This window comes from Hydra viridissima, unplaced genomic scaffold (assembly GCF_058129835.1).
Source record: "Hydra viridissima isolate aposymbiotic clone 2 unplaced genomic scaffold, HvirCarnegie_v1 scaffold_17, whole genome shotgun sequence".
Taxonomy (NCBI): Eukaryota; Metazoa; Cnidaria; class Hydrozoa; order Anthoathecata; family Hydridae; genus Hydra; species Hydra viridissima.
In genome coordinates this window covers 2,190,751-2,313,597 of record NW_028324316.1, presented here as the reverse complement: position 1 = coordinate 2,313,597, position 122,847 = coordinate 2,190,751, and the positions used below count along the sequence as shown (strand labels likewise).

At 29.7% G+C, this 122,847-nt stretch overlaps 8 protein-coding genes across 16 annotated transcripts; 3 read left to right on the top strand and 5 right to left on the bottom strand.

Annotated features, from left to right (window-relative positions):
- Positions 1-3,965: 3,965 nt before the first annotated feature.
- LOC149877042 (uncharacterized) lies at positions 3,966-4,995 on the bottom strand. The gene has a single exon (XM_090074502.1). The coding sequence runs from the start codon at positions 4,923-4,925 to the stop codon at positions 3,966-3,968; it is 960 nt and encodes a 319-aa protein (XP_089930628.1). The 5' UTR covers positions 4,926-4,995.
- Positions 4,996-9,449: 4,454 nt separating this feature from the next.
- Positions 9,450-21,109, top strand: LOC149877041 (transmembrane protein 272-like). Its single transcript, XM_090074631.1, has 5 exons — positions 9,450-9,566; positions 19,977-20,004; positions 20,085-20,144; positions 20,537-20,596; positions 20,707-21,109. Exons 1-5 carry the CDS (start codon positions 9,555-9,557, stop codon positions 21,087-21,089), a joined length of 543 nt encoding a protein of 180 aa, XP_089930757.1. The 5' UTR covers positions 9,450-9,554; the 3' UTR covers positions 21,090-21,109.
- A 2,654-nt stretch (positions 21,110-23,763) lies between these two features.
- LOC149877040 (lactoylglutathione lyase-like) lies at positions 23,764-26,211 on the bottom strand. 3 transcript variants are annotated; one of them, XR_016448365.1, is made up of 7 exons: positions 25,986-26,210; positions 25,768-25,908; positions 25,595-25,659; positions 25,382-25,471; positions 24,854-25,302; positions 24,519-24,695; positions 23,764-24,414 (listed from the first exon to the last, which is right to left on the bottom strand). XR_016448365.1 is itself a non-coding variant. In XM_090074592.1 (6 exons), coding segments are annotated over exons 1-6 (525 nt in total). In that variant the 5' UTR covers positions 26,132-26,211; the 3' UTR covers positions 24,725-25,104. The 3 variants fall into 3 exon arrangements, 1 of the variants encoding a protein (XP_089930718.1); XR_016448364.1 differs by having other exon boundaries at positions 23,764-24,695; XM_090074592.1 differs by lacking the exons at positions 23,764-24,414; positions 24,519-24,695 and having other exon boundaries at positions 24,725-25,105; positions 25,221-25,302; positions 25,986-26,211.
- A 422-nt stretch (positions 26,212-26,633) lies between these two features.
- Positions 26,634-32,109, bottom strand: LOC145182730 (uncharacterized). Its single transcript, XM_080057947.2, has 4 exons — positions 31,968-32,109; positions 31,623-31,858; positions 31,304-31,443; positions 26,634-26,948 (listed from the first exon to the last, which is right to left on the bottom strand). The coding sequence occupies exons 1-4, from the start codon at positions 32,008-32,010 to the stop codon at positions 26,882-26,884; spliced, it is 486 nt and encodes a 161-aa protein (XP_079914073.2). The 5' UTR covers positions 32,011-32,109; the 3' UTR covers positions 26,634-26,881.
- Positions 32,110-38,691: 6,582 nt separating this feature from the next.
- LOC145182718 (tetratricopeptide repeat protein 7B-like) lies at positions 38,692-51,682 on the bottom strand. 3 transcript variants are annotated; one of them, XR_016448398.1, is made up of 22 exons: positions 50,932-51,682; positions 50,659-50,828; positions 50,225-50,387; positions 49,394-49,571; positions 49,182-49,260; positions 48,687-48,820; positions 48,526-48,589; positions 47,933-48,058; positions 47,156-47,239; positions 46,966-47,070; positions 46,766-46,880; positions 46,626-46,670; positions 45,857-45,929; positions 45,642-45,743; positions 45,224-45,282; positions 44,948-45,079; positions 44,490-44,596; positions 44,150-44,287; positions 43,411-43,508; positions 41,985-42,089; positions 41,753-41,844; positions 38,692-38,966 (listed from the first exon to the last, which is right to left on the bottom strand). XR_016448398.1 is itself a non-coding variant. In XM_090074683.1 (22 exons), the coding sequence occupies exons 1-22, from the start codon at positions 51,053-51,055 to the stop codon at positions 38,831-38,833; spliced, it is 2,442 nt and encodes an 813-aa protein (XP_089930809.1). In that variant the 5' UTR covers positions 51,056-51,682; the 3' UTR covers positions 38,692-38,830. The 3 variants fall into 3 exon arrangements, 2 of the variants coding, with proteins under 2 accessions (XP_089930809.1, XP_089930810.1); XM_090074683.1 differs by having other exon boundaries at positions 46,626-46,683; XM_090074684.1 differs by having other exon boundaries at positions 46,626-46,683; positions 48,526-48,605; positions 50,932-51,058.
- Positions 51,624-86,813, bottom strand: LOC149877039 (ral GTPase-activating protein subunit alpha-1-like). Of its 4 annotated transcripts, none has more exons than XM_090074682.1 (41): positions 86,564-86,813; positions 85,284-85,394; positions 76,856-76,902; positions 76,681-76,738; positions 71,936-71,979; positions 71,552-71,792; positions 71,118-71,239; positions 70,802-70,943; positions 70,389-70,711; positions 70,156-70,230; positions 69,777-70,040; positions 69,591-69,664; positions 69,382-69,493; positions 67,962-68,084; positions 67,489-67,831; positions 66,508-67,152; positions 66,129-66,358; positions 65,510-65,608; positions 65,255-65,413; positions 65,039-65,164; positions 64,713-64,844; positions 64,507-64,565; positions 64,287-64,395; positions 63,856-63,966; positions 63,590-63,658; positions 63,125-63,244; positions 62,852-63,020; positions 62,345-62,406; positions 62,105-62,239; positions 61,733-61,786; positions 61,357-61,495; positions 61,102-61,244; positions 60,719-60,900; positions 60,522-60,629; positions 60,294-60,365; positions 58,510-58,633; positions 57,046-57,201; positions 56,744-56,902; positions 52,992-53,119; positions 52,630-52,902; positions 51,624-52,256 (listed from the first exon to the last, which is right to left on the bottom strand). In XM_090074682.1, the coding sequence occupies exons 1-41, from the start codon at positions 86,673-86,675 to the stop codon at positions 52,241-52,243; spliced, it is 5,970 nt and encodes a 1,989-aa protein (XP_089930808.1). In that variant the 5' UTR covers positions 86,676-86,813; the 3' UTR covers positions 51,624-52,240. The 4 variants fall into 4 exon arrangements, with proteins under 4 accessions (XP_089930808.1, XP_089930805.1, XP_089930806.1 ...); XM_090074679.1 differs by having other exon boundaries at positions 52,634-52,902; XM_090074680.1 differs by having other exon boundaries at positions 52,634-52,902; positions 66,129-66,355.
- Positions 86,814-94,066: 7,253 nt separating this feature from the next.
- LOC145183764 (core alpha-(1,3)-fucosyltransferase-like) lies at positions 94,067-96,952 on the top strand. 2 transcript variants are annotated; one of them, XM_090074724.1, is made up of 3 exons: positions 94,067-94,198; positions 94,601-95,730; positions 96,045-96,781. In XM_090074724.1, exons 2-3 carry the CDS (start codon positions 94,664-94,666, stop codon positions 96,421-96,423), a joined length of 1,446 nt encoding a protein of 481 aa, XP_089930850.1. In that variant the 5' UTR covers positions 94,067-94,198; positions 94,601-94,663; the 3' UTR covers positions 96,424-96,781. The 2 variants fall into 2 exon arrangements, 1 of the variants encoding a protein (XP_089930850.1); XR_016448416.1 differs by lacking the exon at positions 94,067-94,198 and adding an exon at positions 96,815-96,952 and having other exon boundaries at positions 94,573-95,730; positions 96,045-96,723.
- A 1,087-nt stretch (positions 96,953-98,039) lies between these two features.
- LOC149877038 (zinc finger BED domain-containing protein 4-like) lies at positions 98,040-100,345 on the top strand. The gene is made up of 2 exons (XM_090074725.1): positions 98,040-98,386; positions 98,505-100,345. The coding sequence occupies exon 2, from the start codon at positions 99,107-99,109 to the stop codon at positions 99,965-99,967; it is 861 nt and encodes a 286-aa protein (XP_089930851.1). The 5' UTR covers positions 98,040-98,386; positions 98,505-99,106; the 3' UTR covers positions 99,968-100,345.
- Positions 100,346-122,847: the final 22,502 nt, after the last annotated feature.

Sequence of the window (122,847 nt, the reverse complement as noted above, 5' to 3'; positions counted from 1 at the left end):
TTGGTATAGCGTTTAAGTAAAAGTCCAAATGGCTATAGCAAACTCCTGACTTAAATCCGATAAAGCTCTTATGGGAATATTTGGATCATCAATTGATATGTTAAAATCAGCAAATAAGATTTATCTACAATTAAATAAACAAAAGTTGCTCTTAAACCTTTTGCGCTACTGAAGATTTTCACACAAAGTACTTCTAATTCAATTTTAAAAAGTTTGCAGTCAGCTCCTAACTCTTGACCAAAAGTCATTTTACTTTCAAATTTGGCATCGTGTGCCTATAACCCATAGCTCGTATCGAATTTTTCACCTTCCTCGATTCCAAGCTATTCAAACACTTTGACAATTCCAAGCTAACCCTTGTTGAATTGAAGGATAGCACTGTTCACACTTAACTTAAGCCGCTGTAAAAGAAAAATTTCTGGAGCATTTCATCAAGATTTTATTATTCAGTGACACATTGGCATTTTGCGTTTTCCCGAAGATGCATTTGAGCGGTTAATGTAGAGAAAAACAAAATTATCTATGTGTTATATATCAAGCACATGCTAAGTACATCAGAAAATCCTTCAGTTCTGAAGTAATACTAATACAATGCTATGCAATCTATACATTCCGATGAATACCTGCAATTTTGCGTACAACTTAAATACTTTACAGTTCAAGTCACGTGGTAAAACTTTTTAAACACTGTTTTGCATTACTATTGGCTTAGAAGTTTAAGCTATAGCAATTGCCGTAACTTTTGCATTTCAGATTAGCCAATTGCAAGCATACAATCTAGCATGAAGACTGTTTCTCTTCACAATCGCAATCTATATTCATGTGCCTCTCGCTTATTCTGTCAAGAAGAAAGAAATTCCATATCTGCTATAACGAAAAGAAATTTGCTATCTGTGTGGGACTTCAAAGTTATTGCCATTTTGACGGAAATACAGTTAAGAAATGTAAATATTTTTGCTTCCTTTGCCTATGGAATAGCACAAATCATGCTAAAGCTATACACGGAAGATTGACCACTGAGCAACGTAGATATTCCTATTATTATTTACATCATCAACCTCTCTTAGTTGAAAGCCAAATTGAAGGGCAATTTTTTTGGAACGTGGCATAACGAAGCCTTTTAGTAATTATTGGTTTAAACAGACCATGGGTTATCTTCGAAAAGTTATTTGCAAATAATTTGTCGGCAACCGCCGTTCTCTCATTTATTTGGATGACATTCAACAGTTATTTCACTCATATGAAGCTCTGGGATACAATATTGTGACATTTAATGTTAGCAGAATAATGCTGGATGTTACAATGCGATTCCACAGGCTTGCCTTATAAACGGAAAGCTAAAACCAAACACCAAACCTTTGTAATAAAAAGTTTCAATACGAATAAGACTTATTGAAACTTTTTATTACAAAGGTTTAGTTTTATAATCATCTTTTTTTTTTGATGTTTGAATACTGTGACGAAATACTTTAAAGGTATTGAATATATTATGAAGAAAAAATTTTTTTCAAAAAAAAATATATAAATCACAATAGATAAATCACGATTTTTCAAAAAAAGTGGTGAGTGACGTAACGGACTTCAAATTTGAATTCAGCACAAGATTAATTGTTTGCAATATTTCCAGAATTTCTACAACCACAACAACCACAACAACAACTTTTGTTTTTTGTTTTTTTTTTGGTAATTCCAAGGTTTATAAAAATATAACTATAAATAGAAAATAAGCTTGAAGAAACTCATAAGATTACAGAAGGAAATATTGTCATTAAGCAAATCGCTCTGCTGTATAGAAATCTTTAATAACTCTTAAATAATCGGACCACCTAGGCACCAAGATTAAAGTAAAATACTTAAGATGCCTCGGAGTTAGTGTTTGTCGATGATTTATTTATATTTGCATATCTAACCCCCGTATACAGGTAAGCAGCACTTTGGTATTCAATCAAAATTGTAAACCATTGTATGAAACCTGTCTTGACTAATAACTTAGCTCTGTTATTTCATATGGCCTTCTGACAGTGTTCCATCATTAGCACCAAAACCCTGTTAAGGCATCAACTACAAAATCCTGTTCAGGCACATCAACTATAAGGGTTAGCTCCTCTTTAAACCTCTGTTGAATAATCTTTTTTTTTATTTTTTACTGATGCTTTTTCAGCAGGGGACTTGGAAAAATATGCTTTAATTTCCATCTTGTATTCTAAATTTAAAATATACTTCAAAAATCTGAATCAGCAAATGCAGAGCTAAAATCCTTTTCATTGACTGGCTTAGATCTGATTAATAGTGGATTGTTATATACATTGGGCTTAACTCCGCAATTATTACAAGAATGGGAGGATAGAGTGTTAATAAAAGCATTCACCACTTTACCATTAAACATTGTTAAATCTGGTTTCAACTTAAAAGGGCTAGTTGTATCAGGTTTGCCTTCTGCTACTTCTAAATTTACGTCAAACTCAACCAGTCTATTCATTTCAGCTTTATGATAAGTTTATTTTAATTTCTGGTTAACTCTTCATTTCCGATGGAATTGGAATGAAGGGGTCTACAGTAATATGTACAAAAGAGGTTCTTACTTTATTTCTTACCTAAAGATTAATTTAAGTTGAACAATGGCTGTCAGAAAAAGACTTAGATCGTTAACATGAATCTTGCCAATATTTGTATCAGTGTTTTTTTTTTGTTTTTTTTACAAACACTTTGACTAGAGTACACCATGAAACTTTCCAAACACTTTATGCTTGTATTATCACAGAAATTTTCCGCTCAGTAAACGTTATCCTTTTCAAGGCAAAGTTTTCACCCTGAGAATAACAATTCTGCTTTTCATTCTTAATTTCTGAAGTAAAGAATAAGTATCTATTCATCCATAATACAAAATTATGGATGAATTCCTGATAATCCAATACTGTTTATCAGAAAGATCGCACTGAGTTTTTAAGCTCAATGCATCTTTTTTATTTTATCAATTTTCACTTTTATCGGAAAACTAAATCCATGCCTTTTTCCAATACCTTGGGAAAATCTAAAATCACAACGCAGAGTCAAAAATATTTTTTAATCTTCAAAGTTTTTATACAAAAGTTTTCAGCAAATATTTATATTTTATCAGTTTTATACTTAGGCCTTTCTTATTTTCGAATGTTTTTTACTGTGTTTCCATTATATCACCACTTCCAACGTCAAGTTTTGTTCGATTAAGTTCAACGATTAAGTTCAAAAAATTTTGAACTTAATCGTTGCCATCGTGAAAACCATGTCATTTTTTTTTTTTTTTTTTTATGTTACTTGAAATAAAACTTTATGGATGTTGAGAAAATAACGAATATTAGCGTTTTGCAAGGGCTTCAATTTAACTTCGAGTCTAAGTTAGTACTAAGCGTTAGTCAAAAAACAAAAATGGATACCAATTTTCTTCATTTTAAATACCGATCTTTCTTAATCTACAACGGGGGCTCGAAAGTGCGCTACATATCAGATCTCGGATAAGATTTTTGACAACTTAAACGCATGTCGTTTTTGCTTTGCTGAAGTGCAGATATTTCAATTTACTTTTGATTTTAAAAGTTAAAGAAAAAAAAAAAAAACGCTAAGATGACGTACCTTTAAAAATAGAGTTCTTTTGAATGAATCGGTTTAAACTTAGTTTTCCTTCAAAACAACTTAATTCTTGCATGAAGATCATCGCTTATCAAAACAACTTAATTCTTGCATGAAGATCATCGCTTAATTTGTCAAAGCATTTTGAAAATTTTTCATCAAAAAGAAAAATCAGAAAACTTTAACGTGTTAAGAACTTTATTCATAATAATTTACATATAAAAGTTTATTTTACAGAGTTTAAGATTTTATTGAAAAAGAATTATAAAAAATGTTAGTTGTACGAAAGAAATATTTGAAACTTTTCAAAATCACAATTTGCTGTTTGTAGGAGGCGAAGTTTTCACGATTATTGACACTCAAGGATAATTAGAGGATTCAAGATGGGCAGATGTTGAAAGTTCAGGTTCTGAAGCAGTTGTAGTTTCCGAAATTGTCGTTGAGGATTCGACACTTGTCGTAGTAACTGAAGTCGATACTTCAGTACTGCGCTCTTCTGTTTTAGGTATCATTGTTTCACTTGTTACCACTGTTGTAGGTTCAGCAGTTGTTGATAATTCAGGGGTTGTAATTGGTTCCGTGTTTGTATTTGTAGAGCTCACCGTAGATTGTTCGACACTCGATGTAGATGGTCCTGAAGTAGTTATCAAGGTTTCAGAACTTGTTTCAGTTGGACTTGTTGATGGCGAAGGTTGGTTTGACGACGTTGATACGGCTTCTGTTGAGGATTCCGTCGATTCACTAATAGTTAATGTAGTTGTTGCTGATTCGGAACTCGTCGCTATATTTCCAGTTGCGACTGTGGTTGACTCCGTATTTGTTATTGACGTTGATTGTTCAATAGAGGAGGTGACTGATTCTGAGGTTATGGTACTTGATTCAGTATTTGAAATTGAAGTTATTGTGCTAATTGTTGACTGTGGAAGTTCTGTAGTTGTAGTCGAAAGGTCAACACTGGTAGATTTTTCATTAGTTGTAGATGTTATGGGTTCGCTTGTTGTACCAGGCTCAACGGTGGAAATGTTTTCTTCGGTATTCGTTTCCTTTATATCAACACAGCTTGGATTTCGATAATCGCGGGTAAAATGGCAAGGTACGGTACAATAATCTGCAAGGATTAAGGTTTTGTAAGGACCGCTCTCTATATACATTGCATTTGGACCAGTCCATCCCCACCAACATCTACATTGGCCAGAAGGTAAACATGTTCCGACTGCATGCCAAAACAGGTAACCACATTTGTGATGACACTTCCTTACAGGTATAGCGCCAACTTGACTGACTACTATTAACGCGAATAAAAAAAGTCTTTTCTCCATTTTAGTTTTCAATATTTGAGATACAATGATCCTATGTCTGAACGTGACGATGTCTGAAAGTTACGAAGCAGAAAAGACTTTTACATATAATAATTTAGGCTTGGACCCAAGTAATCATGATTGACGTCTTGCGGTTTAATGAGATCTTATATAATTTTAACTTTAGATGAGTACGTCGACCGCGAGACTCGCTTTAATGTTAGTCATCGTTCAGTTAAAAATCCGCTAAATAAACTCAAACTTAAGAACCAAAGCCATACCATCAAACTTGAATTAAATTGTGAGTTCAAAAAGAATTCTTTTGAATTCTTCCTTACTTCAGTAAATAACACTAAAAACCTGTTCGTTTTCTGCATGTCCAACTCTATTATTCTAGCTTTTTTAAAACAAAATAGAGAAAAAAATGTGAACAAAATTCATCGAAGCTAAACTCCAATTGAAAGCGTAAAAAAATGGATGATCGAGAGTAGGTTCTTGAAGTTTTAGACCACATAGAAGAAAAACCACTGCTGCCTTGGTTTATTAAAGTTGTAAAACTCGTTTATTGCGTATAAGTGGTCTATTGTTTTAACGTGCATTTTTTACAGTTGGTTTTAAACTCTCGAAGAATCCAAACATTAGAATTTTATTGACATCAACAACTGTCTTTTCTACAAACAAAGTATTCAACGCTTTCAAATCCCCCTCGTTAAAAAACTTTTATTTCATTTTAAGAACATAAAATTTTTTGATATGAAATTAGCAATTTAAATATTGGGTTATTTGATCAATTTCATGTAAATTAATTATGCAATTTTGTGTAAATTATGATGCAATTTCAATTCTTATATTTGCTAAAGACACATGCTCTGTGGTCCCCATAGAGTTTTGTGGTGGAAATAAAAATAGCTTTTTCAAGAGAATTCTTCATCGTGAATGTCGCTTTTAATACCAAGACTTCTGCAACTTGTTGATAAAGTTTTGTACGGAGTGTAAGTGTTTGGAGGTCTAATGACTCTTAGAGCATAATAATTTCTTGATTATGCCTTGATTTGCCTTGATTTTGTTAATATAGCAGACCTTTATTAAATGCATAAGTTCTTTTTTTCTTTTGGTTAAATTGCTGAAAAAAAAACTATTTTACCAATAATTTTTTGCCTCCTTTCAGGACCGTATGCTACTTCTTTTTACTTTTTTAAGTCAATTTTTACCATAAGTTCAATATTTACCACAAGTTCTGGAAAGAATATTTAGACATAAAATCTATTTGATTGTTTTTTTAAAGCTGAAAGATATTTCGCGAGACAGATTTTTTTTCAGTGTTCATAGTGAAAAAGACTGTAGGAGGTTTAGCGTCCTTGTAAAAGTGGATTTTACAGAGGTTTAATGTGAGTACAAAGAATACAGAAAAAAATAATTGCTATAAATGTATATACAAGAAATTTTTCAGCTCAAAGTCGATAGCTTTTAAATAAAGGTTACTAAGTAAATTAAAAAATGAAGTTGTGACGCAGCAAAAGTGCGGCTAACATCTGAGATGGAGTGTTGCTAACAAAACTCGTTATGTTTTAAAGTAGTTTTCAACCTCCATCCTAAATATTTTTTTCACGTGTGTGGGTGTGTCACTGAAACGAAGTCTGTAACTGGGTAATTCTGGGTAATTCCATTTCAATGTCTTTGTAAAACCTATGAAACTGATTTTGCTGATTTTTACACCATTAACATGTGAAAACATGAAATCTTTTAAAATTTCACATTTCTATTCAAAGCTGTGACCGATTTATGACTGTTTTAGGTTAAGCTCAAGATATTTAAAATCCACCATTTTTAATTGCGTTTTATGCATTTATTTACTCCTGTTCGATAAAATATATTTTTACGAATATTGGCATAAAGATACTTTTTAACTTGCTAAATATGAATAACAAGTTTATAAGTTTGCTGGATTAAAAAAAAATTATCTAAAGCTTCTTCTAAGGGGCAAAGTTCACAGGATTTACAAACATGTATTTAAAAAATAGTAAAAAAGCGTTGTGTTTATTTAATTTTTACAAATTTAGCATAATTTTTATTTCTGTTACATAAAATAAATTCTGTTGCAGTAATTAATTAGATTGTAAACTGAAAACCAACACCAGTCATCTTTCTGGCCAAGAAAACGTTTTTGATGGTCCATGAGGATGCTTAAACTTTATTTTCAAACAAAGTTTTCCGGTAGTTAAATCAAAATAATTAATGTCTTTACTCGTTCTTTTTAAAAAATGTTGTTGTTTTAGATGTTGTTGTTCCCGGCAAATTCAAAAAAAGCCTTAAAAAAGTATTTTCAGCTGCAAATATTTCACTAAGATTATTTCTTATTTCAAACATGAGTTACTCTAACAATGAGTACAAGCTGGCAATTTTTCAAAGACTCCTCAAAAACTAGTTTGAAAACAATGTTGCTCATGGTTCTGATATAAAAGAGACTTACGAAAATATGACATTTCTTCTTGAAAAAATGAAGTACCGTAAACACGCTGTTAAAAAGTTTGTGGCAATTTTTTAGTTGGTCTTTTTAAATAAAAAAAAATCAATGTCTCAAATAACTATGCATCACCGAGCCAAGAAGCCTTTTTTGGTCGTTTTTTTTTTTGAAATAAAGAATCCATGGTGAAAAGAAAAGGAAACAAAATTTTAGTTGTAAAAAATAATTTACATTCCACTGTCTATAAAAAAAAAACTAAAGCAAACATTTCTTTTTTCAACCAATAGAATTTATGGAAGCAAGATGTAGAACAATTTGAGCAAAAATAAAGTCAGCACGTTCAGCAGATATTCCTTTGAATTCAGATTTGTTGCGAGGATTTGTCTGAACACGTAGACACTAAATATTTGCACTTTTACTTGGATTACAGCTTGGTTATACAAAATTTTGCTATTTCATTTGTGATTGGAACAGTAAAAAGTCACTATGTAAAGAAAGTGTGGCTTAAGCAAGAATCACTTACTCCAGGCCATAAAAATGTTAAAAATTAGTGAACCCTGATGATATACTTTTAACATCGTCACAAATAAAAAGCTTCGCCTGATAAAATGTTTTGTAAAAGCTATAGATGACGGTGGATTTTTTTTTCTATCTGAAAGAGAAATTCTCCAAACTCAGCTAGGCAAAAATTAAAGGGGGAATACTTGTAAGTCCGCAAAAACAGGAACTGATAAAGAATAAAAGCTTTGAAGAAAAACTGAATCATTAGAAAAAACTCGCCTGGAAATTTTTTATGAATGTTGATAGTGTTAATAGTTATAAGCAATTAACGGTGTTGAAACTATCAGCAACTATTTAATCAGTGATAAAATTGAGTTTCATAAGATTAATATTTACTGATATCCTGAATTATTTATGATTTAGTTACTAATAAAAATCACTGGATACACTTTTTTGTTAAAGATTTTTCTCAAAATTTGACATTTTTATCATAATTTTGGTTGAATGGTTTTTTATCTTGAATTTTTTCAAATTAAATTGAAAGTATAACATACCATCAACAAAAAAACTTCATATTTTCTTTAGACCAATCTTTGGAAGCTATGATACCCAACCAAATAACCTGCAATTATTAACGAATCAGATTAAGTATTTCAGCAACCCTGCATTAGAAACAATAAAACAGAGTTGTTAAAATACTTATTCTGAAACACCACAAACATAATACTTTATTTTTTTAGTTTAAAGGTTTAGTTAACTTCTGTCATCCAATAACAAAAAAAATGGTGGTACAATTGATAGCAAAATAGACCCTTAAATTAGACAATGAACCAAACGACGTCAGATCTGTGAGTGCATCATTTGAAAGTACTTTTTCAAAATCTCCTCATTTCTGCCATTGATAGCAACTGATAAACTGTTTTTTAATGTCTGCTGTTTAGCATTGTTGTTTAACATTAAAATGTAGACTTGATGGGTGTATAGGCTAGATTATTATATGATGACGACATAAATTATGTTATTCCGACTTAAATCAAATTATTTCATTGGCTGCACTCACTTAACAATATCACGTAAACACTTAATTGACAATGCGCCATTTTGGCACGGACATTTTTACCAAGAGATTTAAATGTTACAAAATAATAAAATATACTTTTAATATTTTTGAAAATACTTTAGAAAACGTAAGCTTACAACGAAGTTTTGAAAAATACTAAGGCCTCATTTATTTAAAAAAATTTAACTTCGCTAAATCATTGAAAAATTGAGACTTTAAAATGAATTTCATCCAGGCCAGTTTTGATGGCGTCGAAGTTGTTTAAATTGAAATTCTCGTATTTCTCACATGGCAATTTTTGCAGGATTGGTGGTATTCATTTAATTCATTTCCAAAAGATTATACCCAGCAAAGATGAGAACAATAGAACTTAACAACTCACAAATAGTTTTCTTTTCATGAATTTTTTAAATAAAGTCTTTCCTAATGCTGGGATGAATTACAATTGTTCAGCATAATAGTAAAGTTACAATAGTATAATACCTTAATATTAGCATAATTATAATAGGGTAATATATTATAATAGAGAATAAAATACCCTTATGCGTTTTTATAAAAGTTTTGCAGAGATTAGCTACGATATTTGTCAACAAGTTTTATAACAGATTGTTGTAAACTATCATAAATGGCTGATCAGGTAACACTGCATTTAATTTTTTACTTTTTTCACAATTTACCACGATTTTTACATAAGATAGATACATGCAAGTTCAAGTTCGAATCTTGAGTAAACTTGAACTATTTGACTATCAATTTCTGAACTATTTGAACTCGCAAAGCTTGAACAAAAAATTTGACTGGCTTCAATGAACTTGATAAATTTGATTCTCAAGTTTATCGCATTTGGATTCTCAAGTTTATCGCATTTGGATTCTCAAGTTTATCGCATTTGTTTTTATCAAGTTTATGGAGCTTTTCATTTTTATCAGTTTTTTTTTTATATGCTTTCTGGTTAATAAATTTAGTTTTTCTACTTTTTAATTTTTACTCCCACAAGAAAAAGTTATAGTCACAAATTTAATTTTTTTCTTTCTCCAAATGTTAATAAAAAAAAAAAAAACATTAATAAAAAAATTAATAAAAAAATTCAAGAAAATTTAATTACTGATATTTCATTTGTTTTTAAACAAATCCGATTTTTTTTTTAAATTTAATACACAATTAACTTTTTAAGTCGTCATGTTATTAAACACGATGCAAATGAACTGTTAAAATTATGTTAATAACACGACGATTCCGTATTGGATCGCGATTGGTGTTCTCAAATAATTATTGTATTTGTTAAATAACTTTGTTAAAATTTATAAACGTAATAAATTTGTGAAACTCGATCGAAATATTTGAATAAAAATAAAACTTGACAAACTTGAACTCGAATTATTTGAAAAACTTTACCACTTGACAAAACTTGTACCGAAAAACTGGAACAAAATTTTTAAACTAAAAAAAAAATTGAACTCGCATGTGGCTTACATGTGCTTAACATAAGATGGAGTTTACTTTTAGTTTTGAACGTAAAGTACTGCACTTAACCTTATTATGATGCGCATGTGTCAGAAAACCGAAAATAATGTTAAGGTAATTTGGAAAAAATAAACATCGTTTATCTTGTATTTGCATACACTGGTTAAGACCAAGCAGTGAATGCCTCAAGGAAGAAATAGCATCAGCTTTTAGATTAGGAAAATCAAAACATGTTTGGACGTCTAAGCCTTTCTACGCACATCAGTTGCAGTATTCAGCTTGTCTACATTATCAATATCTACAGAAAGCTGAAGTGCGCGATTCAAAGAATTAAAAATCTAAACAATCCAAAAAAAAGTTTTTTAATGGCTCGCTTCGAACTTATATTGTGTTTTAGGTATTTGATCCTTTCCATTATGCTAACACATTATGTGTGTGTGTGTGTGTGTGTGTGTGTGTGTGTGTGTGTGTGTGTGTGTGTGTGTGTGTGTGTGTGTGTGTGTGTGTGTGTGTGTGTGTGTGTGTGTGTGCTATGCCTCATGACCTACACTGCCATTAACGCCCACAAAAAAATAAGTGGTGATGCTTTATACTATTCTTTAAATGTTTGCATCAGCGACGGTAATTCGCGAGGTTAGAATTATTTTGTTCTACCTCCGAGTTTAAACGTTGGGAGAAAGTTTTTGATTTTTTCTAAAAGTAAAAATTTTTTAAAGTTTTAGCTAAAATTTTTAAAAAAAAAAAATAACTTATGCTTTAAATAATTTATGTTTAAGCAAATTATTTAGAAAAAAATTTACAAAATAATGCGTATTTTAAAAGCTATTATTGCTAACTAAAATTAACAACTCATTTTCTCAATGGGTAACTTTTAAAATGGGAGATTTAACAAAATAATTCTAACCTCGCGAATTACAGTGACTGTGATACTCGAACAATAAATGTTGAATTCGAAAAAATAACCATGCTCATACTTTCGGTGGTTTGGAAAAAATCTTGATCTCAAAAACCATGTTCGGATATTTAACGTTGCAAATTTGTTAAGTTTGAATGCTTCGTTTAGTTTTAGGAAAAGAAAGTTAATTTAAAGTAATTTTGTTGTTGTTATCTAAAACCCCGATTACACTTGCTTTCAGAATAATCATAAAGGTTTTCTTCAAAAACTTACTACCTCCGTTTCACAATAGTTGTCGCATATGGATACTTTTGGCTAAAATGAGCAAGTGGTAAAATTTAGAGGGCATTAACATTTTTGAAGTAATGAGACATTTTTGAGATTTTTGAGATTTGAGTAGAAGATTTTCTCAGTGCTTTAACAAAGTTGTACAATCGAGATTCCTTCGTTGTACAATCTCAAAGTTGTACAATCAAGAAGTCCTTTCCATTTCTGACAATAAATACAACGCTGCTCAAAAGTTGAGCACGCAGCGGAATTAAATTTACTTTTTTTTCTTATGAACTTAAAAAGTAGAAGAAAAGATAAAATTTTTTAGTTCAAATAAAAAATTTATTTTTTAGAATATTTAGTATATATTTAAAAAAAAAAAACAATTTTAAAAAAGCTACCGAATTTTTTGGAAGATATTAGTGATATATTAAGAAAAAAAACCCGCTCATATGTTTAGCACGCTGACTCTCCTTAAAACTTTTATGGAGAGCTTTTATCTTTTATTGCGGAGAAAGTTCATCAAAGTAAAATTAAACTCTCCTTTTTAATGAAATAATGAAAAAAAAACAAAAAACAAAACATGTATTATTTTAAAAGTTCGTTTTAAATTAATTAATCATTTTTGCTAATATTTTGTCTGAAAATTTGCCATGGAAAAACAATAAGTCAAGTACTCAAACGGCGTACTAGCCTTAATACGAATTACTTAATACGTATTAGCCTTAATACGAAAGGCCAGTCTAATGTTAAAAAGTCTCGAATTTTAAAGCGTGTATCACCTTCATTTGTTAGTAGAATTATTGCCAAATTTAATGAAACTGGTAACAAAACTGGTTGTACTGCTGACAAAATACGTTCTGGACGACCAACAATGACAAGTATCACTGATGGTAATTTTATTTATAGAATCGCAGGGCGCGGATCCAGGAATTTGTAACTTGTGTGGCCAAATTTTATTTTCACGGTTGAAACTTCGATAAAAGATCGATACCTTAATATTTTAATATTACATAGTATTTATTGATTGAATAAAATGTCGATAACGTATAATAAGAACCGTTGTGGTCATGGCAGGAGTCTCTATAGCCAAAATCCGTAAATTACGGCAGACAAATTAAAATTTTTAGAGATATTCCTTAAGCGAAAAAACCCATAACTAACGTGGCTGCCGTAGTATTTAAAATATGTGGCCATTGCCATAATGGCAACCCATGATCGTCAAAAAAGATCCTAAACAATAGACCAACGTAGATACATTGAAACCCTTGAAAAATATTTAATGGTTACCAAAGACATTTTTTTGGTAACGAGCCCGAGTGGATTTTTCAACAAGTCAACGCTCAGAGTATTTTTAAAGTCGTTTAACGGTTTTTTTTAGAGTCGTTTAACGGTTTAATAGTTGAATATTGTCGTAAACTTTTTGATTTTTTTAAGAAGAAGATGTACATTATGCATAAAAAGTAGATGTGGTCACCTTCATCATTAAGCTTGGCCTAAAAACCACTTTAAAACCAAGTGTGCTAAACTGGAAGCGTGCTAAGCAGCTCTTTTACATCATTCTGCAGAGCTCTTTATAAATGTTTAATTAAAATCACAAAATATTTAAGAGCACAGAAGTCATTCCAAAAATGTTAACCAACAGGGATCCTTGGAGTAGATAAAATATGATCGAAACTCAAATTCTCTAAACTATCTTCAATAACAATTTAAATAAACATTCGAATAAAAATTGAGCAATTAAAATTCGAATTCCTGCATAGATAATAATAATAATAATAATAATAATAATAATAATAATAATAATAATAATAATAATAATAATAATAATAATAATAATAATAATAATAATAATAATAATAATAATAATAATAATAATAATAATAATAATAATAATAATAATAATAATAATAATAATAATAATAATAATAATAATAATAATAGTAATAATAATAATAATAATGATAATAATAAAAATGATGTTAATAATAACAGTAATAATTGTGACGATAATCTTATATCTTATATTTTAGAAATTACATAAGTAGGTTTTAATATTGCATTAAAGAAAAAAGCAAATTTTTACTGGAAAAACGAAATTATTTATTTCTTTCCAAATAAACTTATTAATATTTTCGGTGAATAAATCAGTCTCGTCCTTATAAAACGTCCTCAAGAAAACTTTAAAAAAATTGTAATTTTAATTTAAAAATTGAAAAAGAATTTTTTTTCGGTGGACTTTATTTTCCTTTAGTCTTTTTTGAATCTAACTGTAGGTCACCTGGTACAAAAACTTGCAACCATCTTTTTTATTGTCTAGGAAGTCTTGTCGGTTTTAGTAGATAAACTTTAATATTGAATAACTTTAGTAAATATTTGCTCAAATCAGTTGAAGTAAGAACCATTTGAATCAGCACACTTTTGCCAACAAGAAACAAGATTTATTACATCAGCAAAAAAAGTCTGGTACTCGAGATTCGATGAGTCGACGAAGGCCGTTTTTATCTGGTCCTGATTGCCAAAGGTTCTACCAGTGAGAAAGTTATCGAAGTGCTTGAAAAGATGGCAGTCGGTTGTTGCAACTTCTGGGGAGTATGATGGGTGAGGGAGAACTTCGACGCTCAACTCATTTGATTCTCGAACGTTGGTCTGTGAAATGTGTGACCGAGCGTTGTCATGTAGTAGGATCAGACCACGCCTGTTGACCAATCTCGGTTGCTTTCTGGCGTAGTTTCACATACATTTTGTTGATTTCAGCACAATAGGACTCTGCAGTGATGGTTCAGCCTGGTTCCAAGAAGTTATAGTGGATCACACAGACAGCAGACCACCATACTGTAACCATAGTCTTTTTTTCGTAGGTTTTCGCCTTAAGTAAGTGCCTGGGGGGCTCATTGGCGTCTAACCACTGTCCTTAATGTCTCCAGTTATTGTACAGAATCCAGTTCTCATCAGTTGTTACGAATCGATCCAAGAAAGGATTGTTTTGGTTGCGCAGAAGTAAGAAAAAACAAACCTCAAAATGTGACAATTTCTGTCGATCTTTCAAATTGTGGGGCACCTATTTTTCGAGTTTTTTCACCTTTCCAATGCGTTTTAAACCATCCAAAATAGCTCGGTAACTCACTCCTAGCTCTTTCGCGATCTCCGAACCATTTGGGAAGAGTTGGCTTCCAAGGAGGTCCTCAGATTCTTGTCCTGGATTACTGTAGGTCAACCACTACGGGGTTCATCACGGAGGCTTAAATCTCTAGAACAAAATTTCGTAAACCAACGATGAATGGTGCGTTCGCTGACACTATTGACCCCCAAATGCCTGGTTAATTTTCTAACCGTCTCGGCAGTACTTTGTTTCAATTAAAACTCATACAAGAAAGTTGACTGAAAATCGCCCACTGACATTGTATAATAGTTTGCTAAAATTGTATAAAAATTGGCTAAAAAACAGAGAAAATTAAAACGTATGTAAAAAATGAATATAAAAAATGAATAGCATTGTCAGAAAGAGCGTTCAATTCTGCATTGAACACTATATAATAAGTGACAGTTGAGAAATTATTTAACTAGAAAATTAAATAAAAAAAAAAGCATGTATCAAACCTACAAAACTTTTCTGACAACCTGATATTAATGGATGTTAACAGGATTCACGTTTCAGATTTAATGATATAAAAGAAGCTCAATTGAAAAAAAAACGACATTTTGATTATTTGTAATGCCTTATAACCAATTGCAATTCTGCATCAAACTCATATCAATTCTGCATCGAACACACATATTGCTAAATACTGCAATTGATGTGCGTAGAAATGCTTAGACGTCCAAACATATTTTAATTCTCCTGATCTAAAAGCTGATGCCATTTCTTCCTTGAGGCATTCACTGCTTGGTCTTAACCAGTGTATGCAAATACAAGAAAAACGATGCAAGATAAACGATGCAAGATAAACGATGCAAGATGAACGATGCAAGATGAACGATGCAAGATGAACGATGCAAGATGAACGATGTTTTATTTTTTTCCAAATTACCTTCACAATTGCAAAAAGTTTATTCATTTTAAATAAAACAAGAAGTTAAAATCTGTAAATAATGAAATTAATTCCAAATTTAAATCAAATAATGAAATAAATTCTAAATATAAATTTTTAAAAAAATTTCACTCGAAAAAAAAATACGGTTAAAAATAGTCTTAAAAATAAAGTTACAAAGTGGTTCTCTAACGACATAAGTCTCCACCTTAGGGCATCTCTTTCTTCTCATCACCAATTTCGCGATTGGAATATACAGTAGCGTGCAAAAGTTTGTAAACAGCTAAAGTTTTCGTGTTTTTCGTCATAACATTTTGCCTTTTCACTAAAATGAAGTTATTAACAATTGTTTCTCTAATGTGATTACATAGGATAATTTACTTTATGCATAATTTACTTAAAAAAATGACAACTTGTGAAAAATTTTATAAACAAATAAAAAAATCCAAAAAGGAAATATTATCTCTAATTCCCTCACATTTTTCATCTCGGCACATCGAATTTTCGTAATATGTTTTGAATAGACATTATTCACAGTGTTGGTAACATCATGGTATTTCATATCACCCCCATATCATATTACCCATCTTTGCAATACTTCTAGCATGACATTTTTATTTCCTAATTTTAATTTCATTTTGTACAGAAACAGCAATCTTTTGTGCGACAAACTTTTGACGATTGAGTTCTTTTTTGAAAGAAGATTTACGTTTAGTAAACTCACGTGACTTTACACACGTGACTGTGTTTTTGAAAACATTTTAGCAAATTTAAAACATATAAATAGGGGGGGTCCAAAATTAACTTTTTTTAGATTTTTTGTAGTTTAACCACTTTTTCTTAATTAATTTTTTATGCTGATTTCGAATTTCACAATTTTTTTACTTCATTATCAATATTTAGCCTTCTACTTCAATTTTTTAAAAAAGTGATTTTTTTCACAAAAGAATTTACTGTTAAATTAAATGAAATCATTATTATTTTCAAATATAAGCGATGTAAAACACATAGTAAATTTTTTTTCATTTTATTAATAAAATATGTAATCATTATGCCTATTTATAAATAACACAAAAAATTAGACATTGCACATCATTAAGATAGTCTAATATTAATAATAATTTGTTTCGATCTCTATTGAAAGTGCAAAATAACTTTGTGGAAGTCATCGTAGGTGATTGTGGATTGCTGTGATGACTTTCCAAGTAGAACCTTCAAATTAGTAGCATATTCTTCTATAGACATAAGACGGCGCTTTTTTGTATTTTTATCAAAAATCATGATTTTAAATAGAGTTGATTTCCGCGGCAATGACCTACTTGTATCTCTAAAATAAATTACTTCATTCTTCAATCGTTTTTGGCATTTTATCAGATCTTTCTCTTTTTCAATATATTCACTTACATCTGATCCACAAGTAAATGGGCCGCCTTGTAGTTTTAAACAAGTTAAAATAGAATTTCTCCTGGACGCCTGATGTAAAGCTTGTTGTTCTTTTTTAGTTAAGCCGCTTTGTCTCAGCTGAATCTGTCGCTGGTTCCAACTATATTCTATACTTTCAATTTTTCTAACAATAGGACCCATTTTCCGAAATAGCTCTAAATTACTTGAATCTTCATTTCTTAAATTATTTGAATATTTAAGAACATTACCACGTGAAACTGTTGAAAGTGACGGTTTTTTTCGAAGTCGATTGCTATGAGTTCCACACTGACGCTCAAGTTCAATATTATTTGTAATTGCTTTATCAACTCCAACGACTTGATTAAAAACGTAATACTCATCAGGTAACCGTTCATTGTTTCTTTCTCCAAACCCATAATGCTTTCCTCTTTGGTGTTGAAGAACTATAGCTAAACTTTTCCGAACTATATTTGCTAGAATAATGCAATCATCAAAGTTCTTTGATGAGTATTTTCGAACTACATCAACAACTTCTAAGCCATAATCTTCTTTAATGAGATTTTCAAATAGTCTCTTTGATACTCCTTGAACACATGGCTCTTTAAATTCAAAGAATTGTTGATTTATGACATCATTAGATAAGCTTGAATGCATCTTGCTAAAGAATATTTGCAGTTTAGAATGCGTGGCTTTACCTTTAGTTTTACAGAAAAATGGTGAAATGACTTGCATTCCAAAAGCTGCTACCACGACTAAAGTAACTATAATGTAATCAAAATTCATAGAATCTCGGACTAAACAAGCAAGTTTATTTGTAATATATTCATGTTGGTCCAAAAACTCCTTAAAGTCATCCCAGTGAAAGCAAACTATAGAAGAACATTTCGAAAGACATTCAAATCGAACATCTTTAAATTCAAAAAGAAAAATATCTTTGTTTTTACGCTGCATAAAAGTTTTAAATTCTTTATAATAATTCCATGGTTTTTGAATAAAACTCGGACCAAACAAGTTTAGTACCCATGAGAGAAAGGTTAAGGACAACGTTTCCGTACTTTTGTTAATAGATATATCTAACAGAAAGCCTTTGAAAAGGTTATCCATATTCATTTCATTTTCAATTTGATTTAGAACTTTTTCAATAGCTCTGTCAAAACCTAAAGCTGTATGTGAAGTGCAAAACAGTTGACCAGCAGGAATTTCTCTATTGAGTATATCAGCTGTGACTTTAGATATTCCTATATTATGAACAGTACTGTCAGTCATATGAACGTCTACCTTCTGGTATAGTTCTTCTGAGGTGTATTTTGAGGCTTCCTGTAACATTTCGAATGTTGTTTTTATTCCATCTGCAATATTTGCTGTAGTTTCTGAAGCAATTGCTAATGTAGGCAAAGGAAAATAATATTCTCGGTTAATATGTAAACCAGAAGGTGCAAAGGTCCCAACATGTTTTCGAGTGGTAGAGTCAGTTGCGTGAGTTATTATATCGCCACTATTTTTAGCTTGAACAACTCTGTCTGCAATCAAGCCAAGAGAATACGCGTGCATCTGTTTTAGTTTTTTACGAATGGCACTGCGTGTTGGGAGTGTGTTAGAATCAATAAATGTGTTCTCAATAGCTTCACAATTATTTTTATCGTACTTTGATGTACGGTCAGTTTCATCTGGAATTTTCCATTTTGTTTTAAAAATTCGATTGCCGATTACTTTCAGTGCAACTTGCATTTCCCTCATCGAGAATCCTTCTCCATCTAACTCTGCACATGCATGGTAGATATCACTTAAGACTAAGTTTTTTGATTGTCGCACATTAGGTGGAACATAAGTATTGTGAGAACTATCTTCAAACATTAATTTTGATTTTGATCTCGTCATGTATGGCTGTTTTGGTTCACTTACATCAACAAACATCACTCTCTTTTTTTTAATTGGTTCAGTGTCTTTTTCAAAGAACTGATATTCATTTTTTGTTAATTCATTTTCAAGAAATTCATCTTCATCTTCAAATTCACTTAACTCACTATCATCATTATCAACGTACATTGTCTGATAAACTGCTGTTTCATTTCTAATCTTTTTCTCCATTTTTCTTTTTTCATTAACAACTTTTTGATGGAAAGTTTTATCAACATTTTGACAAGTAAAATTTCTGTTACCACGCATGTTTTCTAGATACGAGTAGTCTTCAGCATTCATTGAAATACCGAAAAACTTCTCTAGCTTTTCACGACGTTCTGGATTAAAGCAAGAACATCTCTGAGTAAAGGCAACTTTGTATGATAAAATTTATCAACTACAGGGAGACTTTCTAAAGGAGTTTGTTTATTTTGATTTAAAACTAGTTTGTTATTACGTCTTGTTACAATTTTTTTCATTTTAATTGATATCTAAATTTAGTTAACAATAATAAGCTATTTTTTAAGTATATAAAAGTTTTACGTTTTAACAAAAAAAGTTTTATTACATTTTTTTTTAAGACTATTATTCATTTTAATTCAAATTTATCCAATCAAAATTTAAATTGCATAAATTTTAAAATAAAGTTGCGTAACTTTATACGCAAAAAAACCGCTGCAAAGATTTTTCTTTTATATGTTTTTTTTTTTTTTTTTTATGTATCTTTAAAAATGTTTAAATAGAAGTAGAAGGCCAACCACAAAAAAATAGAAAAAACTGAATTGTTTTTAAAACTTTTCTACAAAAATTAATTAAGAATAACTGGTTAAACAAAATATATAGAATTTTGGACCCCCCCTAATATAAGAAGAAGAAATTATGTTTTCAGATAAAAACTAAGAATATTTACTCGAATTAACTAAAATTACAATTTTCTCCGCTTGGATGATTGAATAACAGAGAAATATACTTTGAAAATTATTTGAAACCGGCGTTCAACCTGTTAATGACATCAAACTTCAAAATCTTAGCCTGTTTTAAAGAACAATTTACTAATGGCGATAAACTATTTTTTTTTTTTTAGGAACCCACAGAATCGAATGACAGAAGAGGTAAGCATTGTTGAATTTTTTAATGGAAAACAAATATTTGATGAAATAAATATTGTACTTTGTTTTTGATTATGTTAAAGATTTGTTATCCGGTATTCATTCGGGAACAACAAAAGTACTGGGTACTACTGGCGCACTTTGTAAGTTATTTTATAAAACTAAACAAAATTTTTTTCTTACGTGCAAATAAACTTCCGAAAAAGCATTTAAATTTACACGTTGCTATTTCTTTTTGCATTATTACCTTCATTGCACAAATACCTTAAATTCAATAGGAAAAGCAGCGTGCAAGCTTAAATGCTTTTTCAAAAAGTAAATCCCAGATTGGAAAGTTATCTTCTAGTAAAGAAGAAGAATGTTTTTTTTTTCTTGAAAGACAAATTGTAGCAGTTATAATAGAAGAACTTTGTTCAACAAAAAAATTGATTCACAATTTTTTAAACACAAGTTGAATGTTTGCAAATAACCATCTGTAACAAATGTTTAAATCAAACAACTCAATATTTTATGTCACTTTTTTATTTCATTTTAGTTTTTGCCTTGGCAGTCATACTTCTTACAATTATCGTACCAATTGCGATGCTTGTTATAGGTTTGTACGAAACGTATAACGTCATTCCGTTGTCATTAAACTTAAAGCCCTCTAAAACTATAAGTCCTTTAATCTTGAAAGATTTGTTAGACGTTTTTCTTATTTTATAGGAGCTCTGAAAAAAGATAAATGCCCTTTGGAGCCAATGATTCCGATATATTTAATTGTCACCGGAGCAACAAGTGTTACAGTAATATCTCTCACAATAATATCAAGTTTGTGCTCAAAACTAGCTTCTAACAATCAACTTGGGTTAAAATGTTTCGTGAATAGTATCAAAATATTACTATTCTTAATTCCTATATTTGCTTTTTGCTGGTTTATTGCAGGAAACGTCTGGGTGTTCAGAAACTATAAAAACAGGTGGTTTTGTGACGCGACTGCATACTACTTTGCTTTTTGGTCAATTATTACAGCTTACATAATATCTTTTATAAGTTGTTGTTGCGTACCATTGATTAAGAAGATAACATCTTCTTACGAGGAAATTTAAATAAGAGTTTTTATTTCTTACTTGTGTGTATTTTTTTTGTTTTGAGCAGTGGCGCAATGAGGGGTGCGCCTTGGTAAAATCATTTAAGATATTAGGCCGGGTAAATAAAAATAAGCAATTGCTTTTACTCAGTAATTGGTCAGCTTTACGTGAATAAAAACTTCAGCAGTTTTCCTCATATTTTTATTCACGTTAAGGTAAGCAATTTACTCAGTAATTGCTCAATTTTACGTGAATAAAAACTTAAGAAAAGTTGTTGATGTTTTTATTTACGTAAAGCTGACCAATTACTGAGTAAAAGCAATTGCTCATTTTTATTCACCCTGCCTATTGTCACATTTACTAAAATAGAAAAGAACGAGAAAAAATTTATATGCACTTCCGTAAGAAGTAGTCACAGTTACTCAAAATGAGAAAAATTTGAAATGCACTTCTTCCTTGAAGAGACAACGGGATTATCAAACCCAAGTTATATGATTGTACTATTGTTATTCTCTGCTATAACTTTCTCTGTTCAGAAAACAATGATGAAAATATTGTTTTCTGAACGCCAGAGAAAGTCATCAGAGCAAATATTTTTTTAAGTGACATGATGTTACTTATAATAAAGGTTTTTTCTGATATTCTTTTGCACACTTTACAACAACAACGATGCCTAGAATCTAAAGCACCTATCAAAATGACGTGACTCCGTTTCTCCAGCAGAGTTAAGTGATCTTAGTTGATATTTTTTCTTTTTAACTAAAGTTTTTCGCTTCATAAATATTAAGTATTTAACCTCACGTGCGCTCGTTTTGAAAAACCAAACATTTTATTCATTTCAGAGTTATAAACATTTTTATGATTGTTTTGTTATAAGTTTAAAAAAAAGATTGTAAAAAACTCTTTTGGAGAATGCCGTAAGTTAAATGGAAAAGTAATCGCCTGGCATCCCCAGGTATCGATATTTCTTCATTCAATTTCTCTCTTAGTTTAAATACATATGTTCATATTTGTTCTCGATAATTGAAAAACAGCATATATACGGTATATTTTCGAGCAAAATAAATATCAACTAGTCTTCCTTACGCCTTTCTTTTAACTCGATTAGTCAATAGTTTATAATTCGATTGGTACAAGTATTATCACGTTTAAGTCATACCCACAGTGTCATAATATGGGGACCTAATATTAACGAAACATCCGAGAAAAATCTTTGTCATTTTTGCGCAAACTTTCAGCAAAAGTTTGCACAAATAGGACAATTATTAAATGTCAAAATCAGTTTAATGTGACAACCATACCTCTGTCCGATAATCAGTTTAATGTGACAACCATACCTCTGTCTGATAATCATATACGCTAAGTTGTGCACTGACTTAGCAACCTAAATATCTTTATTGCATTAAAAAACTCTTTGATAAAGGAAAGCCTCTCTGAAAAGTAAGTTTCAACTACATTAAATGGAAGGGAATCCCCATTTCACAGTCCTATTCAAAAGACTCCCGAATGTCGCCGCTATCATAAAAAACAACATGTGTCAAACAAAAACTTCTTGTAGAACTTGAACACAACACTCTAGAAACTTACCATAATGTCAAAATCATTTTTTAAATTGTAAAAAGGTAAGAGAAATACTTCACTGATTCTTTGATTATTTCTTGTGACTTAAAGGTTCCCAACATGTTTTCTGGCAAGCTTTTAGTTACAAGAAATAATTTTGTGACTAAAATCTCGCCAGCATGTTTGCAACTAACATGTTTGCTGCGACATATTTCTTGTGACTTAAAGCTTGCCAACATGTTTACTGCTGTGTTTTTATTGAATGCTACAGTTTGTTTTAAATTCAGAATAATTAGAAAAAATGCCTCTAACTATGTGTTTTCTTCCCCATATTTTATGCAAACTTGGACAAAAAAAGCACTCTTTTTGCAGACAAAGTACACACAAATGTGAAGTCTAACAACCATAGAATCCAGTAGTCACATGGTGTTGTTACTAAATTAGTTATTTGATGCAACTTTGAATCTTTAAAAAGCATAAAAACCACAAAAAAAGCTGCTATATTTTGGCCGTTTTTTCAAAGGCGAGATTCCTACTTTAAGAGCTATATCTTTGCACAGATAAAAGATATCTTGCTTCTATTTTTTTTGCCTGAAAGATAAATGCCAAGGCTTCGTTCTATTAAATTTTGAAACTTCAATAGTCGATGATAAGGTTAGAATAAAAACGCAAAGCATCCGTTTTCTCTTTTTAAAGAGGTTTTTAGTGTTTTACCCTATACTTAGGTCCCTGTACACAAACCACAAGTGTTAGAGAGCTGATTTTTTGTCAGGTTATAGCCAACACATATATGTTAAGAGTTTTTGATATTTTTAAAAAACTTCAAAACCCAAAAGTGAAAAAAAACAAAATAGATTTACAACGGGGCTGCAAGTGCGATCAGTAGCGCAAAGTGCTATAAAATATTAAATGTGTTTTTCTCCTTTGGGTATAGATTAAATTTTAATTTTTACACCTGGTGATATCTGAGACCTTGCAGATTAATGCCCCATCGGTCGTTCTTTTGGTCCTCAAAATTGAGGTTGGGACCATCTTTGGATAGGTGTGCGCGAATTATATATAAGAGCACACGATCTAATAAAAAATTAAATAAAAAAAGGATGAGTGGATTAATGTGATACTCTATTATATATGAATATGCAGCTAAGGATTGTCACTATTTCATGTAAAAAAATAAGCCCGGATACAAGTGGATAAAAAAACAAAACAGCGTACATTAAGAAATTAAAAGCAAAAAGAAAAATTACAACTTTATTTTGATTTTAAAAAGAAAATTACAACTTTAATTTTTAATCTTTAATAATTAAAAATCCATTATTGTTATTATTTAGTCCATTATTATTATTGTTAAATCCATTAGAGCAACAGTTACTTCTGGACTTCAAATCGTTTAAAATGCTCTTCGAAAACAGTGCAAAAATCCGCATAAATTTTTTGCATCGCTCAAAACCACTTTAGTCTGTTCACCGTAATTATTGCCTCAGATTGTTACTAAACATCTGCGTGTCATTATCATTCCGATATGAAATTGGAAAAAAAGTGTCATCGGAATTACTTGAGTTCCGGTATATATCGAGATTTAAACTAACTACTATACCGGATAAAATTTTTCTAACGATGTTTTACCGTAATAATTCCCATGACGCACTTTTTTCCTACATCATATCGGAACGATTACGCCATGGAAATGAAACGATATGCAGACACTTAAATGTCACATATGGGAGGTTATTGTGATTGTTGTCTTCAACCGATTCTTTGAACTGATTTTATGTTGACTAGCCTAAATTTAGTATTATACAAGCTGCAAAATACGGAACGAGAAATTTTTCTTTTAAAGAAAGGAATTTGAACTTATGCAGAACCTGAGTCTAGATTTTGACTCACCCTCTCATAAATACGGAACTTGTTATGTATTCAGATTTGCACCAGTTTCTCGTATCTTTTCCCACGATCAGTATTTTTTTTTGGGTAGAAATAGTTTGTTAGGGTACAGCAAGAAGATGTGGTTTGAAAGAAATATATCGCTGTTTCTTTTTAAAAAAATTCGTTAACACTAGATTTCTAGAAAAACGAAGACATTTTTTTTTAAGATAAAGTTGTATTACAAACGCGCTTACTCTACAATTTTTAGATAAAGTTGTATTAAAAACGCGCTTACTCTACATTTTTTAGATAAAATTGTATTACAAACGCGCTTACTCTACATTTTGAAGTTTTACCTTTAACTTCTTTTTATACTTTGTGTAAGTTTGTATTCTGCTCATTTTTGTACATCTTTCTGAACACGTCGTTGTATCCATTCTTTTGGCAACAAGGCATCCGATTCCCAGGCTTGTATTTGTACAGATAATATTTACATATTATTGGCAGATTAATCTAAATTGTGTTTTTTTTGAACAAATTAGTTGCTGCAAACAGTATTTTCCCAGAAAACATTCATTATCGATTTGGCTGTCAATTAGATAACGGATCTAAAGCAGTTCTTTTTAAACTTAATAAATAAAAAGATAATTCATAGATTCGCACTTTTAAAAAAATATAAGATTTATATTTTTAAAGATATCTAAAAGGGGATTTGCGCGTAACTAAAAACTTAAGATCTTTGGATTAAAGATTTCAATCCAATATCCATCAGGATCCATTATAAAAGCAATTGTCTTCATTGTACCTATGAAAAAACATTTTTCATTACTGCATAGTTTAAACTGAAACAGAAAATGTGTCAACTATTCACCAATAATACTTACCCTCGGTCGGTTTCTTTTTAAAAACAACACCCATCTTTTCAAATCGTTCGCAAGCGGCTTCTAGATCAGGGACAGCTATACCAATGTGTCCTAAATCAAAATTAACAAAATCATATTTTAAGTTCTTCTACACAACCAAAGGGAAGACCTCTTTAGATTCAAACAAAGTAAACAAAAGTTTCAAATTCAAAAGTTTTATTTTAAGAACGTTACCAAAGCCTCTTGGTTCTGTGTTTCCATTGTGGTATTTTGTCTCGTCATTTTCCGATCCCCAGTTACTAAGGAATTTAATAGATTGAGTAAACAACACTAATTATTTTCAAAGATGTACAATCCTTAGCATAATTTCTCACTAAAATATGTAAACAGTAAATAAGCTACTTTACTGTGTAAGCTCTAATGTCCCTTTGCGTGAAAAACACCACGCTAATCTTTCTTCATCAGTGTCAGGAATATCTGCTTCGTCTTCAAAGCCCATGAAATATATAGAAAACTTCATCGCAGGGAAGTCTAACTTGTGCAGAAGCCTGAATGAACGAACAACTATTTGAAATCAACAAGGCTGTTATCTATTGATGAGAATAATATTGTAACGATGTTTTACCTCATTCCAAGAACAGCGCTGTAAAACGTCAGAGATTGTTTGGGATCTTTAACACGTAACATGGTTTGTTGAAAAAAAAAACCTTCGGTGGCTGGATCTCTCTTTGCAACGCAGTTTATCGCTTCTTCTGTGGTTAAACCAGACATTTATAATGCTTCTAAAACCCATTATTTTTTCATATTAATATCTTGTCTGAAAATAGTTCCTAAGTTAAAGATTTTATTAAGATAGACCGTTTTAGGTTAGCATTACTAAGTTGATGCAACTCGTACTCATTTATGGCATAAGAAGTTTGACATTTCAAATAAAAAATTGTTTTATATAAAAAATATCAGTGTGATAAACATGATAGATCCTTAATCATTAAAATCAGATTTGAAAAAATCAAATTTTATTATATACCAAATCATTACCAATTAAATATACTTTTTATAAGAGGCAAATTTCATTTTATTAAACGTGGATCTCCCACACTGATAGTTTTTATGGAACGGTTCCCAAAAGTTGCTACTTAATGACAGAGAACATGATATGATTTAAAAACAACCTTAAAGTAAATATAAGAAGTTGACAAAAATTTTAAAACAATCCCTGGTAAAAGAGAATTTTTGTGACTAAAAACGATTTTGTAAAATAAATCAAAGAAAAAACAAGAAGCCTTCTTTTTCACATATATATATTTATTTATTGTCACAATCTACTTTTAAGAGCTTTTAAATTTGTCAGACCAGTCACATCTAATAATAATAAAAAAAAAAAACATCTTTTCAATAAAAACTTTCATCAAACATCCTAAATAAACATTTCCTACAATACTAAACTTGTCTTCTGATAAAATTTCGTGCCAATGTGATCAGTACACTTACAAAATAACGTTAAAAATCTCAACTTTAACTTCAGCTTTGATACAAATGTTTATTCTTCATTAGATATGCTGCTAAGAAATCTATAGGTTCAGCTGGCCTAAAAAAAAAAAAAAAAAAAAAAAAAAAAATCAGATATTTAAAGCAAAGATTAAGACAATCAAGCCCACAATTATATTACCATGGAATATTTACTGAGCCAACAGCTCCTTCAGATTTTTAATCCTGTTCAAAAGGACTTTTAGAAATAGTTTATACTTGTTTCTTAGTCTTTAAAAATTTAGGGGTGAATCCCCAGAAAAATTGAATATACAGATAAAGTTGATTTTGTATATACAGGGGTCACTACTATAAAACTCATTCCGATAGGAATTAAAAATCGTAAACCCGATGAATTTCATCGGATTCGACAAAATAGGCGTAAACCCGATAATCTCAAATAGCCTCTACTATAAACATTTTTTTTCGTATCGTAAAAAAAAAAAGATATTATCTAGTTAATCAATTGTTTATTTACATTTTGTTTTGTTTATATTACGGACAGTTGTGCAAAATTTCAACTAAATGCCACAAGAAAAACAAATTCCAAAAAAGAAGTGTAAGTAAACTCAATATCATTATCTTACTATATATTAGAGGGGAACATGGGGTAAGATGACGAATGGGGCAAGAAGAGATTATATTGTTATCTTCAAAACTCAACTAAATATGAAATCTGACTGTAGCTAAGAGGGAAGTAGATTACATCTACTAGATTTATTTATGCTTTTTTTTATAAATAATATTTTCGGAGTCAAAGATAATTATTAAAAAGGTTTTTCCTATATTAAGTGAAAAAAAAATTTATCCACTTGTATTTGATTTATTTCATCATTACATCACCAGCCAAAGGTAAGCAAGAATTTCTCATTCAGTTTGTTCAATTTGGAAGCCATACAAGTAGTATTAAGCTATTATAACTTATTTATGTAGTTATGAGTCATTTTAAAGATTAAGTAGCCTAGGGGCAAGATGAACGGGGCAAGATGACTCGTTTGTCCTTTCACCTAAGTACATGTTTTACCATAAACCTGTAATGTAATAACTTTTGTGTAGCTTAGTCATTATTACATTGCTTTATTATGCATTAAAATGTTTTGTTTGACATTTGCTTTATATTGTTGTGTTGGAATTTGCTATGAACTGATTAGTAGACTTTTTTTTGCATAGCCCTATATAAATATATAGTTTAATTGTTGAAAAAATTACATAACCGTTTGTATTACATATCTTATTAACTAGAACTTACGGTATCGTGTTATTTGAGAAGGTAATGGTATAATGGAATTTACATTTTTTAAAGCCGCCATCTTGCCCTGCATACAGGGCAAGATGATAATTTGAGGTAACTTTGGTTTTTTCCAGGCTATTTTAAATTTTTATATGGGTTTTTTTTATACATATGTGACGCATGATAATTTTTTTTCCACTTTTTGATAAAGTTTTACTTATTGGAACAGTTATTGAATAAGATATAAGTGCTTTTCACAACGTTCGTCATCTTGTCCCATGTTCCCCTACTTATTTCCAATTACGAATCTTTCTGTGAAATTACCACAGTCCTACGTTCATATGTTTTAGGAGTTTTAAGCTGTTCTTTATCAATTTACAAGGCCAGCTAATCAATGTTTTATTAAAAGATTAAAACCATTAAATAGTTATAAGTAATTTTAGTCAATCAAAGTTATTCTTTATTGTTATTGTTGCCTGTTTGTGTCGACCCTATACATAATACTATTCTCACACTTAGTGCATTATATTTAATGTGCTTTAATGTTTTTTATCCAAGGGGACAGAAAAAAGATGCCTACATAGCTCGAGTGTCATTGAGTTTGTCACAAAAATTGGGCAGACTGGATTAAATAATTCAAATTCAAAAAGTTTAATTCTCTTTTTAATTATTTAGAGAAAGTCAGTGGTTATCACATCCTTGATAATTTTACTTTATAAAAAGTATTGCTTCAGTATCACCTGTCTATGTTGACCCTTAGATGCCATTTACACATTTTGTAAGTTGGAAAATTTGTGTCATTTTTACTAAAATAAAAATTGCCAGGCATCAGTTTTAGTTACCTGACAATATTTTAATATAGCAAAAGTGACCTATTGCCCAAGGTGTAAATGGTTCTTAGACGGTGCAAAATACTGCAATAATGCAATATCATAGTATAGGATGTAATCAATGTTGTAAAATGTTACAAGCTTAAAATGTATTATCTAACTATGTAGGACTTCTGGGACAACATCAAATAAGTGACTACAAAGAAGGTGACAGATTCTAACAAAAGTTGTATGGGGAGTCAAAAGCTAATACCACTAGATGAAATTATTTTTGACATAAGACTCAAGTAGTTCTATAGAATATAGTACAACTATTCTAGAATTAAATTCTGAGTTTTTATATTCAAATTCATTGTGTTCTACTGCAATATAAAGAAATCTAGATAAAAGTATTTGTAATTGGCAAAGCAGTTTCTTTGATTATTAGTGACACTAACCTTAATAGTCTCTTTTTTTTGCAAATAATATTCAATGATAACCTTGGTGTTTGCTATTTGTGGAGAAATTCATATGAAAATAGAGTTTGGCCTGAAAAAAGTAAGAAATTTATTTGTGCGCAAATTCATATTTTTAATTTCTTATCCACTGTTGATTATCTGTTGTCGAGGTGGACAGTGAAAAATGAAATGTGGAACTTATTGTTCTTATTTTGTCAATGAGAAATGTTAGAAATTGAGTTTGATTTCTGTTTTTGTTTTCAAAACAAGAATCTGTTAAAAAAAAAAAAGCTAGCTCAAATTATCGGATTTACGATTTCTGCTACACAAAGATCGCGTAAATTTTAATTGGGTTTTTACACTGAAATTAGCGGAAATTACGAAAAAAAATGTTTATAGTAACAATCCGCTCATTTCAGAGGGTTTCAAATGAAATGGTCGTGAATTCCAATTGGAATGAGTTTTATAGTAGTGACCCCAGGTCAGTCTCAAAACTCTACATACCCTGCAACAGCCACATTTATAAAAATAAAGACACAGACATAAATAATAAATTCATGCAGTGTATATATCAAGATAAAGTATATTTATAACTATTACAAAGAAAAAATGATAACAAAAAAATATATATAAAAAATATTGGAGGTTTTATTTAAATATTTTCATGAAAGGAGAATTTTATTGATATAAAAGGTTGATAGTATAGCTGTGGAAGAAAAAAATCTCAAAACAGAAGCGAAATGTTTTTTTAGAAAATGATTCTCCAGACTATTGTTAAAAACTACAAAGTTACTGGATATAAGTTTAACAAAACAGGTGATCACCCCAAGACTCAAAATGACTGAGGTACTTATGTTGCCATTTAAAAAGTGAAGGCAAACCTCATACTACCTACTTTTGATTTAATGATTTAATGTTAATGAGAGTGATCATGGCTGAACTTTGCTCATCTTGCAGAATTTCATCTCTAGCAGTAACTTTCTCAAAAAAGTCATGGACAATGTGGTTAAAGAAGTACCAGAGAATACTTTTTTTATCTTTCTAAGTGCATTACTTGTGTTTTGCCCTTTGACAAACTGAAGAATTAATAGTAAAATTGTTAGTGAGGTTCCTTTTTTTATATAATACAAAAATCGGCATTCTCTTGCCTTAAATATAACTTCATGGAAATTCTAGGAATATGCAGAATATAAATATTTTGTAAATATACTAAAAGATAAATTTTCCACACATTAATATTTAATTTTTTTTCTTTTTATGTTTTTAAAGAACTTTTTAGACCTATTCTAAACCGGCTAACATCTCAAATTCACCAGTATGTACAGTAATTGATGCATTGAAATAAAAAAAAGGGATGTTCTTGTAGCACCATGCTTGTTTGATACTACCCTGGCACAACCTGTTGTCAGTGGAATGTGAAATACTGCTAAGATACTAATAAGATGTATGGTTGGAATTTTTGAGTAAAAGTGACAAAATTTTAACTATTCTTGTATTTGGATTGGCATTATCACCTTCGCTGATTATTAACTTTAATGCAGAGAATTTAATTCCTGACAAATAAGATTTTAGCTAATCAAGAGCAGTATATGAAGAAATAATACACATCCACAACTCAGCAACTATATAGCTGACAATATCATTTTCATTAATATCATGGAATCAATTTGAATAAAACTTTTTGTCAGGTATTTCTACTTCTATTTCTAAATTTATTAAATATTTAAACTTTTTTGGAAAAACTAGTTTACAGCTTCATTTCTACTAATGGAATCAACACTGAGAACAAATTATAAAAAATAAAACATTAAAATTTTTTTTAGGAATTAACTTGTTCTTTAATTCTTGAACTTTTTGTTCTATACCTATTTTAGGTCATTGAAAAAACAATTAACACAACTTAACACAATTTTCTAACCGTTCTTTTGCTATAGCTGTTAAACCTTGCAGAAGAATTGGGACAATAGACTGATCTAAGTATTGACGTGTTGGTAAAGACTGTATTTCAACTTTGGACTTTGGCTTGGAGGCTGCTTCACGCTCATCGTTTACTATTTTCTGAAATACCAAAATTCATTAAATATATCAATATTATTGTACTGATTAGAGCTTAAATAATGTCACTTAAGATAAAAACTTCCCAATAACAGAGCTCCTGCTTTAAAAATTATAGAATAGCTTAATACAAAAGCAAATTGATTAACTATAAATATTTTGATAATATTTGTAAATATGACCTTTGTTTTTTCTGTAATTGGCTCAACAATTTCTTCATAAGTTTCTTTATTTGTATCCTCTATAGAGTTTACAGGCTCCACATTTTCTGTTGTTTCATGAGTTGTGTGCACCAGATCTACTTTCACTTCTTCTGAAAATGATTTATCTGCAACTGCTTCTTCTATTGTTATTTGTGTTGAAGGTGGCTGGGTTGAAGGAAGTTGCTCAGAAGGTGAACTGTCAACAGGAGCATTAACTTAAAAATAAAACTTTTTAAAAAAAATCAAATATAAACACAAAAAATATTGAAAATATAAATCATTAACCAAATTTTAATTCTAGTTTAACACTAAGCACTTTTTTACCAGACACTTCGTCTGTAATTTGCATTGGCTCTTCGCTTGACATTTTAGTTTATAAAAAGCCTAAAAATATACTTAGAAACTTATATAACATAAAGTAATATATACATACATATATACCCATACAGACATACACATGCGTATTATAATATATAAACATACATACCTAATACATGCATGCATTCATACATACATAATACATGCATGCATTCATACATACATACATACATACATACATACATACATACATACATACATACATACATACACACACATAGTGTAAGTTTCTCATAATATGCAAATCAAAATATTTGACTAAACCAAATATAACAAAGAAACTGCTTTTGATTAAGTGTATTTTTTAGAAGAAAAAAAAAGGAAATTATTTCATTAAATGTCAGATATAACAAAACATACATATAAAGCTTTAAAATTCCATAACTACACAAAATCAATTGTTTTAACTAAACTAATTCATAATGGGGGAGAATTGTTTTCAAATATTGTAAAACAAGTATAATTAATACCCAATTTCAGCAAGAAATATTTCTAATGCAAAATACTTGTACAAACTTTATGTAAAATAAACAGATACAATATATATTGCTAATGCTAAAAGACAAAAGAACACTCTTTTGTTTAGCTCAAGTTTTACAATTAGTTTTAATGATACTTTCTCCATTGATGCTTTTTAAAAATCGGAGAAAAGTTGTAACGAATTGTATACTGCTGTACCGTTATTACAAATGCCATTATCAAAAACGGTCGCATTCCAACTTTGGGGATGAATACAAATCTATCTCCCCAACTTTTACTCCAGAGAAGACATCTTTGCACCAAAGATGCCGGAGAAGTATTTCGTCCTAAAAACGATAGTAAATCTCGCACCTTGGTTTGTCCAAGAGACTCGACATGAGCTGGATCACTACTCCAACGTATGTTGGGTTCAGCCATTTTTAAACACTTTCGCTCCCTGATGAGTAACGTTGGTTTACTTACGATTAAAATTTTCAAAGATGGAAACTGGAAACGAAAGTTGACTTGATCAAGAATGGCTTTTTCAATCTCGATTGCCTCGATTTTTAAATGTAATAATCAAAGTTACTGTTAACGTCAAGGAATGTTTATTCGACTATTTTAAAGATTTTTTTTTTTCATTATTTTTTACTACAAAATCGATTAGTGTAAAGAATTACTAAATTTATCTCTCTGAAGTCTTTATGCTTACTTTGCTTACATTTATGCACTTTTGATAGCACATTACACCTGAAAGTTAAGCAATAAACTGTAATATCGGCGGTCCGAACGTGATACATCGTAAGTGCGAAAGCATGTCGGTCCAAACATGATACATCGTAAGTGCAAAACCCTAAAAAAAATAGCAGCTTTGATCTCACCAAACTTATAACTAAAAATGTGAGCTTAAGAGGTATCACACTTAGACCAACGATATGTCTTACTCAGCTGCAATACGTTGTAACCTTCACTGTTCTGATATCGGTTTTACCTAAATAAACTGGCATCTTTTGTGAATCATAAAACTTGACTCAAAGTTACATCAAACACATCAAAAGACCAAATACTTTAATGCGCAGTCTATTGTCATAGAAGATTTTTGAATTGATACCACTTGCACAAACATCTAAGCTAGGACTATACCAAAAATTTCAAAACTTTTGTGAAATGTGCTTGAACGCATTTGTTACAGATAGGGGGGGTCCAAAATTCTATATATTTTGTTTAACCAGTTATTCTTAATTAATTTTTGTAGAAAAGTTTTAAAAACAATTCAGTTTTTTCTATTTTTTTGTGGTTGGCCTTCTACTTCTATTTAAACATTTTTAAAGATACATAAAAAAAAAAAAAAAAAACATATAAAAGAAAAATCTTTGCAGCGGTTTTTTTGCGTATAAAGTTACGCAACTTTATTTTAAAATTTATGCAATTTAAATTTTGATTGGATAAATTTGAATTAAAATGAATAATAGTCTTAAAAAAAAATGTAATAAAACTTTTTTTGTTAAAACGTAAAACTTTTATATACTTAAAAAATAGCTTATTATTGTTAACTAAATTTAGATATCAATTAAAATGAAAAAAATTGTAACAAGACGTAATAACAAACTAGTTTTAAATCAAAATAAACAAACTCCTTTAGAAAGTCTCCCTGTAGTTGATAAATTTTATCATACAAAGTTGCCTTTACTCAGAGATGTTCTTGCTTTAATCCAGAACGTCGTGAAAAGCTAGAGAAGTTTTTCGGTATTTCAATGAATGCTGAAGACTACTCGTATCTAGAAAACATGCGTGGTAACAGAAATTTTACTTGTCAAAATGTTGATAAAACTTTCCATCAAAAAGTTGTTAATGAAAAAAGAAAAATGGAGAAAAAGATTAGAAATGAAACAGCAGTTTATCAGACAATGTACGTTGATAATGATGATAGTGAGTTAAGTGAATTTGAAGATGAAGATGAATTTCTTGAAAATGAATTAACAAAAAATGAATATCAGTTCTTTGAAAAAGACACTGAACCAATTAAAAAAAAGAGAGTGATGTTTGTTGATGTAAGTGAACCAAAACAGCCATACATGACGAGATCAAAATCAAAATTAATGTTTGAAGATAGTTCTCACAATACTTATGTTCCACCTAATGTGCGACAATCAAAAAACTTAGTCTTAAGTGATATCTACCATGCATGTGCAGAGTTAGATGGAGAAGGATTCTCGATGAGGGAAATGCAAGTTGCACTGAAAGTAATCGGCAATCGAATTTTTAAAACAAAATGGAAAATTCCAGATGAAACTGACCGTACATCAAAGTACGATAAAAATAATTGTGAAGCTATTGAGAACACATTTATTGATTCTAACACACTCCCAACACGCAGTGCCATTCGTAAAAAACTAAAACAGATGCACGCGTATTCTCTTGGCTTGATTGCAGACAGAGTTGTTCAAGCTAAAAATAGTGGCGATATAATAACTCACGCAACTGACTCTACCACTCGAAAACATGTTGGGACCTTTGCACCTTCTGGTTTACATATTAACCGAGAATATTATTTTCCTTTGCCTACATTAGCAATTGCTTCAGAAACTACAGCAAATATTGCAGATGGAATAAAAACAACATTCGAAATGTTACAGGAAGCCTCAAAATACACCTCAGAAGAACTATACCAGAAGGTAGACGTTCATATGACTGACAGTACTGTTCATAATATAGGAATATCTAAAGTCACAGCTGATATACTCAATAGAGAAATTCCTGCTGGTCAACTGTTTTGCACTTCACATACAGCTTTAGGTTTTGACAGAGCTATTGAAAAAGTTCTAAATCAAATTGAAAATGAAATGAATATGGATAACCTTTTCAAAGGCTTTCTGTTAGATATATCTATTAACAAAAGTACGGAAACGTTGTCCTTAACCTTTCTCTCATGGGTACTAAACTTGTTTGGTCCGAGTTTTATTCAAAAACCATGGAATTATTATAAAGAATTTAAAACTTTTATGCAGCGTAAAAACAAAGATATTTTTCTTTTTGAATTTAAAGATGTTCGATTTGAATGTCTTTCGAAATGTTCTTCTATAGTTTGCTTTCACTGGGATGACTTTAAGGAGTTTTTGGACCAACATGAATATATTACAAATAAACTTGCTTGTTTAGTCCGAGATTCTATGAATTTTGATTACATTATAGTTACTTTAGTCGTGGTAGCAGCTTTTGGAATGCAAGTCATTTCACCATTTTTCTGTAAAACTAAAGGTAAAGCCACGCATTCTAAACTGCAAATATTCTTTAGCAAGATGCATTCAAGCTTATCTAATGATGTCATAAATCAACAATTCTTTGAATTTAAAGAGCCATGTGTTCAAGGAGTATCAAAGAGACTATTTGAAAATCTCATTAAAGAAGATTATGGCTTAGAAGTTGTTGATGTAGTTCGAAAATACTCATCAAAGAACTTTGATGATTGCATTATTCTAGCAAATATAGTTCGGAAAAGTTTAGCTATAGTTCTTCAACACCAAAGAGGAAAGCATTATGGGTTTGGAGAAAGAAACAATGAACGGTTACCTGATGAGTATTACGTTTTTAATCAAGTCGTTGGAGTTGATAAAGCAATTACAAATAATATTGAACTTGAGCGTCAGTGTGGAACTCATAGCAATCGACTTCGAAAAAAACCGTCACTTTCAACAGTTTCACGTGGTAATGTTCTTAAATATTCAAATAATTTAAGAAATGAAGATTCAAGTAATTTAGAGCTATTTCGGAAAATGGGTCCTATTGTTAGAAAAATTGAAAGTATAGAATATAGTTGGAACCAGCGACAGATTCAGCTGAGACAAAGCGGCTTAACTAAAAAAGAACAACAAGCTTTACATCAGGCGTCCAGGAGAAATTCTATTTTAACTTGTTTAAAACTACAAGGCGGCCCATTTACTTGTGGATCAGATGTAAGTGAATATATTGAAAAAGAGAAAGATCTGATAAAATGCCAAAAACGATTGAAGAATGAAGTAATTTATTTTAGAGATACAAGTAGGTCATTGCCGCGGAAATCAACTCTATTTAAAATCATGATTTTTGATAAAAATACAAAAAAGCGCCGTCTTATGTCTATAGAAGAATATGCTACTAATTTGAAGGTTCTACTTGGAAAGTCATCACAGCAATCCACAATCACCTACGATGACTTCCACAAAGTTATTTTGCACTTTCAATAGAGATCGAAACAAATTATTATTAATATTAGACTATCTTAATGATGTGCAATGTCTAATTTTTTGTGTTATTTATAAATAGGCATAATGATTACATATTTTATTAATAAAATGAAAAAAAATTTACTATGTGTTTTACATCGCTTATATTTGAAAATAATAATGATTTCATTTAATTTAACAGTAAATTCTTTTGTGAAAAAAATCACTTTTTTAAAAAATTGAAGTAGAAGGCTAAATATTGATAATGAAGTAAAAAAATTGTGAAATTCGAAATCAGCATAAAAAATTAATTAAGAAAAAGTGGTTAAACTACAAAAAATCTAAAAAAAGTTAATTTTGGACCCCCCCTACTACAGATGCCGAGAAAACTGTGTTTGGTGTTTCTTGGCATTAGCTTCATCAAGTGACATATCTTAATTTGAACATTTTCGATAGTCAGAACAATTCATTCTCTATTCCAATATCCAAGCTTACTTTTTCCTTTATAGCAACTCAAAGTTACAAATAACCATAAAAATTAAGTGGCATTATATAATTAGAAGCTGTGAATATCGTTGGGATTTACAAGTAGCTACATATTAGGCTTATATAACAGAAAATTTATATGTAAAATTTATAAGTAAACTACGTAAACACATTACTTTGTAGGACAAAACTAATTGTATAGTTGTTTAAAGATAAATGTCTAGTACTTCACTTCTTTTACAATAATTTTTATTTTGTTCATAGAAACGACTTTCAATTAGAGCATTTTAGTTCTAATACATGTTAAATAAAAATGGCGATTACATTTTTTTTGCTTTTTCTTTTCACTTTTTCAACTAACTGCCCAATAAACTTACGAGACTTTCGTTACTAATTATTACAATAATAGCTATTCATACAAGAAAACAATCAGTTCACTCTTTGGTTACTCATCAGGTTGTGTCGACGTGTCAGTGTGTTTTTTTACTATCTTGAATAAATTATGCAAGTGGTTGAAATCTTATTTTGGAAGGGGTGAATACAAAATAAATTCATAAATGATTATTATACTAATGTTTACGGAAAGTTGGAGCATGGATGTTCTTGTTTCAGTGACATTTTTATATAATTTGACCTTAAATAATGAAAACTAAAAATGGCTTTCCTCGCTTCATAAACTGCTGAGGTTGACATTGATAATGAGCGAACGCTGGTTGTCTGGAATCAACTTTAATTCGCTTGAAAAATAAAAGCTTTAAACAAACATCTTTTGATGAGCTTTTTACAAATTAAATATCAATAATAATTAAAATAACATTGGAAGGGCTGAACATTGTTGCCAACATTGTACTTATGAATAAAAGAAAAACAAACAGAAAAAAAACGATTGAAACTGCACGGCCTTTAACTTAAATGTCAAACGTCTAGTATTCTACAATCGTTAGTGTAAAAATATAAAAACTCAACTGTTTCTTTAAACATCAATACTAGATCTATTGAGTTTCACATAAATTGAATGTTTTGATCAACAGTACATGACTCGTTGATTTCTCTGAAGAATGAAAATATGAACATACGTTTTAATAATTGCATTTCTGTAAATATAATCGCAGTTTCTAATCATAAAGTTATAAGAACAGCGTTTTGAACTAAAATCTAAACACACGCACCAGATAAATAAAGCAATTTACTTCATCAAGCGTTCTCATCATGCCGTTTATCAATAAAGAGTTGAGTTTTTTTTGTGTTAACATAAAAACTAAATTAACCCCAATAATTTGTATTGGTCTTAAGTTTAGTTTCTTATATTTAACAATAATTTTTACGAAGTCGAATAACTTCTGTAAAGTAAGCCTAACAAAAAACTGAGTGTTTTGCATCAGCGTCAACTTTTTGGCATTAAAGCAAATGAATAGGGGGGTTTAAATGACAGAAATAAAAACATCATATGAAATTTTTTCGGAGATTTTTTTTTTCATGGGGTCAATATTATGTCCTTATTATGTTCAAAATATAAAAAAAAATTTACAATAATTTTACACATCTTCAACTTCAACACGGAGATAAAATATTTCCAAATTTTTAATATTACAGTTATAATTAAAAGAACTTGAAACGAATTAAGATAATAAGGTTCAATTTTTAAAATTCTATGCACTTTTCTCAAATCTTAAAAAAACGTGGCAAAGACGTATATGGTATGATTGGGGAAGTTGATTCTAATTGTAGCGAAATGACATAACAGTTAGCCGCTTCGTTATACTGACCGCAAGATTCCAGGACAACGCCTAAGTCATTCCTAAAATAATTTAACAGTACCGTAAAATAGGGGTAACTTTGATCAAGAAAGTAAAAAACTATTTTTAGTTTTTTCTTTTCGTTTAAAAAACTTATTAATAATAACTAATAATAAACTAATAAAAAATCTTGAAAATAATTTTTTTTCTCTAAATAACTATTTAAGAATCTTTTCAAAATGATCTCATTTCACAGGCGAATGAGAATGATATGGTTCTAAGACAAAATAGTAAAGTCCTATGTACCTTTTGTGAAAACCCTATCCTATATACCTCTTGTGAAAAGCAAAATAGTAAAATGTCCATTCATCCTATGCACTTATTGCAAATGGGGCGGTCATGGGTTATTACTATTATGGCGTTTTTACTTTACTTTTAAGTAAGCTTTCAAACTTTTTGAAAACGTCTATTACTTTAGTTAACTTAATTCTGAGTTTAAACTTGGTATAACATGCTGAACTTAATCCTGCTAAAGTTAATAATAGATCCAAAAGACAATTTTGATGCATGAGAATATAATTATTAGATTGGCCTGTTCTTTGCTTAACAATAAAAAATAAAACAAGTCCAACGAAACCCAACACCAAATAATGTACTCTAAGCGTCAATTACAAATTATTTGTTAATCTTAATGACTGAGCTAAAAACTGGATTAGAATGAATGCTGTCATCCGTGAAATGAACAAAGGGATACCAACAATGATAAAAATTATAACTGTCATGAAAAAACGAAAGTGATATCAGCATTGTAAAAAGTTTTAAAAATGAAAGTAGTCTTGTTTTCCTTTTTTTTTTAAGCCTCGATTTGAAAGATAAAAAGCAAGGTTTTCTAAAAACATTCAATCTGCTGAAAAGATTCTATTGACAAAAATATATAATATGTAAATAACTTAAATAATTCTTGCATTTTAAGAATTAATATGGCGCTTGAACATGTCGCAATTTTTCATATCATTTTAAGGAAATAATAAACTCTTCGTTATTTACAAAAAAAGCTGGCGCTGTGAAAGAATACGAAAAACTTTGGTGTTGTAAAAGCAGAGTGCACATATAACAAGATAAAATCACCTTTAAAGTTGAAAATGACAACCATATGGTAACGCACGGTCAAGCTAAAGTCGAATGAGCTCGTGCCGACAAGAAAAAGAAGGGGAGAAAAACAAACTGAGAAAACAAAACGATTGTTTAAAACGAAATGGTGAATATTTTGCAACTTGCGATCCAATATCTTACAAGCAAAAGACTTTTTTTTGGTGTTAAGGACGAGTTCTATGGTTTTGGATAGCAAAAAGTAAGATTTAAACTGTTTAAAAAATTTTTTTTAATTTTTATTTCAGATGACTGCAAAAAAATAAAAAAAAAACTGCAGTACTACTGTATTAACATAAAGAGAATACATTTTGCACGGTGATGTGCGTCGACATCGTTGGAAAGAAAGATCAAACAAAGAGAATTTGTGCAATTTTTTCTTGACACAAATCTTAACCATTAATTAGTATTCAAAAGAGTGAAACTAATCAAAAAACTAATCATAACTAAAAAAAAGATTCAGACCTATTTTCCATTTCTGCATTTCTCGAAGGAGATGAAATGTCTTTAAAACTGATGTTGAATTGCTTTCTTCATACAACTGAGATCCTTTTTACGTACTCATATGGTGATGGAAAACTTAGACAAACATATCTACATGAATCATGGTTTTTCTGAATGCAAAGTTTACCCACCATCTGATGATGGCGGCATATGCACTAATATTGTCAAAGACATTTCATCTCCTTCAAGAAATTCAGATATGGAAAACAGGTCTGAACCCTTTTTCAGTAGTTAGTTTTAAACTAATTGGAATTAGAGCCTTCTAAAGCATATTTCTAACAGCGACAATTATCTGATGAATAAATCGCGGTGGGTTTAGAAAAAATATCAAGCGAAAGAATTTGCAAAATCTCATAGAAACGAAACTTGAAAATAATTTAAGGAATATGATTAACAAAATTTTTTGATTTTGTTAATCATATTCCTTAAATTATTCATATTCACCACCATCATATTCCTTAATATTCACCACCAATGTTATAATTTCAGCCACCTACAGGAAAGAATATGTAGTGAAGAAAATGAGACACTATGCACCCACAGAAGAGAAAAGACTTAATGTAGAGGTCGGAAAGTATTACTGGTTGCTGATGGTGACAGAAATCTTGGATGCAACCATTAAAACTCTAACACCAGTGAATATCAATACATCAAGTTACTCACTAATCCGTCGACCGACATTAACGTTTAAATCAGGCAAATGAACTAGAGTTGGGTCTTCTAATAACCGCCATCTGAAGTGAATATCTCATTCTCATATTGAGTTGTTTTGTTGCTGAATGTTAAATTAGCCTTAGGTTTTAGTAATTTATGATTTAACTTTTTTTAGTGGACTAATAAATTTACATCAATGACTCTGGCTGCCTTACAAAAGTATTTTAAAAAATATTTAAACTCTAACATAGCTGTCTTATAAATAATTGCTTTTCATTGTGTTCTTGATCCCCCTGGTTTGACCTAACAACATTTTTCAAAATTCATAAATTATCAAAATGATAAAATGTTTAATAAAAAAAAAATGTTTTAATATAAAAGGTTCAAAGCTTAAAAAAAAACCTTTTTACAATAGTAAAAAGATACAGTACAAAAAATAATGGCGGATAATTATCAGAATGCTAAAAACATGGTCTACACACACGCGCACAGAAACATTTGAACTAGAGCAGAGTTGACTAATAGGATATAGAAAACTGACCAGGCAGTGTGATTAGTAGTATCTTTTTGAACACATCTACGCAGAGTTTTCTCGGCCAGCAGTAGTTCTCCTTCGTCATGGTACAACATTCCCTAAGACATAAAGGGCATTGAATATTAGAAAATGGTAATTAAATTGAACTGAACTTCCTAAACCAATCCTAAGGCAAATTTTGCTTTTGTTTTTTAAACAACAACAAAAAAAATTTACAAAATCTGTATCTAAAACGAACCAATCTTTGGGCAGCAGATCTGTGTTCAGGCTGGACCGCTAGAGCGCTTTCGTAATGAATTCGAGATTGCTGAACATTTCCTTGTAACTCGCTTAATCTTCCACGCTAAGTGAAGTAATGCAAATAAAAATGTTGAACCAAAAGATGATGAAAAATAATGCGTTTGAAGGTTTAAAAGATTTTTAAAAAATGATAAATTATTGATATTTTCCCGACAATATATTTAATTAAAAAATATCTTTTCATGTTTTAAAATAATTTAAAATTTTGCAAAAAGGAAACCACATGTTTAAAAGCAGATTTGATATTTTTAAATTTAACTCAGCGCATTAAGTTTAAGCCCTTACGTCATCGAAGAAAAGTCACGATTATTTCGCGTTACAGCATAAATAAACAAAATTATTTAATTCATAATTAAAGGCGAAGAACAGAATCACGAAGGGAAGAGCAGTAATATGAATGCAGATTATACAGTTGTAAAAAACTGGGGGGAAAATCAATGAATATACATTATTAAAATCACTTCAATTTCAAGAAGCAACATAAGAAGCAAAAAAAGTTGTTCGCCGATATCCTATATTTAAGAGGAATGAAAAGCTTACGAAAAATAGCAATTACTGCTATGATTGGATTTATATTTGTTGTTGTTTCAGTGTTTCATGTTTGGAGGAGTTCGGTAATGGAAAAAAGCAAAATGCTTGAAGCTTTGATGGAAAAAGAACTCGAAAATTTGTTTAACAGAGCGGAAATACTTAAAGTCAAACTTGCAGATGAACAAAAATTATTAAAAATCACGAAGGACTTTAAACTACACGACAGCTATATAAATAGTAGTTGAAAAATATAATCAAAATTACAACTTAGCAATAAAGCTCGGAAATGAAAATATTTCCAAAATACTTTAAACCATCTAATTTTAGTATGTAGGAAGTTTTTAATATTTTAAATGTTTTTTGTTATTGTTATGTTAAACGGCGAATATAAATATTTTAAATATAAATATAAAATTGATGATCGAGAGTTTTTCCTTATGAATACTTTTAAACACGTTTAAAACGGGAATAAAATTTTAGAATGTTAAAAAATGATTAAAAAATAAATAAACAATTGAACAGCTAAAAAATAAAAAAATGTATAACTTTTTAAAAGTTTATCTAGATAATTCTTGTAATAAAATTATATGCTGAACTAATGAAATTTATACTAATCAGCAAACTGGTGGATAAAAAAAAGAAAACACGCTGAAATTATTTCTTTACTAAACGGCATCAAAATGTTGTATCTTAGACGCGAAGTCACGTTTCAAGCATGATGGATAAAACCTTAGATTTTTTTTTGATGTCCAACTCTACTAGCACATCTGGTGAAAGACGGCAAAAACACAACCCACTCGGTTATATAGAACACGAATCTGAACATGACTCACCATATACAGAACATCTGGCGAAAGAGGGAACTTCGAATGAGCTTCTAGAAGACAACCTGAAGCCTGTGTTGAATCACCAATATCAATGAAGCACTCAGCTAGAAAAAAAAAATACACACAAATATAACCAGCTACCTGCGATTATCTTATTAACTTTAATCTAATAACTTTATATATATATGTATATATATATATATATATATATATATATATATATATATATATATATATATATATATATATATATATATATATATATATGTATATATATATATGTATATATATGTATATATATATACATATATATATATATATATATATATATATATATATATATATATATATATATATATATATATATATATATATATATATATATATATATATAAATAAAATTACACCATGAGCAAATCATTGTTTTAATTTGGTAGGCGTTCACGCAGCTTCCATTTGTGCAGAAGCCGTTACATTTTTTTAGTATAGTTCAAAATCTCTACAACTTATTTAGTTACAGTATTTAAAAATGGGAATTATTGAAAATATATGTAGGAAAATAGAGGTCTCAATTTGAGGGATCAAAATTTTAAAGCAATTTTACCCAAATCTGATAAAGTTAAAAATAGAAATATAATTGTAAGGTCATAAAATACCAATTTGATACCAATAGTTTTTAAAAATCTTGATAACTGATCATAAATAACACACATCCCTAATCAATTATTGTAGATGTTTATTATACCTGTAACTAGCCACAACTTGCAAAGCAAAGCAGCAGCTCCAGGAGACTCTTCTCCAGCAGCAACTGAATACATGCCAGAAGCTGCTTCAGAAACTGTTCTTTCATATTGCGTGGATGTTGCAATACTTTCCACATCATCTAAATTTTTTTTACATTAAATAAAGGGAAAAAAAACCGAACATTTCTTAGGTTGAGAAAGAAAAATGTTTTATTTGTTGAAACTTCAAAATTTTCAATTGAAGTTTCAACAAAAATTCAAAAAAGATTAAATATTTTGAAAGAAAAAAAAAAAAAAAGCTGCCAAATATATGTTAGCAAAGATATCTGAGAGTTATTTTACCTGCTTCTCTTATGCTGAGTGTTTCTGGAAGAGCAGCTTTTTTATTGAACCCAAACTTTTCAATTTTACCTGAAGGACTTTTTGGCAATTCAGTTGAATAATCAATGCTGAAAATAAAAGGCTTTGATATTTTAACTTTTTTTTAAACATTTTTTCTTTCACTTTTAGAAATTTAATAAATTCATACAAACATTTTGTCAGAATACAATCAATAACACGATCAGAATATTATTATTAGTTAATAATTCTGCTTATTATATATTACTATTAGAATATCATTATATATTAGTTCATCAGAAATAATATATTATATATTATCAGAAATAATTTTTTCACAGTAATGTTGGAAATGGCTAACTTCGTTGAAAAAACACTTATTTCTTATTGACTTTTTACACCAGGAAAATCCAAGTATAAATACATGTGGCTTGGAAATAAAGAAACAGACTTTCACATACACAGCAAAAGATTCGTCTTCTTCCTCCTTGTGATACAGTTCATTCCATACAAAGAGCATGCGCTGGCACACTACCAAAGCTGCTTGGCTGCTATGCAACTTTTGTATAATTTTTACTTTAGTTATTAACAAGCTATAATAACAAAAAAAAAAAAACTTATTAAAAATTTTAAAAAATGTTAACAAAAAGTCTTTCTGCCCTTAAAATTTGTTCTTAACCTGAGACATAATTAGACCAAAATCTATTAAATGAAAACAGAAGCTCAAATTGACCTACCTAATTTCAGAAGGATACTCTATGATAGCAGTCTCCAATATATTCAGTGCTTCTTCGTACTTTCCACAAAAAAACAAAGTTGTATAAATCATGAACAGTACTTCATTTGTAAAAAAGTGAACAACACTTCATTCATAAATACTTTTTTATGATTTTTTTATATTAAAACTTACTATAGAAGAAATTCCTTCAATAACAATTATAGCAAAAGAGAAAAACAGGAAACATTTTACGTAAGAAAAACAACAGTAGAAATTTGTATTCAGTTTCTAATGGGAAACAAAAAAGCTTGCTGCCTCAATCATAGCTGATAAAAGTGTAATTTTACAGCCAAAATCGAGGCAACTCATTTTTAACTTTTTTTTCATGAAACTAAATAATAAAAATTAAAAATTAGAAACTATAGAAAATTTGCTACCTTTTTTTCAGCTGTCAATAATAGAACAAACAGATGTAAAGAATGAAGATCCATACAATTAATTGCTAATGCTAACTTGTTTGTATTAATTGCTAAAGAATGCTAAAAAAAAAAAAAAATCCCACAAGAAGTAATAGCTTAAAAAATTTAGTCTAAAGAGTAGAAAAAAACACTTTAAAAAGCATAATTTACTTGACTTTTAAAAACAAAGTCACCTGCTTTGACAGGGCTTGGTTTAATGCTAAATGAAATAAAATTTCAGAGTCTTTCGGATCTAACACATGGCCTCTAAAAATATGAAGATAAAATATGAAACTGTTGCAATCATTGTTATATTCCATAAAAGGTTTTTAAGTTGCACAACTATTTTTGAAGAACTACCATACAAAACCAAGTTATGCCTGGAGACTTATCTAACAATATAATTTAATGGGTCTGAAAATGGAAAGAAGCATATTTGTAGGTATGCGGATAAAATGGAAGGGAGCACATTTGGGAGTGGGAACTTACTTTAAGCAAAATTTAAAACAAAAAAAAATTTATTTCTATGAATTCTTAAAGAATTATAATTTGTTCTAAATTAATAATTTTATATGATAAAGTGATGTCAAGGATTTCCTTTTCATTAGCCAAAAAGTTGTTTTCTTCAATTTCATCAGCAGTAGCTGTTTTTTTTTAACACTGTGTGACCTTTGCAAGGCTGACCTTTCTTTAGACAATTAATTCATCCCCAATTCTATGAACTGGTATAACCAATGCACAATAGATGAAAAGTCATTTTTGACTTCTAATATCTAATTAATGATGCCTCCGTTTTAAATAACACCCCTGAAAACTTATTTAGAAGGTTAAAACAGAAGGGGGCTAATTTGAAAGTGGAGCAAACTTGATCATTTATGGTAATTGCTTAAAAGTTTAGCAACTTCAACAACTTCTTTGTATAACTTGCTTGTCAAAAATAAATTTCAAACAAAAAAAAACAACCTGTTTAATGCTTCAATTGAAAGCTTGAGGTACTTCTGATGCTCACTAGTAGAAGAAGCTAAAATAATTACCTTACAATGTTATTTGAATTGAAAAACTTTTTATCAACTAATCATTTTTCAAAATATCAAATTGTAAACCTTTAATAGCTAGGTGATGGTTGCACACACCAACACCCAATAACGCACTTGCTTTAGTAAAATCAGATTGAGCGACCTCGCATAGTTTTTCAGCATACTTTAGTCCATCATTATACTACACAATGAGAAAAAGAAAATGCTAAAACTCATACACTTTTTCATTTCTGAAAAATGATTATTAAAAAGGAAACCAAAAAAACCTTTTGCAAGTGATTGGTACAAAGTTTAATACAAAGCAAAAGGGTTTCTTCATTTGCTGGATGAATTTGATGACACTGTTCCAACATTAAAAATGCTTGAAGATACTAAACATAGCAGCAGACAATCAAAAGCATTAACTTTTGAGCAAATAACTAAGAGAAAGTAATTTGAAAGAAGAAAAAAACCAACTCTTTGTGATAGTGTCAATGCCAGCGAGAACTGAAATAGGAGTTGGTACTCTCCATATGATAATTTCAATGATTTCTCCATAGTCTTAAAAAAAAAAAAAGATTTACATCAAACCATGCAAAAATAAAGTTGGAGTGAATTTTATCAATTAAAGAATTTAAATAAGCTAACATGTCAATTAGGTTTGACATGTTGGTGATTTATTTTGAAGAAGTTTGTTATTGAAAGTTTTAGCAAGTAAGTACAAAACTAAAAAATATATTTCTTTGTTTAACATCTGGCATAATTTATATTATTAAGATCATAAATGGTCATTAACAATTAGTAGAATAACAGGTGGCAAATAAAATTTGTTAGTAAAGTTAACTTAGTTTTTTAAGCTTAATAATTTTGTTGTTAGGTTTTTTTTTGTTGAAAATTTGATTTTACAAAATTTTGACAAAAATAAAAAATTATAATCAAATCTATTTTGGTTCTTTTATTTTATAAGGGCAAAGCTTGATAATATTAAATAGGAGTTATACAAGTTTTATCAAAGTAATTCTCATTTATCTAGCAAGCAAATTTGTGGCCATTTTGTAGCAATCAGATACAATGAAAGGTCTGGTTTTCATTCAATTAGGATTCTTAGAGAAAATGGTAATCGTAAGAGGAAACCTGGAACTGATACTTTTATTTGACATCCATTTTAGATTAGGAGAAATAAGGATTTTTCATTTAAATCATTAAAAGAAATAATTACTTTTATATTATTACTTTTCAATAAAAAAAACCTACCTGCGACAAAAGACAATATTCATTAAGGTTGAGTAGAGCCAGTGATAACAAGCTGAATAAAAGTTTTGTTTCATTTTTAGTTTTTTTTACATCTTCTTTACTGTTTGATGTTGGACCAGTTAGGTTCTAAAGAGATGTTTTTTTTTAAGAGAGAAAAAAAAAAAAATCAGAAGGTAATTTGAATATTTTTGTTATAACTTCTAAATTAAATAGTTATACAATTAAAACTCAAATAGTTACACAATTAAAACTTAATAATGTTAGAAGCATGATATAAATGGTCATTATAAAGAAGGGCACTTAGGTGATCTGATGGAGTAAACTGAAGTAGAATTTTTAATCTTTAAATAAAAATACCTACTTATGAGCTGATAGTTGACAGGAAAGATACAATTAATGTCTTAATAAACATTTGTAAAAATCAAGTTTTAAAATAACATAAAGAAAAAATTTAAGCATATTATCTCTGTAATTTAAAACATGAAAGAAACTTTAACATTTCAAATAATGATTGTTAAGCATTCTCTAGAGAGTAGCTGTAAAATAGATTTAACAATGCTAAAAATATTTTTCAATGAAAATGCAATAAATACCATGGCTTGGTAGAGAAGAATCACTAGTAGACACTCTCCAATCTGTGTTGTTGGTACATATACACTTAAACAAAAATTTTCTTTAAAAAAAAGTTTTTTTAACAATTTTTTACTAACTTTTCAGATAGTAAAAGAAAAATAGAACAAATAGTTAAAAATACCTGGTTGAACATTCTCTTAGTTGACCGTGAGTTATATCAGTAGATAATTTTTCTGTTATCTCTTTGGAAGGAGGGAAATAGGTAAACGGACTAATGAATGCTAGCAACATTTCTGCCAGCCTTCGACAAACTATCTAAAAAAAGTCTTCTAAAGTTTAAGTTGAAGCAAAAATTCAGCTATGCAAAATTTTACTTCACATTAAGAAAAATATATGCAAGATAAATTTTTAAATACGCAAAACAAAATTCCATTTTGTTCACTAAATTTTTCTATAATACCATTCAAGTCAAGCAAACATTTGTTTGACTTGGATGGTATTTTAGAAAAATTTAGTAAACAAAATGGAATGATTTGCATTTTAAATTTACAAATGATAATAAGATTCATTAAACTTGAAAGAAATTCAACAAGAGAAAAACTTTTGGCGAGAAATAAAAACTTTAATAGAAGACATTCTTTGCTCTCTGTCCTAATTTGAAAGGTAAATCACTTACTTTTCTGATTTGAAAAGTAGATTTAACTTCGACAACTCTCAAAAGATTGCGATAAACTTCCAGAGCTCTTTCAGCAAATCTGTTTAGGTAACAAAAAAAAAAATTCTAAAAATGAAAACCAAGAAAGAAAAAAAATTATTTTCATTTTCTTTGAAATAAAAATAGAGTTTTATTAGCCACATTAAATAGTTACATAATTTGACAAATCATACCCTTCAAGCAATAGAAAATGTGGAAAATTAAGTACACCATATTTGATTAAGTAAGATGTTACAGTATTTTTATCATCTTCTTCCAACAAAACTGAAAGAGCAATCTGACCAGCATTTTCATAGGAAGCAATTAGGCTTTCACGATTACCACTTGAGAACAGTTTCTCCAAAGAAAAAGCTGCAAAAGAAGAAATTGGTTATTTCCATTGTGTCTCTCATTTTAGGATTCAATTGTGTTTTAAATTCTATTGGTTAAGTGTTGAAAGTTATTATACTTGTTGATTTAAACTTAGCATGGCTAAGTTTTTATTTGAACTTTAACAACTCTATTTTTTAAAAACTTTTGGAAAAAAAATTCAATTCAATAAAAAGCTTGTATGAGGAAATTGACTAAAAGCAACGTTTGTAAAACACACTCCTTACAAAAGTAAACTCCTTACAAGTGTAAATACATTGTAAGTGTAAACACCTTAAGCAAGTGGAAATGGGTGATTGACTATATATGGTATTGACTAATATACCAGGACATTTTTTTTAAGGTAATGTTTTTTTGGTTTAAATATCTTAACAACCTGATCGAAAAATATATATGATCAAGACTTTACCATTTGAGAAATCTTATAATTGTCTTTTTTCTTTTTTTTTTCTTTTCTTTTCTTTTCTTTTCCAATCATGAATTGCACAAAACACTATCATGACTTGATCAAAACACTATTTAAACCATTTATGTGCTTAACTAACAACTCAGAGATTTTCATACTCCACTAGAGAAATGAGTTTAAAATAAAAGATAAATTGAATGAACATAACAATTGGTTTTTTAAAAAATACCTCGACATATCATAGCCTCTGCATACAAATGTTTAGTACGAGTGGATAGCTTTTCTATAGCAGGGGAATCTAAGGAGCTTAGAGAATCAATGCAAAGTTGGTATTCACCAACAACAAAATAATACTTTGCAACAAGCAAGTGTGAATCAATAATTAACTGTGGCTAAAAACAAAAAAAAAGAATGACAAGTAAAACAAATTTTTGTTAATCTTAATAAATCAGAGTAAACAAATTACCACATCAAGTGTGGTTGAAAAAATATAGCAATATATGCATAACTGAAAACATCACATTATTTCTAGAACAAATCAAGTTTATATTGCTGATCCTTTCTGTAAAATATAATTAATAAACAGAAGATGAAGCAAATTTAATCTATAAGGTCATTAAACAACTCTCTTAATCATTTTTTTCAGCCAGTAAATCTGCTTACCAACTTTGCTTTCAACTTATCTACTTCACTAATCACTTGATCTAAATACATTTGAGCCTGTTGAAGCTCTTCTTTTGAAAAAACTTTTTTAGATGGTGAAGCATGACGATCAATGAAGTCTTCCAATTCAACTTCGCCAAGGTGAAATAAACGAAAAAGCTCAACCTCCTCTAAGTAAATAATGAAGCTACAGTAGTAAATGTAAAAACTTATAAATGTTATAAAATTACTAAGTGAAATTTTCTTTAGTGAAACTTTAAATCCCATCAATACCTTTTGTTAAAACTCCGGCTGTAGATTTGACATTGAATGATTGGATTAAGGTTATGACAGTTTTCCACTGACGTTCAACGCGAGCTTTTTCAATTTCTTTTTCAGAAATAGATTTTTTGTTCATACTACAAAAGTTTAAAGCTTTACAAAGTGAATCAGAAAATCAAAGTAAAAAATATAGAATCAAATTTTAAAAATCACTAAAAAAATAATATAAAGAAACTTAAAGGTTTGCACTAATTAGATTTATATTTGGACAACCAAATATATATTTGCAAAAAATATTTAAAATAAAGATATCTTTCAATAAATAGAAACCACTTTAAAAAATTCATAAGGTGATTATCTTATTAAAAAGTCAATAGAGAACTTGTACTTTCATAAAAAGGTCTACAACTAACCACCTGCAAAGCGTTCAAAAAACAGTTTGATAGAAGAATAAAAAAAAAGACATTGTTGTCTCAAGTTTAAATAAAAATGTTTTCACTCAAAAATTATAAATTCAAATTTATTTTGTGAACAATTTTAACTAATTTTTGAAAAAAAAAAAAAAAAAAAAAAAAAGTTGTCATTAATCACAAAATACATAATAATGACAACATGATTGAACCAGATGAAACAAATTTATACCTTAAAAAAAATCTTAAAGAATATTTTAAAGTTAAAACCGATAAATAAAAAACAGTAAAAAATGTAAACAACTTAAAGATTATCTTTAAAAAGGTCTACATGAGATAAATAAGGGACTGACACATAATATAAAAAATAAAGAAAGTTTCACAGATATATATACATTATCAGTATTAAAAAAAAATTCTAAATTTTTCCCGCATTAAAACCTTTTAGGAGAAACACATAATTTTGAATACAAGTTTTAACAGAAAAATAATAAAAAATATTGTAGAATTTCCAAGCAGTTTTTTCAAGATGAATATGAGTAAAGAGAGAAGAAAGGCTGAGCAACTTGTGTCATTCTTTAGAATGTAGAGAAAAAGCTACCTGCACTTTTTCCCTAACTTTTTCACCAAAAAATGAATCCAAATCTTTGTTATCAGCACAGAAAAAAAAAACTTACAGAAGAAAATATTTTGCTAAATTTTTTTATTAAAATCTTTCCATCTAAGTTAAAAGAGAAAAAGAAAAAAACCCGCATTTGAAATATTTTTATGGTGTCTTTTCTATAACACCAGGAAGATCAGACGCAAAAGAAGTTTTAAGCTTATTTTTAAATTTTTTTGGTATTGAACGTCGTCGATCTTTGTAGTCCTTTGGATCATTATCCTCAACCTCAGGTAAGTTAAGTGAGGTGTTAGATTTGCTTTTTGCTAAAAATACATAAAAATATTTGATAAATCTTATTGATGATGACACAATAGATTAGTGAACTCCTATATAACTTGTACAGCTTCTTTTATGTAAATTTATAAAATTTTGAAGTTCATTTAATGGGTATTAAAACCAAAGTTTACCACAAAGCTGCAAGGAAAAAATTTAATTCATAAAGTTTAGTTTTAAATCAAAATCTATTTTAAAAAGTTGTTTAAAAAAGTAAAAATTCAAGAAATAAAAATAAAACCATTTCAAACTAAACAAAAAATTATTTTGAAACTACAATAAAAGTTAAAGCTTTTCCTTAAAATTTAATATATTTCATAACTTTTTTGCATAAAAACAATAAGCTGTATAAACTAAGCTTACTTACGAAACTTTTGTAATTCTTGCTTTTTTGTAAGAGTACTTCCAACTCGTTCTCGAAATGTCTGATCGGGAAGATCTAAGATTCTTAATACAGAATCATTCAAAGATGTCTTCCTTGTGGGTAAGCTTAATGCTCGAGACAAGCCATCCTGATTATCTGAATCTTCAAATTGAACTCCAGGAGAGTAGAGATTTGAGCAAAATTCTTCAAATGAAGTAGGACGAACACGATTTTTTGAAATCTCACGTATACAACGTGCACGCTCCTCAAAACTAAGGTGCAAAGTTTTATAAATAATTAAAGCCTTTTTAAAAATACTTATTGTAAAATATTATTCTTTATCTGACTTTTAAAAACATACTGTTGGTTGTATAGAGGTATTGTTGTTCGTTTAGCTCTTCCAGCAGAAATTGCAGTACTTCTTACTAATAAAGGGAGCAACTTTTCATCAATAATAGCACCATCAAACAAAGGTCCAAATGGAGGAATCTAAAAAGAAAGCAAATGACACAACATAACAATACACACATGTCAGCTAGAAGCTACTTTGAAGACCTCTGTAAAAATCCTTTGGAGGTTTAATAGTGGTATTATTCCTAATTACAAAAATGTAAAATTTGAAATCCTTTGTATACATCTGATGAAGAAAATTTAATTTGAAAGTTTTCTCCCACATAGTTAAAAGTAAATGAGAGCATCAAGTTTATTTTGCATTTCTACGTTGTTCAAAAATTCAAAAGTATATAATAAACATAAATTTATGTTAGTTGTACATTCAGCAATTAGAAACATAAGGTACAGTGCTTTAAATTTTGTGGCCTTTTTATACAGTGAACTATTCGACATTCTCTAGTATAGAATACTTTCTGAATTCTAACTAGCAAAGTATCCTGAAAATAGTAAAGCAACAACAATCATATTAACAATGTTAATCCTAGTATTATAAAGGAATACTTTGTCGATGAAAAGAAAATTAGATCATTTAAAATTATTCCTGGCAACAAGTTCATAAAGCATTAATTTCTAGTGGAATGAAAAATTGCTTTTCTATTTAAGAGATTCTTCCTGTTGTAGTCCACTAGACAAATTTGCAGCCATTTTTTATACTCTGGATGGTGAATTGGTCTCTTGTATCTATTCCAATAAGTATTGAAGCTGTGGTAAAGTGCTTCAGTAGTCTGCTCACTACATTTTCCAAGGGAGTCATGACTCTTTTGTATGAGGTGTTGGATGTGGTAACACTTACTTAATGAAGAGCCAGATAAGAGGCCTGAAATGCTGAGATTTTTCCAATATAGTCTAGCTCCAGTGACATTCCAAAGCAGGCAGAAACCACTGCATCAAAGTTTCTCAGAGAATCAACAATACCAAAAATGTTGAAGGCGCACTCTTTTTATGCAAGTCTCTGAAGGACCTCAACATTTTTGTGATTTCTACACTCATTTCCAGCAAACTGACCTCCATGGAAAGGGTGAAGCTTGATTTGAAGAGCCTTCGGCAACTCATCATCTTTAGACCACTCTTCCTTCAATTTTTTGAACAGATGGTTGACAACTCCAAGGAGGAGATGGAGTTCCTTTAGTGGAATGAAATCCAAGACCAGAGCATTGTCACGCATACCTAAAAGAGGCTTATGAACCACATTCATCGGCCAGGACTTAAAGAGAGCCAAAGATAAAATCTTTGGCTCTCTTTAAGTCCTGGCCAATGAAGCTTCTCAATGAAGCAAATGTTTGAGGACTTCCACAAGCTGATAAATCTTTTCAGTCAACCTCACACCAAGTACAATTGATGAGAGTTTGAATGGGACTACAAACCACAGACAATATTGGCTAGCTTCAAATTACATTAGAGAAGGAAATGAATACCCTCAGGACAAATAAAATTTTCTGAACATTGTTATAGTTTTCAGAAACCTCTTCTGCTACAGCAACAAGCAGTTGACGCTTCACTCCACTTTTTTTTGCTACCTCTGATGCCAAGGTCTTCTTGAAAGGTGGAGACCTAGACTCCAACCCTCCTCCATTTCTTGAATCCCCAGACTGATCTTAAAGAAGCCACCACCATCAAGTCCAAGCTTTACAATGTGATGAGTGCAAAGTTCCCTTTGAAGTAAGACATCCTTCAGAAGCTCTCCTAGGTTTTTGCAGTGCACAACTAATTGCTTCTTTTTCTGTAATTTTTTAGTGTCAGTTTGCATGAAATGAGTAGACAGCAACTTTCCAATCTCAATAAGCTTGAAAGTTGAGTTTGACAACATTTTGATGGTCCTAAAATAAACAGCCAAAAATTATGGTTTTTTATAATTGTATATTAAAAAAATTCACACTTAATTTAAAATTCCTTATGATTTTCAAACAGCCTGATTTACAAACACCTTATTCTATCTATTTGGCAAACTTTTACCTCTAGGTGCATTACATAAAGTGTTTACAGATATAAACTATATAAAACATTGATATTTGTTGGATATGTTTGGTTAACAAATTAATATATAAGTTAAGACTTGTGCACTTAACATACAAATAAATATTTAGGTATTTATTCAAGCATTGATTCAGTTTCAAATTAAAGGAATCAGTTGATATCTATTGTCTTTTATTTCATTTAACAAGATAACAAGTTAAAAAATATTGGATTTTTCAAGAATCTCTTTACTAATGTATTGTGATTTTTAATATAATAAACTAAAAAATATTGCTCTTACTTCAAAGTTAGTACATAACTCAATGGTAGTCTCTGGAGAAATTTTTAGTACCTTTTGTGAGAGGCAAGGGGCAGCCACCTCTGCTTTGTGCAAGTTTGACAGTTTCATGTGGGGATGCTTCTTTGATAGCAACAACTAAAGCTGCAACTTGCTCACTCGCTAGAGAATCCTTTGTAGCCAGTTCTCTCAAATTTTTATGAAATGAGAAATCATTGCAGCTATGTGAAACTCCTTTTCCAAGAAAGGATAACCAATCAGAACAGCTTCTTCAGCTTGATGCTGGTTGAAGTTTTTCAAAGGAAGACTCCATGTTTTTCATAGAACTTTAAATGCCCTATTTGACAGATAAGGCAGTCACAGTCCTGTTCACGTGTTGAAGGCCAAGCTTTTATGGTGTTAAATTGAAACATTGGAGGGAGTGCTACATTCTCACCATTTTTCTTCTATCCAAAAGCAATCCTACATGTGTCACAAATACCTTTTGAAACTTGTGAGTCTGAAAAGTTGAATTGGCGTTAAGCACAATATTCAGTGTATTAATCAATTGGTCATTCAACTCTCTTGTACAATTTTTCATGCAAAGAATGCAAACTATTTTTCTGTAGCCTTTATGAGCTCACTTTGAGTTTGGCTTTTTTAAGAACTGTTCCTGAAATTTTATTCTACACAGGGCTAATTCTAAAAGTAAAGTAACAGGATAGTTGCTACTTCCCCAAAAAATTCCTTGTTAATATTAAAATATTATAAATTCCAGGAGAGCACATTAATTTGAAAGTTGCTATTTTTCGTGTTTCATGGAAAACTTTAGTGAGCTTTTTATTCATAAATGCTGTAAAAATGCAAATAAGATCTAATGCTATCATCCTAAACTATTTTTAAACAGAGGAAAATTTCAAATCAAAGTTTCTTTCATGGACGTATATAGATGATTTCAAATTTTACATTTTTGAAATCAAGAACAACAGTACTATCATCCCCCTCCAAAGGTTTTTTCATGGACAGCTTAAAAATAATTTCTATCAATTCTTGACACATGTGGATAATTTAATTGTTTTGACAAAACATAACAATAACAAATTGTGTTTGTTAAGTTAATTAACAGTCATAACATACTATCACTAATTGAATTATTGTGTTTATTATTATGTTGTGATTTATGTTGTAGTTAATTAATATATCACACAACATAATAATAAATTAAGTTTGTTAAGTTAATAATTGTAACATAATATCACTGATTGAATTATTAAATTGTTTAAGAATCACAACATATTATCACTTATTGAATGATTACCAGATGAAAAATTGTAAAGAAACCTGAAAAATACAGAGAATAGAGCAATCTCAACTGCAATACAGCAGAACTTAAGATCATTTTAGCAAAAAAAAAAAAAAGAGAAAAAAACCTTTTCTTTGCAATCAATTTGAATCCTATATAAACTATTCTTTAATGGATAGATAATTATAAGAACATCTCCAAATTCTGTATTGATGATACCACGCCTAAAATCACGACTATGCTCACACCAGATTATGTGAATTTCATCATTACCAAGATGACGCAACTAAAAAGGGAGAACTTTTATTGTGTCACCTTTATGCTGAAAAATTTTTAAAATTAAAGCATAAATTCATTTCTTAAAACTATCTCATGTATGATTTTACAAACATCAATAATATTTTGTACATTGACATATACTTAAGTTACTTTTGTTTTTAAAGAGTCTTCGTCACCACCTGGGATTCTTGTAGATACATGAAAGATCATTTCAAGAGAGTGTGTTGCAAAGTAAGGCGCAGTAGCTCCTGTTGAAAGATTCTTTTCTAAGCCCCCCATAAAACCTGTATGATCTGCTAAACTAACCTGCACAGCAGAAAAAAAACAATGTTATATTCTAAAATCTATATAAAAAGACATCTAATATATAAAGCCCAAAGTTTGTATGCATGTATGTGGGTGTGTACTTTATACAATTCCACAGTTTTGACCCAATCCTCACAAAAATCCATTTTTAGCTTCTTTTTTACTTTAAGACTCAAATTGAATTTGCATACAAAAAAATGAGACCAAAGCTTTAAAGGGGGCACCATATAAAGCAGCTAAGGAAATTTTGATTTAAATTGTAGAAATAAGCTTTTACATGATAATGATAAAAGATAGCCTTGAATAACTACTACATTTTGGAAACACAAATTTCAAATACCCAAATTTTTCTTTTTTTTTTTTTGTAAAAAATGAAAAATTTAGTCATTCGAAACTACTAACCTTTAGGCATTTGAAACTATAAACTTTTAATTACTTTTGATTGCAAATATCAATTAATAAAGAAATTTACAACAATATAAATTTGATATATTTAACAGAGCTCAGATGTGAGATGTTTGTGCTCCTTAAAAATCTAAATTGTGATTAAAAATAAATTAAGAAATAATCTTATGACTAAGATTATTTTGAATCTAAAACATTTTGAACTATATTTATGAACTAGAGGTAATCTAGCAACTTAAGACTTCAAGAGTGAGGTGTAACACAATTTGTCAAATGATTTCTGATTGATCAATTTGTTTTAGACAAATGAACATTTAAATATCAGCAATATGGAAAACTCTTTGATCTTTAAAAAATTTGAAAACTTGCAGTTGATCAAAAATTTTAACAGCAACTTTTTTCTTGCTTTTTTAATTCACTGAATGTTTGAAAACACACAAAATATGATTTGTTAGTCTCTTTTAAAACTCAAGAACATAATTTTTTTCTTTTTAAAAGCAGTCAACAAACTTCCAAAACTCTGGTAACAGAGAAAGCTCAAGCAATCCCTAGAATGAGTTTTATGCAGCTATATTAGAAGCACAAGCATGAAAAAAAATGAGATTCCACAAAATTTTTTTGAAAGAAATATAATTTTCAACACAATAACTCTTAACTTATAAGAAACTTTGTAGCTTAAACTTGAAAAGATCAAGCTATTGAAAAAAAAAAATCCATAGCATCTTAATTTTTTATTGGCGAAAAAAACTTTATCATTTCATATTTAAAAAAAAAACAATTTCACATAATAGTTAAAGAATAATATTGTATATATATAGTTTCATATATATCATATATAGTTTGCTGCTTTATAATTTAGTGGTTTTACAATTTCTGCCATTTATGTTACACATAAAAAGTTACCTCCCAACTCATTCCTCTAACAAAGTCTTCAAACTTTGCACTGCCTTGAGAGTTTAATAGTATTGAAGTTTTGTCTTCTTGTCCTGGAGCCACATAGAAAACTGCAATTTTGTGTGTTTCACGACTAAGAAAAATAAAAATTATTTAAATTTAAAAATTAAAAAAATAAAATATTTTAAGCTTGATACATATTATGAAATGTTTAATTTATGTACTGACAAAATTCAATTGTAAATTTTTTAAGGGCGCCTGGAAAATCAGTGATATAAAATAAAGTTGATAGTTTTTGATGTAGCACCCCCAGAGGTTGTTATACACATGTAATAGAACTATATTTCAAAGTTTCAGCATTTTTGACAATTATTTACTGGTTTTTCAAGATAGGTGAAGTTTCTGTCATATGGCTTTCTTTTGTATTAGTTTCGGTTCAATAGCATACTTCATTTTCTTTCATGATGGATCATTACCATCATTTGTTATTCATTTATATATTAAAGTGCTATTCATGCAACTAAATATTCTTTGGGAGACATTGTTCTTGGAATTTAAACTTTTGTTTTTTAAACACTTACAGTTTAACTTACTATTCAACAACGTGCATTAATATTCAGCTTATCCTTAGCTGCTTTGTGATTTTATTAGAAACTAAAACATATTTTCTATGTTACATATTAAGTATATACTAAGTACATCAGAAAATCTTTCATTACTGAAGTAGGTATTCTAATTGTATGCTCTATAACCTATATCACCCAATGATACTTGCAATTATCCATGTTAATCATGCACTTCAAGTTCCAATATTATCTAAAGTAACATGATAGCATGACTTGATTATTGTTTATTCAAATAATTCATGAGAATCTTTTTCGGATGTCTATGTGCAGTTACATCAGTTTGTTAAAGAAGTAAGGCACTGCATATGATATCATTGATACAATATCTGAAACATATCTGAAACATATTAATCTGCCTAATTAACTTGCCTATTACTATAAAACTATAAAAAATATCTATTGTCTGGTGACAACTATGTCAACTTCACAGCTGTTAAACAAACTTTATATATGGACTTAAAAAATTATTATGAACTAATCTTGTGGCATAGTAAAATGAAAGGTATCACAAAAGAAATTCAAAAAAATAATGTTTTACCTTATCATTAAACTCATGGTTAGTTTATTTGTAATGTTTCACCTTATTATTAAACTCATGGTTAGTTTATTTGTAATGTTTCACCTTATCATTAAACTCATGGTTAGTTTATTTGTAATGTTTCACCTTATCATTAAACTCATGGTTAGTTTATTTGTAATGATTTCATTTTACAACTGTAGAGCAGGTTGTTGAAAGTTATTACGTCAAGCCATTTGCTCAACACTTAACAATCAGTAATTATTCAAAAACAATTAGTAATTATTTAAAAATATCAAAAAACATAGACATTAACTATCTTTCCAAATTGCCACACCTCCTTGGATAGTTCGGTGTTGTTTTTGTATCTTAAAGTATTAAATTACTTAATGTGGTTTGCATACTGTAATTTATATATACATATATAAAGTACTTGGCAATGCTGTAACTCTTTTCAAATATAACATCAAGAAAATCAATTAAAGAATCTAAAAATTAAATAAAAACTTTGTGAAAATTAAAACTGGAAAAAATTTTTTTTTTTATAAATTAATCAAAAAAAAATTTTTTTTTTAGATATCTTTAGCACAGAAAAGTAATATAAAGCAAAAGTGACAGAATGTATAAGATTTATCAGCAGTAATTCACACCTTGGTCGATTATCTAGATTTTTTATGTCTCTCAGCAGTTTCTCATTTCTCTCTAGTAGTTCAATGCTTTTCCTATAACAAGAAAAATAATATCAGTTGATTGAAATTATTTTCAATTACAAACGAAGAAAAAATAGCCTTTTTTTTACTAGGAATAATAAAGTTTTAACATTCCATTTTACATATGCAAACATTTTCACATTTTGATAAAATTGCCAGTAACGTTACCTTTTATCAGATGTGAAATATCCCAATTGATGCATCAGTATTTTTGAGAGATGGTATTCAGAAGTTGGCTCATGGAAGGTTGGTGGAAGAATATCTGTAGCATTGATACTGAAAAAAAATATAGTGCTGGTTATAAAAAAAAAAACAAAAAAAAAAACATGGGGTCTGGGAATAATTGAGGGAAACTTTTTTTTTACCGATGATCATGAGTCACTTCATGCACATAGTTCTCTTCTTCATTGTGTTGCTTTAAAACAGATGTTACAATCAATGGTTGAAGAGACACATTTAGTGGAACTGGGACTGGAGCAGGCATGTTTAAAGGTTGGTCTGGGTAAAGAAGGCATTCTGGACTTGATTGCCCAATATACCGAAGTAACTATAAAATATTTATTGTAATGGATCAAAGTAATGCTTCAGTGAAGTTTAGAAATAGCCTAGTTTTATGCAGCTCTATGACTTGGAATTATGATTTATATTTTTAAAAAAACATTTGCATTAAAAAAGTATTAGAAACAAGTACTTTTTTGAAATAACAACAAACTATTTAGATTGAAATATATAAATATTTGCAATATACCTGATCAACTCTATCAGTGTTGGGATCAACTGTTTCCCATGTGGGTAAAAGGGAGGAGCTACTAGAAGGAAGTCTCATACCAGAAATTGATAAATTTCTACTGTGTTTACGGTCATTATTTTGTTTTTTGTTCAAATGGAAATCTAACAATTTCAAATGAACAAAAATGAAACAAATTTAAACAGCAAATGAAAAAAATTTAAAATTTTCCAGTGCAATTTCATAAAAAAACCCTTGACACATCAAAATATTTACCTCCTATTAAACCTAGATCTGATTCAACTGGTTTAAATATATCTGTTACATCCCAACAATACTTCCCGGTAGCATCACGTAGTATGAACCTACTAATTGTTTTCAAACCCTCAAGGTTTGTGTTTCTTTTAAAATATTCCTAAATTAGTAAAAAAAAAAAATTTTACAAAATAAGACTGACATTTAATTATAATTTTTTTAAAACTGAAGACTATATCCCAATAGGAAAACTAAATGCTTTGTGACAATTTTAATAAAAACTTTTATAAAATAAGACTGACATTTAATTATATTTTTTTAAAATTGAAGACTATATCCCAATGGGAAAACTAAATGCTTTGTGACAATTTTAATAAAGGACATAATATTGACTTACTACTTGTGGTAATTCTAACAGAGTTAACAATATTGTTTCATCAAGAAGCAAATACTAAAGGCAAAAAACAAAATATATTATGGTTATAGCCCACTGAATTCATTAAACTTAAGCTGGGAAACATTTGGAATGGACAGAAGAAAGAATGCAACACTTCTCTTTTTATTTTAAACTATTTAAAGTTGATTTTTTAACAAATATAATAATAAGAATTTTAACAATAACAGTAACAATGATAAAGATAATAACAAAAACAATAATAGCAATATAAATAATAATGATGGAAGAACAAGATGGTAATACGACAGCACTACTGATTACTTCCTTTTTTCAGATATTTGTTTTGAAAAAAATTAAAAGGAAGAAAAATACTTGAACATTAGTTGCTTCCAAAAGTTGGTTTTCTTCAATAAAATGATCATCTGTTTCAATTATGATGCTGCTCGGTCGTACTGCACCAGTGTAAAATGGGAAAAGATGGAAAAAATTTAACACTTGCGCAATGGCCTATTTGAGATAATAAACATCCAAACATAAAAATCATTTTTAAAACACACAATAACAATACAATTTTAACAATTTAGTAAAATAATGTCAAAAAATAAGACTTACATATTCAGCAGTTAATTTGACCATTCTATTTCTTCTCTCATCTACTTCATTGCTGAGAAAACCTAAAAGAATAAATTGAACTAATAAAGATTTAAAGGCCAAACATCTGACAAAAAGTCTTGATAGAAGAAAGAAAGTTTTTTTCATACACATTTGGTTTCTTGGAACTGAAATCAAGTGTGTTTTTTTAAAATGTGCAACTGAAATTTTGCTTGAAAATTATGTTAAAATGTTTAAGTTTACTTTTAAGCAAGAGAAAACTTTATAGTAAAAACTCTTTAGTAAAAAAAATACCAAATGACAAAAGTTAAAACAGTAACTAGATAAAAAGTAAAACCACAGTAAACATACAGACTTCAGTCAAGCGCTAGCTACATGTGCATAATTTAATAACACAGTCAAAACAGATCATCATACAGAATTTTTATAAATCTGGTAACAGATTAAATTTAAAGATGCAACAACCTTATTGTAATCATTGAAAAACTTTAAAGAGTTCAAACCTACTTGAATCATAACTATTTAAATCATGTGCCTCCTGGAGATCATCATGAACACATTCTATTTGCGTAAGATGATTTTCAATAATAAATAATTGATCTATATTGATAGGCTTATTCTCAACATGATGACTGTCACATTCAATACTAGGTTGTCTGCAACATTCATTGAATGCCTCAAGTTAAAATTAGGTAAAATTAAAATAGAATTAAATAAAAACTTGAATGCTCAAACTTACTCAAATCTAATAAAAAACAGGCATAAAAAAAATTACTATACTTTCATTGCCAGACCAAAGTATGATAATGCACCATCTTCCTGTACATGACATTTCAGAACATCTTCTTGAGGTATAACCATCAACCATTCGAGCAAACATAACACTAGCTTACTCAGGAACTTCAAAATAAAAGGTGACAACAATTTAAAATTATATTGTTTATACTTCTATCTAAATTTAAACAGTCCTTTACAGTTAGTTTACAAAAACACTCTACAAATTTTTTGTAATGGGTTAACTGATTTAAGAAAGTACTTCTTTTTCAACATCTAAATTCATTAATAACACTTAATCAAAAGACCTACATTACAATATACATTACACAACTAAAGATAAAAATTATTTTTAATGAATGAATGAATAATATTCATGCAGACAAAGTTTTAATTAAATCAAAAATCAATTTGTTAATTAAATGTTTTTTTTTTATTACCACAAAAGTGAGTTTCATTAACAAAAATTACCTCTGGTGAACTTCTAGTTTCTCCTGCAGGAGATGATTCTAGTAAATGGTGAACAACTTGGCATATTCCCTGTAACAAATTCAAATAAAAGAGCTTTTTTAAAAATAAAAAACCAATGTAAAAAAACCCCACACATTAATTTGTACACAAAACATTAATAAAAAAACTCAAGCAATAATTCTTTGGAATCCATTTAAGACAAAAGCGTTTTTTTTATGGAGAAGTCCATGTAATATATAAACTAAGTAAAAAGCAGAACAAATTACCATCACAATTTTTTGTGGCAAACTATTATCAAATAACCGCATTTCTTTATAGTAGAACGTCAAGGTAAATAATACATCGAGAGCGACTGTAGACACAACTTGACAGTTTAACTAAAAAAAAATAAATTTTCAATTATGAAAAATTGCAGCATAAATGATTTTTACTTAAATTCTATATGTTATAAAATTACTTCTTTAAACAGTTTCAAGGTTGCATTAGCTAAGAAGAAGTGCACTTACAGTTTCAAATAATTCAATAAGACATGTTGTGCAACTCAACAACAAGTAAAAAACTTCTTCCATTTGAATGGAAATAGTTTTTGTTAAAAAACTACTTCTATTCAAATTTCTTTTACTAAAAGTGTAAAAGATAAAGCTGTTTGACTGTAATATATCCATTTGGATATCAAGAAAATATTATAAAGACATACCGCCAAAATACCGACTAAAAGTGAAACACAATCATATATGAGAAAATGGCCACCCAAATGGATTAATGAGTCAACCACAAACACTCCAAGGCAACATAAGGCAATGCATCTATATACAGAGCAGATATATAAGATTATTTTAAAACTAATGCACAAAGTTTTTTTTTTTTTATCATTGAAAACAATATAAATTGCTAATTTTCATCCAAACATGTAATACCTTGTCCTGCAAGAAGGATCACACTTGGCAGCTTTTAGCAAAGGACCCAATACCATTTCCTATTTACATGGCAATATATAACTTTTATTGATTCTTTTTTTTTTTTATTTTTTTTTATTTTTACTTTTTACAAAAAACATAAAATTGTTCCAAATCTCAATAACTGATAATAAATAACATGCCAGAATAACTTCAATGTTTCTTACCCTTATTTCTTTTCCAAGTATAACACTTTTTGGTTCAGAAGTTATACCAGGCTGAAGAATTTTCATTTCGGGAAAAGCAGATGGAAAACAGATTAGAGAGCCAAGTATTATAATTGCTTCTCTGCGTGGGCACTTACAAAACAAAAACAATTCCATTTTTAAATGGCTCATAACACAAATTAAAGCATAAAAAGGTTGATGTGTATTTGTAAATATAAAATATATTTAAACAATATAGAAATTGATTATGCTATAAATTTTTTATAACAAAAAATTAAATATGTTTTTTTTGTAAAAAAAAAAAAAAAAAAAAAAAAAATATTTACATTCATGAACTGGGCAGATATAATGGTGTTACATGCACTTATAAATTCTGTTATTAAGCATGATAAACCCTCAAGAGACAGTGAGAAGATAGTTGCGCACTCTCCAATTATGGCATTAACAATATCCTAAAAAGAGAAGTTATATTTAAAAAAAAACAAAAACTTAATTTAGTAAAAGTGAAATCTTAGTGAGAGATTTTACATAAGAATTTATACCTGATCGAATGATACAAGACCAGTATGGATAGTTCGAAAAAAATAAAGAAGTTGATCAACTGAAGGTTTTAAACCATGACTTTTAACAATCATTTTACATGCAAGTTTATAAGCTAAAACAATTCCTGGTTTATGGGTGACACTTCCAGAACAAACAGCCTAGAAAATTTTTATAAAAAACAAATATAATTTTTTCATTAAAAGTATTTTTTTCATCGTCATAAAAAATTTTTAACAAACAAATCCTGGACTTACTTGAAAACACCATGTAGAGCAAAAAAATAATGGTGGAGTTAATTTTGGTGGTGCTGGTGTTTGTTTATTATCAATGCTTATTCCTTGATTACGCTTCACCTATTAACAAGACATGAAGTCTATTAAATATGCAAAAATTTGAGAAAATAACTTTAAATAAATACTAAATTAGTCATGCATTTCAATCTGGTAATTACTCTCATGCAATTATTTTAGGAGTAAAAACTCCTACATTTTCTTGTCTTATTTCTAAATTTACAGAGAAACAAATAAAAAAAATAAAAAAAGTAAAACAAAAAATTAAAATTACAAATGACTGATGTCAAATCAGTAATTGTTATTTCAAATTAAATCTGTAAAACTTTATAAATGTTCAGTTTCTAGTTCTTGCCATTAAATGAATTGTTATAACCAAACTATAGAGGTTTTGCATGGTTATTTAATAGCAAAAAAATATTTAAATGCTCATGAAATTAAAAAACAAGATGCTATTATATACTTAAAACTCTAAAAATAGGTCAAAACTCATTCTCAACATGTTTATTTATATCTTATAGTAAAAATGAGAGATTTTTCAGTTTTAAAAAATGTAAATCAAAAGAAAATATAATAATAGTACTGTTTCAAGCATTGACCAAATTTGAATCAATTGTTTAAAAACATCTGCATGAATCTCTGGATCTTTTATCTCATTAACATTTCCCATTATACATAGGATTCTCTGCCATAATATCATAGAAGAAATTTTGGTCCAACCTTTTATATCACCGCCATTTATCACACTATTTTCTTCTCTATCATCCTCTTCACAACAATCTTCTTCAAAAAAATTGATTCTATTTGTGTCTACTAGGAATATTAATGAATGCTTTTAATGAGACAAAATAAAAAATCAAAGATTCATTAGAATGTAAATTTGGGTTCTAAGAAAAACAAAGTTTTTATCAAAAAATTAATTCAAAATTTTAGATTCAAAAATTTTTAAATGAAACTCTAACCTGCAGCAAATCGGACATGAGAGACGGCAACACTCACTGTATTTTCAAATTGTTCTTCTGATATTTCACTTTGAGTGAAAGATGTTGGAGATTTTAAATCGTTGAAATTGTCATTATCAATAAGAGAAAACTTGTGACTGTCAATACTCTCAGCATCAGCAGAACATTTTGACGTCTCCTTTACAACATCAATTTCAAAGCTAATAAGATTATTTTCTGATAATAGAGAGGTTCTAGAAGTAGCCTCAAAATTTTCAGCAGATAAAAATGATTTGGATAGCTGCGAATACTCCATACTGTTGTTAGAAACTATAGCGTTTAACTTTTCTTCTTCATTTATGCCAAATTCAAAGCTAAGGAGATTTTGACTTGACTCACTGAGATAACTAGAAATACTTGCCAAGCTCCGAGAAGTGGGAATATTTAACAAAGAAAGTTCACTGTCAGTATCTCCCTTAAGTCTTGTATATGAAACCTGTACATCATTATGTTCTTCTGAATCCAAATCAGCATCAAGCTGATTTTTGGGATATTCAGATTTCAAGTCAATATCAGAACTCATTGAATGCATGAAATTATTACTATTTATACTGTCAAAACTTAATGGCTGAGAACTTTGCATTTCAGTAAATGTTGTTTTATCATCTAAAGATAAAATACAAGCTGAATCCTTTCCTAAACCAATAATACAGTTTTGAATTGATTATGTCATTTTTTATTTCCTATATTCTCCTAAATAGTTCAGTCTTGTTTAATCTAGTGAACTAAACAAACCTAGTGAACTAAACAAATCTAGTGAACTAAACAAATCTAGTGAACTAAACAAATCAAAAACATAAAATGCTATTAAAAGAGATGGAAATATTTTCTGACTTAAATTGATAAAAATTTTTGAAAAAGAAAATTTCAAAAGAGTAGAGAGTATGGTAGTCAATAAATCTAAAAAAAAACCTTAACTAAAATAAATTGCACACGACAAACCTTGAACATTTTGCTGTTTCATTAACTTTTTAGGTGAGTTAGAACTATTTTGATTTTGAATTGGTTCAAGAATATGTAAATCACCAGGTTCTGAAATGCATCTTACTATAGGATCAGTTTTAGAAATATGCGGTTTCTCTTGCAGAAATTCAGAATTGGACAGAGCATAATTCCAATTTTTATTTGATACTGTACTCTGATCAAGACTAAGGTTTCGGGTTGACTTGTCAAGGCCAAACTTTTTGACTTTACTGCGATGAGTAAGTTTTTCTAATGGTGGATCTAGTAAATCTATTCCGTATACAGTTTTTGCCATAACTCTTGTCAAAGTATCCATTGTAGACTAAGTTTATTATAAAGTAAAATTTATTTTAAATACAATAATTCTACAGTAAAATTTAAATTCATTACCAAATATATAAATAAAAATTGTTAAATTATAAAAAAAGAAACTAATCATAATTAAAACATACTGCCCATTCTTTAATCAACTCCTCCCAATTTGTCAATGATTTCAGAACACGTAATAATTCATCCCAAAGTTCTTTAGTCAAATAAACTTCTAGAGATGCACGGATCCAGGTCACAAACAAAGTCTAAAAAATTAATGGCTTCAGAAGTGAAAAACCCTAAAAGTAGCAAAAACTTATCTTTTGCAAAGAAAAGTTAATATAAGTAATAAAATTTTGAAAAAAAGAAAACTTTTAATTTCAAAATCTAGCATTTCCAAAACAACTTATATATACATCTAACATTTCAAAAGAAACTTAATTAGGAACATCTCTCAGTAGTAAAGCTAATACCTTTACAACCAAGATATTTTGGACCAGTTATTACCATGGGTTTTAACCATTAAGGTTGTTAAAAAATAATGTTTAGGTAAGGATACTCACTGCATACAACTGCTTTAAAAAGCAGTTAAAGAGATAATAGAATAATTCTTTAGACTTCTTTAATCGCCAAGAATATTTGCATTAATGTAAACCAACTGCTTAGCCGTAAGGGTCCAAACTAACTGCTTTAAAACAATTCATTTTAATTTCCTAAATTTTCTAAAGATGTCATTAAAGGGCTGAGGAGGTAGGAGAAGAGATTTGGGAGTAAGATTTCCACAAATGTTGGAGATAAAAATGGAATTTAATGTAAATAGTTTTGAAAGTGATTAAAAAACCTTATTCAAAAACCTCACTCAAAAAAGTGCTCAGCTTCTGCATTTCACAACAGTAAAACTGAGAAAATTTTAAATATAAGAAATAGCACTTTCTGTTTTAGTACGTAACACATGTATTTTATTTTTTGAGTTATTTTGGGCAAAATCTCATAAATGAAATTGCATAGATATACGCACAATACTTCATATCATACTTTTTTAGTTTAAAGAAAAACGAAAAATACTAATTAAAATCTTTTCAACTGTTGTTTGAAAACTCATAAAATTTGTACTTCTATTTAGAAAAAATTAAATTAAACCTTATGTTTTCTTGAATATTTTACTTTTCTTAGTGTTTTAAACATTTAAAAATCAAGCTTTTGATCTATCATATCAAGAGATTGTTGGCTCTGAAAGATGACTTTTCTTTGACTTTATAGAGATTTGAACTTATAGAAATGAGTTCAGTAGAATTAGTGTCTTTAACCCTCAAACAGGATTTTTTTTTTCAGGTTTAGGGCTGGGCTCTGAGCAGGCAATTTAATTTATTGGAATTGAAGAAATTTTGGATTGCTAGTATTGAAGCAGTCTACACATGACAAAATTAGAAAAAACATCACTACATAATATTGATAAATATAAGAACTTATTGATAAATAAAGATTTATGAAATCTCAAGATGAGTTTAAAAACATTTATATTTATGAAATCTCATTTATCTGCTCTAACAAATTTCTGAATACCTGAAGTAAATAGCCAGCCAACTGTCCTCCAAGAGTAGAACTTTTAGTACTAAGAGGTTTTTTTACTAAAATGTAATCAGTAATCTTTAGAAGAGCATCTAGAAGTTGCCTCCTACAAAAGTAAAATTTGATATTTTCATAGTGAATAAAAAAGGTAAAAAATATTAAAGAAGTTTTAAATTTTACAAAAAAAATCCACAAAAACAAACCAAGTTTGTGCATCAAGATGCATTTCCAAAACAATGTTTCTGAAAATTTTGATTATCCTTTTACAAACATCAACCTGAAACAAAAGAATTTTTTCATGCAAAGTTTAAGATGTTCTACTTCATGCTGCAATTCATAAGTATTGAACACGCATTCATCATCTATTCCCCAATTAAATTTTCACATACATGTTTTACGACGAGCTCTTGCTTCTGCTTCAAGAAAAAAACTTGAGAAGAAATAGCAATAAATAGACGCATAGAAGGCTGTAACCCTGCACGGACATTTTCTACTGGCATATTAGAGAAAAAAAGTTGTTCACAGCTTTGTACAGCTTCTCTGTATGATGGTGAGCGTAGCATCGGAGAGCAATCTGCTGTTAACAGCATCTCTTCAGGTGACAACAACTGATCTTGCTTAGGTTCAAGCATAAATGATGGCCTTTCTGGAATCTTAAAAAAACGAAGTTAAAAAAATTTTTTTTTTACCCTTATAATAAAGTTAAAAGCAGCAACATGCTTTGTGAATTGACTTTAAAAATCAATTATCCAAAACATGGTCACTAACCTTGAAAATCCATTCTTTGTATACAGCCAAAATGTGATTCATTGTGTCTGCACAATTTAGTGGCATCAACAATCCCTAAAGAAAAGAATGAAAACAGATTGCTAATCTGTTTAAAAATCTGCCTAAATAAAGTTTAATAATGCATTGGGTTTAGGAAATTTAAGCAGGATTGGAATTTGGTTAAATACACTGCTATATAATTAATCACATTTGGGATTTTAGTAAAAACTGACTTGTCTGAATATTTCATGGACCACTGTAACATTTTCTTGGGTAGAAAACAACACGGTTCTAACAATATCTGCAGCTAAACAAAGCATGTCATAGGTTTTAGACGGGGGTGGAACTTCAACTCCAGGTAAAGAGTTGCGGTGCAAATCAGAAGACTGGTGCGATTTGATGACTTCAGCACTTCTCTGCTTCAGCCTTGAAGTAAAAACGATGAGCCAAAATAAAACTGCACGTTGGCATGATAAAAGAACACCACCGTTTAGTCCATTTTTTTGATAAATATCTGAATTTTGAACATCTGTTGTGATGGGAACTGCAAGCAATTCTGAAAAAGTTTTTAAAGGAAGTAAATAAGAAATCAGTTTGTAATTGAAACTTTATTTTAATGCAGAGACATTAGATATTTGATAAATACCTGCAGATTCACTGTAAAGTCGAGAAATTTGTGGATCCCACAATGGAAATATGTGTTTAAGGTAAAAGCGCTTGAAATACAAGAACAAATAATAGAAACCACTTTCACGCATGTTTAAGTTATTCCATCGTATGTCTAACATCTATATGTAAAAAAATTTATGCAATTTTATGACTCAAAAGGAATCATTTTCTAGTTAAATACTTTTTATATAAATCATGTAAAAATTTGTATTAAATCACAAAGCATACCAAAAAAAAAGTAATTTCATGTAAAAAAAAAAAAACATTAAGACAAAAGATATGACTAAACATACTCGACGTGGTAAACAGTCAAGAACTTTATCAAGAAATCCTTTAGTAAGATCTTCAGGAGCTTGAACTTTTTCACCTTGCTGTGGAGGACATACTGCATGACAAGTTTCTGATAAACACCATTCTAAAAATAAAGTTTCATTTATGGGGGTAAGACTTTTTAAAATCATTTTTTAAAAACATGGCTTTTCTAAAATGACACAAGATTTCAAAAAATTTGATAATTTTTTGTAAGACAAATGATAGCACTTAACCATATAGAATAAAAGCAAAAAATTTTTTAATTAGATTGATTTATTTCAAGCACTTCAAGTTCTATACTTTGATATAAGAACTTAAAAAGCTTGCATACAAATGACATAATCTAATTTTGTGGATGTGTTTTCACAATTAAGCTGCATTAACAATTAACCTGTTTCACCTTTATCAACCTCACCTGTTTCACTTTCTAGATTTGAGGTAAATATGGTCGGCATATATCCCTGGCCATTAACACATGTTATCAGGTATTCAATCTCCTTCTGGGGGCGGCTTAATGAATTATTTTTCATTAACTCTGTAATAGGGCTTGGAAAGCAAGGAACAATGCTTCCAAATATAGCTAGGTTGAGATCATCAATATTTTCTTGTAATATTTGCAACCACAGCATAAACAGACGCAAGGCTAGTTCTCTGATCTATGCAAACAAGTTGTATAAAATTAAAAGTATTGGTTTAAGTTTTAAAACTGAGTTCTAAAGGTCCAAAGGAAAAATTTTTTAAATAAGTTTATAAAATGATAAAAAGAAATTTTTTTACTACAAGCAAAAACATAACTAACTGTCTGAATGTTTCCATGATGCAAAAGTTTGCGAAGTATTAGACCTAAAAAGTAAAAAAAAAAAGCACAAATGCATATCTTTAGTTTTATTTCTGAAAAAATGATCATCTGATAAAACAAAATCAATTTTCTTAAGATATTTAATGAACAGGGATGCACATTACTTTTTTGGAAAGAAGATTTTGCAACATTAAAAAATGTATTGTAGACTTAAAAGTAAAAAGTGATAATTTAAAAGTATCTGCTACATTTACAGCAGATGCTTTTAAATAATCACTTTTTACTTTAAAGTCTACAATACATTTTCTTATTAATTGGACTTTTTTTTCTGCTGATTTTCTCAATAGTCATGCAACATTTAATGATCATTTTAGTTCATAAAGTCAAACTGAAGTCTGTGTTTGAACTAATAAGACTTTCTATTTTATTCCACTAAGAACTTTAACACAAAACATTATCAAAACTTTTTAAAGACACACTGCCTCAAATCTGCTATTAAATAAAAAATTAAATAGTAGCACTCCAATTATGTGACAACTATTACACTATCAACCAAATATACTTGCTTATCTCACCAAAAAGGAGACTAAGTGAAAACAATGAGAAAAGAATATCTAAAACAAGTCATCCAAGTTTTTCAAGAACCTAATAACATAGAATGTAAGTTTAGATGAAATTTTTAAATACCTTTTATTTTCATGTCAAACTGAAAATCAAATTTTAATTTTTTCAAGATTTTGTTAAAAGTTAGAATCTGGTTAAGAGGATTTATCATAATCCATTTGTTTTGTTAAGGCACATTATAACATTTTTTTAAGTTGGCAATAGCATTTATTTACATTAGTTGAAAAATTAAATAAAAAAAGAAAACATGCCTACACACAAGTCCAATTACAGTTACATTACAGTAAACTCCCAGTTATTTGAACTGGTACTTATTTGTATTTCCCACTTATTTGAAGCAATTTTCCTTCCTCATGAATTTTCTTTAACTAATGCAAATATCCATCAGTTATTCGAACCTGCAGTTATTTGAAATTTTGTTTATTCAAAGTGATTTTTTGCTCCCCTCAACAAAAACTCCATCAGTAATTCAAAGTTTTTCTTTGATTGAAGATACCATTGGATTGCATTTCAAAATATGACATTATCGAATGTTATCAAAACATAAAAAAAATAACAAAAACATATAACAAGATAAAGTAATATATAACAAACAAAAAATGTTATTAAAATATAACAAAAAATCGAACAAATTGCAATGAAGTGTGGTAAAAATTTCAACATAGCGTCTACACGAAAGAAGACAGTTCTGACAATCAAAGAAAAACATCTTGCTCTTAAAGATTTGGAAAAAGGTCAAACTAAAAAGAATGTTGCCTAAAAGTTTCATGTTCCTCAAAACACTTTAACTTATTGGATTAAGCATAAAAAAGACATAATCAACAAGTATGAGTCTGGTCAATTTGAAGCAAAAAGACAAAAGTTAAGTTTTGGAAAGCATGATTCCGTTGATAAAGCTGTATATAAATGATGGACATACCATTTATATACAGCTTTATCAACGGAACCATTTCTTTGGAGAAACTATATCATTAGGGAAATGACAGCAAGTTGGGAGCAGGACCATTTGCCCACAATCCTCACAGGGTATAAATCTAGGGATATTTACAACGCTGATGAGTTTAGTTTATTTTATCAAAAGCATCCAATGAAAACTTTTCATCTAAAAGGTGAAAAATTTGTGGGAAGAAAATTTAATGTTTGTTAAACAGACCTAGCAGCAGGAAATGGGATGGTGAAAGGCTACCTATGTTGATAATTAGAAAGACAGAAAAGCCACAATATTGGAAGTTGCTCTAATCATCAATGATTCACATAAGTTGCTCTAATCATCAATGATTTGCATAGTTTCTCCAAAGAAATGGTTTAGGTGTTAGCTGCAACTGATACAGATGCTGAAGAGGAAAAAATTCCAGGAGAGTCAGCAGGCAAATCCAGAAATAGTGTAAGTCCCTTTTAAAGTAATCTTATTTTTTTAACAAATCACAATCATTCTGAATGTATCACAAGCAGCTAACACCTTTCTTTCAATTAACTGATTCTAAGTGTACAGCTCATCCTAATGTTGACAACCTCAAAGCAATTGAATTATTTTTACTACTCAACATAGTTTGCATAACTCACTGGTAAAACAAAACCAAAGATCAACATTCTTAAAGCTATTGGCATGTTGATAAGGTCATAGGACACTGAACAAGCACTGTAAAGAATTGTTTTAGAAAGACAGGCATCTCGCAGGAAATACAGGTTGCAATTATAAATGTTGAAGATGATCCTTTCAAATTGCTTGAAGAGAACATCAACAAGTTTAGATCATGTGGTTTAGTAAATGAAGGCTTTGCTGTTGGTAATTTGTACAAGTGAAATAATTGCTATAACAGATCAAGAAATTCTGGATTCCATTTTAATCAACGATTGTGCTGAGGTAGAAGAGTAGATAGATGAAGAGTTAAACAAATTGCCTCCTGAAAAATCAAAATTATCAGAGATTGCACATGCAATCAAGTTACTTGAATGCTGGTATTTTTTTGACAGTGATGGCATTGAAATCGAACAATAAATAAGCCTTGTATCAAAGATGTTTGACCAACACTTTTTAGAAACAAAAAAGCAAAAAAAAATTTTTTTTTCAAAAAATTGTAAAGAAGTTATTATCTTAAAAATAAAAAAGCAATCAAAAATAGACAATTTTTATCAAAAAATTATAAAGAATTTGTTATTTTAATGTAATAGATTTCTTATTAAATTACAAACCACGGGCAAAAATGCAACTGCAAAAAGTTCTAGAAATCAAAAAGATTTTCTTAAGGTTAAAATGTCAGTACTGTTGACACCAGTTCACATTGTGATTTGATAACATTCCTTATTCCACGGGTAATCCGAAAACATAGAACTCACTCAAAATACATGCTGCCTTTGTTCTACATGAATTTATGTGAAAACAGCATAACTAATTTCACATATTTAGAATTTTATTAATTATGCTGTTATCAATAAAACCCTTGATGAAAACAATCACGCAATAATAATTCTATCCATAGAAGTAATAGAAAAATGAGAGAGCTGGCTCAACCATTAAACAATAAGAACCAGCACTGATTCCAAGACATCCAAGGACTCATTTATATTGAAAAAAGAAAACTGAGATCAGAGAGAAATCAAATTAAATCACTAACTCTAACATTTGTGGAGATCAAAGCTGTCTAAAATCCTTCATATAGCTGCTAAAATTTGTTTAAAATCCAAGAGAAAATGCTATAAACAGAATATTAATGCATATATTTTTTAATTCTGTTAAAAGCCAATTTTTATAAATATAAATGAATTTTTCCAATTTTTGAAACCTTTCACTGAAATTTAGTCAAACATGATTGCATTTTTCAACAATGCAATTATTGCAAAAAAAACTTAATGTACTTTAATGTAAACTAATGTAACTTTTGTATAAAGTATCTGTTCAAATTAATAATGTAGCTAACAGAAAATAGAACTATGGCATAGCAAGGAAAGAGGGATGGGTGGGGGGAAGGGAGGAGGAGGAGGAGGGCTGAGCAATTGCTATATACCTATGAACTAAAATAAGTGTTACATGTTTTTCATAAGATTATCACTTCTGTTAAGCAAATGTTGCCACTTCAAAGATTATCACAAATTAACTAGAAATGAAACCTAGAAAACTGCCTCATCTTCTCTATAAAAAAAACTCTAACATTTTTTATCAAACAGGAAAAAGTCATTCATTGACATCCTACTAATGCTGATAATTATCAAAAACAGATTTGAAGTTAAAAAAACAACTAAGCTTATTATGAGGACAATCCAAAGGATGGATTGATGAGCAAAAGGAGCTCTACTCAACTCAATTTGAAGGTTCTGAAATTTTCAAAGATTTAAATTCAAATGTTTTTTGAATTTATGTTTTTGAAAAATGCCAATAGTTCTGAGAAAAAACTGAAAGCTAGATATTTATTTCAAATAATATTTGGAAAATTCTGAAAGCTTGATACAACTGATCATAAGCAATGTAGTATATGTAATGTATAGTATATGTAAGTATGTGTAATCTATAGCATATGTAAGTATTTGTAATGTATAGTATATGTAAGTATATATGCAATGTAGCAGTTTCATTGTGATAATTCAGAATGTCCAAGTCTTAAATTTTATTTTATAAGTGTGGAGCTTTTATCAAGAATCATTTTTTTAACAACAAAAAAAAAAAATCGTATTAAAATTAAGACATAAAATATCAAGCAATTTGCAAAAACAAAAAAAAAATCACTTTTTTATACAGACAACATTTTATTTACTAATTTTTTTTATTATACAGAATAATACTCTACAGAATGATACTCTACAGAATGATACTCTACAGAATGATACTCTACAGAATGATACTCTACAGAATGATAATCTACAGAATGATTTTAACAAATTTCTGATAGTTGGTACTACTGTTTAAAATAACATTTTTATATTATATTTTTATGTTTTCACAAAGAGCATGCAATATAAAGTACATAAAATGTGATAAACTAAAAGATTATATGAAAACATGCAGGAAAACAGAAATAATTACTTTTAATGAGAATTAAACGAATACCAACTTTTAAATACACATTGCAACAGCAAGAAATATTAAAAAACAACATCTAACATTTCCAATACTAAAAATTACATACCAATAGTGTTAAAATGCCATTTTGAATGGATTTTATCAGGTAAATTTATAAATATTTTCTAAAAACAAAAATAAACAACAGTGCATCTAATAAATAACTTTTTAAATGGTACAACATTGTTACTGATGCATTGATGCATTGAATTTATTTGCAAGTATAAGTATAAAAAAAAAACCTCTAAAAGAGCCAGCAGTTCCTCAAGTTCATCTTTTAACTTTGCTCCTTTATATAAACAAAAACAATCATAAATTTTCCTCCAAGTGAAATAATCCCATATTTTCTTATAAAATATTTGCTGTAAAGTAAATGAAACGATACAATAAAATAATGAAAAGTAAAACATAAAAATGATAAAACATCAGTAAAAATTTAAAAACAAAATACAAAATATGACAAGATTGTAAATTAAATTTAATAAACTAATTAAATATTTAGCTGATCAGCATAAGATTTTTAGTATAGCAATCCTCATTAAGCTTATCAGCTGCATTTAATTGGATGCATCAGTCTGAAGAAGTAGCAAGTAACAATAATAATTCTATCCATAGAAGTAATAGAAAAATGAGAGAGCTGGCTCAACCATTAAACAACAGTAAAAGAAATAGTGAAATTTTCAACCATAAAAAAATTTGAACTCAGATACATTATGTTTACATGTAAGCATAAATAAGCTGGCTCAGAACCATAAGCAACCAAAAAAATCAAAAATAAAACTAATCATGAACTCTCTTGAATCTACAAACCGTGCTTAGAACCACCAAACCAAACCCAAATTTAAAACTAATACAAAGCATGGACAAGAACATGGTTAAATTGTGGATGCCCAAAATTTAACCAAATTTAAGGATCAAAAAGAAAAAAAAAAAAACTGCTCATAAAATTTTCAACTCTAATACTTCATGCATGCATGTCATAATATTTTCAACCCTGATACATCATGCATGTATGCCATAATATTTTCAACCCTGATACATCATGTATGTCAAAGAATTTCAACTCTTATACCTATTGCTTACTGTGACTCTCTCATTTGTTTGTTAACTCGTTATTCAATTTTCTGAAAATTCAATTTTTTAAAAAAAGTTTAACTAGTTTTTAAATTTTGAAAAAAAGAGCTTTTTTCTGCTGTATAGCAAATGAAGAGAAAAATTTGTACAAGATGTAGGAAGAATAAAGAAACAAACTAATATATGAATAATGGAAAAGAATTTATGTCAAGTATTACTTGTGCAGATAATGCAATAATGAAGAGAAGAATTGGTGTGAGCATAGGAGGGAGTGCACAATGAAGGGAATGTTTGGGTAATGCTACAAAAGGATATTGCATTGACTTTAAAGCTAAAAATAATTGTAAGGAATGTAAATGTAAACTTAGTAATTTAAGATGGGTATGTGTACCATGTTGTGGGGCTAGTACATGTGATCATAGTAAAATAGAATGGAAATGCTGCAACCAAATGTAATATACTATTTAATGAAAAATACTGTATGATTGATTTTTTAAATTGTAATAGGATCCCAATTCACTAAATATCTAACACAAAATGCTTTACGATGTGCTTTTATCATATCAGTAATAACAAAATCTTTACAAGCTGCAAATTCCCATTGAACAGTGCACACTTGTTCGACTTAAATCACCAAATCTAGATCTAGAAGTAAACTTAGTTAATTTTTTTCAATTGCACCATACAGAGCTAGCTAATCCATTTGGCACATCCTAATGAATAGATAGACATTTATTTAGACTCCTAGCATTTGCTTCAGTTTGATATAATGCTCTTGGTGCCAAATATAAAACCCAACACCATTTTAAACCACTATTAAATTATTACTAGTTTCATAAGTTACCAAATCATCATCAAGAGTAAAAGCAACAACCTTATCCCATCCTCCATCATCATGACTGAACAATTCATTTCTAACACATAATTAGCCATAAATATGGTAACTATAAATAAGCCATAAATGTGGTAACTATATCTGCTACACCAGAAACAGGGTAAAGATTTTATGAAGATAAAAATCTTTGAGAACTAGTTCCAATGAACTGTATGTAATATCTCTTATTATTCTTATCTGTAGACAAGGTAGGTTGATTTGTAGTATTTGATTATATGACATTCAAACCACTAAGATATCAAAAAGTGCTGAAAACTTTCTAGTTGCTAATTCATTTTTTAAATTTGAGCTCAATCCCTATTCAACATGATGGATATTCAGCCCAATTTGTCAAGTATACATTTACATAAGTCTCACATGCTTGAAACATCAACATAGTTTTTAGTAGCTACATCTTGATTACTAGTTGAATCTGTTACATTTGATATTTCATTATTTGCCATGCTTATCTCACCAGTAATTGCACTACCAGTCTTTTTCACAAAATGATGTTATTATCAGTATAAAACTTTGTAGCAGCATCTTAATTGTTAGTTAGATCAGTTACACTTGGTATTTTATGAGCTCCCATATCCAACACACCATTAAAAGTACTTCCAGATTTTCTTTTTGTGTGCTAGTTAGATCATGTAAATTCATTATCTTATTGTCACTCATGTCCAAATCTGCTCTCATATAGTTGTCATATTTTTTTCATAAGGTTTTCTATGTATGATAATGACACACCACCATCATATGAACTTGTTAACAAATTTATCAACAGTCACATTTTTTATTGTTAAAGAAATTATAAATCTATTTCTAAGTTTACAATTACTTCTCCTGGTGTCCAAATCAGTCTAAAACTTATAACATCACCTACATTTAGTTGATATGTTATTGAAAATCGTATGCTTTTTATCAGCCACATGTAATTTTTCATTAATAACTATGTGTTGAACAACTCTTTTAGCATTTTTATCATCATGTTTCAGATCTTTTCTTAACATTCTACCAGTTGGTAACATTGGATACACACCAATATGATCATTTATCTGTTGACATAAAAACTTGTTATATACTATTATCATAGGTTTGGAAGAAACCACATGGATTCATTGTTATAGATCAAACAAGTAAAATGCTAAATGGAAAATATAGATGTGGATTTGATACTTTTTATTTTCCAGAATCTTAATTTTTTGGATATGTGAGATTATTATGTTATAGTGCTACTCCATCTAAACTAGAGACTAAATATAATTTTGTTTTAGCAGCTAAATATTTGAAAAAGTTGACATCAAATAGAGCTGACAAAACTTTTAGTATTAGAGAACAATCTGATGGAGAATTAAGCGTAGGTGATACTAAAGTTGGTTTTTCTTATGTTATTATTTAGACACCGGACTTTGGTTTTTCAATTTTTTACAATTAATAATGATTAAAACATAAATTTTTGTATAAGTTGTTTCAAAATAATTTTAATTTAAAACAATTTTTATATTTAGACAAAGAAATTTACAGGACTTCAGAAAAATATTGTGATACCTCGCAAAGGATGCTATTTTGTTTCAAGACATTGCCCAGAGCAGCTATTCAATTTAAACTGATTTAATTGGATTCAAATAAATTTTAACTTATTTTAAGTATGAATGTAAACATATCACACCAAAAACCTGACTGTTTTGAACACATCAAGAGTTCTATTTTAATAAACTTCAGAAAATTAAATTTATTTTAACTTATACAAAAAATTTTATTTTAATTGTTATTAATTATAAAAAATTGAAAACCAAAGCCTGGCATCTAAATTATTATAATAGATGATAAAGAATATGAAGGTACTCAAATTCTTTGACAAATAAATCTGATAAAGTAATCAGATCATAAATTGTACACTGATGATGACTATTAAAATCATGCAGAAATTACTAAAAGTAAAAATGCACTAAAAGGGATAACAAAAAAGATAGCACAACTCCAAAATCAAGCAAGAGTTGGAAATTAAATAAATTGTTGTAACACATTTAGAATGAATCCAAAACAATTGGTAAATGAATGACTATACTTTTACCTATTATACAAGTAACCAAATGCATTACTAGATAGGCTTGACTTATTAATGGCTAGTAAAATAGCTGGTAATACAGGAGTAAGGAAAGAAATAGGTTCAATAGAAATTCAGAAAATATGGAGAGAGTTTCACTTGAAAACTCTTAGAGAATATCAAAACTTTTACAATCAGCTAGATGTCTTCCGCTGATATTGTTAAGAATTTTAGAAATTGAACATGGACTTTACCCTGCATAGTATTTAACTGCTCCTGGACTTTCATGGGATGCTGCTCTTAAATTAACTGGTGTTAAATTAGAATTACTAAGCCAGCCTGACATCTTATTCATGATTGAAAAATGGGGTTTAGAGCTTCTGAAAGATTTGCAAAACCTAATAATAAATACATGGTTGATAAATATAACAAAGATGAACCACCAAAGTTTATAATGTATGTAGATGATGTAAGATATGTAAATGGTCTTTATTCTGGAAAGTGTAAACCTTTACCTAGGCATGGATCTGAAATGATGAATGAAAATGAAGTTATTTCATGGACACAATATACTTGAACTTTTCATAATGATTATCCATCATCATTATGATTTACATAATGATTATCCATTAGCTCTTGAGAAATTAGAAATTGATAAAGTTGAAAAACTAGTATTTAATTTATGTGATAAAACTAACTTTGTTGTTTATCATGATGCCTTAAAACAACATGTAAGTTTGGGTATGGAGATTAAAAAAAATATATTGTGGTATAAAATAAACCGCCTTTAGCTTTTATGACTTCTCCAAGTCGACATGGCATCGATTCAACTAATTTCTTTGTCGTATCTGAGTCGATATCAGCCCAAGCTTCTTGGAGCATGATTTTTAAATCTTCTTTTCTTTTTAGACATCGTGTGCCACATTTTTTATCCAGAATTGCCCAGAGATGTTCAATTGGATTGAGATCTGGACTTTGCGCAGGCCATTCAAGTAACTCAATTTGCTTTTGGATGAAAAACTCTTTTGCTTTCTTTGACATATGTTTAGGGTCATTGTCTTGTTGGAAGATAAAATGCTTTCCTAATCGCAGTTTTTTAGTTGAAGCCAGAAGATTTTTATTGAGAATTTTAACATAAACCTCAGAGTCCATAATTCCATCAATAAACTCCAGTTTTCCTGTTCCATTCCAAGCCATCGATCCCCATACCATAACATTGCCTCCACTAAATTTTACTGTGCCTCGAATACAACTGAGTGTGAATGCTTCCCCTTTTTTTCTCCAAACTTTTTGAGCTCCATCGGACTTCACAAGATTAAATTTTGACTCGTCCGTCCACAAAACTTTCCTCCAGAATGATACCGGCATATTTACATATTTTTTAGCAAATGCAAGTCTTCGTTTTCGATGGATTTATGAAAGGGATGGTTTCTTGCGTGGAACTCTTGCTTTGAATCCACTTTCTTTCAATCGATTTTGAATAGTACATGAGCTCACTTTTAACCCAAAATCTTTCTCAAGGAGGCTTGACACTTTTGGTGCTGATAAAAAACGGTTTTTTTGCACCATCTTTACAATTTGTCGATCTATTCTTGATGTTGCTTTACGCTTTGCTCCGCATCTGGGCTGATTTTGCACATATCCAAACATATTATACTTTTTAACCAGATCGCTGATGGTTCCTAATGCCATTCCAGTCGCTTTATTTATCGACCTAAACGTTTTACCTTGCTTGAACAAGTCAATAACCAAATTGTGCTTTAACTCCCATACTTGATGATATCAATGGTAAATCAAATGAATTTAAAAAAATATCAGTCAATTATTAAAAATTACTCGTTGTAAAACAACAATATTTCTAAAACCATTGGTTTAAAAACTTTTTTTAATAATCAATTTCAAAACTTCGTTTACAAAACAACATGTTCAGATAATTATTTTTCATTGAAGTTTTAACACTCCTTCGGGAATCGTTAAATTTTAGCAACGAAAGTTAATTACCTTTGATTAATTTTTTGCAACATAAAATCCTGATTAAATTTGCTTTTAGAATAATTATAAAAGTATTTATCAAAAACATATGTTTTTCGAAAAAAACCTGACAAAGTTTATTTTCCATAAAAAAATCTTTTGTTCGGATAACTTATTTCTCTCACTGTATAATTAAATCATAAAAATTATTCATATTTGTATACATCTAGTACATACAGAAGAAGTAAACAAGTTCTAAAAATGACAAACTTATAATTTTGGATGGTGGCATACATACACTAGCATGTAGAAATTATATAATTTTAAAAAATGACGTATATAAAAGGTATTGCATAAAAATGCAAAAAAGTTAAAGAATCGGATGGTGAACAGCTTAGTTTCCAAAGTGGTCAAAACATGTAATGAGAAAAATGTAAAATATGTAGTACTACAAAAACTCTATATGCAAAAGGTAAAGCTGATTCAAAGGGGTCTGAAGTTGGATCAATATTGAACCCTGTTATTAGCAAATTACCATTTAAGATGCATTTTACCTGGTCACAATTTTGCTGGTCTTAGTGCAAAACTAGGTGAAAGACTTAATAAAGACTTTACACCTAAAGAATGGACTAAATTTATAAATAGAGTTGACAATACTTCATATCATGATGCATGTTATATATTGGATAAAGATACAAAATAATGGATAGTATTTATGATCCAATGCCTAGAAAAAAAATTGGATAAATCAATAGTTGAAAAGATTATCGCAACAAATTTAAAATTTGGAATGGGCTTGAATTAATTTGATTCTTTGAAAAAAATATTAATCATTTAAATTCATTATTGAATTGTTCCAATTTTTCAAAACTAGTAGATAAATTACATAATGAGAAGAAAATTTGTTAGAAGTAAGCAACATTGTTAATGGAGTCAATGAAATATGAGCTGCTGATCTTGTTAAAATGCAGATCTAAATTCAACAAAGGTGTAAAATACTTTTTAGCAACCATTGATAATTTTTTGAAACATGAATGGTTAATTCCACTAAAAGATAAAACAGGTAAGACTGTTGAAAAGCATTTAAAAAGTTATTCAATTAACAAAAGCCAAGTAAATTTTGGGTTGATTACAGTAAAGAATTTTATAACAAAAATGAACAAAGTCTGATAGAACTATACTTTACCAAAAATGAAGAAAAGTCAAGGGTAGTAGAAAGATGAATCATACGAAAGAAAAAATGTTGAAGTACTTTACAGCCAATTCAATACATGTATACTATAAACATTTTGGATGATCTACTTAAAGAATACAGTAATTCTATTCACTCTTTGATAAAGATGACACTTGTTGAAGCTAGTTTGAAGAAAAATTAAAATTGTGGAGAAAACTGTACCCAGAGAATGTTAAAATAGAAAAAACCAAAACCAAATTTTTCAGTAGATGACAAAAGTGAGTTTTTAGCAAGAAAAAGTCAACATTAGAAAAAGGTTACACAACTAGATGGATTTGAAGAAGTATTCACAGCTGCTGTAGTCAAATCACAACTCCAGCTACAAACAAGATTAAAGATTATAAAATGCTGAAATTTTTTGACATGCATACATGATGGTTTGAAATTTTTTGACATGCATGCACAATGCATCAGGGTTAAAAATTTTATAACCAGTTTTTTTTTTTATTTTTTTTATTTTTAGATTTGGGTAAATTTTGGATATACACAATTTAAGCATAAAATTTCTTGTATTAGCTTTAGATTTAGGTTTGGCTTAGTGGTTCTGAGCCAGCTTTGTAGATTGAAGAGTTTTTTTGATTATCTTTTATTTCATCAAAACGTTTAGTAACAATAATGTTTGTGCAAGGCATGAAATTTTTTGTTACAGCTTTAATGTTAACAAAGAAATAAATTTAATATAATAAAAGAAAACTATGTATGCAGTAAATATGTTATAGAAATGTAACCATTTCTACTGAAGTTGAATAGAATAATTTTCAATTTTTAAAAGTATTATAGTTTATAACTTTATAGGTACTTATTTTTCTGATTATCAACAGCTAAAACAATCCCAGGCATCCAATCAGGAGAGTCTGACACAAAACAGAGTAGCAACTTCACTGTATAATGCTAGCTCACTTACTGAATTTTTTGTAAACAATGGTCTAGACAAGATATACAAGCAGCCCAATTTCACTCTATTATACATCTGTTCTGAATACTTATATTACTAGTTTGAACTTGCACTATATAATGACTGAGTACAAGCAGTGAAGTGATGGCTGTGTAGTATAGTCTTTAAAATAGCTAATGATAATAGATTGCTTGAACAATCTTAGGATATTCTGAGCTGTCAAGCACACTTGAAAAACAAATGCAGATAAACATGTCAATACTTATTTTGAAATATGATTGAACCTGATGTAGATATTATATTGAAAAAATATATATTAAAAAATAAAAATACTAGAGCTTAATTTAAAAAACAAGAAAGCAAAATTTTAGTTATTTTTTTCAAGCTTTTTACTTTTTTTGAAGAAAAAAAAAACATTTTTTTCCTTAGACATGTATCCTAAAAGTATATTTAGTTGAATAAAATTATTTTTTAGCTTCCAACATCTCAACAAATTCAAATTAAAATATAATACTTCAACATATTGAACTGAAAAGAGAGTTCAAAGAGAAAAAAAATTATGATTTTTATTTTACCTTTAGACTTTGCATTTAACTCTGCGTTTGTGAACTCTTCATAAAATACAAAAAACAACTCGGAGGAATATGTTTCAAAAAACTCCTTTATTTCATTTTCTACAAGAAGATCTAAAACAAAATTGCAATTCAGAACATCAAAGATAAAGTTACAAACATTAGCTCAAGACAAATAGACAAGTGAGACAAAGTAATTCATCAACTTTTGAAGTATTTCACTATATTTAAAAGTTAAAAAAAGTAATAATAATTGATAATCATTATTACTTTTAAACCTGAGATTTGTGGCATTTTTAAATTGATAATATATTAAATTTCATGATGGAAATTAAAATATTTGATAAAAAATATTTACTTTAGTATCTTTTTAACTTTTCACTTATGATATTCAGCAGCAATTTAAAGAGTCTGCTTTACTTTTGTTGCTTGTTTTAAATTATAACAGATAAAAATGTAAAGCTACAGTTATCAATAATATTGCTAAAAAGATTATACTTTAGTCAATTTCTAAAAAAATAAAAATTTCTAAATATAAATAAATCTCAAAATAATCAATCATTTGAACATTTTTAAAAAAGATCATTTTACTATCAGTTGTTTAACTTTTAACTGATGGTTTGATGAAAGTTTTAACTGATCTATGGTTTGATGTAGATATTGTGTTTACTGTAAATGATAATAATTCTGTCATTAAAAAACCTTTTATTTTAGATATTATCACATTTGCAGCTGTTTTTCTGTTTATAAAGTTTTGTTGGTACACAGTTAATCTTCTCTTTTTTTCTTCTGCTTAATGCTTTAAAGAAGTATGCACAACCAATAATGAGAACAATTTGAGGCCACTTGTAATAAGTGCATTATATTAATGGGAGCAAGATAAATGGGATTATATTATTAATTTGGGAATTTTTTCTCTTGTTCTCTAAAGCTATGTTTCAAAAATATCTAAAATAATCAAAAAATTACAATGTTTATATTTACTTTAAGGGGGTTAGAATTTTATAGTAAAATGTGTATCTTATCACTATAATCTTCTATACAAAATTGATTTATATTTCTATTCTTTAAAATAAGTTTGTAGAAAAAAATTGGATTAGGTAAATAAAACAAATTTAGAAATAGTCTACTATATGCATTAATTAGTTATAAAAAATAGAGGTATTTTAGAATATCAACAAAATAAACCAGATTTCAAATTTAAGCTAAATTTAGTGTAAGCCAAATTACATGTAACCAAAAGTGAGGTCAGAAGACTGTGTGTGAAGTAAAAATATTCTTACCTAGTAGATTTTTGAGAGACTTTAGCCGGGCATGAGTATCTCTTTTTTGATCTAAAAACTTAGCTGTATTCTTATTTCTATCTTGCCCTGATTTTTTCCCGGGATGAAACATTTTCCTGTGTTAAATTAATATAATTTTATAACTAAAACACAAAATGACAAATTATAAACAAATTTCAAAACGGTATGGTTTTAAATTTTGAAATCTCAGCATCCATTTTGTTGCAGTTGTTTAGATCGAAAAGCTATACTTAAAATGACCTTTTTAAAGGGCTTCTACCGTAGCGTCAAACTGTAACTAAAAGAACATGTTATTATTGATATTTACACGTTAACTACAATCGGAAATTCTTGTTAAAACATATAATATCTCCAGAAAGTTCAATTACAGTATATCGACTGCGTAAAGGACAAATGTTGTTTATCACATTTTTACTAAACAAAAATTTTATTACATAAGAATATTTTATTACTGCTGGTAAGAACCAGCAGTAACCAATGCTTGTAGAGGACATTTGTAATATCTCCACAAATGATATTCCTCAATAGTTGTAATACGAAACACAATAGTAAAATCTTGCTTTTAGCAATTGTTTAGAAATTTGAAATTCTTTTTTCTCTATATTTTTTTTGGGCCTACTACATTTTCCCTTTAAACAGTCTGATCATATGAATGCTTACAATTACAGTATGATCATATGAATACTTACAATTGCGTATCTAAGGTCAGTCAAATATTTTAGCTGGACCACTAAATAACAACGCAAAATGATTTTTTATTACTTTCTAAACTACACCTTAATTTTTTACTTTTTATTTATTTCGACGTTAAATGAGTAAAGTAAAGAGTATTTAGAACAATTGTCCCCAATCTACTACAGGCGAGCTAAATTCGGTCCGCATTCTTCTGAATTTAAGCCCAAATTAAACCTCTTTTCATACAATTTGGCATGCTTATGTCAACTTGTCTATGTAAAAACGTTAATCCAGTGTTGTGTAGTATAGTTGACTCATCTTTAATTATTGTAATAACATTAACTAAAATCTGCGATATTGTATCCAAATGTTGTGAAGTGTACAGTTTAACGTCATAAATGGTTTTTAAAATTTCAGAAACTTTAAGTGAACTTTTATGAAATATTATCATCTGCATGGAAGAAACATTTTTGCGCTATTTTACTTTGGATTCTAAATGTATCACTTAGTTCTAACTAAAGTACCAATAAAACGCTGGTCTTTGTCATTTTTTACAAAAGGAATAAATTTTTTAAAGACTAGTTGAGTTAAGCTTAGTTTTTATCTGCATTTAAGTTCTCTTTCGGCTTTAACTAAAATTTTTATGGCAGTATAAACAGGGGTTTTAGGGTTGAATGCGAGGTTGAATGTTTTAGGGTTGAATGCGAGGATCCAACTTAAAATTCCAAGTCAGTTTTTTTTCAAGTTAGTTAATTCAGACTTCAATTTTAAGACCCCAGTTAAACCGGGTCTAAAAATTGAAATATAATTTAATTATTTTTTTGAATCAATTTTAAAACCGGTTACTTAAGATTCCAAGTTTAAAATGCGATAATTCTTAAGTAATTATCGCATTTTAAACTTGGAATCTCTAAATCCCGGGGCATACTTTTTTTTTTTGTAAGAATGACTCAATTCTGTTAATCCAACTCATAGAAAACTTTTTCGTGTTTTCGAAATTTTTATATTAACAGGAAAAAAAATTTACCAGAACAATTTACCGGAAAAATAACAATACCAGAAAAAAAATACCAGAAAAAAAAAAAAGTTTAATTAGTTGTAAAGTTGAAAGATACAAGTGCCTAAATTTGAGCAACTCAAACGCGTTTGTATAAAAAAAACTTGTCTTTTTTTTTTCCTTTGCGCAAATTATTTTTGTTGCCACTGCCTTTATTTCCTTTAGATTTGTTTTGGATCTGTCGGCCAGATCTCGAAAGTGTGACATTTTCAAACTTGTCTGATGGATAATGACACTAGGTTTTAAACAGAAAAATGAAGCCCTTTTTACATTGAGTACTGGATAGTTAATTTTTTTATTGAACTTTTAATAGCTTTACTCTTTCGGCTCGTTTGATGCTTGTATCATAATATTGATATTATGCCCCTAGATAAACAATATACATCATAGTAAATTACACAACCCAATTAAAAACTCTATAAGCTGAAAAACAAAAACTATTCAGATAATCGTAAAAAAAGAAGTTTAACGGCGTCAAATTGCAAGATCTTGGAGGCCAACTGACTTCACTGTGGGAGATTATGCGTCCGGGAAACTTTTAAAGCAGTAGAGTCATTGTGGTTTAGGCTGTGTAGTATGTGGCTCCATCTTGAAAAACCATATACTACAACCATCCGATATTGGCTACACAAAGTTGTTTAAGATTGCGCCATAGAGCACGCAATTCACTGTCACCGAATTCCCAGTATTATTTTCAAATAAAAATCCTTCCATGATTCTTTTAACATAAAATGCATAACACAAAGTGACTTTTTTGAGGACGCATTGGTTTTTTCTACAATTTTCCCTTAGATTTTCATCAATCATATTCTGAAATTCTGCTTTTTGGCATAGCAAAAACAATTTACATTTAAGCTCCATTCATATTTAAAATCTGCCGAAATTATTTTAATACACCTTTTAGATACTATGGTCATTGCATGTCCTACTTAAAACAAAACACTACAATTGTCCTTAAGACTTAAAGTTTTAAAAAAAATCTCTTCAATTTGTGATGCTCGATTGTACCCTGAGTTTAATTCGAGCGTATTTCATGGGCAAAAATCACAATTGTAAGGTTTAACAAAATAAAGTGTTTTAGTAATTACAAATATATGAACCATGTTTGTTTTATTTAAGTAGCACCCATATTCTAATATATATAACTAGTGAGTTAATGGAAAAAATAATACTAAAGAAGTTTTTTCGTCAAAAAACAATGTCACAACTGCATCAGCTTGAAAAAAAAATTACAAAAGGGCCTTTTTTTGTTCTTTAAAATCCTTTTTTTATTTTTTTCCTCTGGTAAAAGAATATCATTTCTTAAAAGAATTTTTATTGTAATGCAATTAATGCAATTTGAATAAATTAAATATAAAAAGATAGTTTGAATTGTTAATTGTTAATGTAACTGATCAATAAGAAATAAAGATCGTAAGCTTTGTTTTTTAGAAAACAGAAAAATTTAGTAATTTTTATTAGTAATTCCACTGGTGTTTGTACTGTTAGTTGCTGCAAAAAAACGATAGAGCTTCTGAAATTTGAAGAGTATTTAATGTAGGAAAAATTTTTGATTATTGAAATGATGTAGAATGTATATGTAGTAACTTAAATCTTAGTTTCAGCCAAGATAAAAATTGTGAGTTTATTTACATACCCAGGAGATTCCATAATGCCTCGTGCATACAATTACATTTCAAATAATGTATAAACATTGACAGCCATTGGTCATGTTTTCCGGCTTTTTGTGGCTTTTCGACTTGATGCATGAATCATAAATTTCGATCGCCCAAATTTTAATGTGCGTAGTGGTATCTTTTTTTTACTTTTGAATAAGGAAGTGAAAGTCATATTAACAAAATTAAGTATAATTACAAATGACAAGAGTTGCTCAGGATCATAAAAGCTACTAAGGTTGCAAAAAAATCACTTGTTTAAACTCAATACCTTTTTTCCCCCCGAACCAATCCAAAATGTTACCATTTAAAATAATTTCGTTTAAATTGCAGAAACAATTCAAATTAAACTGCTTAAAAAGGTCATATTTTCCAGGAAACTCCAAGAAAGTTCCGCTATATGTGTTTGCGTCATAATAAACAATGGTTGGACTTTTGAGAAGAAAAAAAAGTTTTTTTTATGTAAATTTTTTTATCATGAAGAATTATCATGACAAGGAAGTCAATATTGAATATCCTAACACGGTAGTTGCGCCCACTTATTACTAATTAAGACTCCTTTGATCAGTAACTCATTTAGTGTACCATCTCGTAAAATAAACTTGCGTCATTTTCCAACCATTAACGCAAAATTGTGGTTATTTTTTTCTTGTATAAAAGATTTACAAATTTTACAAAAATCAACTTGTACCGAAAAAGTTTATACGAGAGCAATACCTTACGTTCTGAAAAAAAAAAAAAAGAATATTAATAATGGAATTAAATACACGTGTACTTATACTAATGGTGTTTGGTTTAAATAAAGTTATGACTGCGCCAATCAATGGTTGCGATGAAAAATGTGGTACGTTAACTTGGCATTCAACGGGAATATGTTTACCTTCAGGCAGATGTAGATGTTGGTGGGGATGGACGGGTCCCAATGCTGTAAAAATCGATAGTGGAGAGTTCAAAAACCAAGTTCTTGCAGATCATTGCACCATGCCATTGAACGAATTGAATTCAACTTCAGATAATATCACACCTACGACTAAGGCAACAGCACTTGTAAGTGAAGTTGATATTTCTAATACCGTAACTACAGCTCCAACTTCTTTTAACAATCTTTTAACGGACGGTATCAGCACCGAACTTTCAACTCCAAGTAGTGACTCGAACACTTCATTGTTTTCTACACATTTACCAACCGATCAAACAACATCTTTGAGCAATCTTTTAACGGACGGTATCAGCACCGAACTTTCAACTCCAAGTAGTGACTCGAACACTTCATTGTTTTCTACACATTTACCAACCGATCAAACAACATCTTTGAACAACGGTTTTAACTTTTCACCTTCCGACGCTACAACAACTAATGAGATTGGTAAAGAATCTGACTTTTCAAGTACTGAACTCGCTGCAACAAGTATCACAGTAATAAACGAGATTTCTACTGAACCCAATGGACCAAACTTGCTTGGTGATAGCACTTTAACTCCAGAGCAAGACACAGAGCCATTAATTACTACAGATCCAAATAATGTAAATGACGGCTCAAGTACATCTCCTGAATCAGGAGCAGTAAGTAGTGAAAATAACACAAGCTTAGACTTTACAACGACGTTTTTTGAGGCTCTCAACACAGATACAACTCCGTCTGTTGAAACATTGGCTGCCGAAAATAGTGCTGCGCTTTTGACCGATATAACAAATACTGAAGCAACAGAAACCGATGAGGCCTTTGATGAGATAACCGAGCCCTCCACCGAATCAATTAACAGTTTATCTAACAACTAAGTCTTCGTTAAAAGAGATTTTTCGTATATGAGGTCTTATGTATCTAAAATACATTTTAAAAATTTTGAATTTTGTTTTTTAGTATTTATAGTTTAACTTATAACTAACTTTGTAATGCATATATTTCTTACAGGGGATAAATTGTTAGATGTTTTTTGCAATTAAATTCACAAGAAATTGTTTTCAATTACTAAGATCGTTATATTTTTTCAATAGGATCCCGGTTATAGTCCAATCGCTATGTCAGAAATTTGCTAAAAGATTTTTCTTCTGAACTGCAAGTTTGCTTTGCAAGTCTATGTTAAGTTAGTACCTCCATTCCCAATCTAAACCAAGATTTAGTTCCCTTAGAACAAATTACAGTAAAAACGTTAAAAGTTGCACTAAACTTATTGCGATATTTCAAGGTTAATTTTAGAAAAAAGGAATGACGCGCTGTGAACTTTAATGATTGTAAAAAAAACTGCAGCTACATAAAAATAAACTGCTGTTACACACAATTTTCTAAACTAATTCCTTTATAAGAATTTGTTTTAACTTCTATGAAAAATTTGTAAAACACTGCAGGCCCAGTTACAATACAAGCAAATCAGTTATCCAAATATCGGCCAAACGTAACTGCCAATAATACTTGTCAAAGGAACCAAGTTTAACGATTTTATTTGTGCTAGTAAATACAAAGGAACAAAGAAGGAGACGTTGAGTTTTTCAAAGTCTACACCGCGTTTATGTTAAATAAAGTTTTATTTTATTTAGTTATTTAGTTAATAAAGTTATTAAAGTTATTTATTTAGTTATTAAACCAAATTTGACTACTAGTAGTGGACTAAATCTTGGTTTAGATTGGGAATGGAGGTACTTACTTAACATCGACTTACATAGCAAGCTTGCAGTTTAAAAAAAGGGGGTGAGGTGGGAATACGTGGATATCTTGAACTACTAACTTGAAATCTTATACTTGAATACTTTCTTGGTACAGCATGCTACGGATTATATAATAGAAAGTTACGTCATCCAGTTAAATAGAAGGACCCGTTAGTTTTATCACCGTTCTTTTAAGAACCTCCTAAAAACTTAAGTTGCATAGTTTTCAGCACAACAGAAGTTTGTCAAAAGCTGTAGAAAATAAATATCTTTAGAAAGAAATTAATTCTTTTCTGCAGCTTCTGACCATATAAGGTAGGTGGACAAAAATTATTTCAAAGAATCAGCTTATTAATAATATTTTTACAATAACAATCGCTCATTGGTTAACAACTTGAGGTATTAATTATGAAAAACATTCCAGAACGATGTTCATAAGAAGTTAAAGTGAAATTAATGTGTAATTTTATGAAAAACTGCGATAAACATTAGAGAGTATGTACTTTTCAACTTTATTTTAATCTTTATGAAACAGGAGTTATGCGATTAGATTACGGGATTAGATGTTAATCGCATTAAAAATTTTAGTATTTTGTTAAGAATACTATTCTTCAGCCATAATATTAACTTAATCAAATTTGAAAAACTTTGTTTATAAACAAAAACTCATTATCTAAATCTGTATCCATTGTTCCATACGAGCAACTCTCGGAATCGCCTTAAGAAGCCTTCAATATAGATTTTCGTTAATTTTGCATTTCGAGCATTTTATCAGAAAAAATAACTTTTTTCCACAAATAAAGATTTTCTTAACATGCATTTAGTAACATCCGATTCTGTCATCAACTCACACAGAGAAGTGTTAGTGTAAGGGTCATGATTAGGGCCAAGTAACTTAGAATCGGGATATTATCGCTGGAGCTTCTGAATTTAATTGCCCTACTTTTAATGCCAACACATCAGGTTGGAAGTAAAATTCTTTGTGACAATAAAGATTACTTAGGATCAGACTCATTGAATAGTGAATATGACAATGATTCATTTGATGGTATTAGTTTAGTATATAATATAATATAGTATTTTGTATCATCATCTAAGTTATAGCTTGTATAACCTATATTTTTTAATTTTCTTTTGTAAGTAAAATGTTTGTTACATGATTAATTGTTAAATCGAGTATTTATTTTTATCTTTTTGCAATTTTTTAATTAAAAAAAAAATTATGCATTTTTTATTTAGTATTAAAGCTTTAAATTATTAAAAAAAAATTACATTAACCAACCAATAAAACGACAAAATAGTCTAGCCCTAACCGTAAATTTGACAAAAGTTTCAAGACAATTTGATTGTTATCGTATCGATAACAATGTTATCGTATCGATAGCAATCAAATTGTCTTGAAACTTTTGTCAAATTTACGGTTAGGATTAACACTCGAAGATTAAATGGATAAATACCAGCGCGTATCTTAATAAAAATGTGCAAATTTCCGTGAAGAATGCGTAAAGGATTTTAGAGACAATAACGATAAAAATATACAACCCAAGTCTTTACGAAATACAAACATTAATATTTAAATAATAGGTTAGTAAATTATGTTACTTACCGTTTTACTTATATTTGAATTTTTTTTTAACGTGGTCACACACACACGCACTCACACACTCGATAAGTTTATGCAACCTTTTTTTTTTTTTTTTTTACCAATCAGGGCAAAAAATTAAATTTTCTTTTTGACTTTATTTTAAATGATTTTTCTTAAAACTCATCTAGCCTTACTTAAAGTAACTGCTAGTTTTTCTAAATGCCATACAACTGCAAAAAAATTTTAAAAAGTGGAAATCTTTTTCTAAATTGGTTTTGTCTCATACCAACTTAAACAATTGTCAAATATTTGTTAAAGAAAAACATCCGGAAAATAAATAACCTTTTTTTATAAAAAAAGATTTTTAAGCTTTGAATTCTTTAAAAGAACTCTTAACGCAGGAATTTGTTTGGATTAAAATGGATCAAAGTAAAGTGTAAACTGATAATTGTGAAAGGGTAAGAATGAACGATCTGAATTGTTTAATAATGTTCTTTTTCACGAGGCGATGCTTGACTTGCTCTACCATCGTGCTGACCTTGATGTTTTTGTCGAATTTAATTAGTTTAGAGTTAGAAAATATTTTAACAAAACCTACTTATTTGTTAAAAACAAGAAGTAGTCTGAGCAAAAGTACGAGCTACAGTATCAATAACAACTTTGATGACGATAACAGTTCACAACAATACTTATTAAAAATGAAAATATTTCATGAAAAAGTGTATCGAAAAGTCTCCTACTCTGAATTGAAAAACAGAATCCAACAAGAAATAGACTCAGAAAGTATCTTCAAGTTCCCTCTTGATCTGTTCGAAGATAGAAATATTCTAATGAAGTTGTTCCCAGATCCATCAGAGAACAGAAGTCGCCTTTCAGATCAGCTCAACGTCAAACTGAGACTAGAAAAAAATAATTACAAACTGATATTTATTTTTCCAAATGAAAAAAATGAGCACGAAAATAAATTTAACGATTTAAATTGCAACGTTAAGCAGTGCAACTTTACAAGTAATTTTGCTCATTTTAAAGACGCCGATGTCGTATTTTCATCATACAATCCTAAAAATAGTTTATATGCACAAAACATTTTCAAATCAAACCAAGTTCTTGTTTGGAAACTTTTAGAATCACCTGAAAACATCGAGATAAAGTACATGGGTAGCCGAGTCAACTGGACATCGACTTATCGCCGTGACAGTGTGTTATATACCCCCTACGCATACTTTAAGCCGTATCCGCTTTTTTATGAGTTTTCAAAAAATTCGAAAAAAAATTATGCAAGAGGTAAATTTAAAAAAGTAGCATGGTTTGTCTCGAATTGCGGAGCCTCCAACGGACGTTTGGAATATGCACAACAGTTAAATATTTATATTGATGTTGATATATATGGAAGTTGCGGATCACTTCATTGTTCCCGTGACGAGGAAAAGTGTTTCAAAATGTTGAAGCGAGATTATAAATTTTATCTAGCATTCGAAAACTCAAATTGCAGAGATTACGTCACAGAAAAGTTATTCATAAACTCTCTTAGGTAAGTGAAACGTTTGTTTATAAAACATTCAACGCAGAAAAGCTTTCGATTACTCGCATCTATACCTCTATTAAATAGTGCGGATACAATTATGTCACGAGCCAACTGTTTTAGTAATGCAATACCTCTTAGCATTTTTTGGCCAAATACAGTTCAAAAAGAAACTTCTATCTAATATTGGCTGACTGACCCGGGGAGCACTCTCTCTTTCCGATCTAAAACTTTATACTGCCCAAATTTTTTGCACCAACTAATTTGGTCATTACATAAAATATTTTTTGTTTTTGTATAATTTTTTAATTTCGTTTTTTTAGTAATGATGTTTTACCCATTGTAATGGGAGCTCACTCCGACGAATACAAGCAAATAGCTCCACCAAACAGCTACATTCACGTGAGGGATTTTGAAAATCCCAAGCATCTAGCTGAATACTTGCATTTTCTAGATAAAAATGACGCTTACTATAACCAGTATTTTTTATGGAAAGACTTCGGAGATTTAATTGATACTAAACTAACCTGCCGACTTTGCGCCATGGCGCATTTAGCTGCTGCTTTTCCGATGTGGTATTCAAATTTAAGAAATTGGTGGAACAAAGATGGTTCTTGTCACTCAAGCCAATTTAATGCACGAAATACAAAATCATTTGAAAGTAGTATTATATACGGTTATAATAGGTCAAGAATTGAATAAAAAGTTTAAATAACAGTACAGAACTTTATCCAAAAACCTTTATGAATTTAGAACTTATGACAACTTTTTCCTAGTAAAAACAAGAAAGAATGTCCTTCATTGTAATTCAGCAAGTATCAATACATACATAATGAAATTGTGAAATACACATATGGTAAGCTCGGGAGATATACCGGACAGAGATTGTCACCCGAAGAAAAACCAGTGTAGTATCACTTACATAAGACTACCAAGATGTTATTAACTTATGTACATTATACCTTAATAAAACAAGTTCATAAGAAGTGACGATAATATCTGGTAATTACTAAATATGTTGGGTGCATTCCTTTTATTGGAATAAAAATATGGGTTTTCATTTTAGTCTCTAATCAATTTTAAATTACTGTAGGAGGCTAATAAAACTAACGGAAGTTACGTGGCATGAACTTGTTTAAGGGGTATTCCATGTCAAGTGGAACCACTTTTTGGTCAAATTTGACATCACCGACTCGGATTTTGATGAAAATTGGCTCACATGTTGGGCATATGGACAGAAGAAAACCATGTAAATTTTTTTGACTTAGGTTGATTATTTCCTGAGATATGACCTTTCAAAGTTTTGACCTTTTCACTTGACCTTGGTTATTTAAAATGTCATAACTTTTTTGCTATTATGCTTAGGAAGATGATTTTGGTGGCAAACAGAAGCTCTTGCACAGACGAACAACTTTGTGTCAATACAAAAAAGTGATAAGTTCAATAGAAAAAAAGTTATTGGTCATTCGGTCATTTTTTTTTTGCACATTGCTTTTTCTATTGCGAATGTCCAAACTTTTTTTTTAGTTGCTTCGTATTCATCATCCTCTGAAGTATCAAAGGCAATAGCATCTGAATTAGGAGATAAAAGGTCTAACTTCCTTTTTACAAGTTTTTTAAGCTTTTTCTTTTTCTCCGGAATATAACTTTTAAGAGTTTGTAACTTGCGTTTATCCAAGGATGACTCACCCAATAACGACAAGAATTTATTAAAAATTGAAATTTCTTCTTCCTGGCACTGATAATTTTCATTTCCCTTGTCACTACAAATATCTGGAGATCTTGAACTGCCTTGAGAATCTGACTCTGTGTTACAACTTGCAGAATTTTTACCATCACATAATCTTATTTCGGAAGATAAACCAGTGATCCTCTTTTGGCAAGTATCACATAATTTTGCTCCAGCCGTAAGTTTTGAGGGATACATAGCTACCTGCCGAATAGTAACTACCCTTAAGGTTTTATATTGTTTTTTCTCATGGTGTTGGAAAGGATCATAACAATAGTGTTGTCTCTTCTTTAACTCTTTTACTTGTGCTTAAAATGCCATTTTTAATCTAAATTTAATTTGATAGTTGCTAAAAACCTCTTCCTAAGTTGTCTGTTGACGACTAATTCAATGGAAATAAATTGATTATTTTAATATAAGTGTATATAGCTTTAAGCCTCATTTAATTTAATACTGACTTAATATGTATATATAGTAGAGATGTGCCGGGTACCCGGTTCGGACCCGGGGACCCGGGAAATTGGCTGTTTTACCGGGTACCCGGTATCGGGCATTTGTTGCAGTACCCGGCACCGGGTATCTTCTTTTTTATTTTAAATTGATTTTTCTTTTAGCTTCTACCAATAAACTTCAACCAATAAACTTCTTGATATAATTCTAAGAGCGTTATGTAGTCGATAACCACAAAGTTCTATAAACTTAAAACAATCTCACTTAAAATATTTTTAAATATACTTTTGCAAAAAAATTTATGCGGATACAAAAACTTTAACGCTAAATAAAATAATTTGAGAATACGAATAAAATGAATGGGAGTAAAAAATATTTAATAGCTTCTTTTTAATCTGTTAGAACACAAGATAATTTTTCTTCTTTTGAATGCCGATAGCGCTTTTCATTTGTATCAAGCACAAATCATAAAAGTAGAGATGCAAGGTAAATATTTTACATATTTTTTATAAATTTAATTTCGAGCGTATTGTTAAAAAAATCATGTTTTATATAAAATAATCGAAAACGTATGATATCAAACGTACTTTCATTATCTTTATAGAAATTTTATTTGAAAGAAAAATTATGAATAAAAAAAGTATAGCGTGGAAGTTTTTTGATATAAGCACGACTCCTTCTACCACCAATACAATACAAAGTAACATAATTCATGCTTTAAACAAAACAAAAACTATGGAATATTGATGACCACAGATCTTTTCGAATCCATAAATTAATAGGCAAACTTATCACATTGGATATTCAGCCATTTTCTATTGTTGAAGATACGGGATTTAATGAACTGATTAAAGATGCTTACCCCAATTACAAATTACCATGTAGAACATATTTCAGCCAAAACGTAATCCCTAGCATGTATGATGAACTGTTTGAAGATATGAAAATAAAAATCTCCGCGGCAAACTATTTGTCTCTGACGACAGATATTTGAACAGCGGATACTGCGAAAATCGCATTCTTAAGCATTACTGGACATTGGATAGATCCAACTAAATTTTCCCAAGAAACTGCTGTTCTTCGAGTAATTCATTTTCCGGAAAAGCACACAGGTGTTCATATAAAAGAGTATTTACAAAAGGTTTAGAATCTTTTGAAATCCCGTTAAGCAAAATTCATCTTATTGTTACCGATAATGGAAGCAATATGAAAGCTGCAGTAAAAAACAGTGGAATAGCATCAACTCGATGCTTTATCCATACTTTACAGCTATGTATTCATGACTCTATATTTAGCCAAACAACCATCAAGGAAATTTTAACTTTATGCAGAGGAATTACGACCTATTTTAATCATTCACCAATAGCATGTGCAAAATTAAAATCAATTCAGCAGCAATTAAGTACTGAACCTCACAAAATGAAACAAGATGTTCCAACTCGCTGGAACAGTTCGTTTGAAATGCTACAAAGAACGTTTGAACAAAAAGCTCCTTTGGCGCCTTATGCAGCAGAGTTTGATGAAATTAAACATCCTACTAATTATCAATTGGGAATCGTCGAAAAACTTGTTTACATTCTTGCTCCATTGAAAAATTTAACAAAAAAATGTGGTAGAAGGGACGAAACTTGCGCAATAATTATACCATCTTTTCTTGCATTAAAAGTTTTATTACAAAAAGCTTCATCAAGTGATAAATACGCAGGGATGATGACGATGATTGATGAACTAATAAAATCTGTTACTAAAAGACTTGATAAATTTTTGCTTAATAAAATGTTATGTGTATCAACATTTTTTGATCCACGGTATAAATTATTTTATCAACATGCAGATGAAAATGTTATTATAGAGTGGATTAAAGAAGAATGGAAAGAAATGCAAGGAGCGCAAGATTTTGTTGACTCTGACTCAGACGATGTTCCAATAGTAAAAGCTCCAGCCTCTACTGGATTAATTAGCATTGATGATTGTTTTAAAGATGTAACTTTTATGAGAACTGGAAGAAAGCAGAGTGAAAAACGTTCCGAGGCAGAAAGAGAACTAATATTGAAGTTGATGACATAAATAAGAAGCAAACAACATTAAGGTCTGCAATTACTCAAGAAATAGACAACTGTTTATCTCTCCCTCTTTTAGAAAATACAGGTTGTCCGTTTTTGTGGTGAAGTAAATGTGGAATGCAATTTGAAAAACTAAAAAAGATGGCATTAAAATATCTTACAGCAACTCCTTCATCAATAGAAAGTGAAAGGTTATTTAGTGCTGGTGGGGACATATACGAAGCAACAAGGAGCAGACTAAAAGCAGATGACGGAGAATACCTAATGTTTGTTCATTACAATCTAAAGTTAATAAAACAATTAAAATAAGATACAGCAAATAAGTGTTGTTTAAGTTTTTTTTATTTGTTTAAATTTGTTTTATTTTAATCAGACTACAGTCGAGAAAGTCTACCCTTTTTTTGCAATTCTTTGTCTCTCTTAATCTTTTACTTTCCCTAATAAAACTTTCAGTGGCGGAACTTCAAATTTTGCCCCCTTCCACACAAAATTTTATTTAGGCCTGAACCACCAGGAGAGAAAAATAATTTTAAACTAAGTATAGTTATTAAAAAACTGTTGCACAACTTTTAAAAAAATTTAGGCACCTACAACTCAGGCCCCTTACCCTGCATTGCTGGGTTTTGCTAAATGGTAGTTCCGCCACATAACTTTTGGTTAGTTAGCGTAAAAAGCGTAATTTGTGTGAATAGTTCATCGCTAGAGATTTCAAAATTTTGTATTCCAACTTTTAAAAAAATGGACTCGGTGCCGGGTACCCGGAATCGGACCCGGTTTTTCAGCCGGGTACCCGGAATCGGAGACTCGGCATAAACTGGTTCCGGCACATCACTAATATATAGTACTATTAATTAAATGATAACCTAGAAAATGTAAGGAAAAAAGGAAATAGTTAATAATATATATCTACAATAGGCTATTTACAGAAAATGATCTCAAAATATCGCATTTGTGAGGCCGATAAGTTTTAAATTTTTAGAACCTACTTATACTTTAATATTAATCCCAAAGCTGTTTATGGGAATCCCAAAAAGATTTTTTCATGGGACATCTACAATAGAAAAAGCAATGTGTAAAAAAAAAGTTATGACCTTTGACCTTTGTCATCGAGTTATGACATTTTAAATAACCAAGGTCATGTGAAAAGGTCAAAACTTTGAAAGGTCATATCTCAGGAAATAATTGACTTAAGTCAAAAAAATTTACATGGCTTTCTTCTGTCCATATGCCCAACATGTGAGCCAATTTTCATCAAAATCCGAGTCGGTGATGTCAAATTTGACCAAAAAGTGGTTCCACTTGACATGGAATACCCCTTTACGCAGCTTTCAAAACCACTTTTCTCCCTCGTTTGCAGTAGGGGAAAACCTCAAGAAATGGGACAGTTTTCGCAAAATGCATTTTAAACGTAGATAAAATTTTTTAATATATATATTTAAATATATTTGATAACCACCGACTCTTGTTCAATGATATAGTAAAACAAAAAAAATTGAATTTGCATTTGGCTATTTGAAAAAAGAGAGTTTTATTGGAGCATGACATTTGTCCCATTCATTAAGTATGTCTCATTGAATGGGACAAACATAAATGAATAAAAATAAACGTATTTAATTCAATCATTTTTCAAATTAGTTTATTAATTGTAAATGTAGTTAAATATATACATACATACATACATAAAGACCGCACAAAAAATATTTTCAATTTTAAACAATTTAACTCTAATTAAATTTCAATCAAAGCAGAACTTTCTCGTTTTAGAATATTATATTTAGTTATTTTTATTTAAGTAAAATATTGCAGTATAAAAGTGTGTAAATAATACCCATTACCCATGGGGATAAAAGTAAGGGACTGCAGCATCCCTCTGCTGAGCTGTAAATAATACTTAGTTAAATTCATTCAATAGGTAGTATTTTGTCCCATTCAATATGCGCATCACTTTATCCAAAAATGATTAGTCACACCAAAAACACCATTAATTAAGCTTGAATGTTTTACTCACTGTAGTACTAGAGACTGCTATCTATTTAAGCATGGAATTTTATTTTCCATAACTTCAAAAATTGCTGCAAAATCAGAAAAAAAAACATTTTTAAAAATTACTTTTTACATTCGAAAACACAATAACATCCATTGTCATTACGGTCATAGAGCAATAGGATGGATGAGTCGGTCAGTTGAGGACTTGTTTCTATCACTCTTTGTCACAGGAATTTGAATATCCTTCCATCGATGCTTCAATAAGAATCTGAGTTTGTCCCATTCAATAATCGTCCCATTCAATAAGGTTCTCCCCTAACTAATTTGCTCGCTGTTTCAACCATTTCTTTCGAGAAGTAGTCCGTCAGTCGTTTACAATACATGGCATGATAATTTTGGTTACAGTTGTTAAAAACACTTCTTTTTGATTTCATCCTAGTTGAAATTTTTTTTTTTAATTACATTGCGTGGAAACTTTATTCTTTACGAATTATTTGAGCATGCTGAAAAGGGATGTCTCTTTTTTTTTCACCGATAAATTTTTTTTTTGTTTTTGTAATAAAACTGAAGTTTAAGTGTTTTTTTTTTGGAAGTGTCTTCGTAGAGCGCAATGCGCTCTACATAGACATAAGCTGCTCAGAGCGCAATATTGTACACGCATGCGCAATTATTTTATTATAAAAGTGCGATTTATATTTCACAATAAAGCTGGTTAGATTGGCGGTTAGGGTTAGGGTAAGGGTAAGGGTAAGGGTAAGGGTAAGGGTAAGGGTAAGGGTAAGGGTAAGGGTAAGGGTAAGGGTAAGGGTAAGGGTAAGGGTAAGGGTAAGGGTAAGGGTAAGGGTAAGGGTAAGGGTAAGGGTAAGGGTAAGGGTAAGGGTAAGGGTAAGGGTAAGGGTAAGGGTAAGGGTAAGGGTAAGGGTAAGGGTTAGGGATAGGGATAGTGATAGTGATTGGACAGGGACAGGGATAGGAATAGGGATAGGGATAGGGATAGGGATAGGGATAGGGATAGGGATAGGGATAGGGATAGGGATAGGGATAGGGATAGGGATAGGGATAGGGATAGGGATAGGGATAGGGATAGGGATAGGGATAGGGATAGGCATAGGGATAGGGATAGGGATAGGGATAGGGATAGGGATAGGGATAGGGATAGGGATAGGGATAGGGATAGGGATAGGGATAGGGATAGGGATAGGGATAGGGATAGGGATAGGGATAGGGATAGGGATAGGGATAGGGATAGGGATAGGGATAGGGATAGGGATAGGGATAGGGATAGGGATAGGGATAGGGATAGGGATAGGGATAGGGATAGGGATAGGGATAGGGATAGGGATAGGGATAGGCATAGGGATAGGGATAGGGATAGGGATAGGGATAGGCATAGGGATGGGGATAGGGTTAACATCAACAAAATTAAAAAAAAAAAAATTTAGCGCACGCGTACAAAGTATTGCGCTTCGAGTAGCAAATGGCTGCATAGAGCGCATTGCGCTTCAAGTAGCAACAGCCTTTTTTTTTTTGTTTTTTTTTTTTTTTTTTTTTGTTTTTCGCTTTGAGAAATCATGCAGAAATCAAGATGAAAAAAATCGTGTTTTAGATTTATTTTGTTCAAAATGTGTTGTGTATTTATGAAAGTGTTTGTATTCTCTTGTTCACCAGATGCCACGTAAAAAATATTCTATGATGGTTTCATTTCCAAGAAAGATAATAGTGGTATAAGTGAAGAATGTAGAAGAAGTAATTTAAGGGAGACTGGATTGAAAGCAAGTCTTTTTATTTTACACTTTGTGGATGCGGAAGTGGGAGTGGATATTAGAAATTCAACGAAAAGTTTAAAAAATACTTTATTAGATGAAAAGTGCAATATGTATTTTCTTTTTCTTTTAAATAATCAAAATTTAACAATGGTAATTTATATTTAACAAAAAGTAATAACGTCATTTTTTATCTTGCAATTTGCTTCTGTGTCCCTCCTATATCAAGCCAAGTCCATTAAACAGTTGCTCACTAAGAGGAGCACATAAAGACGAATGACAAGAGCATACTGTATTTTAGTTTTAAATACTTTTTTTTTAGTTAATCTTAATGATATATATTAACTTGATATCTAACTTCACAAAGTTTCCGTAAGAAAAAGTGAAGCATGTTTTTTAAGTTTATAATGCCGGTAGCCGTTTTATTTTAACTGACAATAATGAATTTTTGTTTTGCTTTGATTTATTATTGCGTGATTTCAGGCCGGCAAAAATTTCAGGCTAGCAAAAAATTTGCTTCACTGCGGAAGCGCGAGTTAGATATCTAGCTAATATATATCATTGCTTAATCCAGTTTTCCTGCGCAAATCAATATAATTTTAGTTGCGCTAAAGTTCATTGCGGGAGAATCCTAGATATTGATAAACCTTTCTAACACCTAAAAAAATTCAAAAGATAAGAGAAGACATTTCGGTGTAGAAATGAAAATGAAATGTCTATTTTGTGTTAGTACATAGCACACAAATGGAACTACAGTTTAGATTATTCGACGGACAATAAAGGTTGGTTTAGTCTTTCAGTTTTGTATCCTTATTAGCAAATTATGTGCGACCAGAGAGTGCTTAAAATAAGTGGCATCATTTTTCTAAAATTTCAAAAGTTCTGCAAAAAATATTTTGACTTTTATCAATTGTTTCTCCTTTGGTTAAACCTAAGGTGGCTAAATACAAATCAGAAGCAGGTATTAGGATCAACTAATATAAAGTCAATGTGACCCCGCTCTCGCTCCTCTATAACAAGAAGTCTGCAGTAAAAGTTGCCAATTCAACATGTCAGCAGAGATGAGTGACTTCTTTACGAACGTAAAAGGTAACAACTTTTATTAGGTCTTCTGTCAAAATTTAACAACAGCTGTGACCTTTTACGTTGTCTTGGAAGAAATAACGCTCTAAAAGGAAAGTTTCTGGCATTCCTATCTACACCATCACATTTGGTAAATGCATCAACTCTTCCACAAATCCATTAACACCCAAATCACATAGTTGTGGGTGTTAATGGATCAATTAATGTAAAAATTAGCACCATCAGTAAATAAAATCTAATCCACGAAGGTTTGATCATTTTTCACTTTTCACAAAATTTAGTTGTTCCAGATATTCAGCACTCGTGGTGCCATCGGAGTTTTTATGTGTAGAGCTTTAATCGATAATACATAATTCGCCGAGCAATAGTGCGCTTAAGACTGGTACCAGTTAAAAACTGTCTGCTGGAACAGGTATCAGGGGAAGGGAGACTTACTTTTCTATTCTTCTGTAAGAACTGCACTGATTTGCAATATGATTAGTGATCCCAAACCTCCCTGAGCGTTTTTCAAATTAATTGAGGGTACACAGCTGAGTGATCAAAAAGACTCCTCGTACAAACCAAGATTTGGAAACTCCTCACCACAGTAACTTAGCAACGGTAATTCTTGCAACAAAACTAAATTATGTACAATCGATCCGCAGTTTAAAAACGATCTCCTGAAAAAACAAGTAATGAAACAAACAACAACCCCCCCCCCCCCCATTAATGCATAGTGTTTTGCAGTTTAGAAACACAATAATAAATCACAGCTATAAAGAATAAAGTTACTTTTTTTGAGAAAATTTTAAGATACTTTTTGTGACACCATCTTGATCACAAAGTAGCATCTGGAGTAACGCAATTTACACTTTCAAAACCTGTAATAACTGGATTGCTTTGATCATATTGAAACCTCTATCACAGACCTTGCATCAAACTACAGCATGATTTATGTTCTTTTCTTGAAGTAAAGTTTGGAACTTTGAAAATATTTCACCAGTATAATCTTTTCTCTTTTTTTTGCTTATTGATAATATTACTCATTGCAAAAAAAGAATGTACAAAATTGACTTTAATTTTATTGACCAGAATTCATTACTCGGCAAAAACCTATGCCCTCAACACAATTTAAAGGTAAATTCTGAAGAGCAATCAGAAACTGAACGTCCTAGTTCTTGAAAAGTTGTAATAAATGTTATCTGCGTTTTAACATAATCGCTTCAACTCTTTAAACATCTCAGAATGTAATGACTTTGAGCAGTTTTCAATGCAGTTGAATTGCGTCCCATGCGAGAGTTTACTTTTTCTCATACACAATTGTCGAGTCACTACATTGCATTCTGCTCATTTTTAATATATGAATATTTTTTTAGTCTATAAATCCCAAAATAATGATAATCGCAAAAATACAACGAAAACATACTTTCCTGACTTTATAAATATTTTCTCAGCATGAAGTAGCCAGTAGCGTAGCTTGCATTTGTAGCGAGAGGCTATAGAATAGGGAAAAAATCACATTTTTTTCACGGTAAAGCTAAAATTATTTTCAAAAGCAAACAAATTTTTTTTAAATTTTACATGAAGTTCTAACTGAAATTCTGATTTCCATACTTTCAAATTTTTTAATCGCTTTAAATAAACTTCGTAAAAAATGAAAACTTCCGCATTTGTGGAAGCAAAGTAGATGTCCGTTATACCTCATGTATAAACATTCAGTATCTCTGTAAAATATGGTAGCTTTCAAGATATTTTTTGGTCTGAGAAAGATTATCATGAATCTGCGTCAATCAGGTCTAATCACGTGGAATCATATCTCATATCAAGCTAAATCTACTTTACCCAAAAAAATAAGCAAATAACAGGTTTAATCAGCATCAAAAAAATGACTTCACCAAAGATATTCAAACTGTAAATTGAGATGATGATTCATAAGTCAAATACAAACAATATAAAGATCAAGTTTAGCAAATTTATAAATTTATACTTAAAGAAAATAAGATTGTCTCACTAAAATCTCTACACAAGCGTCCAATCAAAGTTACCCAAGTAAATGCAAAAATTACAAAAAAAAAAAAAGTTATCACTTTGCAGCGACGTCGAAAAAAACTTCTGAACGTTTATCTTATCTATCGGCTGTAGACGCCAGCTCTCATAGAGTTGTTAAAAGTTTGAAAGCTTTCATTTGAATCGTTCGGAAAAAGTGAAAAGTTATAGGTTGTAGTGACGTCAGAATCCTATAGTACACAGAATATATAAAAGCACAAACTCAAAGTTTTTGCAAATCTACGAGAATCTTATTCTACGTTTGGATACCAAAATTACTCTTTGAAGTTGAAAATATTTCACCGTTTGATTCTGATTTTTTTTAAAGATTATGCTCATATTTCAAGAATATCCTCAATAAAAAGCCAAGTTTAAGCCAGGTTGTAAGAAAAACTAATAACGTAGCTGTTCCACCAAAATCCCAAACATAACAAGAAATTTAATATCATAAACTGTTGTAAGTCTTAATAAATTATTATAAAATGTTATAAATTATTATAAATTGTTATAAGTTGTTACAAATTGTTATAAATTATTTTAAATTTTACAAAGTGTAATAAATTTTAACAAGCTGTTATAAATTGTTATAATCTGGGACTCTCATGTTTTGAAGTAAGATCAATCATAAGCCTTGCACTGGCTTCTTTTCTTTTATTTTGATTAAACAGAGAAAAAGAAAAGAATAGAAGTTTTCTTACAAATCTAAAAAGTTTAAGGTCATCAAAAAAAGAAAGAGAAGCAGCCATACGAGGAGAAAACAGTGCCTGCATTTATGACGTAAGCCAAAGCAGCTCGGAGATCTATAATTAACAAACTTAGTTAATTACCTAAAAAGCTGAAAAAAATCCTGTTCGTTTTTTCGGTAATTTTAATAGGGTTTGAAGAATGTGACAATAAAATAGATAGCTTTTAACAAGAATACTCAAAGCGTTCGGTTGACATTTCTTATTCAACCTGTTTCATCATTGTTTCGGAATATTATTAGTGCTTGATTTACTTTATCTGATAAATTACAACAACTCATAAGAAAAATGAATTAGAAAAACTCTTACATATCACAACAATAAAAGAGTGATTCCCTTAAATTTGATACAAAGGGAAATATTTATCTGTTTAAGATCAGGAAAGGAGATTATGGTTTGATATTAGGGGTGGTAACCGATTAACGATTAATCGATTAATCGATTAATCGATTAAAAAAACTTTTGGAAATTAATCGTTAATCGATTAATTTCCAAACGATTAATCGAATAATTTTAAAAAATCGTTTCAAGCGTTTTAATTTTTAAAGCCGCATTAAAAATCAAAAAAGTTTGGCGTTTTTTGACAACAAACTTTTACCTCGTACCGCTGTGAAATGTTAACAAATCATATACAGTAAAATCTCTCTAATTTGAATCTCCATAATTCCGAAACCTCTGTAACTCGATTAAATGTAAAGTCACCGTAAAATGCGATTAAGAAGAGTCAACATTCTATAATTCAAAAATCTCTCAAATTCAAACTTTTATTTTTCCCCGTAAAATTTGAATTACAGACATTGTACAGTATTTTCAGTGCGGTAGTACAAATAGCCTGGTCGAAAGAATCCGAACTGAATCTGACCATTGATATCTTCGGATGTATCACTGATGGCGCTTCAATTATGAAGAAATTGGGACGAGAAATGGGGGTTATTCACCAACTTTGCTATTGCCATGGGATTTATCTTGCAGTATGTGATATTCTCTATAAGAAAAAAAGTTCAGCAATGGAAACAACTCAAGAAGAACTAATCAATGATGAAGATTATGAAAATGAAGAAGCTGAATCTGATCCTGATGTTGTTAATGACAATGACGAATGCTGGAATGAAGAAAATAATAGTTTTGTTGATGAGGAAACCCAGTTTAATGAGGACTATGGTATTCTTATATTAAAGATTCGTAAAAAAGTCAAGATGTTTAGAAAATCACCACTTAAAAATGATATTCTTCAAAACATTTGTAAAGCCGATTTAGGAAAAGAGCTTAAGCTTATTCTGATATTAAAACAGGATGGAATTCTCAAATCAGTATGTTAAAGCGATTCTTGGAACTAAAAAGTGCTATTGGAAAAGCTCTTGTAGATATATCCAGAACTGATTTGATTTTAAAAGAAGAAGAAATAAAATAGATCTCTGATACTGTTCAGGCCCTTCATATTGTAGATCTATGTGTTATAGCATTGGGAAATAGAGACTGTAATCTAATAAAATCTGAAAAAATTATTTTGTTTTTAATCTTAAAGAGCAAAATGCTAATAAAGGTCAAAGTTTATTTACTGTTGTCTCTGAGAGAATTAATGAAAGAAGAAATTGTAATATTGTTGGTTTATTTTGCCATTTAGATTATCCGGGTGACTATAAGTCAGATTCAGAATCACCAGGTAATCTTTTGAAGTACCCAAACAAAAATGATAGTGTTAAAACAGCAAGAGAAATGTATGTACGCTTGTTTCTACGTGAGGATAACCAAAGGAATAGTGAATTAGAAGTAGCATCTGAGCTTAAATCCACTTCTAATATGGAAACAATGAAAAAAAAACTAAAGCTGAAGAACAAGCAGAAATTCTATCACCTACAACTTCATCAATAGGAAGAGCTAAAGGACTAACTTGTAACTCATCCCCTCAAGAAATTTTGATTTGTATTAAACGTGAAATGTCAGTATTTGAAAGCACTGGAAAAAGACCATGCGCTTTATAAAAGACTTACAACGCCGTGCCAAGCCTTCCCCCATCTTCTATAGAAGCAGTAAGAAGTTTTAGTGCTTCTTGTTTGTTTATCACTAAGTAACGAACTAGTTTAAATGGTAATACTAATAATAACTTATGTTTTTTTAAGATTATATCTGACGAAAAAAAAGAAATAAAACCTTAATGAGTAGCAATATACTTTTTGAAACTCGTAAAAATTTTTAACAATTAATTGAAAATTAATCGATTAATCGATTAATTTAGCTAAAAATAATCGTTAATCGATTAATAAAAATACCAATTAATTTACCACCCCTATTTAATATTGTTTTAAAACTATTTGAGTTATTCTAATTTATACTAATTTATTCTTAAGTGTTCTGGGTAATTTTTCAAGATTTCTTCTGCATATTGTGCCACCCTCATATTAAATTTAAAAAGTTTTTTTATATTTGCAAAAACCGATCTAAAAACGATTGCTCACTCACGCCGTAATGATGCATTACACACGTTATGGGTTAAATATTTATGCGTTTCTGACATCATTCCAATGCTTCTATGAAAGTTAATGTAAAAAAATTTCTGAGTGGCCATTCTCAAATTGACAAACTAAATATTTTGCCGATAAAAAAATAATAGTTAAATTAACTCAAACTTCCAGCTTTTGGGGAGCACAGTTACTCTGTTCTTCACAACACAGGTTAGTAAATATTAACTGGCTTTCGTCTTCAACAAAAAGAAAATGTGGAGTTTTTAGATGTAAAAGACAAAATAAAGAATATAGAGCGAAAAATGAAAAAAACTGCAACGAGAGAACTTTTCTTGAAAAAAAAAAATTCATTAAACGTTTGCTCAAACAAAAAAGAGCCATCAAGAGTTCAGTAGCACGAATGCAACATCTTATATTAAAGAACTTAATAAATTTATTCAATTAATAAATTTTTTGAAAATGACATAAAGCTTAAGTAAACTTGCACAATAAAACTATCCAAAAATAATTAATGCAGCAATAAATAAATTTTATATCTTTATTCACATACTGTTTAAATATCGTTTAAATATCGTATTCTGCGTTTTACTTTAAACTCGTCATTTTTGTAAAAAGTCTATTTAGAATGATTTTTATAGCGGCATATCAAATTAGTTCACAGGAATTATTTGCTCGGATTTAATTATATTTCCCTGGTTAGAAAAATTAGCTTCTAATGAGTAACATTTTACGGGGGAGGGGGGGGGGGGCGGAGAGAATTAAACTTTTACTAGCTACAAGCGTAAGGTTGATAAATTTACTTTGAAAAATTTCTCCGTCCTTTCTCTCAGTTTGCTATGCTAAAACAAACATGCAACAGATATCACAAATTCCCCTTTTTATTTGACCGCATATTACAGTTAAAAAGTCTTATCCGGTACTTCATTATCTAGTGGAGAGGAACTGAACACAACAAAGTAAAATTTCCCCATTTACCATACATTCAATAACTAAATTCTAATGATATTTAGACTACTTTTCTAATAATTTGTCCATAATTATTTTTTGAATTATCATTTCAAACAAAAGACTTTATGCTTCACTCGACGATTTGGCAATTTTTTTGAAAACTTCTTGTGCATTTCTTGGCCCTTTTGATCAGCGCGGGTTGCTCGTCTTCTCTGGAAAGTGAAATTGTTGTTTCATATTTACTTAAGCGGAAGCAAGCAACACACCTGTTTTTCACGAGTTTGTTACCTTCAAACTTTAGGTACTTGGCTTTCATCATCTGCAGATAGTTCTTCATTCAAAACTGAAAATAGTAATTAAGTTTTCTTTAAAAGAAACCGCTGCGGTAAAAATGTTGTAAACGAATAAGGCGGGTACAACTATGGCGAAAGAAAACTCAGTCTTCTATACTCCACCAAAGTAAAAAGTAAACACAAACAGTGTGTAAAAAGAACAACTCTCCGTCTTGATGCTGTTGAATTCGTCATTAACAGTTGACAAACTGACCGGCTTTTTTCTTTATCAAAATACAAACTTTTTGTTTCTTTTGCGAGTAGATGAAAAACAGCAATTGGTTTTTTTGACGCTTACTTCTGATTATTTATTGTCCTTGCAACAAGATTTTTTTAAATAACCCCAAAAGAAGTAAGCAGTCTTCCGACCCTCTTAATCTCGATGTCTGGCTGTTTTAAAAAATTTCCAATTTTTCCCTATTACATTTACTAACCAATGAATTGAAGGATCACATGAATGAATCAAAAACTACGCAGTTATTAATTTTTTATGATATGTTTAACTCATCAACCAATCAAAAAATTTATTCTTCTTCAACTATCCAATCGTAACTGCTCAGTATTTTATTTAAAGCGTTTATATTTAATGTTATCTGAAGTTTCGCTCAATAAATCAGCTGAGTTTACTATTGATAGATAAAATGGAAAATCAGAATTTTAATAATTTATTCACTTTATTCACTTTACGTATCTTCCTCATCCTTAATTTAAACGTTAGTCATTAACATGAGTTTGTATCCATGTTTGCATTTTCCCCAACTGGACGGATTGCAAATATTTTGAATAATTAATTTACGTCAGGAGCAAGCAGGTTAAGTGATCGATAAGGGAGTTGTTTTAGTTTTAAATGAATTTTTTTTAAAAAAAAAAAAAAATCACTCTTATGTTTATCCAATAAGATTCTTTAAATAAAAGTTTTCTTCGTTAAAAAAAAAAAGAAAAAGGTTTTAACACTAACTGTTTTAAAAATTAACCGGCGTCCGGTAAATAGAATAAGCATGTTTTAAGGGTAATAGCTACAAAGCGGTAACCATAATTTTACAATTACAATTACAGAAATGCTAAGTGAAAAGTAGTTTCATTAAAACAACTATAAAACTAAATTTAAAAAACTTTTATTTAACAAAAACCAAGTTTTTGATTAGTTGATGAATTTGATGTCACAGTTTTAACATTAATTTTTAATTATCGATTCTCATTTATTTACCTCTATCCAAACTGTTTCATTTCAAGTTTTAATAATCGGTTCTCATTCATATATCTCTAACCAAACTGTTTCATTCGAATTAAAATTCTTATCTTTTTTAAATATCTAACCATCGAAGAATATCTTTATAGATATGCACACGTGTTATAGAATTCAATCATTTCTGTATTTTTCATTATTTTTACTTTAAAACATTAAAATAGCTTCGTTGTAACGTAGGAAATAGCGAAACCAAATTGTAAAGAAAATTTTTTTACGTCTTCAGATCGCTTGTAATAACTCGACAATAAAAGGTTTGTGCAATGTTATTTGATCGAATTTATCATCACTTATAATGTAGATGCAAAGAAATGTTAATTGATCGAATTTATCATCACATATAATGAAGATGCAAAGAAATATTAACAATTCGTTTTTTTTTTTCTTAATTCTTGTTTCACGAAGATAGATGTGCTTTAAAAATTTGGTTTCAATCAAATTCTTTAAATATTCTTTTGCAAAAAATTTTTCGTATATTGAAATCAGAAAAAACTCATAAAAAATCAGAAAAAATTTTTTACTTTTAGAGAAAATTTCAATTTAATTAAATATCAAATTTTAGTTTAAAAATAATTTTAAAGCAAAAAAAAAAAAAAACGTAGTGTGAAACAAGCCGATAAGTAAATGTCGAAATTATCTTTTTTAAGTTTTATTCGCCATGAAGAAGCAAACGCTGCAAGGTACATATAGAATTTATTGTAAAAAAAATCAGGCAATAATAGAATAAAAAAAAACAGTATAAAATATGTTCTCCCCCTCTAGCTCTTTTCTCCAAACATATGCTCAAAAAAAAAAACTCCGTTAAAAGTTTTACAGAAAAAACTCCTTTGAGGTGTACTCACTGATCTCTATAATAACTGGGTAGCGCAACTCCGAGCAGAACTTCTTATTTTTTGACGCCAAAATTGCCATATTGGAAAGCCCCAAAAATTTTAATCCCGTAAGCTTTAAGTTCTGTTTTTTGGCTTATCGCTTTATCACTTTATCGCCATATCAGATTTCAGCGTTCTAGGGCTTTCCAATATGGCGATTTTGGCGTCAGTTTTGATATTAGAGGTGCGCTATCCAGTTATTATAGAGATCAGTGGGTGTACTAAGTTAGATTTACGGAAACAAGAAACGAAAGTAAACAAGAAACCTAGTAGCGAAACAGAATACTATTTGTAACAAATTATTTGTAAATTCAAACAAAGTGTTTCGATTCAAACTAGGTTTTGTTAACCCATGCAAAAGATGGAAGCCGAAATAAAATATACCAGGGGCCGATGTTATAAAACAATTTCCGGTCGTAACACATTCGGAAGCTACTTAAAATATGAAAAAATACGAACTTTTTCAAAATAAAAGCTTGAAAACAAATTAAAATCTAAAGTTTTTATTTAAAAAGATTTTATAACTTTTTTATTTTAAGTAACTTATTGCACCTACAAGCTAGCTTCGAAATGTATTACGACCGAAAACTGTTTTATAATATCTTTGGCCCCAGATCTCTATAAATGTATAAATGTTTAAATTTTGACAGGTTACACTTTTTTAATTGTGCTGTTCAGTTACCTTAAACCAACAGACTTCCTGACTTACATTTTAAATTGTGACGCTCGCGTCATTATTTTAAGCTGTAAGTTACGAAGTATGTTTAAGTTAAGCAACATTATAAAAAAACCTTTTATGTCGGGGTCTGTTCAATAAAGAAGCTCATTAAATATTATTTAACTTTACATTGAAGCCACAGGCACTATTTTTAGGCTTCTGTTAATTGTTGAATCCAGCAAGTTAATGTTCGTTTAAGCAACGGTGCACTATGCATCTCTAAGCGGAAATAGGATTTTGTACATATTTTTTAGTGATTTTTCATATTTAAACTTTTTAAGTTTTTTCTTTTTGCATTCAATTTTTAATTCTCCATTAAAAAAAAATCATTTTTAGTTTTTTTAAACTTTTGACATCTTAAGGGTTTTTTTAAGGTTTTAAAAAACTCGCTTTTTTGTTAAAATCCTTTCAAAATATATGATAAGTGTAGAATTTCTATATTATTTTTATGCGAAGTTAAAATAATAATGTATTTAATTGAATGTAAAACAAGAAATAGAAAAAAAAGGTTTTTGAATAGCATTTTTTTGCTGATTTTTTGATTTCTTAAACATTGATTAATTTAAGCATGTGGTCACAGAGGTCGCCTCGTTTTTTTAAAATAAAATATAGCTACTGCAAATCGACTTTACTGCCATGCAAAAAAATTGAGGCGACCTCTGTGACCTCATGCTTTAAAATCATTTTTACTACTGTGAGTTTTATTAAAAACCGACTAAATTCTGTGAAGTAAATGAAAATTCCGAAGTTCAATAACATACGGTAAGTTTTTATTTGATTCAGTTTTACCTTGCGATGGTTTTTATAAATTATCAAAATGGCTTGATTCACTCATCGTCAACTTTTAACACATACATTTCCAGAGCAGGTGAAATATTCAGGGCGCTACTCCACTTTCTCCCCCCCCCCCCCCCTAATTTTATGATTGATTCTGATAGAGAATTTTATGCTGATTAAGAATCGTATAAAAACATGGGTCTCAAAATCAACGGAAAGTGCTCTAATCTGATGTTGAAAGTACAAAAATATACCACAAATCGCTAATATTCGCCATCTTGAATTCACTAACTTTACGGTTGATATTGTTTTTAACCGCAAAACATTGCCAGCCTGGTTTTTACTATAAGGAATTTTTTCTGGTTTAATATAGATAGCGATTCCAGTTGAAGCAAATTGACGCGATAAGAGTAAATGCCATTGAATTTCATTACCTGGTAAGAGAAAAAAAATGCGGTCAATACACCTGATTATGAAACTTAACGCACCGGTTCTTTGTTCTTTTATTCGAAATCTTTTATATAAAAAATAAAAACCAGGCTGTTGATACTTTGAAAGGATAACTTTTAAACAAAAAAAAATCACTTTTCAAGATGGCGGATATTAGCGATTTGTGGTATATTTTTGTACTTTCGACATCAGATTAGAGCACTTTCCGTTGATTTTGAGACCCATGTTTTTATACGATTCTTAATCAGCATAAAATTCTCTATCAGAATCAATCATAAAATTAGGGGGGGGGAGAAAGTGGAGTAGCGCCAATATTCAGAAACTGAAGTAAAATATAGTCTCTTCAATATGATCAAACATTCAGTTTCTAGAGAGTTTGAGTATCTTTTGGAGTATGAAGATAATTCTGTTAAAGTTTTAGCACAGGAGGAACGTGATAACATGTTATTTGCAAAGTGGGTGGTGATGGTCAGAGTGACCAATCTGAGTTTCAGAATGCAGTAAATATGAAGAAAGGTGTGGATGATTAGATTGTGTATAGTAAAGTGTTTGTACTGTTGGAGATTAGAAGTGGAAAAAAGATACTATGGAAAAATTGTAATCCAAATAGTCCAGATGCAACCCGTCATCTTATGTTTTGTTTTTCCAAAGAGACTGCTAGTTTTATTCAAGAGAAGTTTGAACATTTACAAAATGAAATTTTGTCTTTAGAGAATATTAAAAGTAAACTTATACTTCATGACAATACTTTTGTTATAAATTCAAGTTTGTTAACTATTTATACCACAATGAATGATGGTAAAACACTTAATGCTGTGGTATCAAAAATGCTTTAAAAAATATTGCATCTCAGTGCTGTCATGTATGTCAAGCAAGTCCTAAGGAGTTTAATTTGGAAACCATTTGGAATAAAGATAAAAATGCAGACAAAAATATATTGAAACTTGGAATATATTGAAATCTTCAATTGTGGATATTCAGCATGGAGTTAGTTTTTTTTTAATACTGCTTGCAAACTTCCAGCAGTGAAACAAGGAAGAAAAATAGCAGCAAAAAATGGCCAAGAATTTATTGAAAACAAAAAAAAAACTCCAGCACTTATTCAAAATACAATTAAAAATAAGGGTATCTTTTGTCAGGAAGGGAAGTTGTACATCCAACACTGGCAATGTTGCACGAAAATTCTTTAATAATCCATCTGTGACTGGAAGAATACCACTATGATGAAACTATTTAGGGACCTGCTCATTGATATGAATAGTACAACAGCAAGACCGGATGTGAAAATTTTCAAGCAGAAATCTGAATGTCTGTTTGGTCTCATTTCTAATGATCAGTTTTTAAAAACCATTCCAATGTCACAGTCTTTGCATAGAATGGTAGTTCATGGTGTTTCTTTTATTAAATATTTTAAGTATCCAATAGGTTCTTTGTCTGAGAGTGCCATTGAAGCCAGGAACAAAGCCAACAAAACTGCATGAGTACGTCATGCACGTTTAACTTCTTTTGCTGAAAATACTAGGGATACAGCTAATTATTTATTTATGACATCTGATATGTACCTATACTGTAAGAAAAACAAAATGCAAGAGGTATTAAGGCTATACTGCAAGAAGATTAAGCTGATAACTGTTCTTAAGGTAAATATTGGAGAAAGCTATGTATATCTTAAATTTAAATATTTAATGTTATCGTTTAATTTTATTAATGATACATTTTAGGTGCTGGTGGTAGCCAATCTGATATTTTTGAGATCTTTTCACATAATCAACACAGCATGTTTTTTTATGCTTGAAAAAAAAAACAAAAAACTAATTGTTAGAAAAGTTGAAGCATAAGAATCCCAAACTTTTATGTTTGAGGAAAAGTTGCATCAATTGGCCTCAAATTGACTCAATTTTGCCATGTTTTTGTTTTCCTCAAAGATGTGTCTAAAGTCCTATTTCTACTTAGTGATGCATAGTGCAATTCTTGAAGGCTTGTTGTAGATATTAAATTTGCTCCACATAAAGATTGCTGAGACATGTTTAGAATGAAAATTTTAATTATATTTCAATTATATACATTTATTACAGTGAATACAGTTTTTTCTTGAATGTAAAATTGTTAAAATTAGAATTTGATAGATAATTTCTATAATAAATAGTTTATATCTTAAACAATACTATTTTTTACAATAACAAAACTTTTTAAAATTTTAGTGTTTGTTGTTAAATAATTTTAGGAAGTCAAAGAGTAATGGTTCATATTAAGAAAAGAAATCAAGGAAGCATCATTAAACCATGCAGCTGTAATTGATAAGCAACTTTTAAAAAAAGGCTATTCTCATAGCCACATATTGTTAAAAACCTATTTTAGCATCAGAACCTTGATTCTGCATTTGAGGGGAATGGAACTTCTGGAGTATTTATTTCACTTTTATTTATAATAAAATATTTCTGCTATTTCCTTTTTTATTTAACATGAAAATATAAGTTGGAGACTAAAAATGCCTGTAACCCCTAAAAAAGATAAATTGATATATCAGATTTAGAGTTTAAAATATCAAAAACTATCGGTTTTATATCTTTTTAATCAAAAATCGAATTAGTCCGGATAAACCAACTAAAAAACCGGAATGAAACCGATTTTAAAAAAGACCGGACTTTTTTTTATAAATATATGTATAAACAAACAATATCTCATAATTGATGCTTTGTTAAAAAAATTACTTCAAAATGTTAAATAGTTCTCTAGTTATAAGGCTATTTCCTTTTTTTCTATCAGCGCGACGCATAGTGCGGTGGTGATACTTATTTGCAATACGTAACAACTGAAAGTTAGATCTTGAAGAAGAATTTACGTCGAAGTGTAAATAAAAATTTATTGAATTATTTCAACAAAAATGCATTGTTTTTTTTTTTTGTTTAAACATAACTTTTTTGCAATTTTCACAATTTTTTCAATTTTCGCAACTTTTTTGCAATTTTAATGGCATGGCCATAGTGAGTCAGAAATAAAATGCACTTTCGAAAAATGTGCGAGAGCTTTCACAAGTTTTTGTAAAAGAAAAAACCATATGAGTTGCAGCATGCTGCCTATGTTCTAAAACAGCGTTTAGTACAATCCTGTGTGAAACAAATGAAAGGGGAAGAGCATTGTTCATTTGTTCATGATTCATTGACATGGAAAATAATACTAACGTGAATTATGATTTGACTCTAATAAAAGATGGAATGGAACTATGAGTCATGAAACGCATGACAAGAGTCAATCTCAAGGCTAACATAACTCTAACTATTTCTGAAATGTTTATGGATAACGTGACTGGATTACTGAATGATGCAACAGCTTTTGCTTCATAAATAATAAAAGATTTGGCGATTCAATTGCATGTACCTGAGAATGACGCAAATGTTAACGAAGCAATCATGAAATTGAGGAACATCTTAAATTTTATACATTGTTGCATTGGCACTAGTGATCGACCGGATTTCGGTTCGGATTCGGTTTCCGGCCCAAATTACGGCCGGAACCGAAATTCCGGTTCCGGTTCTGGGTATATTTAAGATTTAGGTTCCTGCCGGATTTCCGGTTCAAAATGCTACCAAAAATATATATTATAAAGCTTTATTTAGCATAATACCGTTATTATCATTTTGATGATAATAACGGTATTATGCTAAATAAATATTATGCTAAATGACGGTATTATGCAAAATGATTAAAAAATTTTTTTAATTAGTAGCTAAGCTTGAGAATTAATGTAAGTAAAACTTGACTTTGTTTGAAAACTAATTAATTTTCTTGTTAAAATTAATTTTAAATTAATATTCCTATCTTGTATTGTTTTTATCGCTATTATTTGAGCTGAACTTGTACCATTCTGATTCTTACCAGCTCATTTTCTTAAACATATTGTCATGATATAAATGGACAATTTTGAACCTCCTAAAGATGAATTGGCTCCTGAAGCTCAAAGTCTAACGACAATGAAAAAAAGTTCCATCTTTTTCGCACATTGTAAAAAATATTGCGCAATCTCGAACAGGGGAAAATGATTAATGTGCATTTTGACAATCCAAAAAATCATTTAAGTGTTAAATGATTTTTTGGATTGTCAAAATGCACATTTCTATTCCTGCTCCGGTTAGGATTTATTTTCGGTTCCGGTTCCGGTTAGGTATATTTATATTCTATTACCGGTTTTGTTCCGGTTCCGGCAAAATCTCTGTTCCGGCCGATCACTAATTGGCACATAAAACTACTTAAAAGAGAAAAATACTTAATAGAGCATGGGTTTTTTATTAAAGCAGACAAAATACCTGTTCGCACGTTCGATTAGAAAAGCAATATTCAGCAGCACTAAAACCCATGTATTCCGTTACTATTCAAGAAAATCCATGTATATTGTGACTATTCAAGATAAGCTTTATATTGTACCTATGGATCAGATGCGAGCCAAAATTTTGGAACAAGAACAGGAACGTCTTTTTTTCAAACTGCAGTCCAAGTTCTCTGCTTACAAAGGTAATTGGTTATATGAAACGCGCACTTTTCATAACCATCCGTTCATCCAGATACATTAAAACCTTTTTATGTGTCTGTATGAAACAATGGTTATGAAATGTGCGCGTGTTATTTTTTTATTGACGCATTTAAAGTAATAGTTGTGCTAGGAAATCATACTGGCATACATAAACTTGAAGCTTTATATATGATGGTCAGGAACGTTCTACCTCAATATCAATTGACCTATCGAACCTAAGGGTCTGCGTATCGTTTCATTTCCATATCGTTATCATTCCAATATGATGTTGGAAAAAAAAATCAGTGGAATGACGAGAGTTCCGGTATATACCGAGGTTTAAACTAACTACAATACCGGTTGAAATTTTTGTAACGATATTACGTTGTGATCATTCCGATGACACTTTTTTTTTCCGATATCACATCGGTGTGATAACAATATGTAAATGAAACGATACGCAGACCCTTAATCGAACCCACTATTTGGCATATTATCAACAAATTTGAATATTATTTTACATTATCAGATGATACTCGACCGAATAGACCACGTCTGTTCGTAGTGCAAAAAACATAGCGGTTGTGGCTGAGAGTTGTCATGATGACTTTGAAAAAACAATTTGGCATCGTTCTCAACAACTTGGCTTGTGGTAAGGAACAACTTGGGCAAGTTTACACAGAGAACGTAGTTTGAAGGCATATAAAGTTCAACTCATGCAAGAATTGAACCCGGTGGTGACAATTTCCGTAATAGATCTTTGGATAAAATTGCTGAAGATCCGCTATTTCTAACCAAAATTTTGTTCAGAGATGAGGCTCATTTCTGGCTGAATGACTACGTCAAATGCAAAAATGCCGCATTTGGAGTAAAGACCAGTCTAATGCAGTTCAAGAGCTACCATTATATCCATTGAAAACAACCGTTTGGTGTGGCTTTAGAACCAGTAAAATCATTGGACATTATAGCTGTTATAGGCATCCATTATTGATAATGATAACGGACTACTTGCCATACAGCCCGTGAAATAATGGATTTATTGCGTAATTGTTTTGATGGCTTATTCATTTCTCGTCTTGGACGCTTATTTGGCCACCAGGATTATGTAATATTACACCTTTAAAAACTTTTTTTTTGAGGCTACGTAAAGTCTAAACTAATAACCCAACTACGGTTAAGCATTGGAAGTCAATATTATTTGTGTTTTTCGTAAAATACCGACGTAAATGCTCGAATGAATCATCGAAAATTGGACCCTAATGTTGTAAACCATTGCAACAGTTGGAAAGTGAACAAGGTATGCAAGTAAAGCAAGAAACTGTTCATACTATCCAAGTTCTAAAAAAATATATCTATGATAGAACTTCACAGTTACTCTTTGGCTGATAAAAATAGCAAGCCTCCAGAAATAAACTTAGATAAAATACGTAAACAAGCTGCTGAATCATGGTGTATTTTAAATAATCTTCCGCTAATGATTGGAAAATATATTCTTAAAATAACAGCTTGTCTTGTAAATCAACTTAAATTTTACATAAAAGAACATTACTCTGATTTTAAAAGTATATCCAGGTAATTGACTAATTTTAAAGCATCACTTTATGTTGCTATAGCTCAAAAAACCGCATAAACTATATATTTACTATATTTCAAGGAAACTACATCAATATCCGCCTTACGTAATTTCTTCCGCGCCATTCAATACAGTTGCATAAACCTAAATTTATAGCAAAGTATATAAGCGTATATATACATGTAATATGTAAATATCCACAACTTGGACAATTAATTTGTATTGCTTCTGTTGCAAAACACCTTTCTTATACTGCATCCGTATGAAACATTATATTTCCATCAGTACTATTGTGCTTATGTAATAAACAAAGTCAAGAATAATCTTAACCCTTCCACCGCAGGCGTCTCCAACAGGAGACAGCAGTTTGGGCAGATTTTGTCATTAACAAAACCGGATTAAAGTAATCATGTTTGATATCATTTTAAAATGTTTTAAAGGGTTAAGAATGAAGTTTGCTGCAGAGTTAGTTTTTTACATTAAAAGTGTGCGAATAAAAATTTATTGTGAATTGAAATTAAGCATATTTTTTGTGAAGAATGAGAGGGAATAACGATTTGGATAATATTTAACCTGATGATATGTCGACTTATAATTCTAAATATTGGTACTAATGACTGGGAACCTCTCGATTACGTTGAATACTTTTTTGATTCAGTATTGATAATTAAAATTGTTGACGAGACAAATCGGTATCAAGGTCAAAACCCTATCGGACGTCAAGAGAATATAGCTGATTAGGTTAATGTAACGGCGACTGATATGTAGGTTGTTCTAAAAAATATAATTAAAAAATATTTTTCAGATATATATATATATATATATATATATATATATATATATATATATATATATATATATATATATATATATATATATATATATTACTTTCAATAAAATCCACTCACAAGCGACGAAAGGAATAAAATGATTAGTATTCGTACGAATGAGTGTAAAGACTATCATTCAGTATTTTTATAGAGAGAGAAGACGGTTCCATGATTGGCTTGTAAACCAAGATATACACATAACTGCTGGGATGATAGTGTTTCGTATACTATATTTATCAGTTCATGGTTTTAGGCTTTTTCATTTTTATCATACTGCAATATAACTACAGTAACTAAAACAACGACAATTTCTTTTGAAAAGTAATATGTAGGGGAAAACCTTAACGAATGGGGCAGTTTTTGCAAAATGCTTTTTAAACGTAGATAAAATTGTTTAATATATATATTTAAATATGTTTGATAACCACCGACTCTTGCTCAATGATATAGTAAAACAAAAAAAATTGAATTTGCATTTGGCTATTTGAAAAAAGAGAGTTTTATTGGAGCATGACATTTGTCCCATTCATTAAGTATGTCTCATTGAATGGGACAAACATAAAAGAATT

Bases quoted from the DNA above. Each gene is read 5' to 3' on its own strand.
- LOC149877042 (XM_090074502.1), bottom strand. From the start codon at position 4,925: ATGGAGAAAAGACTTTTTTTATTCGCGTTAATAGTAGTCAGTCAAGTT.
- LOC149877041 (XM_090074631.1), top strand. The intron at 20,145-20,536 runs GTAAGTTATTTT...ATTTCATTTTAG, and splicing joins GGGTACTACTGGCGCACTTT to TTTTTGCCTTGGCAGTCATA. The intron at 20,597-20,706 runs GTTTGTACGAAA...CTTATTTTATAG, and splicing joins AATTGCGATGCTTGTTATAG to GAGCTCTGAAAAAAGATAAA.
- LOC149877040 (XM_090074592.1), bottom strand. From the start codon at position 26,131: ATGTCTGGTTTAACCACAGAAGAAGCGATAAACTGCGTTGCAAAGAGA. The intron at 25,660-25,767 runs GTAAAGTAGCTT...TAAATTCCTTAG, and splicing joins GGGACATTAGAGCTTACACA to TAACTGGGGATCGGAAAATG. The intron at 25,303-25,381 runs GTAAGTATTATT...GTTTTTTCATAG, and splicing joins TAAAAAGAAACCGACCGAGG to GTACAATGAAGACAATTGCT.
- LOC145182730 (XM_080057947.2), bottom strand. From the start codon at position 32,010: ATGTCAAGCGAAGAGCCAATGCAAATTACAGACGAAGTGTCTG. The intron at 31,859-31,967 runs GTAAAAAAGTGC...TTTATTTTTAAG, and splicing joins AATTACAGACGAAGTGTCTG to TTAATGCTCCTGTTGACAGT. The intron at 26,949-31,303 runs GTTAGAAAATTG...TTTTTTTTTTAG, and splicing joins ACAGCTATAGCAAAAGAACG to GCCAGCTGAACCTATAGATT.
- LOC145182718 (XM_090074683.1), bottom strand. From the start codon at position 51,055: ATGAACAAAAAATCTATTTCTGAAAAAGAAATTGAAAAAGCTCGCGTT. The intron at 49,261-49,393 runs GTATGATTTGTC...TTACCTAAACAG, and splicing joins CATTTTCTATTGCTTGAAGG to ATTTGCTGAAAGAGCTCTGG. The intron at 38,967-41,752 runs GTCAGTTTTCTA...AAATTATTTTAG, and splicing joins ACTACTAATCACACTGCCTG to GAATGACTTAGGCGTTGTCC.
- LOC149877039 (XM_090074679.1), bottom strand. From the start codon at position 86,675: ATGTTTCATCCCGGGAAAAAATCAGGGCAAGATAGAAATAAGAATACA. The intron at 61,787-62,104 runs GTATTTTTCTTC...TTTTGCCTTTAG, and splicing joins TGGAAGCAACTAATGTTCAA to TATTTGCTTCTTGATGAAAC. The intron at 58,634-60,293 runs GTGTGAATTACT...TATTTTTCTTAG, and splicing joins AATCTAGATAATCGACCAAG to TCGTGAAACACACAAAATTG.
- LOC145183764 (XM_090074724.1), top strand. From the start codon at position 94,664: ATGAACGATCTGAATTGTTTAATAATGTTCTTTTTCACGAGGCGATGC. The intron at 95,731-96,044 runs GTAAGTGAAACG...TCGTTTTTTTAG, and splicing joins TTATTCATAAACTCTCTTAG to TAATGATGTTTTACCCATTG.
- LOC149877038 (XM_090074725.1), top strand. From the start codon at position 99,107: ATGAAAGCTGCAGTAAAAAACAGTGGAATAGCATCAACTCGATGCTTT.